Here is a 144,179-nt window from a genome sequence, read left to right on the forward strand (position 1 = left end):
TGCATCCAGCATTACAGGCCTCTGAGTCCTCAGACGACCATCCAGAGCAGCACTGTGCATTACAGGCCTCCTACTCCTGACGACGATTGTCCAGAGAGCACTGTAAGTGTGTACATTACAATTACAGGCCTGAGGCCATCGGCATTCAGAGCACTGTTTATTACAGACCTCCACTCAGACCTGAGACCACCATCCAGCACTGTTCAGCATTACAGACCTCTCAGAGTCAGACCACCATCCCAGAGTAGCTGTGCATTACAGGCCTCCCCTTAGACCACCATCCAGAGCACTGTGCAGCATCACAGGCCTCTCAGACCACTGTCCCAGTGCATCTGTAGCATTTCAGGTCTCCACAGACTACCATCCTGAACACTGTGTGCATTACAGGCCTCCTCAGACCACTGTCCCAGAGCACTGTGCAGAATTACAGACCTCCCAGACCACTGTCCAGAGCAATGTGAGCATTACAAGCCTCCTCAGAACACCGTCCAGAGCACTGCGTACAATGCATTACAGGCCTCATCTTCAGAATGTCCATGTCCAGAGCACTGTGTGCATTACAGGCCTCCTCAGACCACCATCCAGAGCACTCTGTGCATTACAGGCCTCCTTTGTTCAAACCATAATACCATAAATACCATAAATAATAACTTGATATTAGATTTTATTACTCAATGAGTATATAATGAGTTTGGAAATTCTATATAAATGCTTAAATAATGCATTACTATTTAAATAAACACATTAGATTTTGGTTGACTAAAATTATTTTAGTCGACTTAAATGTACTGGAGATTTTAGTCCACTAAATTACGACTAAAACAATTGCAGATGACTAAGATGGGACTAAAACTAAAGTGGCATTTTAGTCAAAAGTCTATGACTAAAACAATTGCAGATGACTAAAATTGGACTAAAAATAAAATGTAATTTTAGTCAAAAGACTATAACTAAAACAAAATCAAAATTCAATGTCAAAATTAACCCTGCTACACATGAGGCTCCAGTCACTCCACTCAGGTCCCTTGCACTATGACATCACACGACACACTCAAGCACCATCTCCACCAGACTCAAAAACCACCGGCGCTGCCCAAACACACTGTAGCAGGCACTCGGATGCTCTCTGTCAACTCCAGACTGGAACTGCGCATGCACAGTTCTGAGCCTAGTGTCACAACCATATTTCCTAGCCCACCTCACATCAGCACACATTGGGTTAACACCTCCTCTGAAGCCCACAGGACCACCTCTTCCTAGCTAAATAAAACACAGCCCCTCCCCAACTGAAGTGTTCTTTTTTGGTCATGCTCCAGGCCATCCATTGATTGCAGTTGGTAAGTAATTTGCTGCATGTATATCCCCCCTGCCAAACCTACCCCTCCATGTTCAGCCTCTCATGGAGTTGGAAGACCCAGAATGTTGGAAGTAAACCTTCCTAAAAACTGTGTGCCATGTGTGCCGGGGCACGGGCAAATGATGCTTAACCACTTCCCACAAACTGACGTACCTGTACGTCGACTTGAAGAAGTGGTTGTATATGGGCTAGAGGCATCACCCTGGTACCATTTTTTTTAGAGGCAGCGTTTGGCTTTCTGGAAAAAACAAGCGATGCGGCTCAGCAGCTGCTCGGCTGTCATTCTAGCGAGCGGGAGGGAACATCCCACCCACCACCTTCTGACGCTCTGCCCGGGTCTCCTGTCCCACCGGAAGACACGAGCAACAAGCTGGCACGTCCGCCGGCTGGTTAGAGTCCCGAATGAAGCCAGATTCGGCTTCGATTGGGTCTTTGATCATGTAACCCGGAATCAACGTCATGGCGTCACTTCCGGTTTACAGTGAAATTTATTTTATTTATCAAAAAAAATGGTGTTTGAAAGACTGCTGTGCAAAAACTGCATGACAAAAAAATATTGCAACGACCTCCATTTTATTCTCCAGGAGCCTTTGCTAAAAATAAATATATATATATATATATATATATATATATATATATATATATACATACATATATATATATATATAGCTCTACAATGTCATAATTGTCTCTCCTTTGGGTTTTTTCCTGTCTTGTATATGCAGTGCAGTGCACAGCTCTCCTGGCTACATTTTCAGTCTGAGAGCAGCTGTGGATGATGTCACAGGGGCAGGGAGATGGGGCAGCACAGGATGGTATCTGCCAGGTGTAAAATAGTCTTGGAAGTCTGTAGAGGAAAGTACTTCTCTCCCTCTCTCTCTGCAGTCCTGCTACATAAAGACTTGATGCTGTTGCTCCCCTGCAGTGCAGTGTGTTCCTGGAGATTGAATGCAATTTAATGCAAAGACCTTGCCATACAAGATAGGTTTACAGTGCTATGTGATTTTCCATTTGATCTTTGTCTTTCTCCAGTGTTCTTGAATATAAAGGTGCTTCTGAAAATCTGGACAAAACAAGCCCATGCCATACAGGTGCTTTCCACCTACAAAGAAGGCCTACTACTAAGACTACTTTTAATAACCTGGCTATGGAATAGGTCAGACTAGAGGTGCAAGGATTATCATCCGAAGTAGTTAATACCTTGCTGAAGACCAGAAGATCATCCATGAATGCTACATACGAGAGGATATGAAGAAAGTTTGTTTTGTTTGCTCAGCAAAGATTTTTCTTCTGTGTCCCCTGCTCTAGCCAATATCTTGGACGTTTTACAGTCAGCGCTAGAGGTTGGTCTTGCATACTCCATTTAAAGTACAGATCTCTACCTTCTCTCTCACAGGCTGCAGATGGTTGGAAAAGCCAGTGAACAGATGCTTCTTGCAGGGGGCAATCTATATATGACCTCAAAGGAGATCCTTGGTCCCTCTGTGGGACTTGGGGTTGGATCTGAAAGCACTGGTGCTGACACCCTTTGCTCCAATGATTTCATTTCCATTGAAGATACAAATGGTAAAACTAGTTCTTTGGACAGAAACGACTTCAGACAGGATGTTGAAGATTGCAACACTTTCCTTTTTTCTACCAGAAATAGAAATACCATGACTATTCCCAAAACTCAATTTGAGGCTGGGTTCACACTACTGCGAATCAGATTCAGGTTTCCCTGCATTCAATTCGCATGTGAGGAGACTGTGAATGGCTTTCAATGGTGCCAGTTCACACAGCTTGGGATGGCTGTGGAAAGATTTGCAGAAGAATCCTGTGCATCTTCTGGTCCATTTCAGGTCCAAATCCAGCCATAAATTCGGGCCTGATTCATCGCTGAAACGGAGAACAGGGACGCACCGGACCTCTGCTGTGAGTCGCTCCGCACAGCAGTGTGAACCCAGCTTGAATATGGTATCCAGTTTCCAGCAAAACAGGGAAGCAGCCCCTCTGAGTTTTTGAACAAGGGTCATTGACTGCACAGCAGGAAGACTTTAGTTCCTTACACATGGTCACCAGTGTACTTGGTCATCAGGTCTTCAAGAGTCATCTACTGATTACCAGGGTGATTAGAATTGCATGTGGGAAGTAGGCCTTTCTGCTCTGAAACAGTTGCAAGCTTATTTGACTAGAGCCTTTGGGGCAATTATGCCAGGATTCCTTGCAAGATATACTGTATGTAAGACGGCTAGCTTGAAGTTCTGTGTAGTGTATAGTCAGCGAGTGTGGGACAAGAGAGATCAATTCTTTTTGTCTTTAGCAGCTTTTCTCTGAGCAGCTCAGTGTCTCTTTTAATTCCTCCCCCCCCCCCATATTCAGCTATGGTATAACCCCTTGTATGCTCATGTGAGGTGGGCCAGGAAAATGGAAAATTGTAAGCGCAGATACTTACCGTAATTTTCCATTCCTGGCCTATCCTCACGCCAGCACAGGACTCCTTCCCTAGTGGCCTGTCGCACGCTAGTTTATTGAACATTTCAGTTGGGGAGGGGCTGTTTTATTTAGCTAGGAAAAGGTGGTCCTGTGTGCTCCAGAGGAGGTCTTAACCTATTGTGTGCTGATGTGAGGATAGGCCAGGAAAGGAAAATTACAGTAAGTATCTGATAACAATTTTCAGTTTTTTTACTGGCAACCGCTTCCTGTCCCTGGCATTTACTAGCAGGAAAAAAAATGCCATTTTGTTACTGGCTGCCAGTAAAAATACTGGCAGTTGGCAACACTGCCTCCCATCTCTTTTTCACTCGCCTAAATGTGTCCCTTGCTTGTGTCACTTCTGGGAATGATGTCCAGTGGATCCATTGCTATAGTCTGTGTCCGCACCAACAGCTTACTTATTCATGACATTATCACATTGTGCAGCTTGAGAGGATCCTGCAGTTGGACAGATGATATGAAGCGTTGAGCCATTCAGGCAGCAATTTGAGCATCTGAACAAGAACCTCCTCTGTGAAGGTAACGAGGACTGAGGAACCCCAAAATTGAGTAAATAACATATGGCAACCTTCTTGTTCTTAATTTTGCAAGCAGGGAATTTTTTTAAAAATACATTTTTTCACGGCCTCCCTCCCACACCAAGACACAATCAAGTGAACACACATCCTTTTCAGCAGAGACCTTCCATTAAGCTTTGCTTGATTTTTATTAAACTTCCTAATGGTGCCAATAATATTTTTAGCAGCAATCTAAACAAGACTTTTCAGAGCTAGCCAGAATCCACAGACTTGTCCATAAAACATAATAACTGGCTAATTGGAGGGCTCTATATCCATTAGGGGATCTGGCAGATTACAATATGGATAAGCAGGGTTTTAACTAGCTGGTTGTTAGAGATTAATGGCATCATACCAACAATTATGGGAAGCCAGGAAAACATATGCTCTTTATATATGACCATGGTAAACACAATATACTTTTGGGTCTGGCACTCCCTGACCTAGGAATGGCATTTTATACACACAACTCTCAAAATCCACACATAATTCAGAACTCCTGGCATCGCCATGCTACTTTAATAACAAGGGTTTAGGCCAGCCAGGCCAAATTCCGCCCCTCCAGACAGCTGGCTGAAACCTGCTTTGCTAAACGCTGTTGGCATCCGTGAGTGTTCCCGGTTGGGCTTCCTTCCACTGAGATTGTTGTGAACACTTTTTAAACTTTACCTCAATACAAGTTCCTTTATTTGCACCTGGACCAAGTGTGTGTTATTGCTGCCACACTACGCTGCACCCAACCACATACTGAGCTGGCCAGCACCAGTTCTTGATGGAGATAATTCCACATTTTCACAGCTCTAACTGTGAAGAAGCCTTCCATATGTGAAGGTTTAATATCTTTTCCTCTAGACGCATAGAGTGTTCCCTTGTCGACTATAATGACCTGAAAGTGAATAACTACACCAAGTTCACTATATGGACCACTTATGTATTTATACATGTTGAACATATCCTCTCCTAATTGCCTCTTCTCAAGACAGAATAAATTCAGTTTAGATAATCTTTTCTCATAGCTGACACAGATATCTCATGCAGATAAGGATTTATAATTCATGACTTACTGATCTGCATTTTTTGGCTGGTTAGTGACTCAGAAAGTCATGACATGTTTGCTTTTAAATATTTAATTTATCAAAAATGGTATCAGTATAGCTAATTGAATCTAGGCCAGTTGAAGAAATACAGATATGAGTAAAATCCACAATAATGGGCTAAGCACATAAGGAGCAAAAAAAAAAAAGTGTATGTTCTCCAGACCTAAATGGTGCTCACCTTCGCCTCCCAAAAAAGCCACAAAGGCAGCTTTCACTCATCCCCTATTGGAAGCAGTCATTGCCCTGTTGTGTGGCAGGCTTCCAAAACTGAGTATTTCCCTTCTGCTTGAGTTCACTAATATCTTGTTTTTTTTTATTTGAATTAGAGGTCCCCTGTTTCTTAAGAGGACCATATTCCGACATGCACGAGAGAAAAATCGAAACAATAAAAGTGGCTTTTTTGAAAAAGCTGTTCAGGAAACTGCCTTGTCAGGAAATGCCCTGTCAGTTAGTTTAGTAAAGTGCCTTGACACACAGTCCAGATAAAGAATATTGAACTCCCATCTTTTCTTGATCAGCCCATCATAAGCTGTATGTGCACATTGCTGAAAACATGGCATGGTCCTTTTTACTCTACTATCTAAAGAATGTAATGTTTGGGGGATTGTGGCTCCACAGGCCTGAGTGCAAAAACCGTTAAAGTTTAAACAAAAAGGCATTTATTCAGTAGGCAAAACAAAATACGGCTTCCAGCAGCACACAAGCACGAAAATACAAAATAAAGACCGCTTGTCTTCAGCAACAAAGTAAAAGAAAAAACACATACAGTTTGTAGATGGATCTTCACCCCCAAGGTTTAACAGTCCTTGTTAAATCATGTTTTTGCAGACTCTGAGCTTTCCAAGACAGGTGTATTCACTAACTCCTCCTCACCCCACACCTATCACTACTTCCTGTCTTTTAAGAGCTGCTTCCTGGGGTTTTTTAACCCTGTGTGTGCTGAAATCCCTGTAGTCAGAGGTGAAGACCCTGTCCCACCCGAATATCACTTCAGGGTCTCCGAAATTCCGGGTCCCAAATATCTCTCTATTAACACGTAGAGAACTATGAGTCAATCCTCTCCTGATTCAGGCTATTCCCGGGAATTCCTCACCCATCCTGGGTGACACCCTGGGTACTAAGATACTTCCCTTAAAGGGACCATGACACAAATATTGGTGCTATGTAGCACCCGTCCAGGATAGCATATCTTAAATTCAGCAAGAGAAAAAAAGAATGAACAACAGTTCAGAAAGTGGGACTTTAAATGAGGCTCTGCCCAATGGGGCTAGACACCTCCATCCCTATTCATAAGAATATGGGGGAATATGGTAAAAAAAGGATAATAAAGACGGGTACGTAGGGCAGTGGGCTTATATAAAGATAATATAGTAGATACATGATATAGTAGATACATAATAATATGCCAGTAATCATTGTACATTAGTAGAATATAACCCATTGCCTGAAGAGGGTAATACATAGGGGGAGCGGTAAAAAAGGGGGGGGGGGAAATGGGACTTTAAATGAAGTGTGTGAGCAGGTGGTGGGTAATAAAAAATGTAAAATCATTGGTAGAAAGAAACACATAGGTTTAATAATACATGTAAATTGTATAACATTGCATTGATTGCATGGTACATACATATAATGCGTAAAACCATAATACAATACAGGACATGATAATAGAGGCACATTAGGATAGTATAACATGTACCTAAAATAAAAACATAGTCTATGTAAGCAATTGTAAAGTCCATATAGAGGGTATAGTGGATGCTTCGATAATAGGCTCGACGCGTTTCGTGGGCAATTCCACTTTATCAAGAGCAAGTGCATCATGGATATAATAGTAGATCAATACAGATGGTAAAATTTAAAACATCCTGAAGTATAGGTCCAGAGGGCTAGAACATCCCCGCCGGGAGCTGAGGGAGCCCCCCCAGTATCCAACATAGGGCACATCAAATTGAACATCCCAGAAGGCAGAAAAATAAAGCCAAGATAAGTCATAAGGGACGGTATAAAGTGGTCATCACCAGAGGTATCTGTGTGAGTGAATAAAAATGTATGTAAGTATTCAATGATAATGGCATAAAAATGGATAGTCTAAGAAAGGTAGAGAGTGATAATCAATCAAGGGTTAAAAGAAAATATGTACCAACAAGATGATGGTAGTGAGTCGAATCAAGAAAAAGTGGGTGGTGCAGAGAAAACGTACCAGGAAGTGAGAAATGTCTGGAGGTGAATAAGGGAGCCACCAAGCAAGACTACCGAAAAAATGTCATAAAATAAACAAGTGAAGGTGATAAAGGAAATAAAGGTGCAGGAAAGAAGCATGTCAACGTATGTACCTCAGTTGGTCATGGTGGGAGCCCCCAACGTCACGTCCACGCTCACCATGGGAAGGAGACCGCCGCATCTCGGATGATTCCGCATCCAGGATAACGGCGAACACCCTCCCCATAAAAGGGCGCGAGAGTGGAGTCACGTGCCGCACGCAGTGGCGCCAAAATGACGTCACGCGTGCCGCCGTGGTGACGCGACGCCGATGCGCCGAGATGAACCGCCCAAGTCACCCGCATCCAATAAGGATGAGGGGGAGGAGGGAGGCCCCCAGAGCGCATCGCAGCTCCCGGCATGAAGGACCGCCCAATGATTGAACAATTCGTCAGAAAGGATCATATCACTGTATACTGATATATAAACAAGCCATTAGGTCATGAAAAAGGGATAAATTGCAGGCAAATAATCACCTAGCAAAGCCCAACCACAGTCACACACTTCCATCCCTAATCATTGAGAAAAAAAGAATGAACAACAGTTCAGAAAGTGGGACTTTAAATGAGGCTCTGCCCAATGGGGCTAGACACCTCCATCCCTATTCATAAGAATATGGGGGAATATGGTAAAAAAAGGATAATAAAGACGGGTACGTAGGGCAGTGGGCTTATATAAAGATAATATAGTAGATACATGATATAGTAGATACATAATAATATGCCAGTAATCATTGTACATTAGTAGAATATAACCCATTGCCTGAAGAGGGTAATACATAGGGGGAGCGGTAAAAAAGGGGGGGGGAAATGGGACTTTAAATGAAGTGTGTGAGCAGGTGGTGGGTAATAAAAAATGTAAAATCATTGGTAGAAAGAAACACATAGGTTTAATAATACATGTAAATTGTATAACATTGCATTGATTGCATGGTACATACATATAATGCGTAAAACCATAATACAATACAGGACATGATAATAGAGGCACATTAGGATAGTATAACATGTACCTAAAATAAAAACATAGTCTATGTAAGCAATTGTAAAGTCCATATAGAGGGTATAGTGGATGCATCGATAATAGGCTCGACGCGTTTCGTGGGCAATTCCACTTTATCAAGAGCAAGTGCATCATGGATATAATAGTAGATCAATACAGATGGTAAAATTTAAAACATCCTGAAGTATAGGTCCAGAGGGCTAGAACATCCCCGCCGGGAGCTGAGGGAGCCCCCCCAGTATCCAACATAGGGCACATCAAATTGAACATCCCAGAAGGCAGAAAAATAAAGCCAAGATAAGTCATAAGGGACGGTATAAAGTGGTCATCACCAGAGGTATCTGTGTGAGTGAATAAAAATGTATGTAAGTATTCAATGATAATGGCATAAAAATGGATAGTCTAAGAAAGGTAGAGAGTGATAATCAATCAAGGGTTAAAAGAAAATATGTACCAACAAGATGATGGTAGTGAGTCGAATCAAGAAAAAGTGGGTGGTGCAGAGAAAACGTACCAGGAAGTGAGAAATGTCTGGAGGTGAATAAGGGAGCCACCAAGCAAGACTACCGAAAAAATGTCATAAAATAAACAAGTGAAGGTGATAAAGGAAATAAAGGTGCAGGAAAGAAGCATGTCAACGTATGTACCTCAGTTGGTCATGGTGGGAGCCCCCAACGTCACGTCCACGCTCACCATGGGAAGGAGACCGCCGCATCTCGGATGATTCCGCATCCAGGATAACGGCGAACACCCTCCCCATAAAAGGGCGCGAGAGTGGAGTCACGTGCCGCACGCAGTGGTGCCAAAATGACGTCACGCGTGCCGCCGTGGTGACGCGACGCCGATGCGCCGAGATGAACCGCCCAAGTCACCCGCATCCAATAAGGATGAGGGGGAGGAGGGAGGCCCCCAGAGCGCTTCGCAGCTCCCGGCATGAAGGACCGCCCAATGATTGAACAATTCGTCAGAAAGGATCATATCACTGTATACTGATATATAAACAAGCCATTAGGTCATGAAAAAGGGATAAATTGCAGGCAAATAATCACCTAGCAAAGCCCAACCACAGTCACACACTTCCATCCCTAATCATTGAGAAAAAAAGAATGAACAACAGTTCAGAAAGTGGGACTTTAAATGAGGCTCTGCCCAATGGGGCTAGACACCTCCATCCCTATTCATAAGAATATGGGGGAATATGGTAAAAAAAGGATAATAAAGACGGGTACGTAGGGCAGTGGGCTTATATAAAGATAATATAGTAGATACATGATATAGTAGATACATAATAATATGCCAGTAATCATTGTACATTAGTAGAATATAACCCATTGCCTGAAGAGGGTAATACATAGGGGGAGCGGTAAAAAAGGGGGGGGAAATGGGACTTTAAATGAAGTGTGTGAGCAGGTGGTGGGTAATAAAAAATGTAAAATCATTGGTAGAAAGAAACACATAGGTTTAATAATACATGTAAATTGTATAACATTGCATTGATTGCATGGTACATACATATAATGCGTAAAACCATAATACAATACAGGACATGATAATAGAGGCACATTAGGATAGTATAACATGTACCTAAAATAAAAACATAGTCTATGTAAGCAATTGTAAAGTCCATATAGAGGGTATAGTGGATGCATCGATAATAGGCTCGACGCGTTTCGTGGGCAATTCCACTTTATCAAGAGCAAGTGCATCATGGATATAATAGTAGATCAATACAGACGGTAAAATTTAAAACATCCTGAAGTATAGGTCCAGAGGGCTAGAACATCCCCGCCATTTTTTATTACCCACCACCTGCTCACACACTTCATTTAAAGTCCCATTTCCCCCCCCCTTTTTTACCGCTCCCCCTATGTATTACCCTCTTCAGGCAATGGGTTATATTCTACTAATGTACAATGATTACTGGCATATTATTATGTATCTACTATATCATGTATCTACTATATTATCTTTATATAAGCCCACTGCCCTACGTACCCGTCTTTATTATCCTTTTTTTACCATATTCCCCCATATTCTTAAATTCAGCAAGGCATTTGATACAGTTTCACATAATGAGATAATCCACAAAATGTACAAGCTAGGACTTAAAGTGTAAGTCCACCATAAAACTAAAATCCCTGCATCTATAGACCTCCACTATCTAACAATAACCGATCTAGCCCTGTAAAGAATAAATCAGTAAACCTATCTTTTTTTAAGCCGATCTGATTCGGTCTTCAGCGGCGGAAGCCCTGCACAGGACAACGGCTGTGAAATTAATGGTGTATCAGTTGTGGATAATTTTAACTGATTCATGACAAATGTTCCCATACATGTTTTATAATATCTCTCACCCACAGGTGGTTTGGTGAGCTTTGACATTGTGTGTAAAGATGGCTGCCGCATATCCAATTGACGATGTGGTTTTGGGGGGAAGTGCAACCATGTCTTGCTGACATCACTCACAAAACAACCTGTGAGTGGTCAGAAGAAATATTTACATCCTGCAGGTGGTCTCTGGTCTACAGGACTATAAATACAGTCTCTAGCATGGGGGAAAGAGAGGTTGGTTTTGAGAGGTTAATTTTTGCAGCTGTGGAAGAAAAGAATGCAGCAAAAAACCTCCTCACTGTCCTGTTCCAAATATCGAGTGCAAGCTGTTGCCAGAGTTAAGTATTATTTGATCTTTCTTTGGGATATTGGGAATAGGAGTGTATGTTTGAGTATTGTTCATGTTTATAGTAACTTTTATGTGTAAGAAGCTTTATGTATTTTGACGTCCAGTAAAGTTTGGTTTTATGCTTTTTATCAAAACTGCTCTTGGTGTGTCTGTTCATTTTAAATATTCACTAGATATTTCAGTGGCTGTCCAGTATTCCTTTATTATAAATTTTGTTGTTCCCACCTTTTATACAGCTGGTGTAGTCGGCAGGATACTGCATGGTCACTACATATAGAATATTTGGATTAAATATTGTGTTATAGAGGGTGATCAAGGATTATTCATTGAATTGCTGCAAGACAGATTTAGCAGTTTAGTGAATAAGCCCTAAGCAGAGTCACTTTGAGCCAGGACAATACATAAAGATTGTGATTGTTGTTTTTACATTTGTGTTCCCCCTGAGAGCAGAGATCCATACTCTGTTTAAAAAAGAAAGAGAGACGGAGGGAAGGAATCAGCTTCTAAGTATGGAGAGATTCCAACATGGGTCTGTTCTGGGTACTGGAGACCCATTGCAGAGGAAATGATAAAATATGTGGCTCCAATCTATCTAGACCTTGGTACTGAACTTAAAAAGGCTGGTTTTGGGTTTAGATTTGAGCATATATTCTAAGAAGGAGTGGAAAGCTGTTGCCACAACTGGGTGGTTAGGTGTGCAGGCCCTTTGCCACGAGGTGCAGAAGAATGAAGAGCTTGAGAAGAAGTTGCAGGAAGTGAAAGATATGTATGTAAAGTAATGCATGTTGAGTAGTTGCCTAAGAGGAAAAGTGTAAAGTGAGAGTGATGATTGCAGATCCCACATGGAATCCTGAAGACATGCTCCAGTCTTCAGATGATGAGTAGGTGTCCTATTCTGATGATAGTGATGATCTGGATGAGTGTCAAGCACTTCCAATAATCACACATCAGAGAAAAAGGTAAATAAATTGTGAGCATGGTGGAGAGAATGGTTTGCGGGATACTGCTCGTAATGAACTGAATGAAGTGGTAAAGGGGTATACCCAAACTGAGCTCAAGGAGCAGCTTGCAGTGGTGAACGAGTGTTTGGAAGATGCTGCAAGCAAGGCGAATGATTTAGAAAATAGGTAATTTAATGTTAAACATGCAATGACTTTAAAGCGTGTTCAAACCTCTGTAGGCAGAGCTGAAGATTTGAATGAGTGCAGTCCTCATAAACAAGTCTAATGATGCCCTAACACAGAGGAGAGAGGAGAAGGATTTGGGGCAGTGTTGCTAACCTACCAAATTGCAATTTTCTGACAAGACACCCAACATTTGCTGGCACATTTTTACTGCCATTTCAAAAAGTTGCAAAATTACAATTTTAAGTGTAAATTTCAGTATTTAAGCTACAAACAAGTACAATGTGCAATTAGCAATGTGATTTAACCACTTGCCGATTGGTCGTGTATTTATTCCGGCAATGTGGTGCTATTACACAAAACAACGTACCTGTACATTGTTTAGTTCAAAGCCACTAGTTGGCGCCATGGCAACCCAATGTCCTCCGACCACCTGCAATCATCTCCAGGAGAGGCAGATCAGCAACCTGCCCATGTAAACAGGGCAGATAGCCGTTTTGCAAGGGGACAAGATAGAGATCTTGTGTTCCTGCTAAGCAGGATCCCAGATTTCTGTCTTCCCCAATCAATGCAACCCCCCTTAGTAAGCACCTCCTAGGGACACACTTAACCCTTTGATCTCACCTGATGTTAACCCCTTTCTTGCCAGTGTCATTAGTGCAGTGACAGTGCTTTTTTTTAAGCACTGATCACTGTATTAGTGTCACTGGTCCCCAAAAAATGTCAAAAGAGTCAGTTAGATGTCCGATTTGTCCACTGAAGGGTCGCAGTCCTGCTAAAAATCACTGATCCCGCCATTACAAGTAAAAAAATAAATTGATTAAAATTCCATAAAAACATCACATCGTTTGTAGACGCTATACCTTTTGCACAAACCAATCAACATACATTGATTGGGATTTTTTTTTTTACAAAAAATATGTAACAGAATAAATATTGGCCTATATTGATGAAAAAATTAGATTTTTAAAAAAATTTTATTGGCTGTGTTTTAACCACTTTACCACCGGAGGATTTTCCTCCTTTACGTCAAGGCCACTTTTTGCAACTTGGCACTGCGCGAATTTAACTGACAATTGCGTGGTCATGCAACGCCGTACCCAAACGAAATTTACGTCCTATTTTTTTACCACAAACAGAGCTTCCTTTTGGTTTACACAAGTGGGCGGATTTCCTCACTCGATCCCCGACGATAGGGGAAGAACGGCGGTGATCACCACCTCTCCTCCCCTGGCCCGACTCCAGCTGTGTCTGAATACAGCGGGAGCGAGCCTCCGGCGGTGCGTGCGTGCCGCCGAGAGAGGGCACGATAACGAGCCACTTTGCCGCAGTACCAGCTCAGTGAGCAGTCGGCAAGTAGAAAGTAAAAAATATTGTTTTTTTTTTTTTACTTTTCGCTCTTATTTTGTTCATAGCGCAAAAAAATAAAAACCACAGAGGTGATCAAATACCACCAAAAGAAAGCTATATTTGTGGGGAAAAAACTACAAATATTTTATTTGGGTACAACGTTGCACAACCGCGCAATTGTCAGTTAAAGTAAAGCAGTGCCGTATCGCAAAAAATCGCCTGGTCATTAAGGGGGTAAAACCTCCTGGTCCAGAAGTGGCCAGAAGTGGTTAAGGTAGATATTAAAGGCAAACAACATATTTCTTCTTTTATTTTCGATATAGTAAGTAGCTCAGGGACAGGATTCAGGAGGGCAGGAATATAGAATGGGCAGACCCACACACATGAAATTGACTCTCACAGGGGCACTGGCAGCAGTGTGCAGCAGTAAAGATGATGATCACACTTCACCGACATGACCACTCTTGAGACAGAGTAACAGTCCCTCTCCATGCCAGGTGGTCCCTTTAGTCCAGTCCAAACAGCACTGACAGTCCTGCTCCCGGCTTGCCTTGCTCCCACCCCACTGGCCAACACACAGGGCAGCCATCAGAAATTTTGGGGCCCCTTACACAGCTTTAGGACTGGGCCCCCCGGTGCTTGACCACCAATCTTCCCCATGACCCGCCCACTGGCCGTCCCACCAAATCTGCCCACTGGCCATATTACCAAGTCCTTCAGTGCGCCCACTTTTATTTTAGCACTCTTACAACTTAATATATGGAAATGAAAAGTGTATTACAAGTCATCAGTGCTTTCAATATTTAACAGTAAGACTCCATTCACACTAGTCCGACTTGGACCGCGACTTGTCAGCCTGACAAGTCGCGGTCCTCCCGCTCCCATTGTTCGGTACAGGAGCCGTTCTAATAGGAGCGACACAAGTCGCTCCGACTTAGAAAAAGGTTCCTGTACTACTTCGGGGCGACCTGGAGCGACTTGGATAGACATTCATTTTATGAAGTCCGTGCAAGTCGTGCCAAAGTCGCGTTGCACACGACTTCACAGGTTGCCCCGAAAGTCGTGCCGCTGCAGTGTGAACCGAGACTTAGGGAATACAACCCTCCCTTATCTTAGATATTTCCTCTTTCATACATGAATCAAACAATATAACAACTCTTGATTGACTAAAGCACAATACCTTTATTCTCCTTAGGAAATTCAATTTAACAGGCATGAAACAAACATTATTACAGGCCCCCTGAGAATGTAGTGACTAGCGTACAGGCCCCCTGAGAATGTAGTGACCAGTGTACAGGCCCCCTGAGAATGTAGTGACCAGCGTACAGGCCCCCTGACAATGTAGTGACCAGCGTACAGGCCCCCTGAGAATGTAGTGACTAGCGTATAGGCCCCCTGAGAATTTAGTGACTAGCGTACAGGTCCCCTGAGAATGTAGTGACTAGCGTACAGGCCCCCTGAGAATGTAGTGACCAGTGTACAGGTCCCCTGAGAATTTAGTGACTAGCGTACAGGCCCCCTGAGAATGTAGTGACCAGTGTACAGGCCCACTGAGAGTGTAGTGACTAGTGTACAGGCCCCCTGAGAATGTAGTGACTAGCGTACAGGCCCCCTGAGAATGTAGTGACCAGTGTACAGGCCCCCTGAGAATGTAGTGACTAGTGTACAGGTCCCCTGAGAATGTAGTGACTAGTGTACAGGTCCCCTGAGAATGTAGTGACCAGTGTACAGGCCCCCTGAGAGTGTAGTGACTAGTGTACAGGTCCCCTGAGAATGTAATGACTAGTGTACAGGCCCCCTGAGAATTTAGTGACTAGCGTACAGGTCCCCTGAGAATGTAGTGACTAGCGTACAGGCCCCCTGAGAATGTAGTGACCAGCGTACAGGTCCCCTGAGAATGTAGTGACTAGTGTACAGGCCCCCTGAGAATGTAGTGACTAGCGTACAGGCCCCCTGAGAATGTAGTGACTAGTGTACAGGCCCCCTGAGAATGTAGTGACTAGCGTACAGGCCCCCTGAGAATTTAGTGACCAGCGTACAGGTCCCCTGAGAATTTAGTGACTAGCGTACAGGTCCCCTGAGAATGTAGTGACCAGTGTACAGGCCCCCTGAGAATGTAGTGACTAGCATACAGGCCCCCTGAGAATGTAGTGACTAGCATACAGGCCCCCTGAGAATGTAGTGACTAGTGTACAGGCCCCCTGAGAATGTAGTGACTAGCGTACAGGCCCCCTGAGAATGTAGTGACTAGTGTACAGGCCCCCTGAGAATGTAGTGACTAGCGTACAGGTCCCCTGAGAATTTAGTGACCAGCGTACAGGTCCCCTGAGAATTTAGTGACTAGCGTACAGGTCCCCTGAGAATGTAGTGACCAGTGTACAGGCCCCCTGAGAATGTAGTGACTAGCATACAGGCCCCCTGACAATGTAGTGACTAGCGTACAGGCCCCCTGAGAATGTAGTGACTAGCGTACAGGCCCCCTGAGAATGTAGTGACTAGTGTACAGGCCCCCTGAGAATGTAGTGACTAGTGTACAGGCCCCCTGAGAATGTAGTGACCAGTGTACAGGTCCCCTGAGAATGTGAGACCCCTGAGACCAATATGTGTGCGTGCCCCCTTCAATGCAGTGTATCCCCCCCTGGGCAGGGATGGGGATGATGGAGTTGCATTGTGAAAATGGATGAGGATGATTCTGGGTGGAAGTGAAAGTTACTAAGTGAAGAGGCTCTCCACAGTGTAATTCCTTTCCCCACACAGAATCATCCCCAGCCATTTTTACAATGCAACTCCATCATCATGTCTGGAGTCTGTCTCTGTCTGTGTCCCATCAGGAGTCCAAACAAAAGAATGGTGGACAAGCAGCAGGCAGCACATTCAAAGTTCAGTCACTTACTTACCCTCCACGATGATCTTCTTTCTGCTGCATGTACTGCGAGGGCTGGGGACACTTCCTCCTGCACAGTGATAACTCCACCCCCATGCTGAGTGCTGGCCAATCAGCTACTTGCCAGCCAGGATCTACGGCCACTCGGAAGCCTGTATGCAAATTGCAGGGATTTCTTCTCTCCTCTCATCCTCAGTCAGACGGCGGCAGCGGTGGGGGTGCGGGGCGTGCAGCGACGATCTTGCTGGTGATGATTAGAACGCCCCCACCCCCACAGACACGTACAATACAAACAGCAGCTGCAGTATTATCCCATAATCTCCCCCCCCCTCCCCCCGTGGCCGGGGGAGGGGGGGTCGAATGCGGGTGGCGGTCGGAAGTTCAGAAAAAAAAATTTTTTTTAAGTGTAAGGGAAGCAGTCCCCGCCTGGCCCCTCTGAGGCTCGGGGCCCCTTACACCAGTACTGCCTGTACCCCCCTGATGGCGGCCCTGCGGCAACACACAAGGCTCTGGCTGCTCCGCTCAGCTCACTTGCACCATGACATCCCACAACTTGCACAGGCACTTCCTCCGCCAGACCTGCCCCAATGGCACCTCCCAAACACACTGTAGCAAGCACTCGGATGGTCATGGCCAGCCTTGAGAGTCACAGTAATATTTTTTACTGGCAACCTTTTCCTGACACTGGCATTTACTGGCAAGAGAAAAGTGGTTGTTTTTTTACTGGCTAAAAATGATTGCAAAATAAGCAGAAAGTGTGACCCAACAGTGGATAAAGCAAATCAAATTCTAGGATGCATCACTAGAGGGATCAACAGCAGGAGGAAGGAGGTCCTGATTCCTCTATATAGATCTTTAGTGATACCTTATTTAGAATACTGTGTCCAGTGCTGGAGACTTCACTTACAAAACGATATTGATAAGAAAGCATGAGTCCAGAGACGGGTAACAAAAATGGTGGAAGGTCTGAGGGATAAAACATATTGAGGGCAACTTCAGGAACCTAATATACACAGTGTGGAGGAAAGAAGGGAAAGGGGAGACATGATCTGAAACCTTTAAATATATCAAGGGGGTGAATAAGGTTCAGGAGGGCAGTATTTTCAATATGAAACCAAAGTCAAGAATACAGAGACATGACCTCAAACTCCCTTGAGGAAAGTTTAAAACTAATCTTAGAAAGTATTAGTTGATACTTGGAATAAATTTCCAGCAGAGGTAGTGAGACTGTCAACAGCAAATAGCTTTACACATGCGTGGGACAAATATAGATCTATACTCAGTCAAAAAAGTGAACAAAAATAAATACAAAACGTATAAAAAAACAAAAACAAAACAACATAAAAATAAAAATAAAAAAAATGGGCAGACTCAATGGACTACTCCGTCTTTTTTTCTGCCATCACTTTTCTGTGTTTCCATGGAGAGCTAAGGAAAAAAACTTATTTTCATGGTCCACCCAGTCAATTTGATAACTGTGAAGGTGGAACTGGTAAATATGCCAAGAATGGCAGAATTAATCTATTAGGCCTTCTACTCCACATCCTCTGTGCAGAAATACTCACCTGTCCCAGCATGAAAATGGCTAACAAATGTCTCTTCATCCCCTATAAAGGTGTGAACATACCCAAATCCATAGCTCCGCTCCAATTATAATACATGGACAACCTGGGTCCCAATTCCTGAAGCTTGTGTGCATTCTCCCTTAAAGATAATAAAAAAAATAACAGCAACTCCAGTCTTAGCTTTTCATGCTGTATGTTTTCGACTTTCAACAAAGTGGCTGCATATAGTATGTCTCCACATGGAGGCAGGCAACAAGATTAGTGAAATTCCATCAAAAACATGCTTCACTCATGTGTTTGAGGAATCTGACACAAGGTCCTGGCATGGCTTACATATGTGGGCCATGTCACACTAGCAGTCCTGTCGTTGGTGAGTTATTGCCTTTTTCCCTTCTCCTATGTGAACCATTGGGTTATGGCCCTGCAGCTTCTCTATCACTATTGAGTGAAGTTCTGCAGCATTTAAGTCAGAGGGGGAGTGATGCCCTCTATGGAGGATGCTAGTTGCATCTTATTGATTCTTCTGTTGCCAAGGTGTTTCCAGTGACAGTAATGCTAAGTATGACAAGGTCCTAAAAATGCTAAAAGTTTGCTTCCTAATTTAAGGTGATAAAGCTATACAATGTCTGTGGAATTAAACACCTGTTTATCCAAGCTTCCACAGCTGAACTGCAGTGCTGTGTGCCGATGTAACCTCACTCACCAGCAGCATACCATTGTGACTGGGGAGCAAGAGGTTGGTCATTCCCACACCAGTGATGTCTTGGTCAACCTTACCTCTACTCCATTCCAACTGATAGCAGTGTTGTTCTAGGTGCTGCAATGGTTACTGGGAATTGTTGTCTTGAACATAAGTGCAATGTCACAGTAAGTGAAATCCTGACAAAAAGAGAATAAGTGGCTAATGTGACTGTCTCCAAATACATTAGAATAAGGTTTTTTTTTTTGGGTACAAATTGCACAACTTGACAACAGTTTAAGGCAGTGTTGTACCTAAATGACATTGTCAAATACTCGTTATAAGATGTAGGCTTGCCATCTGCTTCAAGACGATTGCTACATATGATAAATCGTTGGCTTTCAAGTGACTGGTAAAAATGATTTCTTAAAAAATATCTAGTTGGAAAGGTTGTTGGCCTGTTGGTAATAGGATAATCCATTTCAGCACAAAAGGCAGAATCACCTTCCCTACCACAGACTTACTTGTTCTACCTTGATGGAATTCAGCTGCCCTGCTGCTACTGCATGAAACATTATACAGTAAATGACTACATTAGTTGCCGAAAACCAAATCAGAAAACATACTTCTTTGAGGCTGGTGGTGTCAGCTCATCGGGAGCATATGTTACTTATTAAAACCCCCACAAGTAGGGGACAGCACTCGGTACATGAATCGTCACCCCCCTTATTTTATGAATAATAAAATCAGTTATTTTAACAGTTTAACATATAAAGTAAGACCCATATTGAGATTCCTGTGACTTTAAGAATGTGTGAAGTAGAAATATTTTCCTTTCATTTCAAATAGGACAAGGTTTGTGCATGTGAAAAGGTCTAAAACTGTGATAAGAGTGGCATTATAATGGATTTTTGGCTTTATCTTGTTCATTAAATATAGTGAATGATATGGGTGTATTCTCCCTGGCGAAATATAAAGTGTCTCATTAGTGGTTATCAGCAAATTCCATCCCAAGCAAGTTTTATCTAACTAACATAATTTAATGTTTCTTGTAATAGCTCTGAGCATGAGGCGATGTGTCATGTGAATACAAATGAATTGATAGAAAAACAGATCTATTTCAGGCTGCGTTTTGACAGTAAAGGTAAACTTTTAAAAAGTTTATTATAGATATCATAAATCTAGGGCATTTGAAAACTTAGAAATCTATAGGGATATTGTTTTTTCCCATAATGTTTTTATAGAATATATAAACGAAAGAACAAAGTTATAAGATATTATAGCAAAAAATATAAGGATGTATCCACACAAATGGTTAGTGACTCAGCCCTCAATGACTGAGTTAAGCAATACAAAAATAAAACATGTTGTACATCTGAGTGTAAAGCATAGGCGCCCAACAGAGAGATATTTATAGACCAACTATCCAGTGAAAGTAGGTGAAAATACAAGTATGAAGATACACAAAGCTCAGCTTAAACAATCAAGTGCAAAAAAAGACTAAAGGCGCAATTCCGTTTGATTGTGCTTACCGCTGTTTCAATATCCACAGAGTGGCTGAGGTTATTGCACATTTAGGTTATAGTACAATTTTTCCAAACCTTTCAAATTAAATTGGAGACTTCTACAGGAAACTAAGTGTAAAATGTGCTCTGTTTGGAGTGTCCAAATGAAGGATGACTAATTCTTAAGATATGGCCCCATGCACACTAGACGTTTTTAGAGCTGCTGTTTTTAGCTTCAGGCATTTTTTTCTGCTGCCAGTAAACTCCCCAGCAAGTTATCCTATGTGTCCATGCACATATGCAAGTTATTGGCCATAAAAAGGGCATAGTGACCCGGATACTGCCCTGGGGGACATGTATCAATGCAAACTTTTTTTTAAATTATTTTTAAAGGTGTAGTAATTTTAATAAAGTTTAAAGTGAAACCATACAAATTAAAAATTCCTTTAAATATAGTGCCTGGGGGGATCCCCTTAGTCTGCCTGTAAGGCATCTATATTGTGTATAAAACCTGCTGCAGTGAAACTGACATATACTGTATAAAGAAAAAAAAGGTACAATGAAATTGCCAGCAATACAATACCATTGTCGGCAATACAAAAATGTTTAAAAAAATGGCGTGGGGGTCCCCCAACCAAATCCATACCAAGCCCTTTGGGTCTGGTATGGATTTTAAGGGGAATGCCATGCCTAAATTTTTTATAAAAGGACGTGGGGACCACCCATACCAGATACTTATTCGAGCAGGCCAGTAAAGAGTAGGGACGAGCGAGTGCCAACACCTCCCTAAACCATACCAGGCCACATATCATTATCATGGAGCGGGTGCTTTTGGGGGCATAGTGGGGGCTCTTCCCGACAATCCTGGGCTGTGGTTGTAGGAGTCTGTGGCCACTCCCCTGTGTGAGTATGGGGTACATAATATCCCTAACCATTCACCAAAAAAGTGTCAAAAAGAAATAAAATCACACAGTTTTTGAAAATTCCTTTATTAAAAATAAAAAAACAATGCCCCCGATGTAGATCCATCCTCAATCATGATGCCCTGCGCCACTGCTGGACCCAGAAAAAAAGCTCCTCCCATGATGAAGGCTAACCACCCTCTGCGTGCTCCCCCATTTGATAGCTCTAAAATAGGTAAGGGGAGGAGCCACCTGGGGACGTCACCAGGTGGCACTGCCGCAGTGTTACATCACTGATCGGTGCATGCTTTGTCGGTGAAGTCAAATGGGGGTGGTGCCACAAGATGACGTCACTAGGTTGCCCTACTCCTTATCTGTTTAGGAAACTGTCAAATAGCGGAACAGGCAGTCTGCGGTTAGCCTTCGTCACTTGCAGAGCTTTTTTTTTTTTCGGGTCAGGTAATGCGGCGTGATTGACGATGGATCTACTTTAGGGAGTCATTGGTTTTCTTTGTTTTTTTAAATTGGAATTGCCAAAAATGGTGTGTTTTTTTTTTTTACTTCTACTTGACACGTTTTATTGGTGAATGAGTAGGGGTACAATGTACCCCTTACTCATTTGCGTAGGGGGGCCAGGATCTGGGGGCCCCTTGATAAAGGGGGCTTTCAGATTCCAATAAGCCCCTGCTCGCAGACCCCTACAACCACAGACACTCCCACCACCATGCTTGATTGTAGGCTGTTTTATGGGCTTTCTTGTGCAACATCTTTAGAAGAGGCTTCCTTCTGGGATGACAGCCATGCAGACCAATTTGATGCAGTGTGCGGCGTATGGTCTGAGCACTGACAGGCTGACCCCCACCCCTTCAAAATCTGCAGCAATGCTGGCATCACTCATATGTAGAGTTGAGCGGACACCTGGATGTCCGTGTTCGGTGGGTTCGGCCGAACTTGAAAAAAAAGTCCGGGTCCGTGTCCCGGACTTTTTCCGAACTTTACCCGGACACCGAACCCCATTGAAGTCAATGGGGACCCAAACTTTCAGGCACTAAAATGGCTCTAAAACACCAATGGAAAGGGCTAGAGTGCTGCAAATGGCAGCAAAACGTAGTTAAGAGCATGGCAAGTGCTCTGCAAACAAATGTGGATAGGGAAATAACTTAAAACAACAAAAAAGAAAACAGAAAAATATAACAATGTTCTTCATCTGTGAAGAACGAGGCCCATATGGAGTAGGAGGAAGGTTGAGGTGGTGGTGGATGTGGCGGTGTCATAGGCGTGCGCACAGGGTGTGCCAGGTGTGCCTGGGCACACCCTAATCACCTAGGGCACATTAGCATTATCGCTCTGTTTGCCAGTGAGGAGATGGGAAAGATCTCCCTCGGACCTGCTCTGCCATAAGAGAAGTGCCACACACTTCTATTTCACTTTGCCAGCAGGGAGAGTAATGTACCGGGGCCATATACATGTAGGCAAACACATGCATGTGTATTTAAACTTTGGGGTGCACACCCTAATGCAATAGGCTGCGCACACCTATGGGCGGTGTAGGTGGAAGCGGCGGTGGAGGAGGACGAGGTAGCCAACACTGCTTTTTTTCAGTCATTTTAAATGAGGGTACACCCCAAAAGAGTGAGAAAGATCAAAAATAGAACAATGGCTGGGTAAGGTCGGTATCCATCTCTATTCTGCACAAGGTACGGAAAAGTCCTGTGGGATCCATGCCTGGTTCATTTTAATGAACGTGAGCTTGTCCACATTGTCTCTGGACAGGCAGCTGCGCTTGTCTGTGATAACGCCCCCAGCCGTGCTAAATACACGTTCAGATAATACACTGGCTGCAGGGCATGCCAGCACCTCCAAGGCGTAAAGGGCAAGCTCAGGCCATGTGCCCAATTTGGAGACCCAGAAGTTGAAGGGGGCAGACCCGTCATTCACTACATGTAGGCGTGTGCACACATACTGCTCCACCATGTTGGTGAAATGCTGCCTCCTGCTAAGACGTTCCATATGAGCTGCTGGTGCTGCTGTTTGTTGTGGCGTGCTGACAAAGCTTTTCCACATTTCGGCCATGCTAACCCTGCCTTCTGAGGTGCTGGCGGTGCCCTGGTTGCATTGGTGACCTCTTCCTCCTCCTTCTCTGCCTTGACCTTGTGCTTCCACTGTGGCCCCGCTGTCAGGTGGGAATGCCAGCAGCATCGTGTCTACCAGCGTGCGCTTGTACTCACGCATCTTGCGATCGCGCTCCAGTGAGTGAATTAAGGATGGTACGTTGTCCTTGTAATGGGGATCCAGCAGCGTGGCCACCCAGTAATCAGCACAAGTTAGAATGTGGGCAACTCGGCGGTCGTTGTGGAGACACTGCAGCATGTAATCGCTCATGTGTGCCAGGCTGCCCAGAGGCAACGAAAGGCTGTTCTCTGTGGGAGGTGTATCGTCTGTGTCCTCTGTATCCCCCCAGCCACGCACCAGTGATGGCCATGAGCTGGCCTGGGTGCCACCCTGCTGTGAACATGGTTCCATCTCCTCCTCATCCTCCTCATCCTCCAGAACTGTGCCCCTGCTGGACAATTGTGTCCCTGGCGTTTGTGGGTGCAGGAGCCCACCCTCGGAGCCACTTGCGAATGACTGCCCTGAAAGCCTTGGAAATGTTACCTTTTCATCCTTCTCCTCCTCCTCATCCTGTGCCACATCCTCTTCTATCATCGCCCGAATCGTTTTTTGAAGGAGGCATAGAAGTGGGATAGTTAAGCTGACAACGGCATCATCGGCACTGGCCATGTTGGTGGAGTACTCAAAACAGCGCAACAAGGCACACAGGTCTCGCATGGAGGCCCAGTTATTGGTGGTGAAGTGGTGCTGTTCCGCAGAGCGACTCACGCGTGCGTGCTGCAGCTGAAACTCCACTATGGCCTGCTGCTGCTCGCACAGTCTTTCCAGCATGTGCAAGGTGGAGTTCCACCTTGTGGGCACGTCACATATGAGGCAGTGAGCGGGAAGGCCGAAGTTCCACTGCAGCGCTGACAGGCAAGCAGCAGCAGGGTGAGAACGCCAAAAGTGCGCACAGACGGCCCGCACTTTCTGCAGTAGCTCTGACATATCAGGGTAATTTTTAAGGAACCTCTGCATCACCAAATTCAGCACATGCGCCAGGCAAGGGATGTGCGTCAAACCGGCTAGGCCCAGAGCTGCTATGAGATTTCGCCTGTTATTGCACACCACCAGGCCAGGCTTGAGGCTCGCTGGCAGCAATCACTCATTTGTCTGCTGTTCCATGCTCCTCCACAACTCCTGCGCGGTGTGTGGTTTTTCCCCCAAACAGGCAAGTTTTAAAACTGCCTGCTGTCGTTTACCCCTGGCTGTGCTGAAGTTGGTGGTGAAGGTGTTACGCTGACTGGATGAGGAGGCGGTAGAGGGTGAGGAAGCGGAGTAGGAGGAGTTCGGAACAGGAGGCAAACTGAAGCACCCTGCAATCCTCGGCGGTGGAAGATGCGCCCCAAAAGATTGGAAGGTGTATCTCACACGTACCGATACAGACTATGCCACAATTTAATTCTTTTTACCCCAAAGGGTGTAGATTGAATAGCGGAATAGAAAATTTTTTATAAAACGGTGTATCTCACACATACAGACCCAGACTAGGCCCCGATTACAATTTTTTGTACCCTAAAGGCAGGATGAGGAGTAGGAGGAGTTCGGAACAGGCAGGAGGCAAACTGAAGCACCCTGCAATCCTCGGCGGTATAAGATGCGCCCCTAAAATTGGAAGGTGTATCTCACACGTACCGATACAGACTATGCCGCAATTTAATTCTTTTTACCCCAAGGGTGTAGATTGAATAGCGGAATAGAAAATATGATATCAAAAGGTGTATCTATCTCACACGTACAGACCCAGACTAGGCCCTGATTACTATTTTTTGTATCCTAAAGGCAGGATGAGGAGTAGGAGGAGTTCGGAACAGGCAGGAGGCAAACTGAAGCACCCTGCAATCCTTGGCAGTATAAGATGCGCCCCAAAAATTGGAAAGGTGTATCTCACACGTACCGATACAGACTATCCCGCAATTTAATTCTTTTTACCCCAAATGGTGTAGATTGAATAGCGGAATAGAAAATATGATATAAAATTGGTGATTTTTCAATAGCACATGTGAACACAGCTTAAGTGTCTTAAGTCAGTCAGCTCTGCTGCAGGCTATGAAGGGGAAAAAAAAGAAAATTCCCCTTTTAGTTTGTAATTTTTAAATAGATTAGTACAGACTATGCCACAATTTAATTTTTTTAACCCAAAAGGGTGTATATTGAATAGTGGAATAGAAAAAAGTGTATAAAATTGAAAATCATCACACAATAATAGCACATGTGAACACAGCAGTGTCTTATCACAGTCAGCAGCAAAAACGCTGCACACAACTGACTGATAAAAATAGATTTTTTTCTCCCTCCTCCTCAGCGGGCAAAAATATTGTGTTCACTGCACCACCCCACACACAGCAAAATCGATGTAGAACACTGACCCTGCCTATTCTCCAGCCTGTCCCTAATATGATCGATAAGATTGTTTACTGGCACAACCCCCCACACAGCAAAATCGATGTAGATCACTGACCCTGCCTATTCTCCAGCCTCGCCCTAAAATGCCCTAATAACTCTCCCTGCCTGCAGCACTCCGACCTGTCCCTGCATTCTTTTCGGACACAATACAATTTTTCACTGTCTGGCCCTAATCAGCAGCCAGCACGTATGATGTGTGCTCTGTCCCTAAACTACAGCAGAATGGCGCAGCGCGCTGGGGCTCTCGAACTTATAAAGACATGGTCACATGCTTCAGATGGCCAATCACAGCTACTAATACATTAGTAGGCATGGCTGGGATGGCTTAAGGCACACCAGTTAAACGCTTGTTGATTGGCTGTTGAAAGCCCGCCATTAAAAGCGCACCATTACATACAAACCCGGAAATAAAACATACAGTAAAGTTTTCGGGTCCGTGTTCGGGTAACAAAAATCCAATTATTCGGTACGAACACGAATAATACAGTCCGTGTTCGCTCAACACTACTCATATGTCTATTTCCCAAAGACAACCTCTGGATATGACGCTAAGCACGTGCACTCAACTTCTTTGGTCGACCATGGCAAGGCTGAGTGGAACCTGTCCTGGTAAACCACTGTATGGTCTTGAACACCGTACTGCAGCTCAGTTTCAGTGTCTTGGCAATCTTCTTATAGCCTAGGCCATCTTTATATAGAGCAACAATTCTTTTTTTGAGATCCTCAGAGAGTTCTTTGCCATGAGGTGCCATGTTCAACTTCCAGTGACCAGTATGAGATATTGAGAGCAATAACACCAAATTTAACACACCTGCTCCCCATTCACACCTTAAACATTGTAACACTAGCCAGTCACGCGACACTGGGGAGGGAAAATGGCTAATTGGGTCCAATTTGGACATTTTCACTTAGGGGTGTACTCCCTTTTGTTGCCAGCGGTTTAGACATTCATGGCTGTATGATGAGTTATTTTGAGGGGACGGAAAATTTACACTGATATACAAGCTGTGCACTCACTATTTAACATTGTAGCAAAGTGTCATTTTTTCAGTGTTGTCACATGAAAAGATATAATAAAATATTTACAAAAATGTGGAAGAGGAGTGGGAGAAAAGCAAGTAGCGCTGGAGGGGGGCAGAGAACACAAAGTGGGTCTGGGCAACAGGGGGATCAAATCGTGGACAGGGAGGGTGATCTATGTGGTGGGGGGGCGGGGGACCTATAAGAACTCATCCCGTTGTGTGTCTCTCCCTGCAGCAGCTGAGAGCTGGCAGAAGCGTGTGGAGGAGAAGCCAGCTTTCAGCTGCTGCAAAGAGAGACAACCAACAGTATAGGTTCTTATAAGTGGCACCTGCACAGCAACATTTACCCCCGCCCCTGTACACATCTGATTCTCTTACTGCTCAGACCCCCTAGAATATGGGCAGGGTCGCAATAGGGGGTGATTAGGATGTGCACAGGCAAACAAATGGAAACTGAAAGGTTTCTTTACAGTAAGAGCTGTGAAAATGTGGAATAGACAGAGGTGGTTCTGGCCAGCTCACTATATTGCTTTACAAAAATTCTTTCCTAGGTGTAAATAATATAACTGGGTACTAATATTTATAGGTAAAGTTGATCCAGGGAATGTTCAAATGCCTCTCGGGGGATCAGGAAGGATTTTTTTCCCCTGCTGTAGCAAATTGGATCATGCTTTGCTGGGGTTTTTCGCCTTCCTCTGTATCAACTGCGGGTATAGAATTGTGTATATGGGATTGTATGATTGTGTTTTCTTTACTGTTTTTTGCTTTTTATTTGTTGAGCCAGATGAACTTGTGTCTTTTTCAACCTGACTATCTATGTAACTATGTACCTAGCTGTAAGGTATTGCCAGTAGAAAAAAACACACACACACCAGGCTAGGGATAACTAGCTTAATCTATTAATGCAGATAAGCATAAATGGAAATTTCAACAGAACTAAAAAACAGATCAGGCAAATTCAGACACAGATGCTCAACAGGGTAAAAGAACTATACCCAAGTAGAAAAGGGGAACAAAAAAAAACCCAGTACAGATAGAGATAGAGCTCAGATAGAGCTTCAAGGTAGTTACAACTAGGGGCATTCCTTAGTCCTAAGTTTCATTGGAGCTCCTTGGCATACGTTACGGCCGCCAGTAAGGCCTGCAGGCAGTAATAGAGCTATGGGGTCACTGGTTAAGTAGCTCCTAGTGACCTTATTCCCTGGCAGTGGTAGCTAGTAGTGGCAGTAATGCCCGCTCACTAGTCCCGTTTAACACTGTGTTAGTTGCCCCTCCGATCAGGCATCCACTCACTTAGGTTGCTTAGGGTGACTCTGGCAGGCAGCCAGACAGCGTCCCGACAGTGGCTCTGTCTATCTGAGTTTTCTAGTCCCAGAATTGCTTTCCTACACTGTAGTAGCTTCCAATGTCGTGGCCTCCCTCCATCTCTGGACTCTGCAGATGACACCCCATGCTTTGTCCTCTCACCACAAAGGCCCTGATAACTCACTGCAGACTCAGGAGATCCCTCAAATAGCTGGGGATTTCTGCTGACTCAGGCACTTGGAAAAATCACCTGACTTCACTTTGCACTTCCTGAAACTCCCCTTTTTTCTGTGTCTCTGACTTTTCTGGATGGACAAGTCAGCATCTCTCTATCTCCATCTTGTAGCTAAAAGGAGAAATTGCATGACAAATAGTCTTTCATTTCTCAATGACACATGCCTGTTACACATTCCCCCAACTAAGGAACGTTTGGCCCATAAAGGAGGGACAGAGTCCATCAACATATCATTTCCCACAACCTGTTACATGCTTTCAAAATACAATGGGAGGCAGAAACAGAGCTCTGAGGAAACCGACGCAAAGTCGGTGAAACGCGTCAGCGGCAGCACCGATCGAACAGCACACTCTGCATCTGCCTTCTCTGTGAGCTTGACTCAGGCACGGCCGGCCCCTCACGGCTCCCCCAGCTCTAGACTCGCCGCACCGGAGATGACGTCAGGCCGCCACTGACGGACCTACACGCCGCCACTTGGGAGAAGGCTTGAGCGAGCATAGGAGGGAACGCCACACGAGGAACACAGATGCCGGCTGAGTCATTGCTTAACACACAGAGGTATGGATACCTAATTACATTGGCTATACTTTGTGATACCGCCAGTCATTGCAACCTTTTGGAGGAATCTGCTCGGCTTACTGCACGCATATAACTCTGCACGGCCAATTGGCTACAGTTCACGGCCAGCACTTTATTCCCAGTATTGGAGTATCCATATCCCGGATCTCACTTCGTGAGTCTCTGGGACTGTATACAATACATCAGGACTTTTTTCCGTACAGGTGGAATCCTCCTGATTTTGACCTCCACTTCCATTCAGGAGCAACAGGTTGATCGTCTTGAGAATAGTATTAGCATACCCTAAGTGCTCTGGAATCAATTTGCATCTATCCATTGGAAAACTCTTTTTCCTCATCCATTTTTTCATCCATCCAATGACCCTAGTGGTTGTATACTACATATGCCCTTCAGCACTTTACTAGTAGGGCACTTCCGATCATTCTCAGCCACATTTAGCTGATCCAATTGCGAGTTGCTTAGCAATATATGCCTCACTGTGCAACCTGGTATCACATTTAACTTAAGGCTTCCCTCATCCCCTCATCCTACTCCCCAAGTACATGCCCACCCTTCACAACTGTTCAAGAAACACTAGAGGATACAATGTCAGTCCTGACTAAGGCTGGGCAATTGTAACAATAATTACTGCATATAAAATGTTCTGGTTTATAATTGCATATAGCAGCACATTTTAGTGAGGTGAATATAAGCTATTATTGCATGCACATATTTTACATTTATCAGTTCAAGCCATCATGTTAACAAATGGTATCATACTAATAAAAGTGCAGAGCTGCCTCCAAGCACCTTAAGTTGGATTGCCTAACTTCACATTTTTTTTGTATTTCCATCACAATAATTAACCACTTTAATACAGGGCACTTTCCTCCCTTCCTGCCCAGGCCAATTTTCCCCTTTTAGCGCTGTTGCATTTTGAATGACAATTGCGCGGTCATGCAACACTGTACCTACACCAAATTTATGTCATTCCCCCCCCCCCCACAAATAGAGCTTTCTTTTGGTGGTATTTGATCACCTCTGGGTTTTTTCCTTTTTGCTAAACAAATAAAAAAAGACCGAAAAGTTTGAAAAAAAAAGTTTTTTTGTTTATGTTATACAATTTTGCAAATAAATAAGCTTTTTCCTGCACTGATGAGCACTGATGAGACTACACTGACAGGCACTGATGAGGAGGCACTGATGGGGTGGCACTCATGGGGTGGCACTCATGGGGTGGCACTGATAGGCAGCACTGATATGTGGCACTGATAGGCACTGATATGTGGCACTGATATGTGGCACTGATAGGTAGCACAGATATGCAGCATTGGTGGGCACTGATAGGCGGCACTGCTAGGCATTGATAGGGGGCATTGATGGGCACTGATAGGTGGCACTGACGGGCACTGATAGGTGGCACTGATGGCCACTAATGGGCACTGATAGGTGGCACTGGTGGGCACTGATGGGCAGCACTGATCGGCACTGACGGGCGGCACTGATGGGCACTAATGGGCACTGATAGGTGGCACTGGTGGGCAATAATGGGCACTGGTGGGCGACACTGAAAGATGGCAATGATGGGCACTTGTGGGCAGCACTGATAGGGAGGGCACTGGCGGGCAGCACTGATGTGGAGGGCAATGGGGGGCTCCCTGAGCCCTGATTGCCATCCCTGGTGGCCATAGTGGGCATCCCTGGGGTCATAGGTGGGCATCCCTGGGGTCATAGTGGGCATCCCTGGTGGTTCTAGTGGCATCCCCCCCCCCCCGAGGGTCTGCACTGGTAATCAATGATCTGATTACCAGTGCCGACCCCCCCCCCTGTCAGGGGAGCCGCCGATCGGCGCTCCTTTACTCATGCCTGTCAGGCACGAACTAAGGAAAGCCGATCAACGGCTGTTCCTGTTTACTATGTGACCAGCCGTCATTGGACACGGCTGATCACATGGTAAAGAGCTACGTCAGTAGTCTCTGACACCTCGCATCACCGATCGCCGCTCTGCGCTCCCCCGGGGGGCGCCCAGAGCTGTATTATCCTGCCGCCGTCATATGATGTCCAGTCAGGATAATACAACCACATTCCTGCCATCAATCTGTTATAGGGCGGGCGGGAAGTGGTTAAAGAAAATAAATATAAAATCACTGTTTGATTAGGCAGTAAAAAAAAGACCTTTAAAACTAACTGCCACTGAGGGGAACTGACTAACTGCCACTGACATCACCAGTGACACTAATACAATGATCATTGCTAAAAGTATAAAAATAATTGGACTAGCTGACCGACTCCCGCTGTTTACAATCACAGGCTGCCCATCTGCAGTACATTGCGGTGGGCTATCCAGCAGTGGTTAAGAGTAAAAACTTTTCTTTTCCTGAGATTTTATTAAAGTTTTTTAAAGTTTTGCAATATAACAAGAGAAATATTGATGCTTACATCAGAACCTCAAAAAAAACAAAGAAACAAAAAAAAATAAATGGTGGGTTTTAGTGCCTCGTTTGTCAAAGGCAGAAAGCGAGAACCATAGTTGTAGCCCTGGTTTAGGTGGTATCTCAGCAATGTAAAATAAAAAGATTATCCACATATTAAGTCATCCTCTAAACATTACAAAAATATTGGGGGGGGGGGGCATTTTAACACTGTCAGTTGTATCAGACCAAAAGTATTTCTCAACCCAGCTGGTATTAGAGAGGGAAGGGAAGTAAGGAGGGAAGGGGGGAGAAATTAGGAAGTAGGGGAAGGGAAGGAGGGGAAAGGGAGAAGAGGGGTGGGGGGAAGGTAAACGGGGGCAAAAGGGGGGAGGGGAAGTTGAAAGAGAAAAGGAAGGAGAAAGGAAAAGGGGGAGAGAGGGGGAATAAGCGATGGAGGCAGGAGCGAGGAACATTAGTAGAGCTGAGACAAGAAGATGAGCCCCTGTGCCTATAGAGCAACCGTTACTTTAATTCAGCGATTTAAAGTCGCAGTGATGAGGTACAATAAAGATAACAATTTGCTACCACTATTCCCAAAGTTGAGACACTGACAGATAGAAAGCATACGATTTCAATCCAAACGGGACAAGTGAAGTGAACAAAGTAATGCATTATTAACATAACCAATGTGATAGGCATAGGAAGGTCAGAGATCCATGGATTAAACACTAGTTCCAATCAAATGGACTCTTATAGCAATCCTGAGAGCCCGTGCTGAGGGTCCGTAGTGCTGCAGTACAAGGTAAATGTAGATAGCAACAAATAAAAAGGGGGGTCAAGGACCACATAACTGTGTAGCACATAGACATCTTAAACAGCGTTAAATGTGAGAACTAGGAGGTTCTACCAGTGGGCCCAGTCGCGATTGGCCCTTCCAGAGGCCCAACAAAAGCACCTGTCCAGCTCTTGAGATTCCCCAGGGAGGACTTTGTAGTTCGGAACATAAAAGAGAAAATGCCCTACAGTTAGTATGCTGAAAAAAACAAAATGTAACGTCCAGGGGTTATATAGAAAAGGTTCATAGTGGGGGCCAAATAGAGAACAGGTGAAACTTGGCAACTGAGAGTAAAAACTTTTACAGATGATTGCTAGTAAATTAGTTCCTTTCAATAATAATAAACACTTTTTTAAATTCCTTGTACAATTTCTTGAGGGGTTTCTTTAGGTAAGAACCCCTGCACAGTTGATCCCTTAAAAATCTAGCACTGGGTATAATACCTTCACATTTGCATATTATCCCCTAGTCTTCGGTTTTGCATGCACAATTGCTAAATTTTTAATGCTAGCCCAGCATTGTTCATAAAAACGATAGAGATTGTTTTCTGAATGTGGAGAAAAAGAGAGAAGACGTGGTGGATACAAGAGAGACAGTTTGTGGCATAGTAGTTATACATTTCAAAATATTGCAAAAGTGGTTTCTGCTTGGAAAGAAAAAAAAAAATACTCACATCTTTGAGATTGCCTTGTGCCTATTGGTGCTGACAATTTTTTTTTGTTTTTTTATGTGTTTCTCACATCACATTATTTTAAAACACCATCAATGCATTTTGTGGCTCTTGCAGCCACTACTTTAGGCCCCTTTCACACGGAGCGGACCGTATTGCGATCCGCTCCGGCACTCTTTTTTTTTTTTTTTTACGGACACGGGTGACATTTGTGTCATCCGGTCCGTATGTCCGCATATCATCCCATCCGTTTGCGGATGATATACGGACATAATGTATGTCTATGGGATTGCAGATGTCAGCGGATGACACCGCTGACATCCGGTTTTGTGTCCTTTGCATTTTTTAAACGGAAGAATAAATAGGGTTCTGTTCCGTTCTAAAAAACGGAACAGAACTGAAAGGACGCAAATCGGATGTCAGCGGATGGTCATCCGCTGACATCCGCAATCCCATTGACATGCATTATGTCCGTATATCACCCGCAAATGGATGAGGTGATATACGGACATACGGAACGCCCGTGTGAAAGGGGCCTAAGGAATAATATATAGAAACTAAAAATAAAAATAAATAAATACATGCTAAACCAATATCATAAATATACAATTATGGCCTGTTTGTGCTGTTAGAAGAACACATCTTCAATTTTGCTCTAGATGCCATTAGACTCAACATATATCACCATATAAAATTTTACAGAAAAATATATAAAATATGCTTATATTATCTTATGTAGGCCTTTTTTTTTTTTAATTGAGAAATTGATTCCTTTTCACATTATTATGACATGATTTTCAAAAAGTCTTTTTTTTTTTACAAAAATATACAATTTATAAATTTATGTGTATATATAAGTTTAATGTAAATGTACACGTAAATTAATAAATTGTATATAACTGCACGATAAAAGTAATTAACTCCAGAAGCCAGGAAATAAAATATGCCAAGAATGATTATGAATTCTTGTATAACGTTTATATGATAAATGTGCCCTGGCTGGAATTTACAATTGGGTATGACACATGTTCAGATTATAGTATAGAAACCAAGGATGCCAGAATAACCACATTTTAGGATGAAAGGAAATAAACATTCATGTGAAAAATAATATTATTTCAGTATTATGGCATAAGTGGACCAATGACATGATGTCAGCTTACAACAGTAAGAGCTTTCTCTCATTTTTTTTTTTTTTTTTTTTTTAATCCTTTGATTGAGCTCAATTGGTCAGCCTTATCATACCAACTTTAGGACTCAGAGGCTTAAGTGTCAATGACATTTGCTTGAAAGAAGAGTCTCCTAACCACATTGCATTACTGTCATTTTTGTACCCACTCTCATGTCCATACTTGTTTGTTGTACTCATCTCATGACACCCTGTTTGCATGTAATATGCTAACTGTTTTTCTGTACTTATCCTTCCTTCACTAATAAAAGATTGGAACAAGAAAGATGAGTCTCCTAATTTTTGTTTATGCTCCTCATCAGCTAGGTCATATAGGCCAGCTTGGATTATTAGTTTGAATGATTGTAGTACCTGCCCTATGGTGAAGATTTATAATCTTAGAGACTCAGGTGGTAAGATTTGCATCACTGCTCCATTTCCAGTCTTTATGGTCTTTAAACCATTTGCCGACCAGCCTCCATACATACACTACGCCAGGTCGGGAGGTTCCCCGCAAAACAACGTACCCGTACGCCGCTTTGTGGGAGTGCTTGCACCCATTCGCTAGAGGGGAAGCTGACCTGCAAGGCCGGCGACCATGATTGCCTCTGGGCACCTGCGATCGCTCCCTGTAGAGACAGAACGGTGATCTGCCATTGTAAACATGGCAGACCGCTGTTCTGTCAGCAATGAACACAGGGATCCTGTGTTCCTCCTATTTAGGAACACAGGTCTCTGTGTTCATTCCACAAGTCCATCCCCCACACAGTTAGAAAGCACCCCCTAGGGACACATTTAACCCTTTGATCACCCCTGGTGTTAACCCCCTCCTTGCCAGTGTCATTAGTACAGTAACAGTGCATATTTTTAGCACTGATTACTGTAGTAATGTCACTGGTCCCCCCAAAAGTTTCAAAAATGTCAGTTAGGTGCCCGATCTGTCCACTGCAATGTTGCACTCCTGCTAAAAATCGCTGATCACTGCCATTACCAGTAAAAAAAAAATTAAAAAAAATAAAAATGACATAAATCTTTCCCCTAGTTTGTAGACACGATAACTTTTGCGTAAACCAATCAATATACTCTTATTGGGATTTTTTTTATCAAAAATATGTACCAGAAATCAAATTGGCCTAAAATGATGAAAACAATTTGAGTTTTAAATTTTTTTTTATTAGGAATGTTATATAGCAGAAAGTGAAAATATTTTTTTTTTCAGAATTGTTGGGTTTTTTTTTTGTTTAAAGCACAAAAATTAAAAATCGCAGAGGTGTTCAAATACCACCAAAATAAAGCTCTTTATGTAGGAAAAAGGGCATCAATTTCATTTGGGTACAGCGTCGCACGACCACAAAATTGTCAATTAAAATAACGCAGTGCTGAATTGCATAAAATTGCTTGGTCATTAAGGGGGAAAATCTTCTGGTCCAGAAGCGCTTAAGAAAAAGCTTAACAAGCCATGGGCTGCTGCTGTGAACTTAGTATATTACTCTAATTAATTCAAATTTGGGGAACTGATAACCATCAGTACATATGTTATATTTCATACATAAGACTATATAAATCTTTGTATGCTTTGTATTGTAATTTTTTCTTTTTTTCTGGTGTCTCATTTGCTGACCGGCGTTACAGATGAATGGCTGAATGTGATAAAAAAAAAAAAAAAAAAAGGATTTGCTGGTTTTGTATTGTTTTAACCTGCTCAGTCCAGCTATTTGAAAGACCAAACAGCTTCCAACTTTGAATTCAGCAATCCACGTCTGAAAATTAAACAGAGACTCTAAATGATGCAACAAAAACATTTCTTGTTAGTATTCTTTATATTACCGTATTTTCCGGCATATAAGACGACTGGGTGTATAAGACGACCCCCCTATTACATGATCTACCGGTAATAATTATACTTAGGTTACCTTGGAGATATTATACTCGGCGTATAAGACGACCCCCCATTTTTGGGGGATTTTTTTGAGGTTCAAAAGTAGTCTTATACGCCAGAAAATACAGTAAGTAAATCAGTGCATAGTTATCTTATCTGAGTCTGTTCCTTCTAGTTCCTATGTTTTCGTTTATATTCCAGGAAAGAAATCCAAGTAATCCTCCAATTAAATGATTGGCTAAGAGCTTTGCGGAAATCTAAAAGATAGCTTCTAGAGTCATTTCAAATAACTATATTGTAGTGATATTGTGTGTTCAAATAGCTGTTACTGATGAAATGGTATCATGCCAATGAAATAAATAGTTTTTAGAATTGTTGTGGATGTGGAGAGTGACAGTTATCTGTTTCCTTATGTATGGGAGAAGATACAGCTATGCCAGTTAAAAACCCCTGGAAAGCCTTCTATTACACCTAGCAGACAAAAACATTCTTCATAAAACAAGTAAACATAATATTCAAATTATGATTATGCTTGTTTGAGCAATGATGAACTAAAAAGAGATGAGATGTTGAAGCAACATTTTAGTCTCCATATACTCTTGTAATGCTTTACCAATGTATAAAACGTTGTATTCCTTACATAAATACAGTGTATAAATTATATTCACATTTTAGCATATTTAAATATTTATAGTAAATTAGGCTGATTTAGACTAGATGTTCACTATTGATTTGTGGCTTACCTGAACTTAACTGATTTTGTCAAAAAACAATACAGTGGCCCTTTAAATCTGATCACAGTTCATATCTGCCATACAGACTTAACAACACATATACAGTATATGCGATTTGTATACAAACTGCAGGGCTCAAAATTTCATGTCCTCAGCTACTAGCCAGGTCTTAAGAGTTATTTGCCACCAGTTGCCACACCCAACCCCTACCCTAATTCCGCCCCTAAACACACCCTCATAAATTATCTCATGAAATTACACTGTTGAATGTTTTATGCAGATTTAAGTTACAAAAATAAATATTAACAACAACTTTATCAGTGCCCATCAATGCAGCCTATCAGTGTCCATCAGTGCAGCATATCAGTGTCCATCAGTGCAGCAGATCAGTGCCTGTCAGTGCAGCATATCAGTGCAACCCCATCAGTGCAGATGACCATTGCTCACCAGTGCCGTCCCATCAGTGCCCATCAGTGCAGCCTCATCAGTGCCCATCGATGCAGCCTTATCATTGCCCATTAGTGCATCCTTATTAGTGCCCATGAGTGCAGCCTCATCAGTGCCCATCAGCGCAGCCTATCAGTGCCTATCAATGCAGCCTCATCAGTGCCTATCAGTGAAGCCTCATTAGTGCCTATCAATGCAGCCTATCAGCACCCATCAGCACTGCCTGTCAGTGCCCATCCATGCAGATTAATCAGTGTTCATCAGTGCAGCCTATAAGTGCCCATCAGCGCAGACTCATTAGTGCCTATCAATGCAGCCTATCAGCACTGCCTGTCAGTGCCCATCCATGCAGATTCATCAGTGCTCATCAGTGCAGCCTATAAGTGCCCATAAGTGCAGACCCATCTTTGCAGTCTCATCAGTGCCCATCCTTGCAGCCTTATAAGTGCCCATCAATACAGCCTCATCAGTGCCCATCAATGCAGCCTCATCAGTGCCCAAAAGTGCAGCATATCAGTGCGTATCATTGCAGCCTATCAGTGCCAATCAGTACAACTTCATCAGTGCCCATCAATGCAGCCTCATCAGTGCTCATAAGTGCAGCCTATAAATGCCCATCCATGCAGCCTATAAATGCCCATCAATGCAGCCTACACGGGAATCACAGGGAGACACACAGAGAGGTGATCTCCCACTGTGACACAGCTTGGATCTGAAACATCGGCCATTGTCAAACAAAGTCCTGCTTCCAGGACCAGCTCCTAGGATAGACGTCACATTACTGCAATTTCTCAGCATTGGACCAGTGTGCTGTCTATCATAGGAGCCAGTCCAGGAGGCAGGAATTTGCTTGACAGTTGCCCACGTTTTAGATCCAAGCTGTGTCACAGGGGGGGATCCCCTCTCTGTGTGATCTAGCTGACTCTCCTCTTTCTCTCCTCTCCCTTCCCCACATTTTCGGCGCCCGCCCTCCCTCTGTTGCAGCTCCGCACTCACCCACAGCTTATTTGCGTTCGCCAAATGCGAGCAGGCAAGTGGAAATTTTGAAGGGCTGCAAACCGTATTTGTACATATTAGCACTTACAGGCTTTATTTTTTTTTACTATAGACTTTCTTGGTGTAGACACATTTAATCTAGACCATCTTTTGTTACATATGTGTGTAGGCTGGTACAGTTTATTTTCTCTACTTTAGGCGGGGCTCAACCACAGCAGCATTACAGTTGGAGTGGAAGTAAAGAAGTACATGAATCTTCTATGGTTTCCTGGGTCACTGGGAAAGCTATTCAATTGGATTTTGCAGCCCCATTTGACTCTGACAGCCATCTTGGATCAGGCAGAGCCTATTTAAGGCTCTGGCTCCCAGGCTTGGCGCACATTTTGTGCATATGTATTATAGGGACAGATCTCTTGTCTAACAGGGACAGTGATTTGCACAAATATGTTACTGATGAGTAAAGAAAGGATAAGGACATGCCATCTTTCCTGGAAACCTCCCCAGTTGAGCACAGACTGACCAGGCCGCATTCCACCCCTCCAGACAGCACATCCGAAACCTGTTCTGCTACACATCGCTGTTGCATTCTGTGGGTGTTCCTGGTCTGGTGCCTTCCCACTGGGCTTGTTGTGAATTGCAAAACTTTAACATTAATACAAATTCTGTTCTCTGTAACTAGACTCTGAGTGTTTACTGCCGCTGCACCTCGCTGCACCTCCCCACACATGCAATTTATTTTAGTGTTTAGACTGCTGTGTCTAATGCTAATTATACGGTAACTGACTTTGTTCAAATTAAAAAAATACAAAGTCTATTTTTTATCTTGTTGTACATTAGTCATAGTGTTTTTGTAACTTCAATAAATTTAAAACTATCTGATAAATGGTTTGCAGTCTCAGAAGAAACTACTATTCACAATAATTCTGTAAAATGTTGTATTATAGTAACATCTTTAATATGGGCTTTACTTTCACACTAAAATCAGCAATACAAACTGTAGTAAAGAATGGTTATGTTGATATATTTCTACAACTATCATAGCTGGCTTAAAACAGGTGTAGATAGTCTTCAGATAAACAAAAAAACCTTGTTAAAATATATCTTCGAAAACTAGTATGGCCATCAAGCATTTTTTGGGAAAATAAATACAGGGCAATATTTTAAATAAATGTTTAGACATCAAACAGATTGTTTAATGGGAAAGTATACTTTATATATATATATATATATATATATATATATACATACAGTATATATATATATATATATATATATATATATATATATTTAGGCACACTTGTAAAATAGATCAGGGCGTGAGTGCGCGGTCGCCATAGTAACGCTGGATGCCAAGCCAAGCCACGCTACAAGCTTCGGATGGTTTTGAGCCTGCATGGATAGCGATGCGCAGAGACATCGGTTGTACATTTGCAATGCCTCCATTACTTGCTCTTTTGTAAGTAGGATTGGGATGGGAGTGGGGTCTGGTGTTTTATCTGTTTTACCTAATAAATATACAGAATTACGCTATGTCCCCCCGCTCTGCATTTTTTTTTATTCCATGATACGTTGTATGTGAGTGGATTCTAAGGAGGCTGGATTTGGTCTGGATACCACAGCTTAACGGATGGGATGCCGGTCTTATAGAGGTTATTCTGAGTTTGACAGGCGATTGTTGCTCTGCAGTCCGGTGAGTGTTCATTGCAAGGGGGAGCACGGTGATTGGTGGAGGTTATCAGGGAGAGTTTGGATTCCTTCACACCCTTCCTCCTGCATGCTCAGAGTTTACTTGGACTGTGTTTGACATATTAGCTGGAATTGTCACAAGCTCTAACGTTGATACAGGACAAATACACAGATATATGCACGGTTAATAAGCCAATTCAAGCGCTGCTAGTGTTATAGACTCATTTATGCTTTGTAAAGTGATTCTGTTACACCTATCTCTCACTGTAAAATAGATCAGTTTGATATAAATAATGTTATTAATGTATTTTAATGTTTTTGAGGTCGACCTTAAAAGGTGGAAGGGGAAAGATTTACATTTTGTATGAAATTCCTTCTAAAAAAACAGCAGTGCTCTTCTTTCTATGTGAGTGTGCACCTGTGAGTGTATACCAGCAGTGTTTAATCTAAGGTACTGCTGCTGTTGGGGGAGGAGCTGTAGTATATGTATGTGAGAAGAGGGGGGCTGCATTATATGTACTGAATATGAAGGAGGAGGGGCTGTATTTTCTGTAGGTGGGGGCGCTGCAATGTATGCAGAGGTAAAAATGCAACAAACAGACCCAAGGTGCTTAACCATAAAATGGGCTAGCAGTTATACGTATGTGGTAGTGATATGCATCCTATTTACCCAGTCCTGTGCTACATGCAAACCACTGAAGGAATGGACATATCCAAAACAGAAATGCAAGGTCTATATGCGACACACCGGTAATATTAGTATATATATGATAAATAGTAGCTACATTGAAGGATAATGAATTAGCAAAAAAAAAAAGCTTTCTTCCAAAGAAACCATGAAGTAACATTTATTGTATGGCCAAAGATAAAGCACACTGTCTAGATAAAAACACAGTCACGTGTGAACGACAGTCTAATTTTAAAAGGTAAAAGCCCAAGTCTCATCCAACCTCAAACACTAAATGGAGGGCCCAGCATTTGTCAAGGAAACAGGCTCAAGGTTCACATCAGTGTGGTGAAAGGCACACATAAGTGTGGTGTGTAGTAAGGCTGGAGCCCACCAAGAAGATGACACATGCCTCACTGGATGGAGACGATAATGCAGCAGGGCAAGGAAGATGAAGTGGCCACTCTGGAGGCCTGTGTCAGAGGAAAGGGAGGGACCAGGGGGGGCTCTCTCTCCAATCAGATAATGCATTTCAGAGCTCCCGGCTCCCTCCTTTTAGTGTTTGAGGTTGGATGAGACTTGGGCTTTTACGTTTTAAAATTAGACTGTTGTTCACACATTACTGTGTTTTTATCTGGACTGTGTGCTTTATCCATGGCCACACAATAAACATTACGTCATGGTTTTTATGGAAGCAAGTTTTATTTGTTTATTCATCATCCTCCAATGTGTCTACTTGTTTCCTATGGATATCTTGACTTTACCAGTGCGCAGCATTTAGCCTTTGCTATGTATGAGGAGGACAGCTGCATTGTGTATTGGAGAGCAGGGGGACTGCAGTGTATGTGAATTTAAGGAATTGAAACGGCTTCATTGTATGTAAATGTAAGGAGGGTGGGCAGGGGGCTACATTATATGTTAATGTGAAAAGTAAAGAGGGTGTGCGGCTCCATTGTGAGAAGGAGCAGGGGACTGCTTGTGAGTGTAAGAAGGGGTTTAGTAGTGGAAAAGGGTTGCAGAAGTGAGAAGTAGTGGCAGAGGGAGTTATCCCTGGTGGAAAAGTGGTGCAGAGGTGAGCAGTAGATGAGATGCAGAGGTGAGCAGTAGACTAGGTGGTGCAGAAGAGAGGTGGACAAGGGAGTACAAAGGTGAATGATGGGAGTACAAAGGTGAAAGATGAATGAGGGGGTTCAGAGGTGAATGGTGGACAGGAGGTACAGAAGTGAGGGGTGGACAATAGGTTCAGAACTAATGGTGGTCAGTCGCTTTAATGGTTTGACTAACCTTTGCACTCTGTATGTTGGGAGTAAACAAGTCAAGAGTGTGCAACATACAACACAGCAGGATTTAGTAACATAACATGTAAATTACATTACATGTACATTACAATTTTGTAATCTCCATACTTTGTACATTGTGCTTCTATGGTATACATCATGCAGGGTAAATGTTATATACTTCATACTTTATACTGACTGCTGCACTCTGTATGTTACATACTCCTGATACCACTGCACTTTGTATATTATATTCTCCTGACTCTTGAACTCTATATGGTAATACAAATTTTATAAATTTCACAAGAGTTTTCACTGTTTTTACAGTTGCTAGTTACTAAGTCATTCTTGACTATTTTAAATAGGTTGTTTTCTGCGGTAGGCCCAGACAAAGGGTTATAGCTCTGTCTATAGTTTGTAAGCAGAGAAATAAATGTATTGGAAGAGTTTTCGTTTTCTTTTTTGATGTTTGTGCTGAAGTTTTTGTGTGTCTGTGAAACTCTCCTTTGTGGCACAGTCACAAAGCCAGAAAAACCTTTTTTTTTTTTTTTTTTTTTTTTAGATGTATTTCTTAAAACACTCGTAACATATAAATGTATGTTTTTTTTTATTTGGTTGCTTTTTTATCCATATATTCTGCACAATAAATAGTAATCCAACACTTCTTAGAGTGTCAGATCCGGTTATCTTCTAACTCTGCCCACGGATGTCATGCCTTCTACTGACAGTGCTTGAACAGCTTGCTGAAAGTATCCATGAATGAGTTTCTAGAAATGTCAGGGCTGTAGAATGAAAAAACTTTCATTCATTTATACTTTCAACAAGTGACTTGCTTTAAGCTGCCACATTAACATTATCATTATCAGTGGGTTATCAGTTATCATTATTAGTGTAAGGCTTTGCAGGGAGCTGGGGTCACTACCTCAGGTATGATACTGCTTCTGAGGTTCTGGTTGCATACAGCTCTAAAGAGAATCCCTGCACAGTTGCACACTGACACTGACCATGCAGAGCTTAAAAATAGGAACGGCTTGCTGATAGTATGAATAAATCAATGAAAGTTTTTTTCATTCTGTAGCTCTGGCAAGTTCTGGAAAGACTTTTTTGGAGCTGTTAGGGATCTAGGATGAAAACATTTTAATTCACTCATAAGCAACTATCAGCATGCAGCTCAAGCAATGTAAGCAGCAATGACAGCTGTTGAGGGAGCTGAAGTAAGTAGAATCTGGCACTCACACACTCGTCAGATTGCTACTATATTCATTTTGCTGAGCTAATCAATAAAGGAGACCACAACTCAAAAGAGAAGTACCCTTTGTTCTAGGGTACAAGTGTCAAGTGTCAATGCGCATTTTCTTATTGCATGCATATTGATGTATGCTAACATGCATTTTCAAATTATTTTGTATTTAGAATTTGAAGTGGATAGGATTAAAAATCATTAATGAAGGCTTGTTGATTATAAAAATATACAAAACTTTATTAATCAAGTGCACATTAAAATCCTTCAACGATGAAAAAGAATAATGCCAACACCTTCCAATAATGACATGATAATATTGTCAGCCCTTACATTACAATGAACAATCCGGGCAAACAAAACCCGTCAACGTGATCAACGTCAGACAAAGGGTTATAGCTCTGTCTATAGTTTGTAAGCAGAGAAATAAATGTATTGGAAGAGTTTTCGTTTTCTTTTTTGATGTTTGTGCTGAAGTTTTTGTGTGTCTGTGAAACTCTCCTTTGTGGCACAGTCACAAAGCCAGAAAAACCTTTTTTTTTTTTTTTTTTTTTTTTTTTTTTAGATGTATTTCTTAAAACACTCGTAACATATAAATGTATGTTTTTTTTTTATTTGGTTGCTTTTTTATCCATATATTCTGCACAATAAATAGTAATCCAACACTTCTTAGAGTGTCAGATCCGGTTATCTTCTAACTCTGCCCACGGATGTCATGCCTTCTACTGACAGTGCTTGAACAGCTTGCTGAAAGTATCCATGAATGAGTTTCTAGAAATGTCAGGGCTGTAGAATGAAAAAACTTTCATTCATTTATACTTTCAACAAGTGACTTGCTTTAAGCTGCCACATTAACATTATCATTATCATCGCGTCCAGACATTTTGTCTGCAAGTGTCCCCAAGTCTGTTTAATGATGGCCGGATTGAGCAGAGTATGCTGCCTACACTAACAGGAAACATCAGAGACTTTCCTCCGGAGTGGATGTGTCGTCTGCACACTATCTACAACATTATGGCAGACTGGCAGTGTATTGAGAAATTAACAGACAAGCGGTCCAGTGGAAAATTGAGTAATAGAGGACACACGAAAAAAGCGATGGGAAGCCATAAGTGGCAGATACACCCGTGAGTGAATTGTACTTAACTAATACTTAGCTCCAATTACTACATGTGTCTCTCTCTGCTTAGCAGACTCTAACAATACTGCTTTGCCCTTCTACTAACCTTTTTCTCAATCTGTTAACTGCATGCGGAAAATGGATCTATGAACTAAGGAAAGTTACCCTAGCCTAACTAAAGTGTTCCAAGGGATATTTCCCATCTACAGTACATGTAATTTCATATTGCTTGCCTTTGCTGTCAGCAAACTCTTTTGTTGAAGTATTTCGAATAGCATCCAAGCCTCAGCTTATTTCTAAGAAATATGTGCTTCTGTGAGAATCTTTACCAATAGCGTTTACTTTCTGCTTGTACGCTTGTCTTTATTCACGGACTAACCAAGATGCTCACTTCATTTAAGGGTACTACATCCCAAATAATCACAGGGATTTCCATCTTTAGTCTATAGGAGAAATGTAATTTCTTCAGGTGATCACCTAAAGGAGGTATCTCCAAACTACAGCCCTCCAGCTGTTACGGAACTACACGTCCCATGAGGCATTGTAAAACTCTGACATTCACAGACATGACTCTGCATGATGGGAATTGTAGTTGCTGAAAAACCAGAGGACTATAGTTAGGAGACCCCTGACTTTGAGTTAACATATTGCAATTGCATGATATATTTCACCCTAATTCAGTGACACGTGTTGGGAACTTTAGACCCATAGGACTTGTCAGATATGTATTACTGACCATTAGGATGCTACAATCCAGATTGTTCATTTTATTTTTTAAGGGCTGACAATACTGTCTTGTCACTATTGGAAGGTGTTGGTATTATCAATTTTTATTGTTGAAGGATTTTTTAACCACTTAATGTCTAGCCACGTAGACCTACGTCGGCTGACTTTGCGGGGTTATACCGGGATGATGCCTCTAGCTAGAGGCATCATCCCGGTACCGTGGTTTGAAGCCGACGGTCAGCTTTCCGTCGGTAATGACCGATGCGGCTCTGGAGCCGCTCGATTGTTACCCGGGGAGCGGGAGTGGATGTCCCCCCCTCCCGCCGCCTTCCGTGGCTTTGCTCGGGGCTCCCGTCCCACCGGAAGCCCCGAGCACCCAGCCGGCACGTCCGCCGGCTGGATGGAGTCCCGATGAATGCCGGAAATGGCATTGATTGGGTCTCCGATGACGTAACCCGGAGGTGGCGTCCATGACGTCACTTCCGGGTTACTGTGCTGCAAAAGGCGGCAGATTTGAAAAACGGCTGTATGCAAAAATACAGTTTTCGGCGTTTTGCATACAGGGAAGTGTAGTGGAGGGGTCTAGGGTCTTTTAGACCCTCGATCCCTCCATAAAGTGTACCTGTCACTACATATTGGTGTCACAAGGGATGTTTACATTGCTTGTGACAGCAATAAAAGTGATCAGATTTTTTTTTTAAAAACCTGTAATAAAGTTAAAAAAAAAAAAAAAATTTAGCCGCCCCCGTCACCGTTAGCTCGCGCACAAAAAAAACGTATACGCAAGTCGAGCCGCGAATGAAATCGCTGTTCAAACCACACATGTGAGGTATCCCCGCGATCGCCAACTCTAAACTGGTAACCGTTAAATAAATTTAAAGCGTCGCAGATTGAGATCTCTATTGACCGTAGTTTGTCGCCATCCCACGGGGGGGGGGGGGGCGCATTTTTAAACCATAACATGTTGGGTATCTATTTACTCGGCGTGACATCATCTTTCACAATATACAAAAAAAATGGGCTAACTTCACTGTTTAGTATTTTTAAATGCAGTGAAATGTGATTTTTCTAATTTTTTCTAAAAAAATGGCGTTTTAAAGACCGTTGCGCAAATACCGCGTGACAAAAAATTTTGCAATGACCGACATTTTATTCTCCAGAGTCTTTGCTAAAAAAATATATATAATGTTTGGGGGTTCTAAGTAGTTTTCTAGGAAAAAATACTGGTTTTAACTTGTAAACAAAAAGTGTCCGAAATAGGGCTGGTGGGTAAGTGGTTAATGTGCAGTTGATTAATAAAGTTTTGTATATTTTTATACTTTGCTGCTTAGGTGATTGGTTATTACCTGCCTTTTTTCAGTCTATTCTCTACAGCTGCTATAATATTTTGTGATATATTTTCTAGATAAGTACACCCACACCAGAGCTATGGTGAGTCAGTGAGATGTGTAATATTCTACCCCCCTGAACTGTGTGCATTTTATGCATTATTCCAAGGCTTGTTAGCATGTTATATGCATTTCAATGTGCTGCCAGTGACTTATATGGGCCTCTCAATGCACTAAAATGTAAGAAAAAATTGATATGTCGCATTTTTAAAAATGCACGGCATTGCAGCTCTGACATAGAAACTAGCAGTATTTTTTTTTTTTATTTTAATGGGGAAGTTGGACACATGCATTAAAAGGCAATTGTGTAAAAAAGCCCTAAAAAATCAGGGTCAATCTTTCATCCTGGGAAGCCAATGTAAGGCAAGGACAGTTGATGAGATATTCTAATCACAACTGCAAACAGGTTGCAAACAATATAATGAGGCTGATTTACTAAAGGAATTCAGAAACTTTACTCAACTTATTTCATTCAATTCCAATACAGTTCACTTTGCGTAAATGCTTTCCCCATGATTGCATAACTGATTTTAACATTAACACAATTTTCTATTTTTTCAACCATTCTTTTTATTGAATTTTAAACTTGCGTACAGAAGATGCTGAATGTATTATAGTAACACAAACCAAATGGAACATATTATCAGACATAGACACTATATCTAATTACAATTAATACAGTATCAGAATGTATAGGCACGGACGGAGCCGAATTAAGGAGAAGTCCAATAATAAGTCATATCAAGAAATACAAGTGTTAAGCCTTAACATTTACACAATTTTGTAGTTGAAGATTCTCAACTTCATTGGTAAATCAGCCCAGTTGTGTGCATTTTGTTTTACTCTAAAGAACAGCTTTATGATTTTTAATGCATTTGACAACTATATAGTACATATAATAAAAGTTGTAAAAACATTACCTCCCTATGATTCTTGCTTAAATAGTTATTATAAATATTGTTTTAATTGTTATAAGTACTATTGGATATTATTCTCTTCATGCATTTGTGGCTTTAGTCTGATCCCATGTTGGTTACATATTGCAGAGTATTAATTCCCACACAGATAAGAAAGAGTTAATTGTTCAATTTTTTTTTTTGTGCTCATTAGGAATTGACACGCAATGTTTAGAAGAAACACATTTTAGCATTAGTACCACAAGTATAGGGTGAAACTGATTGCTTCTGAAATGTAAACGCTTCACATTAAATATGTACATAGTGGTATCCTCCACTTGAAATTTATACTTTTAATTCCTAGTGAGAGTCATATTTACATTGAAAATAGTCACCTGCAAATTCCACAAGCCCAAAGTGCTGGCGCATGGAAATCCAGGGGCAAAGATTTATGAAGTCGTCTGTGAAACCATTCTTTTGGAATGAATGAGATTTTAGAGTTTAGAAATCCTCAAGCTTTTCTCTAAACAAAGATGTGGGAAACTATTAATGTTTATAGAAACTAGCCTCATGTTTTCCTTAGTTATAGCGGGATATGAATAGTAACCAACATTACCTATATTAATAAATAATACGATTTTATAACGCTGGAAACATATTCCTTTTTGCATAATTCAGGCGACAGAGTCTGGCTTAGTTAAAAATAGCTGTTGCGTTCACTTTAGCACAGGCCTAAAACTGCCTTGTCATTGACATGAACTACAGTAAAAGCTTGGATTGCAAGCATAATTTGTTCTGGAAACATGCTTGTAATCCAAAGCACTCGTATATCAAAGCAAATTTCCCCATAAGAAATAATGGAAACTCAGTTGATTTGTTCCACAACCATTTATTCATAAATCCTTCTGTTTAAAGTCCAAATAAAAAGATTATAGCAATGTGATAGGTTGTGTAACCATAAAATGTCCATCCACGAATGGCATCCTCCACAAGGGGACTAAAAGCAAAATCCAGCAGGAGCTACAGAATATAAAAGAGAAGAGAGGCGCCTCTAAGTGTAGCAATATGGTTACTGTGACGCTATCACTGTATCTCACCGCCTTGTAATTCCTTAATCCCCAATAGTTGAAGAATCCCCAATTCGCCAAATAAGAAATCGCTGGTATGGCTGAATAATTCCAAAATGAGCCAAAGCTGAATGCTGGAACACGACTTTACTGGAAGCCACAACAGGCATTCAAAAACTACAATTTATTTTATGCCCTCCTCCCATGCAAGGGAGACACCCACAACAAATACACATTAACCAATAACACAAAGGTTACAATCCATATAAACCCCCCCCCCCTCTCTGTCTGGGAGGTAATTATGGTACACAATGGTTAACATAATTATCACAGGCAGGGAAAAATGCAGTTTTACCCGCATGCTGTAACTTTAAAACTATACATCCAATCTTTATACAAATACATATTCACAATCAATCCATTCAGGGGGACAACATATTTAAAAATGGCACGAATTAGACCAGGGGTTCAAAAGTTAGTAAAAAGGTCTCTTTGGCCTGGCTGTACACATGGCTAGTCTGCCCAACAACGGTTCTACACAGTCTTTTGTCCTGGAGACAATTGAGAAGTGATCCACTCATCTCCCAAGGACAGTGGCAAGACTCCATTAGCCACACTGTAGCAACAGACAGCAACATACATAAAACTATATAGCTATGCAGCTATTGCATGAAACAGGTACATTCAACATATCCCCAGATAGCTTAGATCTGAACGCACATTATTACTGAATGTCGCTCAGATCACATACGTACAGATTCAACAGCAGGGGAAGACAAAGAGTTTCAACATGGGACCATAATCACATGGTAAGAGGCTGACAAGTAGTCCTCTCCAGGTACTCGTGGCAACTCAAAAGAGGGGAGTTTGTCACAGACATATAAACGAATACTCAATATAGTCTTTTAAGCAGGGAGAGGAAACATGCGAACAGACATAGAAGGGCATCCTTCACAGTTACATTTAATGAAGGTACAATATTTAGCAACTCACATGGTTGATGATTAAAACAGGTACTTCTAAGTATGCAAGCATCTAGGATAAAGCTGCCTACATAGACCACCCTCCCAACACTGGCTCTCACCGCTGTCAGTCTGCAATTGTGGCCAGAAGGACTACCCTGTAGTAGAGTGATCTGAAAGCGAGGCTTGAAGTGCTCGTGGATCGCAGCATGGAAGGTATGACGTCTATGGAGGTGCAAAGTATGGTCTATGTGGACAGCTTTACCCCGGATGCCTACATACTTAGATGTGCCTGTTTTAATCATCAACCAGTTGCTAAATATTGTACCTTCATTCATTATAACCATATTGCTACACTTAGAGGCACCGCTCTTTTTTTTTTATACTCAGTTGTGACATGATACTACTTTTATATCAAGACATCACTGGTTTATCAAGTCAAAATTGATTTACTCTCAAACCAAGTTACTCTCAGCCCAAGGTTTTACTGTACTTCTTTACATTGAATATGTCTCATAAATTTATAGCATATGATATGACAAACTGTGCACCTATATTATAGCGATGCTTTTTCACTTTTGTTCCTGAAGAGCAGAAAATGAGATTCCATACCAAACAGCACTGAGACTGTTGTGTGAACAAATATTACTGAGGATTTAACCAAGATGTGAATGTAAATCTTTGGCACTACAAGAACTACCTGCCAACTGCCTTCTCCTGCTTGAGCCTTAACACATGCAGTATATAAAGGATCGTTACTAAACTTACTTTGCAAATGTTTTTACTTTATTTTATAAAACATACCCAATAAAAAATGTAAAAAATCAAATATCTTCATCAGTTTAGGCCAATATGTATTCTGCTTGGTAAACAAAAAATAACAATAAGTGTATATTGATTGCTTTGCGCAAAAGTTATAGCATTTACAAACTATGGGATATTTTATGGAATTTTTCTTTATTTATTTACTAGTAATGACTGTGATTAGCTGTTTTTAGCGGGACTGCAACATTGTGGTGGAGAAATCAGACACTAATTGACACTTTTGATTCTTTTTTGGGGACCAGTGACACTAATACAATGATCAGTGCTAAAAAATATGCACTGTCACTGTACTATGACACTGGCAGGGAAGGGGTTAACATCAGGGTTGATTAAAGGGTTAAATGTGCTCCTAGGGAATGCTTTCTAACTGTATGGGGGTGCTTTAACTAGGGGAAGACAAAGATCAGTGTTCCTACTTGCAGAAAAACAAGATCTCCATCTTCCCCTCCCACAGAACGGCGGTCTGCCCATGTAAACATTCCGATAGCATGCATTCAGATAGCATGCATAGCATGCATCGCTTAGATGTAGTACTGGCGACTAGGGATGTGCTGAACATTCCAATCAAACGTAAGTTCGACTCGAACATTGGGTGTTCATGTGTTTGCCGAACACACAAACAAATGTGGCACTCGACGGGAAGTTTGCCCGCCGATGTGCGCCCAGTAATGCACTGCGCGATTGCAGTGCATTAAGTGCTTGTGATAGGCCAAAGCATGCACCTGACCTGTATGCTTCGGCCAATCACAGCATAGTGTCCTGTCAGAGCCATGATTGGCCAAAGGCAGGGTGCCTTTAGCCAATCATTGCTCAGGGGCTAAGTCCACATCCCACACTAGTAAAGGCTGCTTACATGACAGCCATGTGTAGTGTGTTAATGGAGATTGGGAGTGGAGATTAGGCAGGTAGTTTGTGGATTGTGCTTTCATATTTATTTCAGTCAGTGCAGTGTAGTGTAGGCCTGATTCTTGTATAATACAGTGTACTGCAGTCAGTTTAGTGTAGTACTGTGCTGATTCTTGTGTGTGGGGCAGTCACTGTAGTGTAGTGTAGTGCTGTGCTGCGCTGATTCATCTTGTATGACACAGTGTACTGCAGTCAGTGCAGTGCAGTGTAGTGTAGGACAAATTTTTGTATAACACAGTGTAGTGCAGTTAGTGTAGTGCTGTGATTCTTGTGTAACACAGTGTAGTTGGGCCACTGAAGTGTTGGTGTATACAACACGTCTGTGTCACCCCACTGATCCCATTTTTTTTTTTCATTGATATTTATTTTTTTCTTTTCATTTTTTTTTTTGCAGCATTGGGTTCTGTTGCTGCAATATTAGTACTCCCCCCTTCTGTGTCGCAGGTGCTATTAGTTCTGTGCCAGCAGTAGGATTTTTTTTGTGGCGCAGCAGCATTAATTTTATTTAGGGCATATTTGTTGTCCCCCCTTTTGTGTCGCAGGTGCTTTTCCTTCTGTGTCAGCAGTGGGTTTTTTTTTTTGGTGCAACAGCACTAATTGTTTTAGGGGGCTTAATTCCCATTCCCCTTTTGTGTCACAGGTGCTATTCCTTCTGCGTCAACAGGGATCAGTGCCAGAGCTTGTTCCGCCACCACACCTGCAAAACATTGGTGGTGATTCTGACACATCTGTCTGCTCCACCCCCTCCTCTTCTTCTTTCTCTATGGTCTCTTATGCTAAATCAGCAGTACTCCCTAAGCATTCAAGGGGCTACGCAAGCAGTCAGGTTAAACGATGTCATGCAGTGCTTCAGTTGGTCTGACTAGGGGACAGGAGCTACAATGGGCAGAGATTCTGTCAGCTCTGCAGGGGCAGGCTCAGAGGTGGTTGACGCCACGGCAGCTTGAGTCAGGAAAGGTCATATGAGACAATGCACCAACCTTTTCTCCGTTCTCCAATAGGGATACTTGACACATGTTCCATGCTTGGCACATGCCCTGAATTTATTGGTGCAACCTTTCTTAAACAGTTACCCGGGCTTACAAGATCTTCTGAAGCAGGCCAGAAAAGTCTGTGGCCATTTCCAGCGGTCCTACAATTTCAGTGCTCGGGCTGGCTGACATTCAACAGGAATTCAACCTGCCCACCAACCGCCTCATTTGTGACATGCCCACCAGGTGGAACTCAATATTGGCAATGCTGCAGCGGCTGCACACGCAGCAGAGGGCCATCAATCAGTACCTAAGCGAGTATGGCACAAGGACAGGCTCAGGGGAGCTTGGCTTCTTTTCACCATGCCAGTGGCTGCTAATAAAGGATTCATGCACTGTCCTGTCACCATTTGAGAAGGGCCACAAGGCTGGTGAGCCGTGACAATGCATGCATCGGTGACACTGTTCCTCTAGTTTTCCTGCTGGAGCACACGCTTTGTGGAATTATGGACAGGGCATTTGAGGCAGGACAGCGGGAGGAAGAGGAGGACTTCTTTTCTTCCAAAGGCCCTCTTTATGCAGATAACATTCCTGTTGGGCCAAAAAACACACAGGAGGAAGAGGAGGAGGATTGTGGCAGCATGAATGTAGAGGATAACATACAGCTGTCTTCAAGGGATGGTTTTCATTCCCCAGAAACCCCCGGAGTTGCACGTGGCTGAGGAGTAGTTGCTTCTGACAATGTCATCCTTATTGACAAAGGGGACTCAGAATCTCATGCCTTCTTCATCCACTTTACAAGGGTAAAGTTGCAGAACTCATCCTGCCTTCGCAGAGGGAGCGGAGAATTAAACATCTTGAGGACGCCTTGAAGAAAAATGTGTGTAACACCTTTCCAGACACTGGGAGGTTACCATTTCATGGACAACGTGTTTCTGAGGCTTTGTTCAATCAAAGGAGGAGCGGCGGAGAAGGCGGCCTGGCTGACCGATGCCTTTAAACAATTCTTTAGTCCTCATAGCCCAGGGCTGTTAGGTTTAAGCAACCATCGGCAGCATCTGCAGCATATGGTGCAGGATTATCTAGGGGCAAGAGTAGACTTGGAGACCTTTCCAACTGAGTTACTGGGTCTTGCAGATGGGTCACTGGCCAGAACTTGCTCAATATGAAATCGAGCTGCTGTCCTGTCCTGCTTCCAGCGTGCTTTTCAAATAGACATTTAGTGCTGCTGGAGGTTTTGTGATGGATAAAAGAGTGAGTCTTTCCACAGACTCCGTTGACTGGCTGATATTTATAAAAATGAATCAGTCCTGGATTATCAGCAGCTATCAAGCCCCTGATGCTGATGTAACTGATTGAATTTGCTAGGGATCTGGGATCCCTTAAAGACTGCCTTTTCTGCCTATCCTGTCTTGAATATGCTAGATTCCAACAATATTTTTAGTTTACAGCACCACCAGCACCCAAGGCCCAATTTTTCTGCACCTGTATCACAGGTGCATGTGATTTTAATGTTTGATTCTAATTTTTAACAGCGGGGCCTGTTCCTGCACCCAGCAAGAGTAACTGTGAGGGGTTACAGTGTTCAGGCACCACCAACACCCAAGGCCCAATTTTTCTGCACCTATATCACAGATGCTTGTAATTTCAATGTTTGTTTCTAATTTTTAACAGCAGGGCCCATTCCTGTGCCCAGCAAGAGTAACTGTGAGGGGTAACAGTGTTCAGACAACACCAACACCGAAGGCCAAATTTTTCTGCACCTGTATGACAAGTACATATAATTTCAATTTTTGTTTCTAATTTTTAACAGCAGGGCCTGTTCCTGCACCCAGCAAGAGTAACTGTGAGGTGTTACAGTGTTCAGGCACCACCAACACCCAAGGACCAATTTTTCTGCACCTGTATGACGAGTACATGTAATCTCAATGTTTATTTCTAATTTTTAACAGCAGGGCCGGTTCCTGGGCCCATCAAGAGTTACTGTGAGGGGTTACAGTGTTCAGGCACCACTAGGGATGGGTGAATGGTTTGGGCCGAGCATAAGTTTGGCCTAAAGATCGCCCATTCAGGTACTCACCTAACACCTGAACTTTCTTGGCACTTAGCGGGATGTTCCCCCCACCGAGCGCATGGTCAATAGGTTGTGTAGATTTCCCTGCTGAGAGCTGAATTTAAAAATAATAATTGTAAAAAGAAAATGAAAATGAAAAATAAATTGGGATCCAAAGGGCCTGGTATGGACTGGGGGGGGGGGGGACCTACACCAGCTTTTTTCATTTTTTTTATCTGTATTGTCGGGAGCTGACAATACATTACAGCCTAGAGAGTTTGAATTAAATTTTTTCCTTTAGAAATGTCAGTATTGCTGCAACGGGCTACATACAGAGTACAAAGTACATCATACTTTACAGGCATATTAAGAGGACCCCCCAGGCATAATATTTAATGGAATTTTTTATTTTTTCACTTTAGGCATCATTAAAATCACTGCTCCTTTAAAAATTGTAGTTTTAAAAACATTTTTTTTGCATTGATACATGTCCCCCATGGCAGTACCCTGGTCCCCATACACTTTTTATGGCAGGAACTTGCTTATAAAGCCTTTAAACTGAGGACTTTAGTTAGTAAAAAGGTCTCTTTGGCCTGGCTGTACACATGGCTAGTCTGCCCAACAACGGTTCTACACAGTCTTTTGTCCTGGAGACAATTGAGAAGTGATCCACTCATCTCCCAAGGACAGTGGCAAGACTCCATTAGCCACACTGTAGCAACAGACAGCAACATACATAAAACTATATAGCTATGCAGCTATTGCATGAAACAGGTACATTCAACATATCCCCAGATAGCTTAGATCTGAACGCACATTATTACTGAATGTCGCTCAGATCACATACGTACAGATTCAACAGCAGGGGAAGACAAAGAGTTTCAACATGGGACCATAATCACATGGTAAGAGGCTGACAAGTAGTCCTCTCCAGGTACTCGTGGCAACTCAAAAGAGGGGAGTTTGTCACAGACATATAAACGAATACTCAATATAGTCTTTTAAGCAGGGAGAGGAAACATGCGAACAGACATAGAAGGGCATCCTTCACAGTTACATTTAATGAAGGTACAATATTTAGCAACTCACATGGTTGATGATTAAAACAGGTACTTCTAAGTATGCAAGCATCTAGGATAAAGCTGCCTACATAGACCACCCTCCCAACACTGGCTCTCACCGCTGTCAGTCTGCAATTGTGGCCAGAAGGACTACCCTGTAGTAGAGTGATCTGAAAGCGAGGCTTGAAGTGCTCGTGGATCGCAGCATGGAAGGTATGACGTCTATGGAGGTGCAAAGTATGGTCTATGTGGACAGCTTTACCCCGGATGCCTACATACTTAGATGTGCCTGTTTTAATCATCAACCAGTTGCTAAATATTGTACCTTCATTCATTATAACCATATTGCTACACTTAGAGGCACCGCTCTTTTTTTTTTATACTCAGTTGTGACATGATACTACTTTTATATCAAGACATCACTGGTTTATCAAGTCAAAATTGATTTACTCTCAAACCAAGTTACTCTCAGCCCAAGGTTTTACTGTACTTCTTTACATTGAATATGTCTCATAAATTTATAGCATATGATATGACAAACTGTGCACCTATATTATAGCGATGCTTTTTCACTTTTGTTCCTGAAGAGCAGAAAATGAGATTCCATACCAAACAGCACTGAGACTGTTGTGTGAACAAATATTACTGAGGATTTAACCAAGATGTGAATGTAAATCTTTGGCACTACAAGAACTACCTGCCAACTGCCTTCTCCTGCTTGAGCCTTAACACATGCAGTATATAAAGGATCGTTACTAAACTTACTTTGCAAATGTTTTTACTTTATTTTATAAAACATACCCAATAAAAAATGTAAAAAATCAAATATCTTCATCAGTTTAGGCCAATATGTATTCTGCTTGGTAAACAAAAAATAACAATAAGTGTATATTGATTGCTTTGCGCAAAAGTTATAGCATTTACAAACTATGGGATATTTTATGGAATTTTTCTTTATTTATTTACTAGTAATGACTGTGATTAGCTGTTTTTAGCGGGACTGCAACATTGTGGTGGAGAAATCAGACACTAATTGACACTTTTGATTCTTTTTTGGGGACCAGTGACACTAATACAATGATCAGTGCTAAAAAATATGCACTGTCACTGTACTATGACACTGGCAGGGAAGGGGTTAACATCAGGGTTGATTAAAGGGTTAAATGTGCTCCTAGGGAATGCTTTCTAACTGTATGGGGGTGCTTTAACTAGGGGAAGACAAAGATCAGTGTTCCTACTTGCAGAAAAACAAGATCTCCATCTTCCCCTCCCACAGAACGGCGGTCTGCCCATGTAAACATTCCGATAGCATGCATTCAGATAGCATGCATAGCATGCATCGCTTAGATGTAGTACTGGCGACTAGGGATGTGCTGAACATTCCAATCAAACGTAAGTTTGACTCGAACATTGGGTGTTCATGTGTTTGCCGAACACACAAACAAATGTGGCACTCGACGGGAAGTTTGCCCGCCGATGTGCGCCCAGTAATGCATTGCGCGATTGCAGTGCATTAAGTGCTTGTGATAGGCCAAAGCATGCACCTGACCTGTATGCTTCGGCCAATCACAGCATAGTGTCCTGTCAGAGCCATGATTGGCCAAAGGCAGGGTGCCTTTAGCCAATCATTGCTCAGGGGCTAAGTCCACATCCCACACTAGTAAAGGCTGCTTACATGACAGCCATGTGTAGTGTGTTAATGGAGATTGGGAGTGGAGATTAGGCAGGTAGTTTGTGGATTGTGCTTTCATATTTATTTCAGTCAGTGCAGTGTAGTGTAGGCCTGATTCTTGTATAATACAGTGTACTGCAGTCAGTTTAGTGTAGTACTGTGCTGATTCTTGTGTGTGGGGCAGTCACTGTAGTGTAGTGTAGTGCTGTGCTGCGCTGATTCATCTTGTATGACACAGTGTACTGCAGTCAGTGCAGTGCAGTGTAGTGTAGGACAAATTTTTGTATAACACAGTGTAGTGCAGTTAGTGTAGTGCTGTGATTCTTGTGTAACACAGTGTAGTTGGGCCACTGAAGTGTTGGTGTATACAACACGTCTGTGTCACCCCACTGATCCCATTTTTTTTTTTCATTGATATTTATTTTTTTCTTTTCATTTTTTTTTTTGCAGCATTGGGTTCTGTTGCTGCAATATTAGTACTCCCCCCTTCTGTGTCGCAGGTGCTATTAGTTCTGTGCCAGCAGTAGGATTTTTTTTGTGGCGCAGCAGCATTAATTTTATTTAGGGCATATTTGTTGTCCCCCCTTTTGTGTCGCAGGTGCTTTTCCTTCTGTGTCAGCAGTGGGTTTTTTTTTTTGGTGCAACAGCACTAATTGTTTTAGGGGGCTTAATTCCCATTCCCCTTTTGTGTCACAGGTGCTATTCCTTCTGCGTCAACAGGGATCAGTGCCAGAGCTTGTTCCGCCACCACACCTGCAAAACATTGGTGGTGATTCTGACACATCTGTCTGCTCCACCCCCTCCTCTTCTTCTTTCTCTATGGTCTCTTATGCTAAATCAGCAGTACTCCCTAAGCATTCAAGGGGCTACGCAAGCAGTCAGGTTAAACGATGTCATGCAGTGCTTCAGTTGGTCTGACTAGGGGACAGGAGCCACACTGGGCAGAGATTCTGTCAGCTCTGCAGGGGCAGGCTCAGAGGTGGTTGACGCCACGGCAGCTTGAGTCAGGAAAGGTCATATGAGACAATGCACCAACCTTTTCTCCGTTCTCCAATAGGGATACTTGACACATGTTCCATGCTTGGCACATGCCCTGAATTTATTGGTGCAACCTTTCTTAAACAGTTACCCGGGCTTACAAGATCTTCTGAAGCAGGCCAGAAAAGTCTGTGGCCATTTCCAGCGGTCCTACAATTTCAGTGCTCGGGCTGGCTGACATTCAACAGGAATTCAACCTGCCCACCAACCGCCTCATTTGTGACATGCCCACCAGGTGGAACTCAATATTGGCAATGCTGCAGCGGCTGCACACGCAGCAGAGGGCCATCAATCAGTACCTAAGCGAGTATGGCACAAGGACAGGCTCAGGGGAGCTTGGCTTCTTTTCACCATGCCAGTGGCTGCTAATAAAGGATTCATGCACTGTCCTGTCACCATTTGAGAAGGGCCACAAGGCTGGTGAGCCGTGACAATGCATGCATCGGTGACACTGTTCCTCTAGTTTTCCTGCTGGAGCACACGCTTTGTGGAATTATGGACAGGGCATTTGAGGCAGGACAGCGGGAGGAAGAGGAGGACTTCTTTTCTTCCAAAGGCCCTCTTTATGCAGATAACATTCCTGTTGGGCCAAAAAACACACAGGAGGAAGAGGAGGAGGATTGTGGCAGCATGAATGTAGAGGATAACATACAGCTGTCTTCAAGGGATGGTTTTCATTCCCCAGAAACCCCCGGAGTTGCACGTGGCTGAGGAGTAGTTGCTTCTGACAATGTCATCCTTATTGACAAAGGGGACTCAGAATCTCATGCCTTCTTCATCCACTTTACAAGGGTAAAGTTGCAGAACTCATCCTGCCTTCGCAGAGGGAGCGGAGAATTAAACATCTTGAGGACGCCTTGAAGAAAAATGTGTGTAACACCTTTCCAGACACTGGGAGGTTACCATTTCATGGACAACGTGTTTCTGAGGCTTTGTTCAATCAAAGGAGGAGCGGCGGAGAAGGCGGCCTGGCTGACCGATGCCTTTAAACAATTCTTTAGTCCTCATAGCCCAGGGCTGTTAGGTTTAAGCAACCATCGGCAGCATCTGCAGCATATGGTGCAGGATTATCTAGGGGCAAGAGTAGACTTGGAGACCTTTCCAACTGAGTTACTGGGTCTTGCAGATGGGTCACTGGCCAGAACTTGCTCAATATGAAATCGAGCTGCTGTCCTGTCCTGCTTCCAGCGTGCTTTTCAAATAGACATTTAGTGCTGCTGGAGGTTTTGTGATGGATAAAAGAGTGAGTCTTTCCACAGACTCCGTTGACTGGCTGATATTTATAAAAATGAATCAGTCCTGGATTATCAGCAGCTATCAAGCCCCTGATGCTGATGTAACTGATTGAATTTGCTAGGGATCTGGGATCCCTTAAAGACTGCCTTTTCTGCCTATCCTGTCTTGAATATGCTAGATTCCAACAATATTTTTAGTTTACAGCACCACCAGCACCCAAGGCCCAATTTTTCTGCACCTGTATCACAGGTGCATGTGATTTTAATGTTTGATTCTAATTTTTAACAGCGGGGCCTGTTCCTGCACCCAGCAAGAGTAACTGTGAGGGGTTACAGTGTTCAGGCACCACCAACACCCAAGGCCCAATTTTTCTGCACCTATATCACAGATGCTTGTAATTTCAATGTTTGTTTCTAATTTTTAACAGCAGGGCCCATTCCTGTGCCCAGCAAGAGTAACTGTGAGGGGTAACAGTGTTCAGACAACACCAACACCGAAGGCCAAATTTTTCTGCACCTGTATGACAAGTACATATAATTTCAATTTTTGTTTCTAATTTTTAACAGCAGGGCCTGTTCCTGCACCCAGCAAGAGTAACTGTGAGGTGTTACAGTGTTCAGGCACCACCAACACCCAAGGACCAATTTTTCTGCACCTGTATGACGAGTACATGTAATCTCAATGTTTATTTCTAATTTTTAACAGCAGGGCCGGTTCCTGGGCCCATCAAGAGTTACTGTGAGGGGTTACAGTGTTCAGGCACCACTAGGGATGGGTGAATGGTTTGGGCCGAGCATAAGTTTGGCCTAAAGATCGCCCATTCAGGTACTCACCTAACACCTGAACTTTCTTGGCACTTAGCGGGATGTTCCCCCCACCGAGCGCATGGTCAATAGGTTGTGTAGATTTCCCTGCTGAGAGCTGAATTTAAAAATAATAATTGTAAAAAGAAAATGAAAATGAAAAATAAATTGGGATCCAAAGGGCCTGGTATGGACTGGGGGGGGGGGGACCTACACCAGCTTTTTTCATTTTTTTTATCTGTATTGTCGGGAGCTGACAATACATTACAGCCTAGAGAGTTTGAATTAAATTTTTTCCTTTAGAAATGTCAGTATTGCTGCAACGGGCTACATACAGAGTACAAAGTACATCATACTTTACAGGCATATTAAGAGGACCCCCCAGGCATAATATTTAATGGAATTTTTTATTTTTTCACTTTAGGCATCATTAAAATCACTGCTCCTTTAAAAATTGTAGTTTTAAAAACATTTTTTTTGCATTGATACATGTCCCCCAGGGCAGTACCCTGGTCCCCATACACTTTTTATGGCAGGAACTTGCTTATAAAGCCTTTAAACTGAGGACTTTTGATTTTTCATGTTTGTGTCCCATAGACTTTAATAGGGTTCGAATGTTAGCGAGAAATTTTTCTCTGTTCAAGATGTTCCGGGGGGTGTTCGGCCCATCACTACTGGCAATCACCAAATGCTATGCATGCTCGCATGCTATCTGAGTGCACCAGAGCTAGCGAACTGAAAAATGTAAGTTGCCATTTCTTATGGTTTTTATTAAAGTGGTTTTAAATGCTTCAGCGTGTCAGTTTTCTGATTAATTTATGAGTACTTCCGATAAGGATTTTTGCAGGCACAGGAGATAGAGGATTTACTTATCACTAAGGATTCAACCACCCACTAGAGGTTTCTTTAGCCGCTTAAAGGAGAAGGCACATATTGACATGTGGAAGGTCAGTAATGGAGGTGAGCACATAGTTTGGAAGGTGGCGGGTACTGGAAATTGCTGTAAATCTTTTATGAGACCCATGGACTAGCCTCTTCACTATATTTGACTTTATTGTGTTTCAACCTTACTCTATATCACTGGAAGCACCTATCACTGCTTATTACTGGTTTAGGCATTACAGTGGTGTTTTATTTAAAGTGTCTTTTGTTGCCTATTATTTATATATCCCACACAATGTATTTGGTTCTAATGATGTATAGGACCTCGTACTGTGCTACGAGTGCACCTATCGTATATTATAGCGATAAAGAGCAGAAGATGAGGTTCCATACCAAACAGCATTGAGACTGTTGTATGAACAAATATTACTGAGGATTTAACAAAGATGTGAATGTATGGCGCTACAAGAACTACCTGCTGACTGCCTTCTCCCACTCAAGCCATAACACATGGAGTTTATAAAGAATTATTACTAAATCTACTGTGCTCAATTTTACATACAGTATCTCACAAAAAGTAAGTACACCCCTCACATATTTGTAAATATTTTATTATATCTTTTCTTGTGTGGCCACCATTATTTTCCAGCACTGCATTAACCCTCTTGGGCATGGAGTTCACCAGAACTTCACATGTTGCCACTAGAGTCCTCTTCCACTCCTCCATGACCACATCACAGGGGTGGTGGATGTCAGAGACCTTGCGCTCCACCACTTTCCGTTTGAGGATGCTCAATAGGGTTTAGGTCTGGAGACATGCTTGGCCAGTCCATCATGTTTACCTTTAGCTTCTTTAGCAAGGCAGTAGTCATCTTGGAGGTTTGTTTGGGGTTGTTATCATGTTGGAATACTGCCCTGTGGCCCAGTCTCCTAAGGGAGGGGATCATGCTCTGCTTCAGTATGTCACAGTACATGTTGGCATTCATGGTTCCCTCGATGAACTGTAGCTCCCCAGTGCTGGCAGCACTCATGCAGCACCAGACCACGACACTCCCACCATCATGCTTGACTGTAGGCAAGACACACTTGTTTTTGTACTCCTCACCTGGTTGCCGCCACACACGCTTGATACCATCTGAACCAAATAAGTTGATCTTGGTCTCATCATACCTCAGGACATGGTTCCAATAATCCATGTCCTTAGTCTGCTTGTCTTCAGCAAACTGTTTGTGGGCTTTGTTGTGTATCATCTTTAGAAGAGGCTTCCTTCTGGAATGACAGCCATGCAGACCGATTTGATGCAGTGTGCGGTGTATGGTCTGAGCACTGACAGGCTGACCCCCCACCCTTTCAACCTCTGCAGCAATGCTGGCAGCACTCATACGTCTATTTCCCAAAGACACTCTCTGGATATGACACTGAACACGTGCACTCAACTTCTTTTGGTCGACCATGGCGAGGCCTGTCCTGAGTGGAACCTGTCCTGTTAAAACAATGTATGGTCTTGTCCATCGTGCTGGAGCTCAGTTTCAGGGTCTTGGCAATCTTCTTATAGCCTAGGCCATCTTTATGTAGAGCAGCAATTCTTTTTTCAGATCCTCAGAGAGTTCTTTGCCATGAGATGCCATGTTTAACTTCCAGTGACCAGTGAGAGCGATAACACCAAATTAATTACACCTGCTCCCCATTCACACCTGAGACCTTGTTGTAACACTAATGAATCACATGACACCGGGGAGGGAAAATGGCTAATTGGGCCCAATTTGGACATTTTCACTTACTTACTGGGTGTACTCACTTTTGTTGCCAGCAGTTTAGACATTAATGGCTGTATGTTGAGTTATTTTGAGTGGACAGTAAATATACACTGTTATACAAGCTGTACACTCACTACTTTACATTGTAGCAAAGTGTCATTTCTTCAGTGTTGTAACATGAAAAGATATCAAAAAATATTTACAAAAATGTGAGGGGTGTACTCACTTTTGTGAGTTAATGTATATACTGTACACAGAGGTGCCACCTTGTAGAAGTAAAAATGCTATAGGGCCGACCTTAAGTGGTTAAAGCAAGTTTAGTCATGTTTACATGCATTTAGAGTTTCTAATCAGATTCTGGACAGGCAGAACTCTGTATTTTCTAAACGCAGCTAAACTGACCGCATCTAAATGCAGATTACTGCACAGCGTGTATAGCACCATTGAAAAATCATTACATTCCACATTGTTTAGGCTTGTGAATTAATTTTATGTGGGTGAGGATAAATTATGTTGATTGCGAACATGTACCCTTTTTTGATGTGAAGTTTTATATCTTGGTGTACAGCCAACGTACACTATTTGTTATAATTGCAAATGCCGGATGTATGTACTTCTTTTTGAAATACTGAATAAAAATAATTGACAAAGAAAAATCATTACATGCATTTATACTGATGCTTTTAGAAATGTCATCTAAACACAAATAAATGCAGATTTGACAGTGCCAGTGTGAACAAGGTCTTACTAATTGCCCATTGGTATTAGAATAACCATGGCCTGGATGGAATCATTTGTAAGGTTGTATGTATGGTGTCTTGTCAGCTACCCATCTACAACAGGTGGTAATCAGACCAGTTTCTGGTCAAAAACTAAAATAAAGTAGGCGTAATCCTCCTCAAAGTGAAATCTATGACCTATGTCTCAAAATACATGTGTTGTTGCAATCTATTCCAAAACACAGCCGTGACTGGTAATTGGTAACAAATAAAAACCCAAATATTCTCACAAAAAAGACATAACCATATGCAGATAACGTGATATGTGAAAAAAACAAAGAATATAAAATGTATGAAAAATAAAAAAATGAAAAATTATTTGTATTTGTAAGTTCTTCAATAAAGGCTAGTGTTTTTCTTTATTGAAGGACTTTATTGAAAAACTTATACAAAGAATTTTTCATTTTTTTTATTTTTTATTCTTTGTTTTTTTCTTCACATTTTCACATGTCATGTTATCTGCATATGGTTTCGTATTTTTCGTGAGAATATTTGTGTTTTTGTTTGTATGCTATGGTCACCAATTACCAGTCACAGTTGTGTTTTGAAATAGATTGCAACAACACATGTATTTTGAGACATAGGTCATGGATTTATTTCACTTTGAGGAGGAAAGTGCCTACTTTGTTTTAGTTTTTGGTATTTCACTGTGATCCACACTTAAAGGAGCAGCTGTCACATACAGTTCATTATATTTGATATATATACATTTTTTCAATTTATGTTTATTGTTGGTGCCATTTATATTGTTGTAGATTTTTAGACAGTTTTTGATGCATAACCCCTTCAATACCGAACAGTTTTACCCCTTTCCTGCCCAGGGAAGATTTCAGCTTTCAGAGCTGTCACACTTTGAATGACAATTGCATGGCAATGCAACACTGTACACAAACCAATTTTTTTTCATTTATTTTACACAAATAAAGCTTTATGTTTTTTTAATCACCAATGGGGTTTTTATTTTTTGTTAAAAAAAATGTAAAAAAGCAGAAAATGTTATAAAATTTTGCAAACAAATAATCTATCTTAATAAAGATACGGTCGGTCGCTCGCCATTGAGTAGTACAGGACCCGTTCTAAAAGGAGCGACACAAGTCGCTCCGACTTAGAAAAAGGGTCCTGTACTACTTTGGGGCGACCTGGGAGCGACTTGCATAGACTTCCATTATGTGAAGTCCCTGCAAGTCGCGCCGAAGTCGCAGTGCACGCTGTGCACCGCGACTTCACAGGTCACCCCTCGAAGTCAGATCGCCTCAGTGTGAACCGGCTCTAACAATCACTTTAACCGCTTGCCGACTGCTCACAGTATATTTACTGCGGCAGTCAGCCCCTCACAGGCAGAGTGACGTAGGTCTACGTCGCTAGCCTGTGAGGCTCTGGGGAGCGAGCGCGCGCCCGTGGAGGCGCGCTCCCGCTCCCGCGCGGTCACGGACCCCCCCGCGCGTGTGACTGGCGGACCCGATGTCTGCCGGTCACTCGGCGATCGTCGGGGGAGAGGGAGAAAGTCAGGCGGCTTGTGTAAACAAGCTGCCTGTCATTCTCCTCGGTGTAAAGACACTGATCACACGGATCTACTATGTAGATCCGTTGATCAGTGTCCTTACAGCTCAAGCCACAGCCAATCACAGTAGAAAGCATGCCCCTAGGGACACACACAGCCCCTCCCTCCCAAATAAAGTTAACCCCTTCACTACCAGTGTATTTTTACAGTAACAGTGCATATGTATAGCACTCATTACTATAGAAATGTCACTGGTAACCCCAAAAGTGTCAAAAATGTCAGTCAAGGGTCCGATCTGTCCGCCCCAATGTCGCAGTACTGCAAAAAAAATCGCAGATCGCATAGCATAAAACAAATTGGCCGAAAATGTTAAAAAATTTTGATTTTTACATTTTTTTTGGGGGGAATTTCATATAAAAAAATGTGAAAAATATTGTTATTTTTGCAAAATGTACGCTCTTTTTTTGTTTATAGCGCAAAAAGTAAAAAGCGCACAGGTGATCAAATACCACCAAAAGAAAGCTCTGTTTGTGGGAAAAAAAGGACGTCAAATTCGTTTAGGTACAGCGTCGCACGACCGCGCAATTGTCCGTTAAAGTCACGCAGTGCCGAATCGCAAAATACCCCCTGGTCGTTTAGCAGGAAAATCCTCCGGGGCTTAAGTGGTTAATAGCTAATGTGCTAAACTATAAAACATTTTCCTTCACAGCCTCTGATCCAAGACTGCAATTTTTTTATTTCCAGAAGCAGAATGCCTGCTCAGTTGGTCATAAATTGCAGCCTGTCCATGTCCAGGTTGAATATTTGAAGTGCATATTTGTAACATTTTTAATTCTTCAATCTCCTAAATCAATTATTTTTATTTCCAGATGAAATGTGCTTGTTCTTTCTTTTAGAAAATGCAGCTTATCCAAGAAGAGCTTAAAAGTAGGAAAGCAAATGTGTGCAATTATGCCAGCTCAATCCTTATGACACTGGGGCCTATCCAAAAATAGTTATTAGCCATTGTGCTAAACTATAAAATGTTTTCATTGGCAGACTCTCAACTAAGACACCATTTTTTAAAATTACCAAATGCAAAATGCCTGCTCAGTTGCCTGTCCATACAAGCCTAAGCTCTAAGGTGCAAGTATCTAAACATTTTATTATCTTCATTCTCCTAAAAAACATTATTTTTGTATTTATAGATGGTCTTGCTTACTCCCTCTGAAATTGCGGTCTTTCCAAGAAAGGATTAAAAGGTCTGCTGCAAATCTATGCAATTATTTTCTTTAAGTTTGAGACAGATAGAATAAATGCTATTTTTTACTTGTTTCAATATGGCTGCTCAACCCCTAAGAAATTGGGGCCTAGCCAAAAAACCTAATAACTGTGGCGCTAAACTGCAAACGTTTTCCCTGAATCAAATATATATATATTTTTTTTTCTGACATAATATGTATGTTATCAGTCTCTGAATCAAGTCACCATTTTTTTTATTTCCAGAGGTAATATGCCAGCTTAATCATTCTAAAATTGAAGCTGGTGCAAACAGGTGTAATATCTTTGGTTCAAATTTGTAGCACTTTTCCATATTCAGTCTAAGGCCCCTTTCACACATGCTGTCCGTTTATCCGTTTTTCCTCCATCCGTTGACGGATGAAAAACGGACATCAATGTATCTCTATGTAAAAACGGATGACAACGGATGATCATCCGTTAACATCCGTTTTCATCCGCTTCTGTCAATGTCCGTTTTTTTGAACAGATGAATGCCCTATTTTTCATCCGTCAAAAAAATGGATCGGATGAAACAACGGATGACAATCGATGAAAAACGGATGACAATCGATGAAAAACGGATGACAACGGATGACAACAGAGGAAAACGGATGATAACGCATGAAAAACGGATGACAACGGATGAAAAACGGATAACAACTGACGAAAAACGGATGAAAAATGGATAACAACTGACGAAAAACAGATGACAACTGGCGAAAAACAGATGAAAAACGGATGAAAAATGGATGAAAAACAGATGAAAAATGGATGGAAAACTGATACATTTGATGTGACTGAACTGATGAACTGAACTGACCGTATGTGTGAAAGGGGCCTAAAAATGAATGTAATTTTTAGTTGCAATGTGTATTTCCAGCATCAATTTCACAAAAGTACACTGGTGTTTGCTTAATTAAGATGAAATATGCATGCTTTAGCCCTCTGCCATAGCATCTCAGCAAAAAAAGGAGTACATATTGTCCAACAAATTTGTTTTGTTTCTCGTTTGTTACTCTGGAAAATGTAGTTCCATATATAGTTATACCTGCCAAGTCTCTCCATCTTTCATTGTTGCCTAGTAAAAACATTTACATGGTGTGTAGATTGTCCATGAAATCATTAAGGCTCTTGACTGGGACATCATAAACAGAATTTTCTTTTGGAATAACATAAACCTCATCTCTTCCTCTAACATAGTAGCCAAGTAAAAATACTTGCATAATTTACAGCAAGTCTATACAATATTTATGGCTGTCTTTTAAATAGCATACTCAGTTATTTCTTTTAAAAATGTACATATCCCTCTCTCTTACATTGCTGCTCTGGGCCCCAATCAAACTGCTGATGTATTTTACAGCCACTGTGTCAAATGTTCGGGTTGTTGTCCCTGAAACATGGCACTGTAATTTTTTTAGTTTGTCCTAATACTTGCCTCATCTCTGGAGTGTGGAAATTTGGTTTTTGAGATGTTTTTGTGCAATCAGATTGGACATTTTAAAAAACTTTTTACACAATACAGTGTGGTACTGAAGAAGATGACAAGATAACAAGATATGCTATGTGATGTATTATGAAGTTAATAGTGTTAGTTTTATTTTTTTTTCAAACTATATTCTTTGCAATAGATTTTACATATATTGTCCCTGCTACTTTCTGGATTAAATAATGTTCTATGTGCTACACCAAACAGTTTTTTTAATTTTTTTTTTCCTTTGGAAATCATATTGCTTTGCTGCTGCTTTATGTAATTAAATAAATAATGCAAAATAAACAAAAATTATTACACATGCAACTTATGTGTTGATTAAATATTGTATATACTGTATAGGATAGTCCAAATCAATATACTGTAAAAAACCTTGATATAATAATTAAAGCTTGATTTATTAGGTAAAAGGTTATCTTAAAGGAGATGTATAGCCAAAGCTCGTTTGGCTGTTCATCTCTTATGGATCACAGGAGTGCAGTTTGTTTTCAGCAGAGAGCGGGCTGAAGTCCACTCTCTGCCGACGTCACAGAAGTCAGTCCACTGGGCTCAGCCTCTCAGCTGCTCAGCCTTTTGCCACGATTTTGACTAGACTTGAAGCAATGCCCATGTAATCTTTAGGTCTATGGACCTCGAAATGCATCAAATTCAGACCAAAGTAGTGCAGGGGCTACTTTGAAGTCGCACAGATATTAAGGTACTCATTGGAAATCATGGAGTACAACTTGTCATGCGACTTTGAAGTCCCAAGTCGCAGGACAAGTCGCACAAGTGTGAAAGGGGCCCAAATGTGGCTAAACACATGTATATGTGACTGAAAGCTGAAAAAGTGAACTGGGAGGAACAAACGTTCACAGATTTTCTATCTCTCAGGAAAACAATCTAAGCACCAGCAGACTGAGATTGACTGTCATTGGGGCAGGTCAACCATATGTTTAAGGCCCCTTTCACACTTTTTACGACTTGTCCTGCGATTTGGGACTGCAAAGTTGCAAGACAAGTCATACCCCGTGATTTCCAATGAGTACCATTCATATCTGTGTGACTTCAAAGTAGTCTGCACTACTTTGGTCCGACTTTGATGCAACTTAAGGTCCATGAACCTAAAAATTACACAGGCATTGCTTCAAGTTGCGTCAAAGTCGAGCCAGAGTCGTGTCAAAGTCGCGCAGGTTGTATAAATAAAAGGGGCCTTAATGATTACATGCACTGGTAACAACATAGGCCAAACAGTCAGAGGTTTTGCTTAAAGTGGTATTAAAACCAAAGCCATAAGGTTAATATATTGCAGCCTACTAATGGTGGCTGCATTTATTTTATTTTTTAATTTTTTCCCCTCTGTTTTCACCTGTGATCTGGTCAGTAACACACCTCCTGTATTAGAGTGCCCCCCACTCTGAATTCAGGAACACACGGGGCACCTTTGGATAGCAGCATTGTCAGTTTGGGGGCAGGGGATTATTAGATGTACTAGCAGATTTAAATACACTAACAAACGGCAGTCAAACTCCAGCTCACACTTTCAGTGTTAACCATTTACAGCAAACTGTTTTTTTCCCCTTTTAAGATAAAGGTTTTACATAAATAGATAAAAGTTGTTCATTGTAGGCATACCCTGTCAGCCTTGAATGGTTTGTCCCATCCCTGTAAACTGATACATCTGGAAAAGAGCTTGTTAAAAAAAAAACAACAGACTTACTGGCTGAAACACCAGATGAGACTAAACAAAAGAAAGCCTAAAAAAAAAAAAAAATGAATGCAACCATCACATCTAAGAATTGGTAAGCTACAATAAAAAAAATGTTTGATTTTGGGTTTAATATTAATTTAATGATTTTTTTATTCTCAATAGTTTTTATTGAAGTTTAAACAAAGTAAGACATATAAACCATTGAGCTTACAATCGTTCAACATCAAAGAGTAGTTGGTTGCAATTCCAAGTAAGAAAGAAAAAAAGAGAGAAAAAAGTTATACCGAGGTACATGTTAAGAATACATAGGCACTTATGCTTAAAGTATTATGCATAATCAACATTGTAAGCTCAAGTGGGAGAGATGGGGAATAACCAGAATGGGAAGGGGGGGTCGTAGGGGAATGGTCAGTCATCACGGCATAAGTAATATGTGGGTGAAGGATCAAGTACCTGTTTATCAATGATCTTCAGATGAGTGTTATGTTATCATAGTGTAACCATACAATTAGGATATTGAAACCATACAGACCATGTTTTAGCGAACCAAGGGAAAGATAGGTATCTTAGAGCGAAGTGCCTTGTAGTTGAAGTTGAGGTCTGAGATTATATTTGTGAGTTAAGGAATAAAGTTCGATTTCCAGAGTCTAGGTATGTTTATTTTTGCTGCATATAATAGGTGTATAATGATTGTTCTGGAGTCGGGAGGGAATTGGTCCACCCCTAGGTGAAGTAATGCTAGTTTGGGATCTGGGGGAGTTATTTTGTTTCAGATTTCGGAAATAATGTAATACTTGACTGCTGAGAAGCATAGCATCTTTTATGAGCAGCTAATAAACCAATACCTTGCCCCCCAAAAAGACACAGAAGCTAATTACATTCGAAATAGGGCAAGGCCACAGCTTTATTGAACTTTGCAAAAGCAACAACTTTCCAAATGTACCAAACAACAGTGCCAGTCACGGTTATACTGTGAGCACCCAACAATGCCAGTCACAGTTCTACCGTGAGCACCCATAAAACATAAACTTACATAGTCTAAGAGGCCTGTCCTTACCATCAGTGCTAGACAGACATTAGACTGACCCCAGAATTTAACTTGAGGGCATAGCCCATAAAGCAACATCAATTTCTGGCAAGGTCAAAACCTGCAATACAGCTGTGACAAAACATCACAATGGGCGGAGGGGTGGGAAACTCTTGTAACAGCTGAATCTCTTCAGAGCAGTTAGATGTGCCCCAGCGTAGCCTTTTCCTAGAGTTCAGGCTCCACCCAGTCACCTCAGGTCTTTGTAGCCAATCCCAAGGGAGCTACTTAACTTATCTTTTAAGTTCACACCCACAGTGACGCCATGCTTCCAGCAGTCAAGGCTCCCTTTCCCTAAAGGAGGTTCAAGGGGCCTTCATGACTGCTGAGAAGCATAGGCTCATTTATGAGCAGCTAATAAATCAATACCTTGCCCCCCAAAAAGACACAGAAGCTGATTAAGTTGGAAATAGGGCAAGGCCACAACTTTATTGAACTCTGCAAAAGTAACAACTTTCCAAATGCACCAAACAACAGTGCCAGTTATGTCTATACTGTGAGCACCCGACAATGCCAGGTAAAGTTCTACCGTGAGCACCAATAAAACATAAACTTACATAGTCTAAGAGGCCTGTCCTTACCATCAGTGCCAGACAGACTTAAGACTGACCCCAGAATTTAACTTGAGGGCATAGCCCATAAAGCAACATCAATTGCTGGCAAGGTCAAAACCGCCACATGCAAGTCAGTGGTACACTGACGGGCGCCCCACCGCAGCCAGCACCTGCTCGATACCAGATTGTAGGCCGAGATTAACATATTTAGGATAATCGTTTAAATGAACCCCATAAGGTCTCAATAAATACTGCTATCTCCACCAAGACCCCTGTGGCGAACAACAATGCCACCAATCCTGTGGACAATTTCTAAAAACCTAGGCATTCACCTTGTGGGGGAAAAACTCCAAACAAGAACTAGAAACAAGAACAAAGTATGTGACGGGCCAAAACCAGAAAAAGGGGACAATGTTGGACCAAACGATAGATTGGTAAAAGTATCACAACATCGAGCAAAAAACATGCTTAACTGGGGAGATTGAACCTACAGACTGGTAATGCCCACATTTGTTCCCTATACATGAATGATAAGAATGAAGGGACCTAAAACCAATTGTCTCAGGTAATACCAGCAACCCAGGGTAGGCCATGAAAACTGCAACAACGAATTCTTCCAACTGCAAAGGAAAATTCTCCCAACAGTGTCAAAATTCAGCGTGGCAAAAGTCCCAATAAACGAAGGAGTCAGCGATGATCTAAAGTAATGCTGGAGAGAAACATTAAATCAGACAAAAGGTGAGGACGAACATATAGCAAAAATTTTTAAATTATACCCATCTACCTAAAAGCCATTTCTCTCATCTGAAAAACCCATACCATGGGCAGCAATGGCTGCACCAATGAGGAAAGAGTGTGTAGGAAAAATCAGTAGGAGGCAAGACCAGCTGGGAAAGGAAAAGTCGGAAGGCCCTAAATTATTGGAATTTGCGTTGGAGGAATCAGCGTGAGATAAAAACAAAGAATTCCGTGATTAGCACATTCTCTGAGTTAATACCAACTGAGCATTTGTCCTTGGCAACGCGTTCACTTATCTTAAAGGTGCCAAAGAATGCTCAAGAAAAGGCATGTAGAAAAAAGCCCTAAATGCAAAAACTGACAGAGGGCCAAATGGAGAAGATGTCACTTAAGTTGTGCATAGAAGACAGGTGCCACAAATCAGGGAAGAAAATCAGATGTTTCCAACCCTTTAAAACCATCTGGATAAAACAATTCTGGAGATGTCCTCCTGGCTGAATAGTCTGAAACAAACAATACAACAGAGAGAGCAGTACCCACCATCAAACCAGCCACAACTATATCCAGCAGGTAAAGAGGTAGGAGGAAAGAGCCAGGTGCCTGTCCCGCAGGGGGAAAGGGAGAACTCCTCACCAGGTGACTGCACCAATTCGTCCCAAATTCACTGGCAGGTTACTCAAGAGTTCTGGGAGGGAAAACACGGACTGGGGCCAATAGGAGTCAAAAATAAGGCTAGAGAGCGTGCAGAGGGGCATTTAACCACTTTTACCACACTCATCTGTTTATAAAACCAATCGCCAATTCTGCAATATTTCCAGTGATAATTCCACTGTCACCAAATCGGGAAAGAGCTCTAACAGCATCATGTTACGCAACAAATAGAGTTAGACCCATGAGGCCAGCCAAGGTTCAGCAGACCAGTCACCCTGGAAGAAATGCCAAAGCTACAGGAGCTGAATGCAGCCATGTAAAACTCCAGATGTGAGTTAAGCAATTCCTCCATTTATCAAAGAATGACCATTAGAGTGCGAGAAGGACAACTGCGCTTCAAAGTCATCACACATAGGTCTGATCATTTTTACGTAAAGACGTGTATCTGATATACATCTCATAGACTACCCATCAGAAGTATGCAGAATGTGAAAACAAAATGGCCCAAAAGTATTGAAGCTGCTACAGCCAGAGCTTCCTAGAGCCCCTTGAAAATTTAACTAAGGACAGAAACTTATTAACCCCAAGAAGTTGGCAGACCATCTCTACAATGTCAATCTCAATGCAGAAAAGGACAGAAGATGAGCAGGACCTTCCGCGTTGTTGAGATGGAACAGTCACAGTGTACAGGCAGGAGGCGAAAGGCAGACCTGATGTCTGGAATACATGCCTTTCTTTATGCATGCTAATATTCTGCCAGCTTTGGCAGCTGCCGCTTGACATTGCATGCTATTGCCTATCTTCTACCAAGACTCCCAGATCCTTCTCCATTTTTGATTCCTCCAAAGGTTCCCCCCCTAAAGTGTATTGTGCTTTTATGTTTTTAGTCCCCAAGTGCAAAACCTTACACTTCTCCACATTAAACTAGTGGTGTAGTGGTTAGCGCTTTCACCTAGCAGAAAGAGGGTCGCTGGTTCGAATCCCAACCACGACACTTCCTGCCTGGAGTTTGCATGTTCTCCCTGTGCCTGCGTAGGTTTCCTCCGGGTACTCCGGTTTCCTCCCACACTCCAAACACATGATGGTAGGTTAATTAGATCCTGTATAAAAAAATTGGCCTTACTATGTGTGTGTATGAATGTGAGTTAGGGACCTTAGATTGTACGCTCCTTGAGGGCAGGGACTGATGTGAATGTGCAATGTATATGTAAAAGCGCTGCGTAAATTGACAGCGCTATATAAGTACTTAAAATAATAATAATTAAACCTCATTTGCCAAGTCGTTGCCCACTCTGTTATTTTGTCCAGGTCATTCTGTAGGATATCTGCTTCATGCTGTACAGTTATTGCCCTGCCCAATTTTGTGTCATTTGCAAAAACTGATATAGAACTACTGATCCCATCCTCAATGCTGTTTATGAATAAATTGAACAAGGTTGGTCCCAGGACTGAGCCTTGGGGGACCCCACTTACCACCTCAGACCAGTCTGAGTATGCGCTATTTATTACCACCCTTTGGACACGCCCTTTTAGCCAGTTCCGTATCCAAGAACAAACCTTGCGGTCGATGCCTGCAGACCTTATTTTATAAATTAAGCGCTTGTGGGGAACTGTATCAAATGCCTTAGCGAAATCCAGGTACACCACATCCACTGATCTCCCCCTATCTAGCTCACAGCTCACCTCCTCATAGAATGTTAGGAGATTGGTTTGACAAGAACGCCCATTTGTAAACCCGTGCTGATTACTGCTGATGATGTTGCTGTCTTTAGCAAACTCTACGATATAGTCCCTTATCATCCCCTCCAGAAGTTTACATACTATCGATGTGAGACTGACGGGCCTATAATTTCCCTGGACATGCCTCTGCCCTTTTTTGAATATCGGTATCACGTTAGCTTTCCTCCAAACCCCTGGTACATTTCCTGTCATAATACTGTCAGCAAAGATCAGGAACAGTGATCTAGAAATAATCTTACTAAGTTCTTTGAGTACTCTCGGATGTACGCCATCAAGGCCTGGGTATTTTATTTGTGTTAATTTTAATTTTAAATTAATTGATGACTACTAGTTCCTTAATAGTTACAGTGGTAAAATAAGAGCGCACAGCTGCTTGTCCCTGGAGAGGGTGCTGCACAACTACTGTATTGCCACCTAATCAAAGGGTCTGAGAGGTGTAATGTAGGTGTGCTGCAGAGACTTATTAAGCCCAGTGAACCCAACTTTAATGCCAACTTATCCTGGGTAAATATTTACTTCCATATGAAAAGGTATCGCAATTTGTAAACCAGCATATCCTTTAGCAGAATACAATTATGATTTCTTACATACTACATATGAAAAATATCTGATGTAAATTTTCCTAGGAAGTCCAATATGCTTTATTAGCCTTCTGGACATATACCATATGCATGTTTGGTATCTAACTGAGAGGTATCTTATTTTACATTAGTGTAGCCACTTTTTAGGGAGGTAAGTCCATTACCAAATGAGTTATGAAATAGGAACCACAGTTAAAGTGTTAGTAAACTCAGTTTTACCACTTGTACCTACAGGCAAGCCTATAATAAGGCTTACCTGTAGGTACTGTGAATATCTCCTAAACCTTCACTGTATAGGAGATATTCACACTGCATGCAGCTGGTGAGGTCACCACGCATGCACTCTGAAGGTCCGGTATACCGTGCTGGACCTTCAGAGGCGTGCTGTAAATGGCGGCTCCCACGCGCATGTGCAGGAGTGACGTCATCGTGCCCCCAGCCACTCATGTAGCCGGAAGCCGCAAACCCAGAAGTAAGACTGAGAGAAGATGGAAGCCCTGTGCAGTGACATTGTGCCACTGGAGGGCTTTTTCTTAAGGTAAGTCTCTCATAATGTGCTAGTATGCGATGTATACTAACACTTTATGCCATTGCCTTGCAGTGGAAGTTTTTTTTTTTTATTTATCTGCAGTTTACCACTACTTTAAAAGTTTAAGATGTATGAGTTCAGCTATAGGTCAATATAGGTCATTACCCCAGTCTTACAGATGCATTTTCCTTAAACTGCACTCAAGATCATTTATTACTTAATCATTCGCTCCTTGTCATTCAGCTCGGACCAATTTAACTATGCATATACCAAACCTGGCTGAAGCCCCTAGAAGCCAAAAAACGGTGAGGTAGACACTGCTACTCCAGTGATCGCCACTTGCTTCTGGGTCCTGTGCTGAGTAGCTGGCCTTCTGCATTCTGAACACGGGAGGTCAGCTGTTTGACATATGCAACATTCAGAGAATGCATTGCATTTTCTGAATCAATGCAAAGCCTTCACTGATTGGTTAAAGTGTCAGGGCAGTGATGTCATTCTCTCAACCTCATCCAACCAGAGAATACAGTTTGTTGGTGTTATGCAGTTCATTCCTGCTTCATGTCTGACACCCGCTGAGTAACTTAACAGAGACTTACAAATAATAAATTGTAGGGGACTTAGAGCACAGTAATCTGACAAGGATGCTAACCAGGCTCTAGGGAACATATCTCTACAAAATACAGTATTACAGTAGTGTTATTTAGTTGTTTGCCGAAGTTCAGATTTAGCTACATATAATTCTAATGATTTTTTTATAACTTCTGTATAATAGTAAATGGCTTGGGTGATTACCTTTATTTCACAATATGATTTTCGCATTTGGTTAATGTTTTGAAATTGTTATCATGCTTGCTTGCTAAAGGGGTGCTCTATTTTAAAATAGAAATGTGAAACTCCCAATATTGCTCACTATTACAAAGTAGCCCAGACCGATCCATCACCCAACTTCATGCGGGTAACTCGTCACCTTTATGGATCCTTAGAGAGGTCTTGGATGTCGGCCCAATTTCTCTTTCATTTATACCATAGACTCGTCCCGTGCACCATCCTAAACCCTGATTTTTGGCCCATACCCTCTCGATTTGGGTTAACATTAAATATTCCGCATGTCTGATATCCCCCTTACCTCCCTCTTTTACCAATGCTTCCTGGGTTGGAGAATTCCCGAAGTTTTCAATGGTGGAAACAAAAAGGTCTCACCACAGTTCATTCTTTGCTTACACCCAGAGGAGTCGATTCTTACCAATACATACGGGACTCTTACGAGATCGGAGCGCATCGGAGAGCTTTTGATATATACAAATTTGTCACTTTATGGAGTCTCTTACGAATCATCATGAACACCCATTATTGTCCACTGCTTTTAAAACCAGATGTCGAACCAACCCCACTTCTCAGGGCCTGATCTCTTTGTTATGCTCTTCCATATTGTAAAATACTGGACCACAAATCCCTATTTACAAATGGACAACAGACCTTGGTTCTGCTCCACAACCAGGTGACTGGCATAAAATGTGGGAGGCCCTGTTTAAAATCTTCTTGCGATGTCCTGGCTCTTGAAAATACTTTCAAAGTTATGCCTTGTTGGTATTTTACCCCAGCTAGGATCGTGAAATATCTACCATCATACCCATCCAACTGTTTCTGAGGTTGCCCAGATTTGGGCGGTATGAAACACATATGGTGGACCTGTCCCAAGGTCCGAAGGTTATGAATTAGGGTATACACATTTTTCAATAAGGTTCTGCATGTAAATTTAAGGGAAGACCCATAGGAAGCACTTTTACATAAACCTATTGCAAACGTTACCCATTGGGAATGCACCCTAATTACACACATTTTTAGAACAACAAAGCAAATGATAGCTCGGTCATGGGAGACACCACTTCTTAGCATTTAGGAGGTTAAAAACCGGGTTCACAGTGCACTCATCAAGGAAAGACTGATGGCAATCCTTGAGAACAAGTATGACAAATTCCAACAGATGTGGCAGCCCTGGACCATTTCCCCCCTTCTCAAATTACCTCCTAAATCTTAGAACTGTAAGATGCATTTTGAAAACCCCTGGGGTACCCATCTCCCTCCCTTTTCTATTTCCCTTTCTCTCTCTCTTTCTCCATTCTTCCTGCTGCTTGCCTTTACAGGCTTTCTCACGTCTTTATTGAGCTTCTGTAGGCTTTGGATGAACAGCGTAGCATATGGCCGTCTAGTTTTGTGAATACCTCTCGCTCATATCTTTTTTTTTTATGTCACAGAATCACTAGCACATCGATAGTTTAGATTACACAATATTAATTTGATTGCCTGTATGTTGTCCTTGTGGCATCTCTTGTGAACAAACGACCTTCATGTCTTAGATGCTCAGCTTACTCTTACAAATCGATGTTCTGTAGGTCCATGCCTTATCCACGCTCTATTACGGTATAAGATTTTTGCTGCTCCCACTTTACATTTGGGGAGCAATGTTTGTACAAAGTGCATTGATATTTTATTTTTACACTTCGTTTTTGTACTGTTTGTACTCTTGTTATTTTGAAAACTTTCAATAAAATCTCAGTGAAAAAAATGCAAAATTCAGTGAAGCAAAGTAGGGCAAGAAGTAACTATGACTATATATAGAAATGTGGGTTCTACGTCCCTATGGATTAGAAATGTATAATCTATTCATTTTGTCAAATATCTTTTTAGCTTTCTATACTAAAGTTCATACTGACGAGACTTCAGTTGTTTCTGGTACAACTCCAGGGAAAGCCTGGGAAATGTTTGAATATCTGTCCTTGCCAATTAAAGTAGCAATTATGGACAAGTTTCTGGTGATTATGAAAAAAAAATGTTTTTTTCTGAGAAAAACACTATAAGCAATCCATTTAAAATTAGGAATAGTGTACTATATGCTGGTCCAAATTATTTAGTCAATAGGTGAAGACAAGCCCAATGGATTCTGGATGAGAAAAAAAAGATGCCCCCTTTATCAGGGCTGAACACTGTGGGTAGCTATGCATTCCGATCAAAAGAGTGAGATATTTGGGATTCTTTGTTTACTTCCTATTGCACCCTGCACTTCACTGCCACCTTCATGAAGATTTCAGTAACATAAACAGGCGGTAAGGTTAAAAAGAAAACAGATTGGGGTTAATTTACAAAATCTGGAGAGTGCAAAATCTAGTGCAGCTGGGCATGGTAGCCAATCAGCTTGTTCAATTAAAGAATATATAAACTCAACATTTCATATTCCTAATATGTGCCTGCTGTACCATGTACTTGTATGAAAAGTATCCTGTTCTCTTTGTATTGCTTCTTTTTTGTGAAATCCCTTGTGTTCTTGACAGTCCTTCTGCTTTCCTATTAAAAATGGGCCACACTAGGCAGGAGAGCACAGCTTGGTCAGTTCTCTAGTTATTAATGACTGAATTCAAATGTCTTTTGCTGCACTTCCCCCAATAGATATGTGCAAATGATCAAAAATAGACTACAATTCCAAAGCATACATATAATCGTATATATGATTATGAAACATATTAGGTGAGGCAGTGTCCACTCTGATAAACATCAATGTTCCATTTCAGTGATTGTCCCATTAGATAAACGTGATATTCAATCCACCATTATAGATAATCTTCCACCAATGGTTAGTGCAATGACTCCCACCACCAGCACACTATTGTACTCACCACCAAAGGTAGACCTGCATGCAATCAGGTCATATACACTTATCATTCTTTAGGACTGTAATCTGGTTCACTCCTCCAACCTCTCCTCCACTCGTTTTCTTCTGATAACTCCTTTATAATGAATAATACTGTTTCCACCAAAACAGGTGTATGGCCATTTAGTTTAGAAGCCTGACAGAATGGTATCTTATGAAAGTGGTACCAGCAGCTCCAGGTCCTCTGGTTTTAGAAAAAATAGTTCCTTGCTGGAGGGTCCAGAATAGAACATTTAATAGAAAGGAAGAATATTTTAAAGGGACGTACACCTATTTTGGAGGAAACAGTATTATTCATTATAAAGGAGTTATCAGAAGAAAGCGAGTGGAGGAGAGGTTGGAGGAGTGAACCAGATTACAGTCCTAAAGAATGATAAGTGTATATGACCTGATTGCATGCAGGTCTACCTTTGGTGGTGAGTACAATAGTGTGCTGGTGGTGGGAGTCACTGCACTAACCATTGGTGGAAGATTATCTACAATGGTGGATTGAATATCACGTTTATCTAATGGGACAATCACTGAAATGGAACATTGATGTTTATCAGAGTGGACATTGCATCACTTAACCACTCCTGGACCAGGCCATTTTTTCTGATTCGGTTATTTTTTTCGTGGTCGTGCGACGCTGTACCAAAATAAAATGTATGTTATTTGTGTTATTTGAACACCTCTGCAATTTTTATTTTTTGCTCTATAAACAAAAAAAGAGCGACAATTCTGAAAAAAAATATATATATTTTTCACTTCTGCTGTATAAGATCCCCCCCCAAGAAAAAAATGAAAATCAACTTTTTTTAACACTTTAGGCCAATCTGTTTTTTGCTACATATTTTTGGTAAAAAAAATTGCAATAAATGTATTTTGATTGGTTTGCGCAAAAGTTATTGCGTCTACTAACTACGGGAAAGATTTATGTCATTTTTATTGTTGGTTGTTTTCTTACTAGTAATGGCAGCAGTCAGCGATTTTTAGCGGGACTGCGACATTGCAGCAGACAGATTGGACCACTAACTGACATTTTTTACACTTTTGGGGGGGGACCAGTGTCATTACGGCCCCATGCACACGGGGCTTTAGAAAAAACATGCGTCAAAGTTAGTTCTGACACCGGAAAAAGCAGCTGTAAAAACGTGCTGTCAGTAGCTTTTTCCATTGGCGTTATTGCACATTTTGCCACGTTGCTTTTAGCAGCGTTTTTTTCAGCCTCCATTCAAAATCAATGGTTCCCTATGGGAGCCTATTGATTTGAATGGAAGTCGCACCGCAAGTCGGATCAGGATGATCCAACTTGCGCTGTGAGAATCTTGAGGGGGAACTCCACGCCAAAATGGGAAAAAAACGGTTTCGGGGTCCCCCCCAGGTTCCAAACCAGGCCCTTCGGGTCTGGTATGGAATTTTAAGGGTAGCCCCACGCCGAAAAAAATGGCGTGGGGTCCCCCCAAAATCCATACCAGACCCTTATCCGAGCATGCAGCCCGGCAGGCCAGGAAAGGGGAGGGGACGAACGAGCGGCCCCACCCCCCCTGGACCACACCAGGCCACATGCCCTCAACATGGGGGGTGTTGGTGCTTTGGGGCAGGGGGGGCTCTGCACCCCCCACCTCAAAGCACCTTGCCCCCATGTTGATGAGGACAAGGGCCTCATCCCCACAACCCTGGCCGGTGGTTGTGGGGGTCTGCGGGCAGGGGGCTCATCAGAATCTGGAAGCCCCCTTTAACAAGGGGGCCCCCCAGATCCTGCACCCCCTCCCTATGTGAATGGGTATGGGGTAAACTGTACCCCTACCCATTCACCCCATAAAAGGCAGTGTATGTGAATAACGACAGGAGATGTTTTGGAAAGTTTATTTAAAATCTTCATCCGGTCTTCTCCACTCCGGTCTTCTCCACTCTGCTCTTCTGGTCTTCTCCTCTCCGCTCTTCTGCTGTCCAATCTTCTGCTCTTTTGCTGTCCGCTCTTCTGCTCTTTTGCTCTTGGCTCTTCTCTTCTTCTTCCTCCGGTCCTCCTCCGACGATGTCTCCAGTGATTACGCCGGTTTCCGGTCTCTGCAGCTTGTTATATAGCCATTAGGGGCGTGGACTCTAGATGATGTCACCGGGAGGCCCCACCCCCTTATGTTACATATGACGTCATCTGTGACATAAGGGGCGGGGTCTCCCGATGACGTCAAGAATCGTTGCTGTCGTCACTTTCCATACGCTCAGTTCTTCAAGTAACTCAGTTTTGCTGTCTTCCAGTTCATCTAAAAGCACTTTTGCGCAAAAAAAAACGCTTTTTGGAAGCCATGGTCGCTTAAAATTTTCCAGACACAAAGCACTGGAAAAGCACAGGCAGGGCACTGGAAAAGTCACCAGGTGCAATCCAGTGGTGAAATGGCATGGTACAGTGTAATCCGTTAGGATCACAGCTTTGTATTATGTAATTTAGTGTTTTTACACTTTTGAATTTGCCGCAGTTTCCACCCCCCTGCGTCGCAATGCTCGCAGGGAGGGAACCGGAAGGCAAGTGCCGACAATCGGCCACGCACAGAGTGGGGAGCCTGCCCGCCCATTCATCCATTTGTCTGTTTGTCCATCCATCCATCCATTCATTAGTCCGTCCGTCCGTCCGCCTTGCAGGGGGTGTGGCCAGTCACAGAGGGGAGGCTGAGCTGACCACTGGAGTGTCCTGAGTGTGGAGAGCCCCACCTATCTTCTCCAGGGAGAGAGAGAGAGCAGTGTAGGGAGGGGGAGGTGGACACTGAAAATAAATCAGCTGACCAGCTGACACCAATAGAGTGAAGGGGGAGGAGCTCCCTCCTCTGCAAGGAGACCCCATGACACAGAAGAATCCCTGGAGGCGGGTGTATACTGCAGGGGAATCCACTGACTTACCAAGTAAGTGACAGATTTCTAGTGCAACTGATCCCAACCCCCACCACCTCTGCCTCTTACTGATCCCCCCCCCTTACCACCACCGCTGTCACTAATCTAATCCTACCCGCCCTCACCACCACTGCTTCCACTAATCCCACCCCCCCACCACCAGCGCTGTCACTAATGCCACCCCCTCACCACCACCGCTGTCACTAATCCCACCCCCTCACCACCACCCTGTCTCTAATCCCAACCCCCTCACCACCACCGCTGTCACTAATGCCACCCCCTCACCACCACCGCTGTCACTAATTCCACCCCCTCACCACCACCCTGTCTCTAATCCCACCCCCCTCCCCACCACCGCTGTCACTAATCCCACCCTCGCACCACCACCGCTGCCACTAATCTCACCCCCTACGCTGTCAATAATCCTACCCCCCCTCACCATCACCACTGTCACTAATCCCACCCCCCTCACCCCCACTGCTGTCACTAATCCAACCAACCTCACCACCATCGCTGTAACTAATCCTACCCCTCTCACCACCACCGCTATCACTAATCCCAGCCCCCTCACCACCACTGCTGTCACTAATCCTACCCCCTCAGCACCACCACTGTCACTAATTCCACCCCCCTCACCACCACCACTGCTGTCACTAATCCCAACCCCCTCACCACCACCACTACCGCCACCACCACTGCAGGAGATGCAGCCTCTGCATCTCCTGCACTATGTCCGCAGCCCCTGCATCATGCCCGCAGCCCCTGCATCTCCTGCACCATGCCCACACCACTGCCTCTCTTGCATCATGCCCGCATCCCCTGAATCTCCTGCACCATGCCCGCAGCCCCTGCATCTCCTGTACCATGCCTGCAGCCCCTGCATCTCTCTCCAATTTGTTACAAATATTTTTTCCTCTTTGTGTATGTTTAGGTGACCAGGGGGCGAGGGGTGAGGATGGGGGGGGGGCGGTACAAGATTAGCTCGCACAGGGAGTCTGAACACCTAAGGCCGACCCTGATCAACCCCATCATGTTGATGGATTGGGGCTGCAAACACTGTATGCATTCGTTTCTGAAGCGATTCACCCCTGCATCACAATGGAGTTGCAGTTTTGGTACAAATACAAATAGAACTAAAGATGAAAAATTTGTATTTGTCCTTATTCCCTGGCATGTGGATTACTCTGATTAAAAAAAAAAAAAAAAAAAACAGTTTGAGCAATTTACAAGGTTTCTCATTGTAATCTCTTTCCTGTGTCTGTATAATATCTCAGCTCATTAAAAAAAAAATAGATAGTAAAAGACAAGATACTGTTTCCTTTGGAGCTCATGAGAGTCCCTGTCCAGTTTCAGACACACAAGCTTTAACTTTAACCTCATATCTGAGAGGAGGAGACTGTTTATTGTGAGGCATGCAAAATAAACTCCAAAAGTTCACCATAAAATATGACAGCCACTTTAAATAATGTTGACTTAATTAAACTTTAAACTTTATTTATATATTTTATGGCTGTAGTGTGAGCTCTTCTCGGATGTTTACCCCAGCAAAAGAATTCATCATGCAAAATCCTTGAAGGAATTAATCCCCCTTTCCCTGGCACAGATCTGGACTCCAACAATTTAGATCTAAATATTTAGTGATGGATGATACATGTTTATAGAACAGAGGGCAGCGTGACATTTAAATGGGATCCATAGTTACTGGTGTGTGCGTTATAATGAAAGGATTATGGAAACAGAGGTCAACACTGTAGCATTGTTCACCATTGGATGATAAAGAATGTAAATGTAGATCTATGTGTTCTAGCCCCCAATCTTTTAAACTCTGCATTTGGAATCTTCTTCACAAACGAGGTTATGTACAAGTTTCAGACATCAAACCGCTGACTGTAACATTTACTTGTACATCCCATGGTTAAACTAATAGCCTTATTGGGTGTCAGCCAAAGGTTATGGGCCTCTCGAAATATTCTTGGAAAAAACTTTATCACCGAGCTAAAGTTTCTCATTGGTAACCCTGTGTTGTCTAATCCATGAAATTACTTGATTAACTCTTTTCTTTGACCAGCTAGAGCAGAAATTTGAAATCCCAGAGGAAGTTATTAAACATATCAACAAGATAGCTCCCTTTTTTTGTACTTGGCCCCTGGAGAAAAGGAAATACATCATTGAGCATGTACTTAATAATAATGCTATATATCACTCACATTTATTAAACATATGTCAGGGCAGATTATTGTTTTAAAGTTGAAGCAAGAAGGAAAAAAAACTGAAAATACACATTTAAATCTTCAATCTTGTTTTTTTTTTAAAAATCGTTTGATATCGTGGTACATAGTGTGTTCCTTGCAGTGGACCATAAAAAAAGGTTTCCCTTTGAAAGAAATCTTGTCTCAAGTTTAAAACACTATGTTTTGTGATGGACGCTAGAAGGTCTGTGAATGAAGTTCAAAATGCAGTACTTCAAAGGATATTGGAGGCTAAAATTGGGTTCATAGTTCACTATTTACTAGAAATGTTCTTTAACTCTAATTCTGCACAAGGGAATGTTGTGTAATCCTGTGGTATATAGAGTATTTGTTAAGGTCTTAGTGGAATGAGTTCTGGAATAAGTCCAAAAAAGGTGGGTGTAAGAATAAATTGTAATTCCCCTAATGGGGTTGATTTGCTAAAGGAGTAGAGACTGTTCAGTTAGTAGAGTAAATATTTCACTTGGAATGTTTAGTGAGTAAGGTGAAGCTGTAGCAATGTTCAATACCTAATCACGTATGAGGGAAATAAAACTGATTTTTGTAGCACTTAGTTGGATGATAAAAGTGCATAAAAGTGCACACAGCTTTACACTGTTCACCAAGTACAGTGAATATTCACTTTCATTTAGGGAACAGTCTCTACTCCTATAGTAAATCAATCCTGATTTGTTTTTTCACAGCTTTATTTTTTTAAAGTTTATTTATTTTTATTTATTTTTTGCTAATTATTATTATTATACATGATTTATATAGCGCCAACATTTTGTACAGCGCTAATAAACTGGTGATTTATATAATTTGTATTAATTGTATAAAATTATATAATACAGAGTACACCTGTGACACTATACTAAGAATTCTGAAAAAAATATAAATTTATATAAAAAAAAATAAATATAATTTTTTTTATAATTTATAAAATCTTTTTATAAATGTTTTTAGCAAGATTCACACAACTTTCTTCTAGTAGCCACACATTTGTCTAATTTAATTAAATTAAAAAAATGTGTGATCCTTCTGTAAACGATGTGTGAACATTTATTCGAAAGAAAAATAGTCCTTAGGGTCCATGCACACTGGCTTAGAAATCGCTGCTTCTACAGGAGTTTTGCGTTTTGCCTGTAGAAGCAGCTCAATGTTATCCTGTGTGTCCATGCACATTAGGATAATTATGTGAGCTCAACGTTTAGAGGCAGGAAAAAAAAATTCTGATTGGAGCTTTCTGGCAGAAAAAACACAAAATTCTCCTAAACTCATCTATGTACAAAAACGCCCTATATTAGAGTTTTTTCTGCCAAGGAAACTGGAGTTTTTTAAGCCCACTGTGCAAGGAACCTTAGACCCCATTCACGTCAGGCCAATTTGACATGCGATTTGACATGTCAAATCAGAACCTATTTTGGTAATGGCACTGTCCGAAACGGTGTGACGCCGACTGAAATGCCATTTTGAAATCATGCGAGTTCTTCTGAACTCACGCAATTTCAAACTCGCAATCAGTGTGAACCTAGGCTCTGTGTTCCTTGCATGGTGATAAGACTGAACTAGTTTTATGTGTGTAGCATTTGAATATTTGGACCAAGATCTATCAGTTGTGACTGGAAGTGGATAAATATAAACTGATTTTCAAATTTAGCTGATATATTATGAGAAAAATTAAGATAGTCAGTTGACCACTTATAGTCTGCAAGCTCTGTAATAAGAAGATATACAGTAACTTGAAATTAAATAAACATTCGTTTTTCTTGGTTACCTTATAGTAAGCTTGTTAAAATGCCATACGAAGTAAGTGATCCCACAGCTGAACAGCAGGCACCACTTAGTGCTTGTGCCCACCACCATGCAAATACAATACCAACTTTTCTGAAAGTTTGTATTTGCATATAACCCCACCTTTGACAGTGCTCAGACCTGGCAATAACTCACTTGGACACAGAACACTGCAATATGGGAAATAGAGGGGGACACCATGCCTCATCCCTAGAATTTCAGTTGTTTCACTGTTTTTTCAAGAGATTGTAACTATGACCTAATAAATAAAACATCTAGTAAGTTTTTGGAGAGTCATGCCAACAAGCTCCCTTATCCCATGGGTGGAATGGGAGTGCTTTAAATGTTTTATTTATTTATTTATTGGTGGAACCCTGGTGCACTGACAGATGTTTTTGTGCACTTGTACACTGTGACAGATGTTGATAGTCTATCGGCGGACACTGACAGAAGTTGATGTCACAATGAAACACTAGTGCACTATTGTGATGGGGCACTGCGACAGATCTTCATGGGGACACTGTGAGAGATGTTTTGTAGACTAGTACAGATGTACATGGGGATGCTGTGATAGATGTTCATGGGACAGGGGCAGTGGTGCTTGGTGTGTACTGTGGGGGATGGCTGTGAAGCTTTGCGTGTAAAATCATCACTTGACGGAGGCTTCAGCTTCCCTACGCTCCACCACCCCCCCTCCCCCCACATTGAGCTCTCACTGAGCTCAGCAGGGAGAACGGTCACAGAGACACGTGTCCCTGTTTACACTGTAAAGGCTGTGATTGGACACAGCTACCAAGTAATCGGGAGGGCCAATCACCAGTGTTAATTTAGTTGACGAAAATATTTTAATCGACTAAATTAACACTATTTTAGTCAACTAAAATACGACTAAAACAATTCAGATGACTAAAATACGACTAAAACTAAAATGGCATTTTAGTCATAAGACTTTGACTAGGGGTCCTTTCACATGGGCTTTCCGCCCAGCGGACTCTGGTTTGCTCAGCAGGGATCGATCCGCCGATCCCCGCTGAGCAGGCAGATGACAGCTCTGTCTCCACTCACTGTGCAGAGATGGAGCTGTCAGATCCCCGCTCTCCTCTATTGGAGATTGGATGAAAATGGAATGCCTGTCCGTTTTCATCCGGTCCGATCCAACAGATGGATGGAAAATAGGGTTTCCATCCATCTGGATTTCACAGACCACATCGGATCGGAGAGCAGTGGGGGTCAGCGGACATGTCATCGCTGACATACGCTGCTCCACAGAGGTACATGAAAATTGACATAAAAATTAACACTACTCTTCTGGCTATTTCTAAATCTGCAACACAATTCCATCCAGAGCCTGCAACAATAGCACAGTAAACTTTAACCACTTCCATACAGGGCAGTTACACCCCCTTCCTGCCCAGGCCAATTTTCAGCTTTTAGCGCTGTTGCATTTTGAATGACAATTGCGCGGTCATGCAACACTGTACCTAAACCAAATGTATGTAATTTTTTCCCACAAATAGAGCTTTCTTTTGGCAGTATTTGGTCACTGCAAGGTTTTTTTCTTGTTTGCTACACAAATAAAAGAAGACCGAAAAGTTTGAAAAAAATAAAGTTTTTTTGTTTATGCTATAAAATTTTGTAAATAGATACGTTTTTTCCTGCACTGATGAGGCCACACTGACTGGCACTGATGAGAAGGCACTGATGGGGTGGCACTGATGGGGTGGCACTAATATGCAGCACTGATTTGTACTGATAGGCGGCGCTGATATGCGGCACTGATATGCAGCATTGGTGGGCACTGATAGGCGGCACTGATGGTCACTGATAGGCGGCACTGATAGGAGGAACTGATGGGCACCGATATGTGGTATTGATTGGCACTGATGGGCAGCACTGATGGGCGGCACTAATGGGCACTGATATGTGGCACTGATATGTAGCACTGATATGCAGCATTGGTGGGCACTGATAGGCGGCACTGATGGGCACTGATAGGCGGCACTGATAGGGGGAACTGATGGGCACTGATATGTGGTATTGATCGGCACTGATGGGCAGCACTGATGGGCGGCACTAATGGGCACTGATAGGCATATGACGGCAGGTCAGGATAATGCAACCACCTTCCCGCCGTCAATTGCCTGTAGGGCGGGCAGGAAGTGGTTAAACATGTATTGCACTACCGCATAACCATAAGTAGGGGGCATTTACTAAGCTGAAAGAGAAAAAAATAAGAAAAAGGCTTTTCTTAAAAAATTATTCTTAAAAATTAATGTTGGTAATATATTTACAGTAGGTAATATGTGCAATGACATTACAGCCAATAGAGTTTACAGATTTTTTGTATTTTAAATTTGCACTTCTGTTTTTAAAAAGCAATATTTTTGTTTGTTTATGAAACTTGGTTTTATTCATAAAGATGTTATATATCACAATGGCTAAATTTGTGTCTGTAGGGCATGTTAAAATCTTTATACCATAAATAATAACATATTATTAGATTTTTTTTTCTAGGAGTATATAATTAGTTTGGAAATTCTACAGAAATGTTTAAATATTGCATTACAATTTACCTTAACCCATTCCATCTGTAGTTGACTAAAATGTTTAAGATTTTATTCAACTAAAAAGTACTGTAAATTCTAGTCGACTAATATATGACTAAAACTAAAATGGCATTTTAGTCAAAAGACTATGACTAAAACTAAATCGAAATTTGCTGCCAAGATAAACACTGCCAATCACAGCACCCATATCCCATTCTGTGCTTGGCTGTGTCCTGTTTTCACAGCCATCACAGGATTGCGCCCCTGCGCAGCCTCGCAGCCGTACGCTCTCGTTCTGAGCGGCATACAGGTACGTCGGCTCAGAGTGGAAAAGCTCTTACGTCACCATTTATGTACATTGGGAGGGGTGGAAGCGGTAAATCTAGTGCCGAGGGGGTCCTCTTAGTCTACCTGTAAAGTGGCGCATCTGTAGCATGTATAGAACATGCTGCAGCAAAAATGACATTTCTAAAGAAAAATAACTAGTCACATCACATTTAAATTTACTTGTGGTTGCAATTGCCGGCACCTGGCTATTTAAAAAAAAAAATATCTGGCCTGGTATGGAGGGAAAAAAAATGGCATGGGGTCCCCCTAAAATCCATACCCCACTCCAAAGCACCTTGTCCCTATGTTTCTGGGGATAAGGGCCTCTTCACGACAACCCTGAGTTGTGGTGGTTGTGGTGGTCTGCGGCAGGGGGCTTATGCAATATGGAAGCCCCCAGATCCTGCCCCCCATGTGAATGAGTATGGGGTACATTGTAACCCCTACTTATTTACCAAAAAAGCCAGTCAAAAATAAATAAAAATACTACAAGTGTTTTTGACAAGTCCTTTATTAACCACTTGCTGACCACTTCACGTATATTTATTGCGACACTCAGCCGCTTACAGGCAAAGCGACGTAGACCTACGTCGCTCGCCCACGAGCCTGTAGGGGGCGAGCGCACTCCGCTGCCGGCGCGCTCCTGCCCCCGCTCATTCCCTGCTGAGCCAATTCTCGCAATCTCCTGCAGGAGAGGGAGAAAGACAGACGGCTGATGTAAACAAAGCCGGCTGTCATTCTCACTAAAGTAGGCACAGAGGCTATGCGATCCTGCTATATAGGATCGCATGTCTCTGTGGTTACTTCACTAGCCATGCCCCCTAACAGTTAGAATCATGCCCCTAGGGACACACTTAACCCCTTGATCACCAATAAAGTTAACCCCTTCCCTGCCAGTGTCATTTTTACAGTAACAGTGCATATTTCTAGCACTGATTACTGTAGTAATGTCACTGGTACCCCCAAAAGTGTCAAAAATGTCAGTCAGGGGTCCGATCTGTCTGCCGCAATGTCGCAGTCCCGCAAAAAAAATTGCATATTGCCGCCATTACTAGTTAAAAAAAAAACAATAATAATGACATAAATCTTTCCCGTAGTTAGTAAACGCAATAACTTTTGCGCAAACCAATAAAAATACGCTTATTGCGATTTTTTTTCACCAAAAATATGTAGTAGAAAACAAATTGGACTAAAATATTAAGAAATTTTGATTTTTACATTTTTTTTTGAGAATTGCATATATAAAAATGTGAAAAATATTGTTATTTTTTTTTGTTTATGGCACAAGGCACAAAAAAAAAAAATTGCACAGGTGATCAAATACCACTGAAAGAAAGCTCTGTTTGTGAGAAAAAAAGGACGTCAATTTCATTTGGGCTCAGCGTCGCATGGCCGTGCAATTGTCCGTTAAAGTCACGCAAAATAGGGCCTGGTCTATGAGCAGCCAAATCTTCCAGGGCTAAAGGGGTTTAAAAAATAAACAATGTCCCCTGATGTAGATCCATCCTCAATCACAATGCCCACCGCACTGCCAGACCAAAAAAAGAAAACACTCCACACTCATGGAAGGCAGACCATTGAATGCCACCTCCCCGTCTGACAGTTCTTAAATAGGTAAGGGGTGGGGCCACCTGGTGACGTCACCTGGTGGCACCTGCCCCCTCATGATGTCACCAAACGGTGCTGCCTTCCACAGATTCTTTTTTGTTAAATGGGTCTTCCAGATTCCTATAAGCTCCTGCCTGTAGACCCCAACAAACACCGCCCAGGGTTGTCGGGAAGAGGCCCTTGTCCCTGTCAACATGGGGACAAGGTGTTTTGGGGAGAGAGGCAGAGCCCCCCCCCTGCCCCAAAGCACCAATTCCCCCATGTTTAGGGCATGTGGCCTGGTATGGTTCAGGAGGCCACCCCCCCCCCCATTTTCCTGGCCTACCAGGCTGCATGCTCAGATAAGTGTCTGGTATGAAGTTTGGGTGGACCTCACGTGGTTATTTTGGCATGGGGTTTTCCTTAATATCTATACCTGATTCAAAGGGCCTGGTATGGACTGGGGGGACCTTACGCTGTTTTATTTTTATTTTCTTTGTATTGCCAGCAATAATTCTTTTTCTTTCAGTTGTTAGGGGGGAAGCCTGCTGACAGCTGATGACTCTTTCATTGATAAGGACGTGGCGCCCGGCTTCCAACCCCATTCTTTAACAACATATTGACTGTGTGTTCGGCAGGCGAATATCCCGCCGAACGCACTGGAAATGCTGTTGTTTTGCATACATTCCCTTTAAGCATACTCCTATACAATAACTTAGAAAAGGTATGACAACAAATTTGTTCAGACTTTATATATATATATATATATATATATATATATATATATATATATATATATATATATATAATATTCATACCAGAAATGCACTTAAAGCCCACCTCTAGACAAAACAAAAATACCCTCTCACCCCCTCTGACTGATTACTAGTAAATTTAAAAAAATCTAATTTCCCATTTTTACTTACCTAAAGCCATGGTCACATGACTTTTGGTCCTGAGCTTCCTCTCCTCTTCTGTATTTACATCTTTGTGTGCTTCTTTGGGTGGCTGCCTGCATGATGTGAACACTTTCTATCAATGGCAGGTGGCAGTGAGGTGACCAGCCCCTAAGAGATAACAGGCAGGAAACAAGCTTTGTAGATAGAGAAAACTGTGACTTTGAGTAAATTAAATTGTGAGATGGGCTAGAAGATAAGCAACACAGAGAAAATAAGTCATGCACAACACGCTTTTAAAATGTGATTTTTGCATGGAGCTGGGCTTTAAACATGGGGGTTATTCAAAACTTTATTGAGTAAATTGAATCAAAATAGGGGTACCAATATGAGGCATTTTAGACAAGAAGGTCCTTAGTGATATACTTTGTTCACTAGGGACCCCTAAAAGGGGGTAAGGGTTTAATTGTGTGACATTCCTGTAATAGGCTCTGGATGTAAACGTAAAAGTTTAGAGCAGGTTGAGATTAGAAATAGCGGTCTTTTTTTGACTGTAGATGAATAGGTCACCTAGTAAAGAATAGTATGACACCGTCACAAGATGACTAGATATAAAGAAGGAGGAATAAAGTATGTGTCAAAGCATCAGATAAGGTCAAATAGGATAATGAAAAAAGGCAGAGATCAAGAAAGGCCATTTAACTTAATGGATGGTGGAACAAATCCTGTTGGGAATAGGAGGATTAGTTTCATAAACAGTTGGGCAAGCTGAGGTCAGGAAAGACACCTTAGGTTCATACATTATGAGACAAACTGTCATGAACCTGGAGATGGAGCCTGACATTGAGAGGAAGGCGATCTCTTACACCTCCGGCCTGGTACCACTGATAAGGTAAACAGAAGGCACAGAAGCCTGGAGTGGCATGAGTGCCTAGAAGTTCAGATGGCAAAGGCTGCAGATGTGAGGTCTGTGCGTACTTGGATGCAGACTGAATTGTGATGAAGGGCAGCAGGTACTTAGCAGGGCTTGCAGGTGGCAGACAGCAGGTACTTGGCAGACTGGCTTATAACAAGCAGCAGATGCTTAGCAGGCTGGCAGATCACAGGTAGCAGGCACTTGGCAGGCTGGCAGGAAGCAGACAACAGATGTAAGGATGGCTGGACTCAAAGCAGGGTCAGGCAAGCTTGGTAAGTAACTAGCAGGCACGTCAGGAACAGAGCAGTATGCAGCAGAGTAGTCATGTTAAGGCTGGAGTTGGCATCAGCAAACAGGCAGACAGAGGCATCAAGCAGAGACGTGGTCGAAGAGCAAGCCAGGGTCGGTCCAGGCAGAGTACAAGCATGGTCATACGGATCAGGACGGCAACAGAGTTTAAACACCAGGAACAGGTAGCAGAACACTGTAGACCATAAGGCAAGGTCCTAGTGCAGCAGAGGTGTTTATATAGCCTACTCGGTGCCACTTAGTGGCGGGTGTGAACGCTTGTTGTCATGTGAACAGGAATTCTCTGTCCATGGGTTTGGCTAACAGACATTCTCCGTCGGCACGTAACTATGTTCCTGGGCTTATTTTTTCTTCCCTGACACAAACAAATTCTGGACATCAGAAGAGCAAGCCAAACTCAGACTAAAGCATGCAAAGGAGTCACAACTAGAGTGAGGGTTGTACAAATTATTGGAACATTTTGGCACTAGACATATGCGCTAAGCATCAGGTGTGCATGCACTGGTAATTAGGCCATGAGTTAACACATGTTTACGCTTAAAGCGTAACTCCACTTTTGTTTAGAAAAAAAACATTCCCCCCTGGGAGATATATGTACATTGCAAGGATTATAACAACCTTTGTTGCAGATTTCTACCTTTTTTATTCTGAAGAAATCTCTGTTTGTTCCTCTGTGCTGAGTGTGGTTGTAATGGGAGTGGTTTCTTAATTATCAGTCAGCTGTGCAGCTGCAGAGCACTAATGAGGAAGGCTGCTGGGCCTGCATCCCTTTAGATATGTTCCTATTGGGAGTATCTCACCAAAAATTATTTTTTTTTTTGCAGTGGATGCCAGAAATCTGACTTGCATCTTAGGCAGACTTCTGGGAAAATTGGTGAGCCAATCACATAAGCAGAAAATTAAGTTTCTAGGGTGTGGTCAGTACAAATTCTGTGTACAGAACAACTCCAGGTAGCCATATTGTATTGCATTTTCAGAAAATGACAGCGGCTGCAGATTGAAAAGGAAAGGTAATTTTAAATAACATTCAATTACAATATGACTTGCATCACAATTGTATACACTATATTATTTTTTCTTTGTTTCCGTCATAGCGTCACTTCCGGTTTCGGACTTTGCAGCCGTGGAACGCGGAAGCTTCCCGGCGTGGCTCAACACTGATCCGAGGCAGCTTCACCGTGAGTTTATACTACTTTGTATCGGCATTTTTCACTATGTACTGCTTTATGGGGCTCCCCTCTCTCTCCCCTATGTGAGACCGCCAGCCTGTGCCTTGCTGGATCGCGGAGAGGAACCCCGGAATACACTTCAGCCTGACCACTTCATCCAACAGGTCGTATATGTAATACAACACCTAGTGGTCTCTTAGGTGATTGCAGCACCTAACATTTGTGGGATATATCACTTTTGGAATTATTTCCCCACTTTCACCACTTCACCACCAGGAATTTCTTTTGTTTTGGCATCACTTGTCCACAACAATCAAGCATTATATACTAATTTATTATTATTTGATTAACCCTTTGCACTGTATTATTTCAACACTGGAATACATTTATCACTGTATGAGATTCTGTTTATTTATTGCACTTCCAGCACTTTTGTATAAATTCCACCATACACTAAGAGATCCAACCGATTTGATTGGATTAACACAGATCATGTGTTTCTTACTCTTTCTTTTGGTATTATAATTTGTGGGTGTCACCCCCTTTTTTATGAGATTTAATTTATGTGGTCCTTGCACACGATTGCACTTTAAAAGCACTCGATCACTTATAGGTAGCGCCGTTTCAATCCCCTTGCACATTCACTCTAACAGTAAAGAACCCCCCTTGTTGCCTGAGGTTAAAACGCTTCTCCTCTAATCGCATGGTATGCCCTCTTGTCCTCATGCAATCCCTTCGAATGAACAGCTTTTTTTCTAAGCTGAGATCCCCATTGAGAAATTTATAAATTGCTATCATGTCCCCCCTCATGCGTCTCTTCTCCAGGGAGAATAAATCGAGCGATTGCAGCCGCTCTTCATAGTTAAGGTCCTCCAATCCCCTAATTAGATTAGTTGCCCTTCTCTGGACTCTCTCCAGCTCCAACACATCCCTCCTGAGTAACTGGCGACCAGAACTGGACAGAATACTCCAGATGCGGTCGGACCAGAGTTTTATAAAGTGGAAGGATTATAGTCTTATCTCTGGAATACATCCCTTTCTTTATGCATGCTAATATTCTGCTGGCTTTGGCAGCTGCCGCTTGACATTGCATGCTGTTGCGTAATCTATCATCAACCAAGACTCCCAGATCCTTCTCCATTTTTGATTCCCCCAAGGGTTCCCCTCCTAACGTGTATTGTGTTTTTATGTTTTTAGTCCCCAAGTGCAAAACCTTACACTTCTCCACATTAAACCTCATTTGCCATGTCGTTGCCCACTCCGTTATTTTGTCCAGGTCATTCTGTAGATTATCTGCTTCATGCTGTGCAGTTATTGCCCTGGCCAATTTTGTGTCATCTGCAAAAACTGATAACGAACTACTGATCCCGTCCTCAATGCTGTTTATGAATAAATTGAACAAGGTTGGTCCCAGGACTTAGCCCTGGGGCACCCCGCTTACTACCTCAGACCAGTCTGAGTATGCGCTGTTTATTACCACCCTTTGGACACGCTCTTTTAGCCAGTTCTGTATCCAAGAGCAAACCCTGCTGTCGATACCTGCAGACCTTATTTTATAAATTAAGCGCTTGTGGGGAACTGTATCAAACGCCTTAGCGAAATCCAAGTACACCACATCTACTGGTCTGCCCCTATCTAGCTCACAGCTCACCTCCTCGTAGAATGTTAAGAGATTGGTTTGACAAGAATGCCCATTTGTAAACCCGTGCTGATTATTGCTGATGATGTTGTTGTCTTTAGCATACTCTACGATATAATCCCTTATCATCCCCTCCAGAAGTTTACATACTATTGATGTCAAACTGACAGGCCTATAATTTCCCGGGATATGCCTCTGGCCCTTTTTGAATATCGGAATCACGTTAGCCTTCCTCCAATCCCCTGGTACATCTCCTGTCCTAATACTGTCAGCAAAGATCAGGAACAGATATAACCTTACTGAGTTCCTTGAGTACTCTCTGATGTACGCCATCCTGGCCTGGTGATTTGTTTGTGTTAAGTAACTGGTGATGTCACCAGTTACGCCAGGCTCTGACACCAGCTGATACTAGATAGTACACAAGAAGGTCTAGCAGGGGGATCACTGGACAGCAGTTTGAAGTCAGTTTTTCTATCAGAATGATGCCATTTAATGGCTTTACTTACCTGACCTCACAGATATTAGAACATGGCAGCATAGACATGTAATGGATGTAATTGATGGTTTAGTAAAATGCCTATTTCAACAGTATTATATACAAGCTTATAAACCATTTATACACATTTATGGTATTTTATGCTATTTGCTTATATGATATATTTTCCTTGCTCAAACATAATTGCCAGATCGCTTTTCTCCTTCAATCAAAGCAATAAGGAAAACAGATGATTTCCAAGATGGCGCCTCCAGAGAGAGCTACACCCAAGACAGAAGACAGTCATATCCTGGAAGAAAGTTATATGCACATAGATACATCCAATCAAATAAGATTATAATTTAACTCTTATACTTAATGCCATGCCTACAAGGCATTTCCTGAAAATGTTTTGTAAGGGCTTTATAAGCTGGAAAAACTGAACCAATAAAGCAGAATTGATTTACTCTGACTTGGCGTGTCAGTGTATAGCATTTCTCTGTGTGCACACACGTAGTACTCTGAAAAAAATTAAGCCAGGGACAGATATAACTCTATCGGTATTGACCAAATCCAATACAGACACAATTGTTTTGTTTAAAATCAGCATTTTGTAAGTTGGAATTCCTCTTTAAATTAGATGAATTATGTTTTTGTTTAATCTTAATGCAACAGTGTTGTATAATTTATTAAATGTACTAGAGCAGGATAATGTTCCTGCAGCATTTAATTATAGTCTGCCTTCATATTTTATAGGACAGCTTACACTTTATTCATAGATAATGTCCATTATTCATATCTCACTGTTTTAGTTGGTAGAACACGACGGTTGCAGATGATTAGTTAGTGATGATGAACTGAACTCTCTTTACAGTGCAGAGAAATTGAATCTCAAGAAAATAAGGCTCTGTAGTTTCTCTTTGATGTCTTACCAGTGTAAATAATTCACTCAAAACAGGTTTAATAAAGAGAAAATGCAATGTAAGAAAAAACAAAATGAATGCACTAATTATAAAGTCATACTTTGATGGTGCTACTGATTTACTACACTTCAGTTCAACTTTGCATTTGATCACATTCCAAGATAAATATATTCTAAAGTTTTAACATATTATTTTTATAGTTGGAAAAGACTAATGTAAATTCACAGTAAGCTTAGAAAAATTATTTTACAATTTTATTAGCTTAACACTGTTCAGCAAATAAGATGAAATTTCACTGATGCAATGCAAGTATTGTTATTGGAAACAAAAAAATAAAAATTAAACAAAACCTCCACAAATAGTATTTAAAACAGACACATAGTATAGCAGTTCATACAGTAGTCCATGCCATGTACTTTTTCAATTTTCAGCTCAAACCTGTCTGTATATTACAGATGTGGCATTTAAATCAGATAAGCATGCTATAAGATATCATCATAAAATAGATGCCAGAGTATATATACACACACACACTAAAATTACAAAAGCAAGGCAATTTGAATTTGCATATTACAGCTCATCTGTAGCAGGTAAGAAAAAAAAGCAAGACAAATAAATATTAGATAGAAATGACTGTAATGGACAGCTCCCTATTACAGGTGCATCTCAAAAAATTAAAGTAACATATAAAAGGTTATTTTTTTCAGTAATTCATTTCAAAAAGTGAAACTCATATTTTTTATATAGATGCGTTACACCCCGAGTGATATTTCAAGCATTTCTTTCTTTTAATTTTAATGATTATGGCTTACAGCTAGTGAAAACCCAAAATTCAGTATCTCAGAATATTAGAATATTACAAGACCATTAAAAAATGAGTTTTTAATACAGAAATGTTGGCTTACTGAAAAGTATGTCCATGTACAGTATAGTATGCACTCAATACTTAGTCAGGGCTCCTTTTGCATGAATTACAGCATCAATGTGGTTTGCCATGGAGGCGATCAGCCCGTGGCACTGCTGAGGTGTTATGGAAGCCCAGGTTCCTTTTATAGCAGCCTTCAGCTCATCTGCATTGTTGGGTCTGGTGTCTCATCTTCCTCTTGACAATACCCCATGGATTCTTTATGGGGTTTAGGTCAGGTGAGTTTGCTGGCCAATCATGCACAGTTATACCATGATCATTAACTCAGGTATTGGGTCTTTTGGCAGTGTGGGCAGGTGTCAAGGCCTGCTGGAAAATGAAATCACCATCTCCATTAAGCCGGTCCACAGAGGGAAGCATGAAGTGATCTAGAATTTCCTGGTAGAGAGCTGCTGACTTTGGACTCAATGAAACACAGTGAACCAACACCAGCAGATGACATGGCTCCCCAAATTATCACTGACTGTGGAAACTTCACACTGGACCTCATGCAACTTGAATTCTGTGCCTCTCTACTCCAAACTCTGGGACCTTGATTTCCAAATGAAATTCAAAATGTACTTTCATCCGAAAAGGGGACTTTGGACCACTGAGCAACAGTCCAGTCCTTTTTCTCCTTAGCCCAAGTAAGACTCTTCTAACGTTGTCTGCAGTTCAGGAGTGGCTTGATACAAGGAATGTGACAGTTGTAGCCCATGTCCTTGATACATCTGTGTCTGGTGGCTCTTGAAGCACTGACACCAGCCGTAGTCCACTCCTTGTGAATCTCCCCCAAATTCTTGTGGATGGTGTCAATGACTGTCTTCTGGACAACTGTCAAGTCAGCAGTCTTCCCCATGATTGTGTAACCAGACTATTGAACCAGAGACCATTTAAAGGCTCAGGATACCTTTACATGTGTTTTTGAGTATATTAGCTGATTAGAGTGTGACACTATGGGGTTTTTTTTTACTAAAGCTAGAGAGGGCAAAATTAGTCACAATTCTGCAGAGAAACTCTAACTTCAGCTTGTTTAATTAAGCTTTAGCAATAAAACCTGGAAGCTGATTGGTTTCTCTGAAGAATTGTGACAATTTTGCTCTCTCTAGCTTTAGTAAATAAACCCCTATGAGTCTACAATAATTAACTTTTTCACAATACAGTAAACCCCCCTCCATTGCGGGGGTTACGTTCCGGACCCAGCCGCGAAAAGTGAAATTCCGCGAAATAGAAAAACCCTATTAAAATGCATTGTAGGCATGTTTATTTTACTGTCACTGTACGTGTAAAAGCATTTTAAGGTCTTTAAACACACTTTTAAAACAATAGAAACTCATTTAAACACATAAAAGATACTAAGAGACATAGCAAGAGCTATGGAAAACACAAAAATATTTCATTTTTAATGATTTATATAGTAAAATAACATTACAAAAAAAACCGCGAATTACCGGGACCGCAAAAACTGAACCGCGATGTAGCTGGGGATTACTGTATTGTAATTTTCTGAGATACTGAATTTTGTGTTTTCACTAGCTGTAAGCCATAATCATCAAAATTAAATAAAATAAATGCTTGAAATATATCACTCTGCGTGTAATGAATCTATATAATATATGAGTTTCACTTTTTGAATTTAATTATTAAAATAAATTAACTTTTTGATAATATTCAATTTTTTTAAGAAACACCTGTAAAGTTAGTCTTATAATGGAATCCTATTTGAATGGAAAACATAACATTACAGGTATTAAAATAATTGCTAATGACAAATAATTAGCAACCCATTTGCACAATTTGGAATTTGATCTGGATTGGATTATTTCCTGGATAAGGATGATTGCTGGAGATGGAATTTGCAGATTGTTGTGCCACAGCAAACCCACTATTTTGATTCAGCGGTTAGCTGTTCACATAGCTCCTTGATGGTCTTTTAGTTTTCTTTTCTTTCTTTATCTTGCTCTTTTAACCCTTTAGTGAAGCCATTAGTTGTAATGTGACTCTGTATAGGACTTCAATGAGTCAGAGCCAAAGCCTGAAGGTAACAGCTTCTGTTGTGTTTCTCTTGGAAACCCCATGGTTTTCTTTAAAGCTGATCTTCACTGCATCTGAGCACCACAAACCAAAAACACTATTTAATTCATTTTTAATATTTAAAGCCAATTCCTCCATCCATCTATGTCTCCATGCTTTATTTTGGTGAGAAATCACTTTGAAAAATACCCCATAGCATTTCTGGCCGTGGCCATCTTCAGTAAGGGCAAATAATTAATGTAGCATTTACTTCCTGCCTTTAGCTCAAGTATGCATGCAGGAGAGTGTGCTGAGCTATGAAAACCCCTCATCCCCTCCTGAAGACTCCTGGGATGTATGACATCATTTTCCTAGGAATAAAACCAGAAGGTAACTGAAGAAATGTTAAAAAAAAGAGGTTTAACACAAGTAAATATGATATACTTTCCTCTTTATTTACTAATGCTAGCAGCATAAGGATTAAAAAAAATCAATGTTGATTGGGAGAGTGAAGTTCCGCTTTAAATTCTGTAACTCACTTAGTAGAAACTTGTTTTTACATGGGTGACATTGGTCCAATTTAGTAGTGGAGAATATGAGGTAACGGAGTTTGTTGTGACTGTAAAAAAACATACTAGGTCATTTTTTATCAAGTCATAGTTGCAATCTCTTGCTGCAAATTAATGATTGACTGATATCGGTTTTTTGTTGCCAAAACCGATATTTTGGCCAATGCATATCGGTATCAGCCAATATTTTATTTTTTTCATTTGACAGGTACTCTTGTGGAGGGATCTGGGGGTCTAAAATACCCTAAACCCCTCCTCTAAACTTAAAAGCATTCAAAACGCTAAGTTTGGCTGTTTTGAATGCTGTCATTTTTTTGAATCTGGCGCCAGACAGTACCCGGAATTGATGTCACTCAATGACATCACTTCTGGGTTTTTGCATGGAGACCCAATTAGAGCCAAATGCGGCTTTGATCGGGTCTTTGGCGGCCGTGCAGGCTGGTTGCCGGGGTCTCCTGGTGGGACGGGAGACCCGGGCGAGCCATAGAAGGCCGCATCGGTTGTCATTACACGACAGCCATACGTCGGCTATGGACGCCGGTACCAGGGTGATGCCTCTAGCTGCAGGCATCACTCTGGTACAAGCACTTTCCTAAAATATGGCAATATTGGTCCCCTTGGTGGCCGATTCTGATATATCAGGAAAAGTGCATATTGGCCCTTGATATATCGGCTTTGCCGATAATCGGTCGATCCCTACTGCAAATCCATTGAAAAATCAGAAATTCTAGGTCTGGAGACCAACGCACCCTCCTATTGCCCAATAACCATTATTCTTTGTCCAAATGAGGTATTGCCAGGTCTGAACACTGTCAAATGAGGATGTGATTATGTCTTGTTATATATGAATTATTATTTACATAATAGACTCCAGAAAGAGAGAGAGAAACATAATCTTGCCCATGTACAAATCCTTAGTAAAACTTCACCTGGAATATGCAGTTCAGTTTTGGGCACCAGTTTCCAAAAAAGGATATTGAAGCACTGGAAAAAGTGGAGAGAAGGTCAACCAAACTGATAAGAGGCATTGAAGAGCTCAGCTATGAAGTTAGGTTAGAGGAACTAAATATTTTCTCTCTTGGGAGGAGGAGATTAAGGGGAGGGGGTATGATCAACATGTGTAAATACATAAATGGTCCATATAGTGAACTTGATATAGAGTTATTTTCACTTAAAGTGAGAATTTATGTGTGTGATTTCGGGCTATGGATGATGAAACAATATAAAAAAAATAATAATAAATTTGGCTGCTGCCCCCACTTTAACTAACTATCAAGGGAGTGTCTATTGTGGAATTTTAAGCAGGAAATAACTTTTGCACTGCTCTGTCCGTATCTCTATAGCGTAAGAACCAACCAATCATGGAAGAGCCAATCATTCACAAGACCTCAAAATATCAAAGAATACAGTATAGTGCAGGTAAACAGACAGTGTATCAAAATGCATACACCATGTTTTATAATGGAAAATTGTGCGAAAAATAAAATGAGCAATATTGACAAATATTAAAATATTGAAAGTGCTAGTGCCAAGTGAAAGTGTCCAGTGTGAAATATCAAACCTATTACACTTAAACATTAGTAAATCAATATAGCAAAATGTGTATTACTTGACCAAAGCTGATATAAAGTGATCAGTGCTCTAAATGGAAAGTTTTTAGATAGTGAGCAGTAATCCTTCCATAAATCAAGAATTCCACCCCTCATGTGTCAGCACTGCAAGTCCTTATAGTAGTGCTGCTAGAAAAACAATGTTTAGTGGTGTTTCTGCGAAAAGTAGTTCCACAGTATCATGAAATGTTTCCAGTGTCTCCACACGTGCCCCCCTTTTGTTGCTTCACTCACCAGAAATCTCTCTCCTCATAGGGGTACTCAGCATTCACAGCTCCACCTGGCTCTATATGGCTATCCACCAGGACCAGCCCTAGGACATTTTCTCAACATTTCTTCCAATACCCAGCAATCTCAATCATACATGTACATGGTAGAAACAAACTCCATAGCGTAATACTGTAGATAAATATTTATTAAAATAAACAGTATTGAACTTACATTGCTTTAAAAGTCATTCAGCATAGAATAAATCAGGAAGTCTGGGATGCAATTCTGGAACCCATTTCCTGTTTAAAATTCTATTATTCACTTAAAGGTCATAGAACAAAGGGGCAAGAGATTTAACCTTCACATACAGAAAGGCTTCTTCACAAGAAGAGCTGTGAACATGTAAAAAAATTGTTCTGGCCAGCTCAGTAGATTTTTAAAACCTATGCACAAAATATATCGAAATACAAATTTTTAGAGTTTTTAACACCAGGGGTAGTTGATTCACAAAATATCCCATTGCCTTCTGGGGAATCTGGAAGGAATTTTTTTCTCCCATTGGAATGAATTGGTACACGCTTTATTGGGGTGTTTTGCCATGCTCTGGGTCAACTATGGGTATAAGATAATGTATATGGAGGTTTTCAATTTGTGGAGTTTTTTTTGGTTGAACTAGGTGACTCAGCCTGACTAATTATGTAAATATGTATGTAAATATAAACTTTTAGGAAGGTTGGTATTGCATTAGAATAACATCTATAAGGTCAGTGGCAGAGTTGGGTGGTGGGCATGACTACCAAATTGTGACTAAATTGCAGCAGTTGGATCATTTTTTTTTGTATGATGTTAGGACAAATTTTTTTATTAGGTAACCAAGAATATATTTGCATATAAAAGATAAAATATAAAAGGTACATTAACATTCTTGGAAGTTGGCATATGAGGGAGTAACATAGTACAGCTCGGCGTAAGAAACTGTACTTCAATCTGTGTGGATCTTTTTTTTTTTTAATTGTTCGTTTGTTAAGTTTGTTGCATCACATATACATAAAAAGAGACAATGTACACATTTTTCTTACCAGAGAGAACATGGCATTGAAGCCTGACAAAAAATACACATAGTCAATGGTACAGCAAAGCTACCTGTACAAAAACTATATATAAAACAGTGCTTTCAAATTAAAAAGAGGTCTCGATCCAAGTGTAGTAATGTATTCCAAATTTTAATCTGGAAAAAAAAGGAATCTACATCTGAGGAGATTCCCTGGAGTGGGAGCTACAGAATGGATAATGGGGTCCTTGTAAAAATGCAGTTTGGGGGGTTCAGCTCGTCAAATAGATAGTGGGGAAAGGAAGAGAAAAAAAGGGGTGTAAATGGGAGAAAGGAATAATGATCCAGTGCTATCTACACACATGTTGATTGAAGCCATTTATTTTGGTCCCAGTGGGTTCCCTGCCTTCAATCCAAAGTAGTAAAATAGGTAAATAGAGAGACTGCTGCCTATTGTGGATTGCACAGGGGACCTGTGCATCTTTGGCTCCATTTCAGGTCTGAATTCAGGCAAAAGTTTGAGCCTAAATCGTCCCTGAAAAGGAGAACAAGGACGCACCGGACCGATGCTGTGAGCCGCATCCATATTAGGTGTGAACCCAGCCTAAGATCCTCCATTTCTTGTATGTATTACACCCTGGCAAACCACTGTCCCAAAGTTGGGGGTGAGGTGCTTTTTTATTCACTGAGAACGCAGGCCTTAGCAACATTTAGCGGCTGTAGAAGCATAGATTTCTTGTAGATTATACTTGATATAGAGGTAAGGTGAAGAATGATGGCTACTGTATTGTCCCCAAGTGAAAAAAGTTGTGGTTTGTTGTATGATCTTTATGACAGGTTGCCAGAAGGTATGCCAGATCAAGCACTTCCATAAGATATGTAGAAAGGTATTGACCTGTGTTCCACAGCACCAGCACGTTGTGGGTTGTCGAGGTAAGAGTTTGGCTAGAATAGCTGGCATGCTGTATCATCTGGTAATACACTTAGGAGAGATTTCTTTGTATTTTTGAGGGCAGGGACTGATGTGAATGTTCAATATATATGTAAGGTGCTGTATAAATTGACAGTGCTCTATAAGTACCTGTAATAATTCAATTAAAATATTTGTTACATATTGGTGCCTTGTGTGTAAAAACTAAAAATGTGCTCTTTTTGTTGTTCTGATACTATAATCTCCAGGTTTTTTTTTCTCATTTCTGGGAGTGTGCACTCAACAGCTCTCTGTATGAGAGGGACAGTGCCATCTTATCGGACTTCTGGATTTGCATGCCCTTTCAAAATGTGTTAGGTCTCTATAGAACTGTTGTGGTGTGGGGAGGGAATGTAAGAAATGAGACAGTTGTAACTGTCGTCAATTTTAAAGTGTCAATACCTCCCGTATCACAGAGAGGGAGAAGGTACACCACCCAGTATTGGTCAGAAAGTATCTCACCATCATTGGACCATTATCTGCTGAGTCTTGAAAAAGTTTTTCAGTCCATTCGGGGATAAACCCTTCATGACCTAATATAGGGGTCAGTGGAGAAGGATAAAAGTGACAACCGACTAAGGTAAAATATCTGGCCATTTCACTTAAAGTGTATTTTGGAAAATCCCTTAGGGGTGGGACTTTATAGGTCACTCGAAAAAAGTTATATTGAAAATGTAATTAAATATAGTGCACTATATTTAATGACATTTTCAATATAACTTTTTTCGAGTGACCTATAAAGTCCCACCCCTAGGGGATTTTCTAAAATATGCTCTATATATCGGGATGTGGCACTCATGCTTAGGAACATAGCGGGAACACACCTACAATTTCACTTAAAGTGGGTCCACTAAGTGGGTGCCTTTGGAGTGAAAAAGTAGTAATTTGGCCTGACCAAGGAAGTACCAACAGTGTTGTAACTCCTGTCAGTTTTTTTTTTGGTCCATCTGTGTCCAAATGAGAGGATTTCTCTTCACTTCCTGTCCTTGAGCAAAATCAAGTGAAAGGAAATCCCAGGATGTCACCAGAGCCACCAGAACTTCACTCTCGATGATAATGATAAACAGAGAGGGTAAATCTGTGTAATTGGGGTACAGACAGCAATGAAAACGGACAGGTGTTCTAATCCATCTTCCCTCTATCTGCAACTAAAAAAAAAAAAGTGTCCCTTTAGTTATGCTTCATTGGTCAAAGGTCGTGAAATCATCAAAACCAATTCAGGTTTCATAGCTTTGCATTGGATGCATTGGATGTGATCACGCCAGAGCATGGGGGATTGCGGTCTGATAGTGAAGCAGAGGATTGGGTAAGTAAAATGTTTTTATTCGACACTTTTACAGCCCCTCTGCAAGGATTTTTTTTTTTTTATAGTGCCTGCAGTTGGTTTTTAAGGACTAATTCGCTGAAAAAGATTACAAATGGTCGTAGGTGTATCTATATCACACTGGACCACAGCATGTATGTAACAAAATGTACAAAAGTCTACTTAAACTGATTAGCATAGAATATAGGAGTCAGATGAGTTCCTTCAATTTACAAAAAAAAAAAATTATGTACAATTGTTTAAATAACATTTGAAAAAAAAGGTACATCTACATGTTGAAAGTGGTTTACAAAATGTTTGTTTTATAAATCCAATTTTCTTTAATGGATAAACTATCAACCCAAAAAAAATGTTTCGCATGAACTTTTATCTATGGTTTACCCTACTGTATTTGGGCAAATCACAAATTGGTCATAAAACACTAAAAACCATATGGTGTTGTCTGTCAGCAACAAGTCACTTAAAAGGATTTCAGAGGCCTACAGTCTTTTATAAAATAAAATAGTAACACAGCATGCAACTGACAGTAAAGTGCTAAATAGTCACTGAGATTTTATTATCTGCAAAATGATCAAAAACATTGTACTAAACCATCATTTGAAATGAAAAGTAAAAGTTTAGATAGTTCATTGTCAAAAATTAGGGTACTTTTACTTGATTATTTTATTTAAGGCACATTTTTTTTTTTTTTTTCATTTTAAAAGTTTGAGAAAGTGTTTAATAAAAAGACTACTAAAAACATGCACCTTAATTTTTTTTTGGCATCGTACTCCTATACAGTTGAATCAATATCTCCATTATTCATGGAGGTGTTAGTAAATGTACTGTATTTTGCTGTATTTTTATGGGAAGTGTTACATTCAAAAAACTTTCCAAAGAGAACGTGGAAAGAATTTGTAGAAGATTATGCTTTGAGTATATCACAATCGGTTTTGTTTTGGCTTATTACTAAGGGCTCTTTCACACGGAGCCGACCGCATTGCGCTCCGCTCAGGCACTTTTTTTTTTTTTTCACGGAGCGGATGACATTTGTGTCATCCGCTCCGTATGTCCGCATATCATCCCATCCGTTTACGGATGATATACGGACATAATGTATGTCTATGGGCATTTCGGATGTCAGCGGATGACACCGCTGACATCTGATTTTCCTTCCTTTCCGTTTTTTGAACGGAGGAAAAATAGGGTTCTCTTCCGTTCCAAAAAACGGAACAGAACTGAAAGGACGCAAATCGGATGTCAGCGGATGGTATTCCCCTGACATCCGCAATGCCATTGACTTACATTATGTCCGTAAATCATCCGCAAAAAAATAGGATGATTTGCGGACATACGGAGCGCCCGTGTGAAAGGGCCCTAAGGCAGTTTTAAAAGAAGACATTATTTTCTTTATGGTACAATTTTTACCCACTTGCCACCCGCCCACAGAGTATCTACTGCGAGCAGGCAGCAGCTACGGGCACTGCAAATTACTGGTAAGTTGGAGCCCGCACGCACCCTGGGGCGCACAGTGGGTGCATCCACTGTGAGCTGGTGCTATTGCGGTGCTCAGTATCCATGACACAGGGTATCAGAGATCGCATGTCCCAGGGTAAATAATATTAATTAAGGGAATCCATTCATGACATCATTGTTAATATTGTGTGAGTGATCTGTAATTGGTCCCCAGTGATCATATGGTACCTAGGCCAATGAAAGCACCCTGTACCATATGATAGCTGTGGGCCAATCACAGCATTGCAATAGTAAATATTCATGACATTTCAAATGATTGCTGTTACAGTGATCATCTCTGTAACAAGCAGTCAGCATAAAAAAATAAATAAATCCCTGATCAGCCCTCAGAGTAGCCCCAGAGTGAACTACTCTGATGAGAGTATGTTAAAAAAAATATATAATTTTTTTTCTTTACAAACTGTTACTAGTCAAAATCCATGATCAATCAAAAATGAAAAAAATATTATTTAATTACTTAATTTTCCAAAAAGTTGTGAAAAAAAATTACAACTATAGTTTGTAGACTCTAAAACTTTCACAAAGACTAAAACACTGATTTGGGTTATTTTTTTTACCAAACACATGTAGCAGGCCTAAATTTATAAATAAAGATTATTTGTTTGCAAAATTATATAACAGAAATTAAGAAAGAATTTTCTCTGTATTTTTTCGTTTATATATAAAAAAAACAGTGGTAATAAACACCACCAAAAAAAACCTCTACTGTATTACTGTGTAAAAAATTATATAAACCTAATTTGTGTACAGTGTTGCCACTAGCAATTGCCAGGTAAAGTAGCACATGGGGACAAAAACAGAAAAATTCCCAGCTCAATTCACCAACCAGTTTCCTTACCATTGGGGACTCTCATAAATTTACAGGAGTTAGGACTGCAGGTAATACAGGGTGCCGTGAAGTGGCCCTGTAGCTTACACATACATTTTTAAATGTGTGCTAACTATATCCCTGTTTTTAATGTATACTGTTAGACATATTAATTCGGTTGGTAAGCAAACTGGTTGGTGAATTGATCTGGGAATTTTTTCTGTTTTTGTCTCGCATGCGTTGCCCTTACATGTGTTCTTTGCTATGAAGGCCAGTTATAGGTGGGAGCGTGGGCCATTTTGTTTGTTGTTGATGTATACTGTTGAGTGGACACACTGGATGCCTTTGCTGCCATTGTGCTATGAGCTGGGCGTCCACTTTGCTCCCAAGTGCCTTTAACCAGTAAACGACCGCCCGCCGCAGTTATACTGTGGCAGGCAGCCACTCCCAGGAGAATCGCCATACATGTATGGCACTCGCTCTCTGGAGGCTAGGGGCGAGCTACCACCCCTGCTCCTCAGCGGGAAAGCCGATGCAGCGGGGAAGCGGCTCCAATTGCCACCTGACACCCGCTATTGTTACCCGCTGAGAAAGAAGAATGGTCAGCTGTTGTAAACGCAGCTGACCGTTCTTCTCCCGGAAATGATCATAGAGCCCATGTGATCCTTCTATATAGAATCACATGTCTCTATGGTAATTTCAGAAGCCACGCCCTCCCAACAGTTAGAATCACTCCCCTAGGCTTACATTTAACCCCTTGATCACCGATACTGTTAACCCCTTCCCTGCCAGTGTCATTATTACAGTGCACATTTTTAGCACTGATTACTGTAGTAATGTCACTGTCAAAAAGTGTCAGTGTAAGTGTCAAAAATGTCAGTCCGGGGTCCAATCTGTCTGCCGCAAAGTCGCAGTCCTGCAAAAAAAATCGCAGATTGCCGCCATTACTAGTAAAAAAAACAATAAAAATGACAAAAATCTTTCCCGTAGTTAGTAGATGCAATAACTTTTGCGCAAACCAATCAAAATACGCAAATTGCGATTTTTTTTACCAAAAAAATGTAGCAGAAAACAAATTGGCCTAAAATGTTAAGAAAATTTGATTTTTAAATTTTATTTTTTGAGAATGTCATATAGCAGAATGTGAAAAATATTGTTTTTTTTTTTTCAAAATTGTCGCTCTTTTCTTTTTTGTTTATAGCGCAAAAAATAAAAATTGCACAATACCACCAAAGGAAAGCTCTATTTGTGGGAAAAAAAGGACATCACTTTTATTTGGGTACAGCGTCGCATGACCTCGCAATTGTCCATTAAACTAACTCAGTGCCGAATCGCAAAATAGGGCCCGGTCAGGAAGGGGGCAGATCTTTCTGGTCTTAAAGTGGTTAAGGAGGGTCTGACAATTCCAGGCCCACCTGCCCCCTATCTATCATTAGAATGCATGTGCTTCCACTGTGGAGACTCTCATAAATTTACAGGAGTTAGGACTGCAGGTAATACAGGGTGCCGTGAAGTGGCCCTGCAGCTTACACATGCGTTTGGAATGTGTGCTAACTAAATCCCTGTTTTTAACGTATACTTTTAGACAGGATAATTATGTCGGTAAGCAAATTAGTTGGTGAATTGAGCTGGGAATTTTTTCTGTTCTTGTCTCACATGCGCTGCCCTTCCATGTGCTCTTTGCTTTGAAGGCTAGTTATAGGTGGGGCCAGAAGCCATTTTGTTTGTAGCACAGGGGGTTATTTACTTATACTGGAGAGTGCAAAATATAGTACAGCTCTGCATAGAAGCCAATCAGCCTCCAGGTTTAAACTAAAGTTAAGCTGGATACACACTATACAACTTTTTGTTATTCGATTTCCTTTAGATTTACTTTCAAGTTTGTAGTGCAAAGGCCTGCTTGATTGCATACACATTGAAAGGATTTAGGTCTGACCTCATATTATATGGTTTTGGTAAATCTAAAGGAAAAAATCTAAAAAAGATTGTATATGGTTTATCAAGCTTTATAAGCTGATTGGCTACCATGTACAGCTGCGCCAGTTTTAGTAAATCGCCCCCACAGTGCTGAATAGCAAAAAATGCCCTTGTCACGAAGGGGGTAAAACCTTCTGGAGGTCAGGTGGTTAGTAAGAAAAGGCAATGGAGTTTGAAAAGCAAGGTTAAATATTTCCATGAAAAATGGAAGCCAAAATAAGACCTGAAATCCTTAATAACTTAAGGAAGTTCAAAATATACAGGGTAGTTCAGATGTCCAGATTTAAATATTTGAGAATACATTTGAAATTGCTTTAAAGATTGATGATCTGACAAATAATAATGTCTAGAATATGCTCTAAAAAATTTTTTGTTGGATTTATTGTTGAAGTAAATTTGCTTATAATGGTAACAAATAAATAACTTTTTTTAGTGTAACAATACAGTTCTGTCAAAAACATTTTCCAGCATCCACATTACATTACACACTGGAAGTGCTAAAAAATGTAAGACTAACTGGCTTAGTGTTAGTACTTCTACCTTGGAACAGTGGGGTCCTTTTTTCAAATCCTGGTCATAGCACTATCTGCGCAGAGTTTGCATGTTCTCCTTGTGACTGCATGAGACACCTAAGACAATGCTGGTAGGTTAATTGGTATACTGTGTGTTTGTGAAATAGGAACCTTAGACTTAAGGGGCAATGGGAAAGTATGTAAGGTACTGTGCAAAATTTTCAGAGCTACATTAATGCCTGTAATAAATATGGCAACGTTTTGTTAAAACAGCATAAAATTCTAAAATTCATATAATCCACTTAATTTAAGTTTTCCTAACTAAATATATTTACTTGAAAAAAAAAATTAATACCAGCATTTGTTTTGCAATCTATCCTAACTTAACATTCTGTTGTTTTTCCAAGTACTGGTTTTTGACTTAAAACAAAAATGTACGGTTTTGGCAATGTATGTTTTATGCTATAATTTATTAAAAAGCTGAATGCAAAATGCTTCCTTCATTTTTTTAAGCAAGTCCAGTAAAGCAATTTTCAAGTGTAGGCCTTTTTTAGTTTCAATTTCCACAATTGCATGTCCCATAATGGGATATAGTAAATCAATATTTCTTAAAGCATATCTAAACCCAAGAACAAAAATGTAATAAAATGCCACTTACCTGTCCTTTGATGCGATGGCCACATCAGTTTTTCTTAAAGACTTTTCTTTTTCTTTTTCTTTCACTTGCTGATCCTGGCTGTAACACACTACAGGGTTGATTTACTAAAGACAAATAGACTGTTCACTTTGCAAGAAAGTTGCACTTTGCAAGGGATTTTTCCTCAGAGCTTAGTGAATGTAGTGAAATGTCACTTTGTAAAGAATACACAATGATGTGTATGGAAAAGCAAAACACAGCAGTTTTGCTTGCATATGATTGGATTATTCACTAAGCCCTGGGGAAAATTCCCTAGCAAATTTAAAATTCCCTTGCAAAGTGAACAGTCCATTTGCCTTTAATAAATAAACCTCTTGTCCTAGTATGACAACACCCACTGGGGTTGATTTACTAAAGGCTGTTTACTTTTCAAGGAAAGTTGTACTTTGCAGGGTAATTTGCAGTTGTTAGCATTAGCTTACATTAGATGCCATCAGTCATTACCCAAAATCCCTCTAGAGATAATTAGAAACATTTTTGGCATTATTCGGTTTGTGTGTTCCAGCAAGCGCTGTACTGTGCTCTTAATTCCCAGAGACTTCTCTCTCTCCCTTCTATGACTCTCAGGCCAGGTCCTTAGAACACCTGGTACCACCCAATTCGAGGTTACTGACCTCTAGGGAACCCAAGCACTGTAATTTCTTCACTATCGGGGGACCTCTCTCCCCTTCACCAAGTCACCCCGCTTCCTGGTTGGCTTCTATAATTTTAGTAGACACTGTTACTTTCATTCACTGACACAACCTCATGGGTTAACACAGCCACTCATGGGACCCTCGTACTGCATCTTCACCTTGAAATGTCTGCCCCATTAGACAACCTTGTTCTGGAATATGCCTTTCATATACTACTCTGTGACCCGAAATGACTTCAGACCAGGAAACGACTCTTTAGTAGAACTTTTTTTTTACTTAACCACTTCCATACAGAGCAGTTAGACACCCTTCCTGCCCAGACCAATTTTCAGCTTTCAGCACTCTCACACTTTGAATGACAATTGCTCAGTCATGCTACACTGTAACCAAACAAAATTTTTATCATTTTTTTCACACAAATAGAGCTTTCTTTTGGTGGTATTTGATCACAACTGGGGTTTTTTTTTTCGTGATATATGCAAAAAAAGAGCAAAAATTTTGAAAAAAAAAACACTTTTTTTTAGTTTCAATTATGAAATTTTGCAAAAAATAAATTTTTCTTCATACATTTGGGCCAAAATGTATACTGCTACATGTCTCTGGTAAAATTAACCCAAATTAGTGTATATTATTTAGTCTGTGTGAAAGTTATTGAGTCTAGAAGCTATGGTACCAATTACTGAAAATTGATCACACCAGATGTACTGACTGCCTATCTCCTTTCTTGAGGCCCTGAAATGTCAGGACAGTACAAATACCGACCAAATGACCCCTTTTTGTAAAGTAGACAGTCCAAGGTATTTAGTAAGAGGCATGGTGAGTTTTTTGAAGTTGTAATTTTTTCCCACAATTCTTGGGAAAATTAAGAAAAAATTTTTTTTTCTTTTTTTTCCCACAAAGTTGTCAATTTATAAGCTATTTCTAACACATAGCATGTACACAGCAAAAATTACACCCAAAAATACATTCTGCTACTCCTTCCGAGTATGGCGATACCACATGTGTGAGACTTTTACACAGCCTGGCCACAAAAAGAGACTCCACGTCCAAGAAGCACATTCAGGCGTTCTAGGAGCATAAATACACATAAAACTTTCTTACTACCTATCACACTTTTCAAGGCCCTAGAGCACCAATACAATGGAAAAGTCCACAAAATGACCCCATTTTGGAAAGCAAACACTCCAACGTATATTCTATGAGGCATTATGGGTCGTTTGAACATATCATTTTTTTCCACAGGTTTTTGGAAAATGTGGGAAAAAAATGAAAACTTTTTTTTTTTACACAAAGTTGTCAATTTATAGGATATTCCTAACACATAGCATGTACATAGCAAAAATGACACCCCAAAATACATTCTGCCACTCCTCCTGAGTATGGCAATACCACATGTGTGAGACTTTTTCACAGCCTAGCCATATAGAGGGGCCTAACATCCAAGGAGCATCATCATGCATCCTAGCCACTTGCCTAGGCCTATTTTTGACATTTGGTGTTTACAAGCTAAAATCAGTTGTTTTGCTAGAAAACTGCTTAGAACCCCCAAACATTATATATTTTTTTTTTAGCAGAGACCCTAGAGAATAAAATGGAGATTATTGCAATATTTTTTATCACACCGTATTTGCGTAGCGGTCTTCCAAACGCAATTTTTTTGGAAAAAATTCACTTTTTTTAATTAAAAAATAAGAAACCAGTAAAGTTAGCCCAATTTTTTTCCATAATGTGAAAGATAATGTTACGCCGAGTAAATAGATACCCAACATGCCATGTTTCAAAATTGCGCACGCTCACGGAATGGTGACAAACTTTGGTACTTAAAAATCCCCATAGGCGACAATTTAAAAATTTCTACAGGTTGCCATCTTTGAGTTACAGAGGAGGTCTAGGGCTCAAATTATTCCCCTTGCTCTAACGATCGCGGCGATACCTCACATGTGTGGTTTGAACACCGTTTACATATGTGGGCGGGGTTTCTGTATGCATTCGCTTCTGCGCGCGAGCTAACGGGGACAGGGCGCTTTAATTTTTTTTTTTTTTACTATTTATTTTATTTATTATTTTTTATTTTTACACCGTTTAAAAAAAAAAAAAATTGATCATTTTTATTTCTATTAAAAGAAATGTAAATATTCCTCGTAATAGAAATAGGCACGACAGGACCTCTTTTTTGTGAGATCTGGGGTCAAAAAGTCCTCAGATCTCACAAGTACACTAAAAGATATAAAAAAAAAAAAAATAATAATTATAATATAAAATGAAAAAAAAAAAAAAAGGACCTTTAAACCGGTTGCTAGGCAACAACATTTTCCGTAGCTCCGGTCCTCCAAGACCAAAGAGTCAAGTGAGGGCAAGCTTGCCCTCACTCGACATCCTGTCTGTGAGGATTCGGGACCGGATCGTTTTCCCCGCTGCCGGCGGGTCCGGTAAGCGGGGAAAAGGACCGGAATGCGTCGGGAGGGGGGGGGGGGCGCCTCTTCCGCCATCCCGGAAGGGTGATCCCACGGCGAATCCGCCGCTGGGACCACCCTTATCGGAAAGCCAACCGTCCACCGTTTAAAAAAATACCAGGGTTATGGCAGCTATCTGCTGCCATAACACCGGTATTTAGGTTTAAACGGAGGACGTATATAAACCTTTTTGGACTTGGACATGGTGGCTGTATGAAGGGTGACAGGTACTCGGGTACTTTGTTGGGCAGGTGACAGGTACTCTGGTACTGATGAGCAGGTGGCAGGTACTCGGGTACTCCGATAGGCAGGCGACAGGTACTCGGGTACTCTGATGGGCAGGTGACAGGTACTGATGAGTAGTACTCACTGACTGATAGGTGATAGGTGATACTGTACTGATGGGTACTGATGATCAGTACTGATACGTGATAGGTACTGATGAGTACTGATGAGTAGTGATGGGTACTGATGAGCAGGCGGCAAGTACTTGGGTACTTCAGGCGTCAGGTACTCTGATGAGCAGGTGGAAGGTACTCGGGTACTCTGATGGGTAGGTGACAGGTACTCGGGTACTCTGATGGGTAGGTGACAGGTACTCAGGTACTCTGATGACGGGTACTCCGTTGACAGGTACTCAAAGTACCCGAGTACCTGTCATCAGAGTACCCGAGTACCTGTCATCAGAGTACCCGAGTACCTGTCAGAGTACCCGAGTACCCGTCATCAGAGTACCCGAGTACCCGTCATCAGAGTACTCGAGTACCTGTCATCAGAGTACCCGAGTACCCGTCATCAGAGTACCTGAGTACCCGTCATCAGAGTACCCGAGTACCCGTCATCAGAGTACCCCAGTACCTGTCATCAGAGTACCCGAGTACCCGTCATCAGAGTACCCGAGTACCTGTCATCAGAGTACCCGAGTACCTGTCATCAGAGTACCCGAGTACCTGTCATCAGAGTACCCGAGTACCCGTCATCAGAGTACCCGAGTACCTGTCATCAGAGTACCCGAATACCTGTCATCAGAGTACCCGAGTACCTGTCATCTGAGTACCTGATGGGCTGGTGACAGGTACTCGGGTACTTTGATGGGCTAGTGACAGGTGCTCTTTATTGGGGGGGGGCAATCAGTGTGTTTAGGGTGCACTGTAGTTGGTAACTAGCTGTTACCACAATCTCCTCCTCACACAGGATCAGTGTGTGAGGAGGAGAACACGGTGACAGCTAGTTACTGTGTTCTCTGTTGACATTTGTGACCGGCTGTGATTGGACACAGCCGGTCACGTGGTAAAGAGCCAATTTCATTGGCTCTTTACCTAGATCGGGGATCGACTCTGTCCGAGGGACGAGCCTCGTCCCCGATCGCTGCTCTGCGCGCCCCCGGGGGCGCGCATTGCAGAGAGAACGAGCGGCTCGTGCTGGAGCCGCTCATGTGATCGGCTGTGATTGACACAGCCGATCACATGGTAAACAGCCAATTTCTATTGGCTGTTTACCTTGATCAGGGATGGGCTATGTCCGAGGGACGAGCCTCATCCCTGATCGCGCCGCTGCGCGCCGCCGGGGGCGCGCAGTAGCAGCTAGAACGGGCCGACGTCATATGACGGCGGCCCGGATCTAGACAACCACTTTGCCGACGTCATTTTACATGACTCGGTATGGAAGTGGTTAAAGAATTTCTTTCACACAGTTCACAACAGAACATAGTCTCTCATGTCTATCCACATGTTTTTAAATGCATTGAAATTACTGTTATGCCCTGCCCCAAATTCTAGCATCGTACCTTTAGGCATTAAGTCTGTAAGTAAAGGATCCAATTTTGTCAAAGTCCCTTTCCCTGGACCCTGACTGGGCTCCTGCTGGAGGCAAATCCCACAAAAGAAAGTTCTTATATCTTGCACCTGGTTCGCAGTATACACACGATCCGACAGCTATCTGCCGATCTCCAGTTTTTAAAGGGTTCATGAAGCTAGACCATGTGAACACAGGAGATCCACATGACTGACCACATTAACACCTTGTACACAAGGTGCAACCATAAATAATACAATAACATGTTACCAGGCAAACATGAGTATTACCAAAACATAACATATACAACAGTATATCAGAGGTGCCCACCTACACTTGCTTCTATGTACACCACTGCTTACTGCACTAGATGCCATTTTCACTTAACAAACCAAGTATTTAACCCTTTATCCTGAATCCAACTTTCTTTTAATAACTGCCAGTGTTTTTAACCACAATACAAATCATAGCCCAGTTATTTAAACGTTCCACTTTGCCACTGCGGTCAACCAGTGCCAAAACACTGCCAAATCAGAGCTATGCAACTGCTGTCATTCACTGTCACTACAAAGTTTTATCACCATGACACTAAAACTTCTGAAAAACAGATCCAAGCCTGTGATACCAGTCTCCCAGGTCCATACTCTGTATTCAGGTGCTGGTAGAGATAGAGCACATCTCTCTCCAAGATATAATTTAGCATTACCACCACATACTGTATTCAACTCTAATGTAAAGGTAAATAAAAGACAGACTTCAGCTCAAATTTCCGCATATCGGTCACACCCCCCTGACATCCACAGAAAAACTTCCAAAAATCAAGTGATATAAAAATAATGGTGAAAAAACTGTAAGGCTTCATGTACATATAGCCTACTTTAGCCGCCTGACACAAGAAAGCGTGAACAATTTTTCTACGTTATGCGGCCAGCAATTAAAACGTTCCTATCCTGAATGCAATGCTTCCACTTTCAGGAGAGGGAGGTTGAACTTCCCCTAACCGCAGCAGCTCCTAAACGATCCTAAAAGCCTATGTGTACATGGACACATAGGCTTTTATAGAGTTGAGTTTAGGAACTTTGGCAAGAAAATGCCAAAAGCTCCTAAACAAGTTTAGGAGCTGTAATGTACATGATGTCTAATATTACTAACAAAACAACACTAGGCGAGAACTCAGGCAAAAAGATAACAAATCTAACAGGTAAGTAAATGTGATTCCTCTTCATAAAATACTCATCACTACATATGCATCCATATGAAAGTGCTTTCTCATAGTACTTTCTGAATGCTTTTTTCAGCAATATTAAGGATTAAAAACCTTTTTTTAATTATTCTGTGCTGGTTCAGTCAATTACTACACAAACAAACTTACAGATTGAACTTGTGGGAAAAAAAACGAGGAAGCAGTGGGAGTAATTTTCTTGAAAAATTTACCTTGCATATGCGATTTATATTAGATGGTCATTGACATAATTTGCAATGTTGTAATTTGAACTAATTGGCAGCATCTCATCTTGGAGCAAAAAAACTCCCTTTACCATTGAGACGAGGTTTAACAAAGAAGAGTACTGTCCTTTATTATCTGCTAGCAATGAGTAAGTAATGTTTGGTTTGTCATCAACAGTGAAAAGACCAGTACCAATATTAACCAGATGTCAACACCGGAAATGTATGATCGGATTTAAGAATGCGAGTATCCTAAATAACTTATCTTACCCTTTAACTCTCTTGGGTGAAATTATGAAGTAGAGCAAAATACCAATCTGCAAACAATATACTTTAGTAGCAAAAACTACATCAGTTTTGATGACTTTCTTAACAAAAAAAAAAAACACAATTTTAACCACAGCAACGTGGTAGAAAGGCAGTACATTTTAGAGTCACTTACTTAATTTAACTTAACGTACTTAACTGTCAAAACCAAGTTATACTTTGGAATAGTTGTGGGTACCTTTACTCATAATCAGTGACACACTGCAGACAAATGTGCTTTTATTTTGTAATCCAAAGACTTACACTCTTCTGAACTGCCTTGACTGGACATTTAGGTTTTCCCAGTTAGCCTCTAGCTATTCACTTCATCCTTGTTCTGTTGGTGAGCAAAGCAGTGGCCAGCTGCCATTTTGTTTTCAAGAAGCCACGTCTGCTGTCAGTGCTATGTGGGAGCTAATGTCTCCACATCGCTGGGCCAAGCAGCCATTGACAGGGTCGGTCACCAACATTGACTCGGTCACCAACATAGGATGCGTGTCGCCCCCCCACCCCACCCGACCTCAATCACTGCAGGGTCATAGGGCAGGAAGGTGGACGTCACAGCCGGAGCTACCATAGGGTCAACGACCGCAGACCCAAACATGGCTAAAACACCAAATTATAAAAGTCCAAAAGAAAACAGAAAAGGAAAGAAAGTGTAGAAGGAAATAGAAGAATAGGAAAAGAGAAGTAAGGATAGAGGAGATAGAAGTCAAGGAGCAAACCCCCCCCCCCTCCCCATTCGAACAGTGCTACGCCAAGAGGGCTCAAGCCCAGCTAGGCTACAATGAAGCAGACAGATACTGGATCCAGGGTTCCCAAATGTTGTCAAATTGAGCTCGCCTGTCTGAGAGGGTAGCAGACAGACGTTCGTTAACCATTATCCAATTAAGTTTATGTTTTACAAGCTCAAACGGGATGGTCAGGGACCTCCAAGACCTAGCCACCACTAGTCTAGCCGCTGTGAATATAAACCCTACGAGTTTGCTGGCCCTGCGTGGGACGGGCACTGAAGAATGCCCAAGCAAGGCTTGCTCAGGGGACTTGTGTGAGAGAGTAAATAAAGTTGTAAACCCGGATCCAGAATCTCTTAACCTTGGGCAGGCCCACCACATATGCAACATTGTACCCTGCATGCCACAACCTTGAAAACAAGTGGCCGGAGCCCCCTGAACGTAAGCCGCTATTCTCGTCGGCACCATATACCATGTCCTCAATACCTTATAGCTGGCCTCAAACATTAAAGTATTTATAAATGATCTGGAAGCACACTGGGCCATTCAATGCCATTCCTCGAGATCATAGTCAGAGTGAAGTCTTGTTCCCACTTCCGCATATAGAACAGCTTGGTTGAGGAGGACGTGAGGATACTATATATTTTCAAGATGTGGCCAGTGTGCTCATCATAAGTCTTACATAAAAGCACAGCAATTTTTCAAATGCTATTTTTGGGGGGGAAAAAAAAAACAGTTTCATTATTAAAAAATAAAAAAAAACACACACAACATGAACGTTAGCCCTAATTTTTTTGTATAATGTGAAAAATGGTGTTACACAGAGTAAATAGATATCTAACATGTCATGCTTTAAAATTGTGTCAGGCTGTTGATCCACCTTGCCACTTAGGTGGATTTAAGGTTAAGTCTCTTTCCAGATGACTTGATGAACTAAAGTTATCTTCAGGACACTCTCCTAGTATCCTCTTTCTTGACCACTGACACCCATCCACTAACTATCCTACTCCGGGGTAGCCCCCCCCAGGTCAGGCCCCTTGACATGATCCCCTGTACTCCCGACACTGGTTTTTTTTAGGGTCTCCAGTGTCTCCCCCTCAGTCAGATTTCCTCGACCTCTGGGTTCAACTCCATTCCTCTGGCCTTCAGGATGACCTCCTGATGCCACGTGCCACTGCTACAGAGGATGAGGCAGCCGCCACCCTCCCTCCGGGACTCTGTTTACCAGCCAAAGACCCCACAGCACATGTGCGTCTGGCTTTTATACAGTATCCCAGAATGCACCCAGACAGCCCATCTCTGCCAATCACCATGACTGTATCAAAGCCTATGTATCCATTAGTCAGATTTCATCCCACTGTCCAACATGTCTCCCTATTGGACCAGTGTGAAACACTCTCTAGACTCAATGAATCACATACTGAGCACACTGAGCAGACCTCACTAACAGATCCTGCTCTCTGCTAGACAGAAAGCAATATGGATTTACCTGCTGCTCCTCTGATAGGCAGACAGAGCCAACAACTATATTCTCTCACTATCACCTACCTAGGAGGGTGCTACAGGTGTATAATGCTTGCAAATAAGTGATTAGAACTAGCTAGATGAAAATCACGATAGGTATAGCAGAGTTTACAATTGCTTTAAATTTACAGATACTTAAAAATGTACTCTGTAACTTTAAAATATCAAAACTATTTGAATAACTAAGATGTGTTATATAAGTACAGTTATCAAACAGCTAGACTTATTTGCTCAAAGGTAAAGGGGAATTTAAGAAAAAAAGTGCATTTATCCTGCTTGTCCCTTTAAGCTGACCAAATAGTCCCATCTTCTCTTGCCAGAGAGACAATATTACCTTGATCCCACAGTCAAAGCCTCCAGGGATTGTTTACATATAATGCTACAAGTCCCCTATCTCATGGCTGTGTCTGCACAGTGGAGCCCCATAGACTTTTATTAGGTTTGTCTACCTCTCTCATCTGGCAGGGAGATGGAGGGAGACAAGGCCCATAGACTTCTATAGGCACAGTCAGGAAATCAAGGACTTGTGGCAAGGGATGTCAACAATCCCCAGAAGCCACTGCTGTCTGACTGAGGTAAATATGCATCTCTGGATGGGGTGGTGGGATCAGTTAAAAGGAGAAAACAGGATAAGTGCACTTTGTTTAAATGTGTACTATACCTGTTTTATATATGGAGTTTGCATGTTCTACCTTTGACTATGTGGGTTTCCTCCAGGTACTTCGGTTTCCTCCCACTTTCCAAAGACATGCTGGTAGGTTAATTGGCTACTGTCTATATTGGCCCTAGTATATTATTGCGAGTTAGGGGCCTTAGATTGTAAGCTGCTTGAGGGCAGGGACTGATGAGAATGTACAATATATATATACTGTATATATAATGCGCTGTGTAAATTGTCTGCGCTATATAAGTACCTATAATAAATATGTTTTCAAAGGATAACTTCCTGGGTTCTCTGCTCGAGTTCCTTTTTTTATTCCTAGGACTGACAAAATCACTAGGTAGAAAAAAAAAAAAAGGAAAGAGCTAGAAAAAATGAAACAAATGCAGCCACACATCTACTGGCAAGGGCTGGCAGGGTGCAATATATCACATTTTTATTTTTGGGTTTAGATGTTAACAAAAATACACGTGCTTTTAATATCTTGTTTTTATAAATGTATTATGTTCTCATATAGCTCTGGGTTTACAGTATTGCTCCACAGATATCAAGTCATTGCATTTTTGTTCTTAACATATTATATTTTAAAAGTAATGATTCCTCTGGCTGGACATATTTACAGTATATGCATCATTTAAAGATAATAGTAAACTGTCATACATTGTGCAATAACTTTCTGAAACTGTTCAACTTCATTTTCCTTTCCCAGGACATTTTCTTACTCCAGATCCACTGCAATCGACAAGTGTATACAAAGCACTTAATGTGTGGTCTGTAGTCTCAACTATGCTGCTGCAGCTAGAATTCCCTAGCAATAATTTACTGAGTCTTTTTTTAAACTACACTTAGCAAATAGTATGAATCAAGTGTTAACATATTTTCTTAAAAGTTGTCAGAGATTTTTTATACAATAAAGCATTTCAATTATTCTTTGATCGATCGATCGATAGATAGATATATTGTGGGAGATTAGCTCACAGGGATCACCTTTTCCAGGAAAATAAGGCCAACATGCAGGTAATTTCTTTAAAGTCTGGTGGATTGCCAGCTTTATTTAGCAGAGGTTTGCAGATATGCAAAAACAACAAAACAGTAAAATAAATCCTTGCCGTCCGGCGCTAAACTAAACAACAGTTTTTCTCACTATACAGCAAACCTGTTCTTTTGAAAGTCCAAACCGAGGTCCTCTCTCGAATTCCCTTCTGAGTCTCAGGCCAGAGCATTTCTGTGCTCTCTTGCTGTTCATTTAAAGTCCACCTGAGCATGGACTCAGGTAACCCACAATCTCTGGACCGGAACCTAGCCTGTCACAGAGGCTGGAAAAACCCGGGCCGGATTCCGGTTCAGTCTCTCACTACAGAACGTATGCGAGGTGAAATATAGCGATTATCTACTACCTCACCTCGCATACCGTCACATATCCTCCCCCTCTGCTCAAGCGCCTGCGATTGTACCACAAACTCGTTTGTGAAGTCCGGAGTCACTAGCAGTACTAGGTGTACTAGGTGGTACACAAAGGGCCTGCTTTAACTTCTGAAACGCCTCCTCTGCTTCAGGATTCCATTTGACCATGACCGACCCTCTACCCTTCGTTAGGTCAGTCAGAGGGGCGGAAATGGTGGCAAAGTTGGGTATAAACCGCCCGTAATACCCCATAATGCCTAGAAAGGCCCGAACTTGTTTCTTGTTTACCGGTTGGGGCCACTTTTGAATTGCCTCAATCTTATTGGTCTGAGGCTTGACCAGTCCCCGACTAATAACTTACCCAAGGTATTTGGCCTCCTCCAGGCCTATGGCACACTTTTTTGGGTTGGCCGTGAGACCTGCTTCCCTAAGGGAATCTACTACTGCTTGTACTCGGGGCAGGTGGGAGTCCCAATCTGGGCTGTGGATGACCACATTGTTTAAATAAGCAGCTGCGTACGAGCGATGTGGTCTCAAAGTTTTGTCCAGCATTCTCTGGAAGCATGCAGACCGAAAAAACCATCCGCTTGTATTGAAACGAGCCCTCAGGAGTGGAAAAGGCTTCTCCTTGGCTGATTCAGTTAAGGGTACAGTATTTGCCAATAGCCTTTCGTTAGATCTAGGGTTGTTATGTAGCGGGCCTGTCCCAACCTGTCCATGAGTTCGTCGACCTGAGGCATCGGGTATGCATCGAACTTGGATACACTGTTGAGTTTCCTAAAATCGTTAAAAAACCTGATAGTGCCATCAGGTTTTGGGACCAATACTATGGGGCTCGACCACTCACTGTTTGACTCTTCTATCACATCCAACTTTAACATATTTTTTATTTCCTTTGCGACTGCCTCTCGCCTGGCCTCTGGGATTCTTTATGGCTTTAAATTTACGCGAACCCCTGGTTCCGTCACTATATCATGCTGGATCACGTTGGTCAGTCCAGGTAAGGGGGAGAAAAAGTCTCTATTTTTGTACACAAACCCCCTAACATCATTTTGTTGTGCCACAGACAGGGAATCTGTTATGGGGACGTCAGATGTCACAGGCACCCAGTCTGCTGGGGCCAGAGATACAGCTAATAAAGTCTCTCTGTCCTTCCAGGGCTTTAAGAGATTCACATGATAAATTTGTTGTGGTTTCCTTTTCCCTGGTTGGTAGACTTTATAGTTGACCTCTCCTACCCTTTCAATAACTTCAAAGTAACCCTGCCACTTGGCTAGGAACTTACTTTCAACCGTGGGAACCAGTACCAACACTCTGTCCCCGGGGTTGAAAGAACGGACTTTGGCATCCCAATTATAGACCCTCCTCTGGGCCTCCTGGGCTCGCTCCATATGCTCTCGCACCAGGGGCAGGCCAGCAGCGATTCTATCCTGCATCAAGGAGATATGCTCTATGACGTTTCTATATGGGGTGACCTCACCTTCCCATGTTTCTTTGGCGACATCCAGCAGCCCCCTGGGATGTCTACCATACGAGAGCTCAAAGGGAAAATAGCCCGTGGATGCTTGCGGAACCTCTCGTATGGCAAAAATAAATATGGGAGCAAAAAATCCCAATTTCTCCCATATTTGTCAACCACCTTTTTTAGCATACTTTTCAAGGTTTTATTAAATCTTTCAACCAAACCATCAGTTTGGGGGTGGTAGACAGAGGTACGGAGATGGGAGATTTTATATAATCTACACAATTCCTTAGTAACCCTGGACATAAATGGGGTGCCCTGATCGGTTAAGACCTCTTTTGGGATTCCCACTCGATTAAACACCTGGACTAACTCCTTGGCGATAGCCTTAGCGGAAGTGTTACGCAAGGGTATGGCCTCAGGTTAGTGTGTCGCATAGTCTAGGATTACCAGAATATGCTGGTGACCCCGGGCAGACTTCACTACCGACCCCACCAGGTCCATGCCAATCCTCTCAAAAGGAACCTTGATGATTGGTAGAGGGACCAGGGGACTGCGAAAATGGGGCGACGGTACCGACATTTGGCACTCAGGGAATGATTCACAGTACCCCCAGACATATGCATGCAATCCGGGCCAGAAAAATCGCTGGGTAATTCTCTCCCTGGTCTTTTCGATACCGAGATGTCACCCCATTACTTGACCATGGGCCAGGTCTAGGACCAACCTGTGGAAGGGTTTGGGAACCAGTAGCTGTTCAACCTCATCCTCTCCACGTTTTACTGATACAATAAATTGTTTTTAATGGCCATGTTGGGAAAAGACACCCCCCCCCAGTGATGATCTACTGGTTACCCATCCACCATCTTAGCAATTTCTCTGGCTCTAAGGAGGGTGACATCTCGTAGTTGCTCGGTACAGAAATCCTCTCTCCTGACCTCTAAGTCAGGTACCACATTTTGGCTACTCTCATTGTCAGGGCCAGAAATGTCCTCCTGTTCATTACCCTCCGACTGGAAGCTAGCTTCCAGGTCCTCCGGCTCCCCAGCCATGACAGAGAAAGGAAGAGGATCACCAGCTCCCTCAATTCCCCCAACAGTGTTTACTTCCCTTTGGCAAAAAGGGTCTGGTGAGAGTTCCTGTGCTTCCGGAGCAGGGGGAGCTCTCTCCACCAGCCTCCCCTTGCTCTCCCACAATCTCCAAAAATGGGGAAAATCCCTCCCCCCTAAAGCTTCATGAAGTTGAGAAAGGCACCACCCCCACTGAATGGGTCACACTGCCCCAAGGGGTATCAACCTCAACCACTGCTGTCTGGTAGTCCCGAATGTCCCCATGGATGCAAAGATTATCTACTACCTCACCCCGCATACCGTCACAATATATATATACATATATATATAAATATAGCCAGAACCTTTCCTTTAGTTTTTGAGTAGGGAAGTATCATGCAGACTATGGGATTGGTTTACTAAAACTGGAGAGTGCAAAATTTGGTGCAGCGGTACATGGTAGCCAATCAGCTTCTAAATTCAGCTTGTTCAATTAGAGCAGTTCTAAAGGCAGAATGATTTTTACCCTAATGCATTCTATGCATTAAGATAAAAGCCTTCTAAATGCAGCCCCCCCCTCCCATACTTACTGAGCCCCCATCTCGATCCAGCAATGTGCATGAGAACAGTGGCTCTCCTGGCTCTCTCTCTTCATTGGCTCACACAGCAGCGGGAGCCATTGTTAACCACAGCCAGTAAGCCAATGAGGAGAGAGTGGGAGGCAGGGTTATGCCGTGCACTATGTGTGAATGGACAATGTCCATTCAGAGGAGTACAGCTTGGGAGGGAACCTGCAACAGTGCCCCATAGCAAGAGGCTTGCTATTGTAGGCACTCTGCAGGGGGGAGGAGCCAGGACCGCGGGCAGGGGACCCAAAAAGAAGAGGATAGGGGCTGCTCTGTGCAAAACCATTGCGCAGAGCAGGTAAGTATAATATGTTTGTAATTAAAAAAAAAAAACACAAGCCTTTAGTGTTACTTTAAGCTTGGAGAAAAACAAAAAACAGAAAACAATGGAAGCTGATTGAATGCTATGCACTGCTATACCAGATTTTACATTCTCCAGTTTTAGCAAGTTAATCCCCATGTTTTACTAAAGTGATTAATGTGCCCTCGTGTATTCAATATATTTACCCATTAAAGATGTATTGCCTCCACTCAGGTTAGTGTCTGGTGTCAGTTCCCTCAATGCTGTAATAGGGTTCTGAGCTGGGAACTAGCTTGCCTAAAGGTACCAAGCTGGAGTTTTACTAAATACCAAAGTATCTCCTACACTAAAGCACCACATTATTTAACACATTTTTAAATAAAAAGGGCACAAAGGAAAGGTAATAATTTGATACAACAAAACACTTGCTGACATGACCCAGAGGTACATCAAGTACAAGACTTTGATTGGCTATATTGATATAGGCTTTACTATATCCATTGATAATACAAAAGGTGCACATTAAAACTTTAGGTGAAGTATAAAGTTTTATGAGCAAAACATAGATTAAGCCTCTAGTGGAAGAAATTGTCTCTGTAACCTAATGAGTCAAACAGTCACACCAGGAAGGGAAAGGCAGAGAGGAAGAAGGAGGAGTTGGACAGGGGATAAAAGGATGGGGGGGTGGAATTGAAAGTAAATGAGGGTATTCGAGGGCTTGAATATGAAGAGGTGGTGATGGGGTTAAGTGGGGCATGGGTTGGAGGGGGGAATGGGTTAGGGGAACCCCAGGGCAGGATTTTGATGATGTTAGTTTACTGAAGTGGTGTATTCAAACTAATTGTGCCATATTTCCTGAATTGTTTGCTGTAGTTCTGAAGGGAAATTGTTAGATCACGCATGTCTTTTATTTGAATTACTTTAGTCATCCATAGGATAGGTGTAATGGTTGTGTCTGCTTCCATAGTAAGGGAGTGCATGAACTTCCTGTGTTTGGTAAATATACAGTGTATAAGCCATGCATCATTTTTGTAGCAACATTTGGGAATGCCTTGAAGGTATAAGTGGTATGGGGTGGGTTCTTTGCCCAGGCAATATCCGTGACTTCATGTTTACTGAATGAAGGATGTATGGCCAAGCATTCTCATAAGATGTGTAGTAGAGTGTCCACTTCATTCTTACAGTTCCAATAAGTGTTTGAGGAGTTAGGAAGGGTTTATGCAAATATCCCTGCATGTAAAACTATCTAGCTAGTATTTTACGCTCCATTTCTTGAATCTTGTTTGCTATGTATGCCTTACTGGCAAAGTGAATAATACTTTCTCCTTCTTCTTAGTGAATTGAAGGTTAGCTCTAGGTCTTTTTTCCATTATGTTATGTAGCGTGGGATGTGATCTTTGGGGGCTTACAGTATATAAGAAGAGCAAAGCTTAGGGAGATGTGTGCACAACATCATATCTATTATTGTAGAGGCAGAAATGGGTAGCTTACCCATGTAGGGTAGATGATCATTTCCATTTAATTTTATTAGACAGGAAATTAATCCAAAAGTCAGTTGGTGGAGGTGATTTGTTGAATTTTTAGAATGGTTTTTAAACTTATCTCCTACTGTGAATAGGAAGAAGTCTAAATATTTCAGTGTAAACCAAGTGATTCTAGAGGCCCGGGGTGAATTGGTGATTTCCCACAATTCAGAGCATACCTGAGAGCATACCAGAGGCATCTGGGGAGAAAATCACTTTTTGAGATATATAGTAAAGGGTGGGTAACGAGGGTAATGCTGTCAGAGGAATGGATGAGCAGACGTGCTTGAGAAAGGTAAGTTTGATAGCAAGAATTTCAGATTGGTGCAGAAATGAAGTTATGTGGGGGGCTTAATAGTATAGGATCTAGTCCAGAAAGCTTATGACTAGGGTTGAGCGGACACCTAGATGTCCGTGTTCGACGGGTTCGGCCGAACTTTAAAAAAAAGTCCGGGTCCGTGTCCCGGACTTTTACCGAACTTTTCCCGGACACCGAACCCCATTGAAGTCAATGGGGACCCGAACTTTAAGGCACTAAAATGGCTCTAAAACACCAAAGGAAAGGGCTAGAGTGCTGCAAATGGCAGCAAAACGTAATTAAGAGCATGGCAAGTGCTCTGCAAACAAATGTGGATAGGGAAATAACTTAAAACAACAAAAAAAAACAGAAAAATAAAACAATGTTCTTCTTCATCTCTGAAGGACGAGGCCCATATGGAGTAGGAGGGAGGTTGAGGTGGTGGTGGATGTGGCGGTGACATAGGCGTGCGCACAGGGTGTGCTGGGTGTGCCTGGGCACACCCTAATCACCTAGGGCACATAGCATTGCCAGTGAGGAGATGGGAAAGATCTCCCTGGGACCTGCTCTGCTCTATTTCTCCTTGCCTACAGGTACATGGCCCCGATACATTACTCTCCCTGCTGGCAAACACATGCATGTGTATTTCAACTTTGGGGTGCACACCTTAATGCAATAGGCTGCGCACACCTATGGGCGGTGTAGGTGGAAGCGGCGGTGGAGGAGGACCAGGGCCGGATTAACAGCATCATGGGCTTGGTGCTGAGGATTTTGAAGGGCCTTAAGGGCCGTGCCTTGCCATGCACCCAGAGGAGGAAGGGTGCAGCCATGCATGCCTAATTCAACATGGGATGCTGTCTCTGAAGCCCATAAACACATCCATGCATCGCCAACTGTCCCTCCTTGTCCGGCCTTCACGCTGTGTGGGGAGGTTCTGAGGGTGCTGCCTGGGGAAGCGAGCATAGAAGCCAGACTTCTGTGTTTACAAGTGACAGAAGAGCGGTAACAGTGAATATGGCCAACCCGGGGCCTATATAAAAGGTAGGGGCCTGGAGCTGCAGCTCCAATAGCCCCTACATTAATCTGGCCCTGAGGAGGAGGACGAGGTAGCCAACACTGCTTCTTTTCAAAAATTTTAAATGAGGGTACACCCCAAAAGAGTGAGAAAGAGCAAAAATGGAACAATGGGTGGGTAAGGTCGGTATCCATTGCTATTCTGCATAAGGTACGGAAAAGTCCCGTGGGATCCATGCCTGGTTCATTTTAATGAACGTGAGCTTGTCCACATTGTCTCTGGACAGGCGGCTGCGCTTGTCTGTTATAACGCCCCCAGCCGTGCTAAATACCCGTTCAGATAATACACTGGCTGCAGGGCACGCCAGCACCTCCAAGGCGTAAAGGGCAAGCTCAGGCCATGTGCCCAATTTGGAGACCCAGAAGTTGAAGGGGGCAGACCCGTCATTCACTACATGTAGGCGTGTGCACACATACTGCTCCACCATGTTGGTAAAATGCTGCCTCCTGCTAAGACGTTCCATCTGAGCTGCTGGTGCTGCTGTTTGTTGTGGCGTGCTGACAAAGCTTTTCCACATTTCGGCCATGCTAACCCTGCCTTCTGAGGTGCTGGCGGTGCCCTGGTTGCGTTGGCGACCTCCTCCTCCTCTGCCTTGTGCTTCCACTGTGGCCCCGCTGTCAGATGGGAATGCCAGCAGCATGGCGTCTACCAGCGTGCGCTTGTACTCGCGCATCTTGCGATCGCGCTCCAGTGAGTGAATTAAGGACGGTACGTTGTCCTTGTAACGGGGATCCAGCAGCGTGGCCACCCAGTAATCAGCACAAGTTAGAATGTGGGCAACTCGGCGGTCGTTGTGGAGACACTGCAGCATGTAATCGCTCATGTGTGCCAGGCTGCCCAGAGGCAACGAAAGGCTGTCCTCTGTGGGAGGTGTATCGTCCGTGTCCTCTGTATCCCCCCAGCCACGCACCAGTGATGGCCATGAGCTGGCCTGGGTGCCACCCTGCTGTGAACATGGTTCCATCTCCTCCTCCAGCTCCTCCTCCTCCTCATCCTCCTCATCCTCCAGAACTGTGCCCCTGCTGGACAATTGCGTCCCTGGCGTTTGCGTGTGCAGGAACCCACCCTCGGAGCCCCTTGCGAATGACTGCCCTGAAAGCCTTGGAAATGTTACCTCTTCATCCTCCTCCTCCTCCTCATCCTGTGCCACATCCTCTTCCATCATCGCCCGAATTGTTTTTTCAAGGAGGCATAGAAGTGGGATAGTTAAGCTGAGAACGGCGTCATTGCCACTGGCCATGTTGGTGGAGTACTCAAAACAGCGCAACAAGGCACACAGGTCTCGCATGGAGGCCCAGTTATTGGTGGTGAAGTGGTGCTGTTCCGCAGAGCGACTCACGCGTGCGTGCTGCAGCTGAAACTCCACTATGGCCTGCTGCTGCTCGCACAGTCTTTCCAGCATGTGCAAGGTGGAGTTCCACCTTGTGGGCACGTCACATATGAGGCGGTGAGCGGGAAGGCCGAAGTTACGCTGCAGCGCTGCCAGGCGAGCAGCAGCAGGGTGAGAACGCCGAAAGTGCGCACAAACGGCCCGCACTTTCTGCAGCAGCTCTGACATATCGGGGTAGTTTTTAAGGAACCTCTGCACCACCAAATTCAGCACATGCGCCAGGCAAGGGATGTGCGTCAAACCGGCTAGGCCCAGAGCTGCTATGAGATTTCGCCCGTTATCGCACACCACCAGGCCGGGCTTGAGGCTCGCTGGCAGCAACCACTCATTTGTCTGCTGTTCCATGCTCCTCCACAACTCCTGCGCGGTGTGTGGTTTGTCCCCCAAACAGGCAAGTTGTAAAACTGCCTGCTGTCGTTTACCCCTGGCCGTGCTGAAGTTGGTGGTGAAGGTGTTACGCTGTCCGGATGAGGAGGCGGTAGAGGATGAGGAAGCAGAGTAGGAGGAGTTAGGAACAGGAGGCAAACTGAAGCGCCCTGCAATCCTCGGTGGTGGAAGGACATGCGCCAAATTGCTATCCGCCTCAGGCCCATCCGCCACTGCATTTACCCAGTGTGCCGTTAGGGAGATATTACGCCCCTGACCGTGCTTACTGGTCCACGTATCCGTAGTTAGGTGGACCTTGGCACAGATGGCGTTGCGCAGTGCACACCTGATATTTTCCCCCACTTGGTTGTGCAGGGAAGGGATGGCTTGCCTGGAAAAGTAGTGGCGGCTGGGCACGACGTACTGTGGGACAGCCACCGACATAAGGTTTTTAAAACTGTGCGTCTCCACCAGACGGAATGACAGCATTTCAAAGGCCAATAATTTTGAAATGCTGGCATTCAGGGCCAGGGATCGCGGGTGGGTAGGGGGGTACTTCCTCTTCCTCTCAAGTGTTTGGGAGATGGAAAGCTGAACGCTTCCACGGGACATTGTGGAGATGGTTGTTGGTGACCCAGGTGGTGGTGTTGCTGACAGATCGTCTGTTTGCGGGGTGGCAGGTGCCGGTATCACTACAGATGTGGCTGGAGCGGCCGAGACTGCAGCAGAAGAGGAAGCAGGATGAGCCAGAGACGTTTCTTGGTTTTGAAGGTGTGTACTCCACTGCAGCTCGTGCTTTGCACTTAGATGCCTGATCATGCAGGTTGTGCTCAGGTTGAGAAGGTTTATGCCTCGCTTCAAGCTCTGATTGCACAGGGTGCAAACCACTCGTGTCCTGTCATCAGCACATTTTCTAAAGAACTTCCACGCTAGAGAACTCCTTTGAGCTGACTTTGGTGCGCTCGTTCCCTTGCTGCGTTGGGCAGTAGCGGGCGTAGTGTCTAGGGCACGGCCGCTCCGCTTCTGCACCCTGCTCCCTCTTCTGCTGTGCTGGTGGCTCTGTGCGACCACCGCCTCTTCCTCCAAACTACTCAGGTCACCTGCATGACGTTCATTCCATGTGGGGTCGAGGACCTCATCGTCCTCCACATCATCTTCCACCCAGTCTTCACCCCTGCCCTCCTTGTCGGTCTCCACAATGCTGAACGCCGCAGCAGTTGGCACCTGCGTTTCGTCATCATCGGAGACGTGCTGCGATGATCCTTGCATGTACTCATCTTGAGAAATAAGTGGTTGGGCATCGCTGCACTCAATCTCTTCCACTTCTGGGGCAGGGCTAGGTGGATGGCCCTGGGAAACCCTGCTGACAGAGTCCTCAAAAAGAATAAGAGACTGCTGTATGGCTTGGGGCTCAGACTGCTGGCCTGATTTGCAAGGGGGTGAGGTGAAAGACGGTTGGACATTGGCTGCAGGTGCCAACTCTGACCTTTCTGCAGTAGACTGGGTGGGAGACAATGTGAAGAAACTGGAGGCACTGTCAGCAGCAAACCAATCTACTATCGCCTCAACTTGTTCTGGCCTCATCACTTCTAGGGGCGTTTGATGCCCTACCAAATACTGATGCAGGTTCTGTCGCCTACTCACACTTGAGGAAGGTGTTTCACTTGTGCGTGTAGCTGGCACAGATCGACCACGTCCTCTCCTTGCAACAGGAGCTCTACCAGCAGCACCACGACCCAGGCCACGGCCCTTATTTGACGGTCTCCTCATATTTCTGTAATTTAAGATCTTGCCCTAGAAAGGTTTTTATTGAATAGCGGAATAGGAAATATGATCCAAAAAAGTGTATGTATCTCGCACGTACAAAACCACACTAGGCCCCAATTACTATTGTTTCTACCCCTAAAAGGATGGATGAGGAGTAGGAGGAGTATGGAACAGACAGCACCCTCAAATCTTCAGAAGTATGAGATGAACCCCAAAAACTTGGAAAGGTGGATCTCACACGTACCGACACAGACTATCCCGCAATTCAATTGATCCTCAAAGGTTTTTATTGAATAGCGGAATAGGAAATATGATCAAAAAAAGTGTATGTATCTCGCACGTACACAACCACACTAGGCCCCAATTACTATTGTTTGTACCCCTAAAAGGATGGATGAGGAGTAGGAGGAGTATGGAACAGGCAGCACCCTCAAATCTTCAGAAGTATGAGATGAACCCCAAAAACTTGGAAAGGTGGATCTCACACGTACCGACACAGACTATCCCGCAATTCAATTGATCCTCAAAGGTTTTTATTGAATAGCGGAATAGGAAATATGATCAAAAAAAGTGTATGTATCTCGCACGTACACAACCACACTAGGCCCCAATTACTATTGTTTGTACCCCTAAAAGGATGGATGAGGAGTAGGAGGAGGAGTATGGAACAGGCAGCACCCTCAAATCTTCAGAAGTATGAGATGAACCCCAAAAACTTGGAAAGGTGGATCTCACACGTACCGACACAGACTATCCCGCAATTCAATTGATCCTCAAAGGTTTTTATTGAATAGCGGAATAGGAAATATGATCAAAAAAAGTGTATGTATCTCGCACGTACACAACCACACTAGGCCCCAATTACTATTGTTTGTACCCCTAAAAGGATGGATGAGGAGTAGGAGGAGGAGTATGGAACAGGCAGCACCCTCAAATCTTCAGAAGTATGAGATGAACCCCAAAAACTTGGAAAGGTGGATCTCACACGTACCGACACAGACTATCCCGCAATTCAATTGATCCTCAAAGGTTTTTATTGAATAGCGGAATAGGAAATATGATCAAAAAAAGTGTATGTATCTCGCACGTACACAACCACACTAGGCCCCAATTACTATTGTTTGTACCCCTAAAAGGATGGATGAGGAGTAGGAGGAGGAGTATGGAACAGGCAGCACCCTCAAATCTTCAGAAGTATGAGATGAACCCCAAAAACTTGGAAAGGTGGATCTCACACGTACCGACACAGACTATCTCGCAATTGAATTGATCCCCAAAGGTTTTAATTGAATAGCGGAATAGAAAATATGATCAAAAAGAAAGTGTATGTATCTCGCACGTACACCACCACACTAGGCCCCAACTACTATTGTTTGTACCCCTAAAAGGATGGTTGAGCAGTAGGAGGAGGAGTATGGAACAGGCAGCACCCTCAAATCTTCAGTAGTATGAGATGAACCCCAAAAACTTGGAAAGGTGGATCTCTCTCACACGTACCAACACAGACTATCCCCCAATTTAACTGATCCCCAAAGGTTTTTGATTAAATAGCGGAATAGAAAATATGATCCAAAAAAAGTGTATGTATATCACACGTACACAACCACACTGGGCCCCAATTACTATTGTTTGTACCCCTAAAAGGCTAGATGAGGAGTAGGGGGAGTATGGAACAGGCAGCACCCTCAAACCTTCAGAAGTATGAGATGAACCCCAACAACTTGGAAAGGTGGATCTCTCTCACACGTACCAACACAGACTATCCCCCAATTTAACTGATCCCCAAAGGTTTTTGATTAAATAGCGGAATAGAAAATATGATCCAAAAAAAGTGTATGTATATCACACGTACACAACCACACTAGGCCCCAATTACTATTGTTTGTACCCCTAAAAGGCTAGGAGTAGGGGGAGTATGGAACAGGCAGCACCCTCAAACCTTCAGAAGTATGAGATGAACCCCAACAACTTGGAAAGGTGGATCTCTCTCACACGTACCAACACAGACTATCCCCCAATTTAACTGATCCCCAAAGGTTTTTGATTAAATAGCGGAATAGAAAATATGATCCAAAAAAAGTGTATGTATATCACACGTACACAACCACACTGGGCCCCAATTACTATTGTTTGTACCCCTAAAAGGCTAGATGAGGAGTAGGGGGAGTATGGAACAGGCAGCACCCTCAAACCTTCAGAAGTATGAGATGAACCCCAACAACTTGGAAAGGTGGATCTCTCTCACACGTACCAACACAGACTATCCCCCAATTTAACTGATCCCCAAAGGTTTTTGATTAAATAGCGGAATAGAAAATATGATCCAAAAAAAGTGTATGTATATCACACGTACACAACCACACTAGGCCCCAATTACTATTGTTTGTACCCCTAAAAGGCTAGGAGTAGGGGGAGTATGGAACAGGCAGCACCCTCAAACCTTCAGAAGTATGAGATGAACCCCAACAACTTGGAAAGGTGGATCTCTCTCACACGTACCAACACAGACTATCCCCCAATTTAACTGATCCCCAAAGGTTTTTGATTAAATAGCGGAATAGAAAATATGATCCAAAAAAAGTGTATGTATATCACACGTACACAACCACACTAGGCCCCAATTACTATTGTTTGTACCCCTAAAAGGCTAGGAGTAGGGGGAGTATGGAACAGGCAGCACCCTCAAACCTTCAGAAGTATGAGATGAACCCCAACAACTTGGAAAGGTGGATCTCTCTCACACGTACCAACACAGACTATCCCCCAATTTAACTGATCCCCAAAGGTTTTTGATTAAATAGCGGAATAGAAAATATGATCCAAAAAAAGTGTATGTATATCACACGTACACAACCACACTAGGCCCCAATTACTATTGTTTGTACCCCTAAAAGGCTAGGAGTAGGGGGAGTATGGAACAGGCAGCACCCTCAAACCTTCAGAAGTATGAGATGAACCCCAACAACTTGGAAAGGTGGATCTCTCTCACACGTACCAACACAGACTATCCCCCAATTTAACTGATCCCCAAAGGTTTTTGATTAAATAGCGGAATAGAAAATATGATCCAAAAAAAGTGTATGTATATCACACGTACACAACCACACTGGGCCCCAATTACTATTGTTTGTACCCCTAAAAGGCTAGATGAGGAGTAGGGGGAGTATGGAACAGGCAGCACCCTCAAACCTTCAGAAGTATGAGATGAACCCCAACAACTTGGAAAGGTGGATCTCTCTCACACGTACCAACACAGACTATCCCCCAATTTAACTGATCCCCAAAGGTTTTTGATTAAATAGCGGAATAGAAAATATGATCCAAAAAAAGTGTATGTATATCACACGTACACAACCACACTAGGCCCCAATTACTATTGTTTGTACCCCTAAAAGGCTAGGAGTAGGGGGAGTATGGAACAGGCAGCACCCTCAAACCTTCAGAAGTATGAGATGAACCCCAACAACTTGGAAAGGTGGATCTCTCTCACACGTACCAACACAGACTATCCCCCAATTTAACTGATCCCCAAAGGTTTTTGATTAAATAGCGGAATAGAAAATATGATCCAAAAAAAGTGTATGTATATCACACGTACACAACCACACTGGGCCCCAATTACTATTGTTTGTACCCCTAAAAGGCTAGATGAGGAGTAGGGGGAGTATGGAACAGGCAGCACCCTCAAACCTTCAGAAGTATGAGATGAACCCCAACAACTTGGAAAGGTGGATCTCTCTCACACGTACCAACACAGACTATCCCCCAATTTAACTGATCCCCAAAGGTTTTTGATTAAATAGCGGAATAGAAAATATGATCCAAAAAAAGTGTATGTATATCACACGTACACAACCACACTAGGCCCCAATTACTATTGTTTGTACCCCTAAAAGGCTAGGAGTAGGGGGAGTATGGAACAGGCAGCACCCTCAAACCTTCAGAAGTATGAGATGAACCCCAACAACTTGGAAAGGTGGATCTCTCTCACACGTACCAACACAGACTATCCCCCAATTTAACTGATCCCCAAAGGTTTTTGATTAAATAGCGGAATAGAAAATATGATCCAAAAAAAGTGTATGTATATCACACGTACACAACCACACTAGGCCCCAATTACTATTGTTTGTACCCCTAAAAGGCTAGGAGTAGGGGGAGTATGGAACAGGCAGCACCCTCAAACCTTCAGAAGTATGAGATGAACCCCAACAACTTGGAAAGGTGGATCTCTCTCACACGTACCAACACAGACTATCCCCCAATTTAACTGATCCCCAAAGGTTTTTGATTAAATAGCGGAATAGAAAATATGATCCAAAAAAAGTGTATGTATATCACACGTACACAACCACACTAGGCCCCAATTACTATTGTTTGTACCCCTAAAAGGCTAGGAGTAGGGGGAGTATGGAACAGGCAGCACCCTCAAACCTTCAGAAGTATGAGATGAACCCCAACAACTTGGAAAGGTGGATCTCTCTCACACGTACCAACACAGACTATCCCCCAATTTAACTGATCCCCAAAGGTTTTTGATTAAATAGCGGAATAGAAAATATGATCCAAAAAAAGTGTATGTATATCACACGTACACAACCACACTAGGCCCCAATTACTATTGTTTGTACCCCTAAAAGGCTAGGAGTAGGGGGAGTATGGAACAGGCAGCACCCTCAAACCTTCAGAAGTATGAGATGAACCCCAACAACTTGGAAAGGTGGATCTCTCTCACACGTACCAACACAGACTATCCCCCAATTTAACTGATCCCCAAAGGTTTTTGATTAAATAGCGGAATAGAAAATATGATCCAAAAAAAGTGTATGTATATCACACGTACACAACCACACTGGGCCCCAATTACTATTGTTTGTACCCCTAAAAGGCTAGATGAGGAGTAGGGGGAGTATGGAACAGGCAGCACCCTCAAACCTTCAGAAGTATAAGATGAACCCCAACAACTTGGAAAGGTGGATCTCTCTCACACGTACCAACACAGACTATCCCCCAATTTAACTGATCCCCAAAGGTTTTTGATTAAATAGCGGAATAGAAAATATGATCCAAAAAAAGTGTATGTATATCACACGTACACAACCACACTAGGCCCCAATTACTATTGTTTGTACCCCTAAAAGGCTAGGAGTAGGGGGAGTATGGAACAGGCAGCACCCTCAAACCTTCAGAAGTATGAGATGAACCCCAACAACTTGGAAAGGTGGATCTCTCTCACACGTACCAACACAGACTATCCCCCAATTTAACTGATCCCCAAAGGTTTTTGATTAAATAGCGGAATAGAAAATATGATCCAAAAAAAGTGTATGTATATCACACGTACACAACCACACTGGGCCCCAATTACTATTGTTTGTACCCCTAAAAGGCTAGATGAGGAGTAGGGGGAGTATGGAACAGGCAGCACCCTCAAACCTTCAGAAGTATGAGATGAACCCCAACAACTTGGAAAGGTGGATCTCTCTCACACGTACCAACACAGACTATCCCCCAATTTAACTGATCCCCAAAGGTTTTTGATTAAATAGCGGAATAGAAAATATGATCCAAAAAAAGTGTATGTATATCACACGTACACAACCACACTAGGCCCCAATTACTATTGTTTGTACCCCTAAAAGGCTAGGAGTAGGGGGAGTATGGAACAGGCAGCACCCTCAAACCTTCAGAAGTATGAGATGAACCCCAACAACTTGGAAAGGTGGATCTCTCTCACACGTACCAACACAGACTATCCCCCAATTTAACTGATCCCCAAAGGTTTTTGATTAAATAGCGGAATAGAAAATATGATCCAAAAAAAGTGTATGTATATCACACGTACACAACCACACTAGGCCCCAATTACTATTGTTTGTACCCCTAAAAGGCTAGGAGTAGGGGGAGTATGGAACAGGCAGCACCCTCAAACCTTCAGAAGTATGAGATGAACCCCAACAACTTGGAAAGGTGGATCTCTCTCACACGTACCAACACAGACTATCCCCCAATTTAACTGATCCCCAAAGGTTTTTGATTAAATAGCGGAATAGAAAATATGATCCAAAAAAAGTGTATGTATATCACACGTACACAACCACACTGGGCCCCAATTACTATTGTTTGTACCCCTAAAAGGCTAGATGAGGAGTAGGGGGAGTATGGAACAGGCAGCACCCTCAAACCTTCAGAAGTATGAGATGAACCCCAACAACTTGGAAAGGTGGATCTCTCTCACACGTACCAACACAGACTATCCCCCAATTTAACTGATCCCCAAAGGTTTTTGATTAAATAGCGGAATAGAAAATATGATCCAAAAAAAGTGTATGTATATCACACGTACACAACCACACTAGGCCCCAATTACTATTGTTTGTACCCCTAAAAGGCTAGGAGTAGGGGGAGTATGGAACAGGCAGCACCCTCAAACCTTCAGAAGTATGAGATGAACCCCAACAACTTGGAAAGGTGGATCTCTCTCACACGTACCAACACAGACTATCCCCCAATTTAACTGATCCCCAAAGGTTTTTGATTAAATAGCGGAATAGAAAATATGATCCAAAAAAAGTGTATGTATATCACACGTACACAACCACACTAGGCCCCAATTACTATTGTTTGTACCCCTAAAAGGCTAGATGAGGAGTAGGGGGGGTATGGAACAGGCAGCACCCTCAAACCTTCAGAAGTATGAGATGAACCCCAACAACTTGGAAAGGTGGATCTCTCTCACACGTACCAACACAGACTATCCCCCAATTTAACTGATCCCCAAAGGTTTTTGATTAAATAGCGGAATAGAAAATATGATCCAAAAAAAGTGTATGTATATCACACGTACACAACCACACTAGGCCCCAATTACTATTGTTTGTACCCCTAAAAGGCTAGATGAGGAGTAGGGGGGGTATGGAACAGGCAGCACCCTCAAACCTTCAGAAGTATGAGATGAACCCCAACAACTTGGAAAGGTGGATCTCTCTCACACGTACCAACACAGACTATCCCCCAATTTAACTGATCCCCAAAGGTTTTTGATTAAATAGCGGAATAGAAAATATGATCCAAAAAAAGTGTATGTATATCACACGTACACAACCACACTAGGCCCCAATTACTATTGTTTGTACCCCTAAAAGGCTAGGAGTAGGGGGAGTATGGAACAGGCAGCACCCTCAAACCTTCAGAAGTATGAGATGAACCCCAACAACTTGGAAAGGTGGATCTCTCTCACACGTACCAACACAGACTATCCCCCAATTTAACTGATCCCCAAAGGTTTTTGATTAAATAGCGGAATAGAAAATATGATCCAAAAAAAGTGTATGTATATCACACGTACACAACCACACTGGGCCCCAATTACTATTGTTTGTACCCCTAAAAGGCTAGATGAGGAGTAGGGGGAGTATGGAACAGGCAGCACCCTCAAACCTTCAGAAGTATGAGATGAACCCCAACAACTTGGAAAGGTGGATCTCTCTCACACGTACCAACACAGACTATCCCCCAATTTAACTGATCCCCAAAGGTTTTTGATTAAATAGCGGAATAGAAAATATGATCCAAAAAAAGTGTATGTATATCACACGTACACAACCACACTAGGCCCCAATTACTATTGTTTGTACCCCTAAAAGGCTAGGAGTAGGGGGAGTATGGAACAGGCAGCACCCTCAAACCTTCAGAAGTATGAGATGAACCCCAACAACTTGGAAAGGTGGATCTCTCTCACACGTACCAACACAGACTATCCCCCAATTTAACTGATCCCCAAAGGTTTTTGATTAAATAGCGGAATAGAAAATATGATCCAAAAAAAGTGTATGTATATCACACGTACACAACCACACTAGGCCCCAATTACTATTGTTTGTACCCCTAAAAGGCTAGATGAGGAGTAGGGGGGGTATGGAACAGGCAGCACCCTCAAACCTTCAGAAGTATGAGATGAACCCCAACAACTTGGAAAGGTGGATCTCTCTCACACGTACCAACACAGACTATCCCCCAATTTAACTGATCCCCAAAGGTTTTTGATTAAATAGCGGAATAGAAAATATGATCCAAAAAAAGTGTATGTATATCACACGTACACAACCACACTAGGCCCCAATTACTATTGTTTGTACCCCTAAAAGGCTAGATGAGGAGTAGGGGGGGTATGGAACAGGCAGCACCCTCAAACCTTCAGAAGTATGAGATGAACCCCAACAACTTGGAAAGGTGGATCTCTCTCACACGTACCAACACAGACTATCCCCCAATTTAACTGATCCCCAAAGGTTTTTGATTAAATAGCGGAATAGAAAATATGATCCAAAAAAAGTGTATGTATATCACACGTACACAACCACACTAGGCCCCAATTACTATTGTTTGTACCCCTAAAAGGCTAGGAGTAGGGGGAGTATGGAACAGGCAGCACCCTCAAACCTTCAGAAGTATGAGATGAACCCCAACAACTTGGAAAGGTGGATCTCTCTCACACGTACCAACACAGACTATCCCCCAATTTAACTGATCCCCAAAGGTTTTTGATTAAATAGCGGAATAGAAAATATGATCCAAAAAAAGTGTATGTATATCACACGTACACAACCACACTAGGCCCCAATTACTATTGTTTGTACCCCTAAAAGGCTAGGAGTAGGGGGAGTATGGAACAGGCAGCACCCTCAAACCTTCAGAAGTATGAGATGAACCCCAACAACTTGGAAAGGTGGATCTCTCTCACACGTACCAACACAGACTATCCCCCAATTTAACTGATCCCCAAAGGTTTTTGATTAAATAGCGGAATAGAAAATATGATCCAAAAAAAGTGTATGTATATCACACGTACACAACCACACTAGGCCCCAATTACTATTGTTTGTACCCCTAAAAGGCTAGATGAGGAGTAGGGGGAGTATGGAACAGGCAGCACCCTCAAATCTTCAGAAGTATGAGATTGTGTTCACTGTACCCCACAAAGATTGAGTTCACTGCACCCCACAATGATTGTGTTCACTGCACCCCACAAAGATTGTGTTCACTGCACCTCACAAAGATTGTGTTCACTGTACCCCCCAAAGATTGTGTTCACTGCACCCCACAAAGATTATGTTCACTGTACCCCACAAAGATTGTGTTCACTGCACCCTAAAAGGATGTTGTTCACTGCACCCCACAAAGATTGTGTTCACTGCACCCTAAAAGGATGTTGTTCACTGCACCCCAAAAAGATTGTGTTCACTGTACCCCCCCCAAAGATTGTGTTCACTGCACCCCACAAAGATTGTGTTCACTGCACCCCAAAAAGATTGTGTTCACTGTACCCCCCAAAGATTGTGTTCACTGCACCCCAAAAAGATTGTGTTCACTGTACCCCCCAAAGATTGTGTTCACTGCACCCCACAAAGATTCTGTTCACTGTACCCCACAAAGATTGTGTTCACTGCACCCCAAAAAGATTGTGTTCACTGTACCCCCCCAAAGATTGTGTTCACTGCACCCCACAAAGATTCTGTTCACTGCACCCCACAAAGGATTTTGTTCACTGCACCCCAAAAAGATTGTGTTCACTGCACCCCAAAAAGGATTTTGATCACTGCACCCCAAAAAGGATGTTGTTCACTGCACCCCAAAAATGATTTTGTTCACTCCACCCCAAAAAGATTGTGTTCACTGCACCCCACAAAGATTGTGTTCACTGCACCCCAAAAAGATTGTGTTCACTGTACCCCCCAAAGATTGTGTTCACTGCACCCCACAAAGATTCTGTTCACTGTACCCCACAAAGATTGTGTTCACTGCACCCCAAAAAGATTGTGTTCACTGCACCCCAAAAAGGATGTTGTTCACTGCACCCCAAAAAGGATGTTGTTCACTGCACCCCACAAAGATTGTGTTCACTGCACCCCAAAAAGATTGTGTTCACTGCACCCCAAAAATGATTTTGTTCACTGCACCCCAAAAAGGATTTTGTTCACTGCACCCCAAAAAGGATGTTGTTCACTCCACCCCAAAAAGATTGTGTTCACTGCACCCCAAAAAGATTGTGTTCACTGCACCCCACAAAGGATTTTGTTCACTGCACCCCAAAAAGATTGTGTTCACTGCACCCCAAAAAGGATGTTGTTCACTGCACCCCAAAAAGGATTTTGTTCACTGCACCCCAAAAAGATTGTGTTCACTGCACCCCACAAAGGATTTTGTTCACTGCACCCCACAAAGATTGTGTTCACTGCACACCAAAAAGGATTGTGTTCACTGCACCCCAAAAAGATTTTGTTCACTGCACCCCAAAAAGATTGTGTTCACTGCAGCCCAAAAAGATTGTGTTCACTGCAGCCCAAAAAGATTGTGTTCACTGCAGCCCAAAAAGATTGTGTTCACTGCAGCTCACACACAGAAAAATGGATGTGGATCACTGACACCTGCCTATCTCCAATCCCACACCACACAGCTATATCGATTGTAGTTTGTAGAACACAGTTTCCCTAAAATTCAGCAGACTCTGTCCCTAACAGGATTGAGAAGAGATCGTAGATCAGGATTGAGTGCAGATTCACCCCACCCCCCACACAGCAATATCGATTGTAGTTTGTAGAAGACACTGACCCTATAATTCAGCAGACTCTATCCCTAAAATGCCTACAACTCGCCCTGCCTAAACACTCCGACCTGTCCCTCAATTCTATCCGGACACAAATGGTTTTTTCCTGCCTATCTTTCCCTAATCAGCAGCCAGCACATTGATGTGTGCTCTGTCCCTTAGCTAAGCAGCAGAATGACGCTGCTGCGGCGGCTGCCTCGAACTTATAAAGACTTGGTCACATGCTTCAGACGGCCAATCACAGCTACTAAGACATTTGCAGGCATGGCTGGGATGGCTTAAGGCACACCAGTTAAACGATTGTTTATTGGCTGTTGAAAGCCCGCCATGAAAAGAGCGCCAAAGCATGCAAAACCCGGAAATAAAACGACCGAACACGGATTTTTACCCGAACATACAGTAAAGTGTCCGTGTCCGTGTTCGGGTAAAAAAAATCCAATTATTCGGTACGAACACGAATAATACAGTCCGTGTTCGCTCAACACTACTTATGACACATTTGGATTTTGGGAAAATTAGCAAAACTTTGCTGTTGTAGATGGACGTTGATCCCCATGGAAATGTTTAGGAATTCTCTGTGAAAGGCCAATAGGAATTGCTTGAGTATGTGCAGCATTATGATCTGTATCAGATATTGTATCAAATTGGTAGGTTACATACAGAAAACCTATGTATAGTTGGTAATTTTAGATATTTATGGTACAATGTGAAAGTCACCGTATTTTTTGTTTGGCAGTGAAATGTCAAGATTGGGGATTTTCAAATTTTCCTCAAATATGTAGTAAAAGTGGCTCTAGAGTTAGGATAAATATTAAAAGGTTAAGGGGGCATCCTTGGCAGGTGACATGTTGCAGTGTCATATATCCTAAAAGGCTTTCAATGGCTCTTACTATGCCGGTTAGGGGAGAGTAGATCACTTTGGTCCAGTGAGACATGTCTGTACTTCATACTATATGTTGGAGAGCAGCTTCCATAAATTTCCAGTCCACTCTGTTAAATACTTTTTCAGGGTTGGTGGAGATGATTAATAATAGGTATGTACTGTAGCACCATAAATTATATTAGGAAGGTGGGTAGTGCTATCTTTGACTTCTCCAAGAGGGGTAAAGCCTACTTGATCAAGATCAATGATCATGGAATGATGGGGTAAGACACAATAAAGAATATACTGGTAAATTTTTTCAAATCCATTTTAAGCAGATAGATTGGTCCATAAATAAAGTATAGGGAAAGGGCATTCCCTGGTTTAGGAAAGACTGGGATGTGAGCATGTAATGTCTCCCCAGATTTTAGAATGTCATTGTAAGATCTAATGAATTCCCTATGCATAAGGAACAAAGCAGTAACTCTCAAACAATGGAGTTCAAAGCAGCTGAATACAAATTGCATAGCCAGTGGCAAGGATAATATGGTTAATTACCCTAAAATGCATTATATGTTATCCCTGTGTACTATCAGTTGCCCCTTGTTTTTAGAGGTGCCCGTAGGAGACTGCAGCTGACGTTCATCAACTTAGAGCTGGTCCTTTCTAAGGAGGAACTCAGACAGCTTGAGAATCCACAGTAAAGTTCAGCCACTGGCATGGTATAAAGACTTAATTTAGAACTCCATAAGATATGAACTGCTTTCCACCTATGTTTGCGAATTACTACTTTGTTCTTACTCTTAATAAAATGTATCACTTTTAATGCACTAGACATACAGTACATGCCTTTTTTTCCTCTGTTTTTGTATACTTCACTATTCAGGAACTGATGTTTTTTCCTTGCTCTCCTCTGCCATGGTATCTGCATTTTTGCTGTAAACAATAATTACACAAGTGCTATTTGCTTTTAATTAATTCTAATTTATTCTCAATCACTGAGTAATTGGAACACTTTTTTTTATTAGTGGATAGTAAACCCATCCAGTGTGGCAGCTTTTGTGGGGTTTCACAAAAGAGAATGCAAAGGGTGGTTCACCTTTGTGATAGATTGGTCCATGACATCCTGTCCCCCTCGGGGTTTCTAGTGAAGCCTGAATCAATTCATAGAAGGAAAGTAGCCATGAGAGTGAATAATCTTATGTTTGTGAATAAAGGGATGTTGTATAGCTCTTCATAGTAGTTTCAGGGACATCAAGCAACATT

The sequence above is a fragment of the Pelophylax lessonae genome (assembly GCF_965119305.1).
Source record: "Pelophylax lessonae genome assembly, chromosome: 3".
In the NCBI taxonomy this organism is placed as follows: Eukaryota; Metazoa; Chordata; class Amphibia; order Anura; family Ranidae; genus Pelophylax; species Pelophylax lessonae.